Below are 118,111 nucleotides of genomic sequence, written 5' to 3'. Positions count from 1 at the left end.
TCCACCTCGGTTGCCATTGGTTACTGTTGTTAACTGTGACCGGAAGAGAAAGGAAGGACTCAGCTACAACCCCTGAAACCACACAAACACACAGCCACACCCCCCTACTGGCATGGATGTGAACTGCAGAGCAACGCGTTCCCTCGATGCAGAACTTTGAATGCTAAATGAAGGAGTATAAACTATAACTATAACTAAAGTCTTCATGCAAAAGTCTTTCTTCTGCGTCTCGGACCTTTCAAAGTATCATTTGATCTATTTTTCCAAATTGACTGCTGACAGCAACGACCCCAAATCCATATTAAATCTTATCTCATGAGGAATAGTCCAAAGAAAAGGTTAATCTAGTGCAAAAAGCACATTTCTACGGTTAGACAGAGATTGCCAACATCACACTTCCTTAACAAAAGCCTTTTATTCCCAAGTGCAACCGCAGAGCTGCTCGCATGGGCGAGAATAAGAGTCAGTTTTTTTCCATGACGCTGAACTGGCTGTCAGTCAGTAATTCGTGAGGGAAGGTAGTGAAACTCCTGTCTAATCGGATATGGTGTCTTCACAGAATTCACATTGTAAATTCCAGAGACACAAGGGTAATGTAATACTGGTGACCCAGCCCAAAAACTGCTCCTCAGCAGCACATTAGACTGATGCTCAACTACAGCAGAGGTTTTTAGGCTCAGCATCAGAGCACCTCAGGGAAATTACTGTTACGAGTGCAGTAATACGCTGTTATTACATGAAAGGCATTTGACTCGAGAAAAGGGAGAGATGGGGATGACAAGGTTGGCAGACTGAGCTGATTTATTTCAGAAATTAATAGATGCAACAAAGCACGACTGTGAGGGATTTAATGAGCCACCGGGACTGCCAGGACATGTAGAAGAGAACAAGAAGGGTGAGAAAGAAACACTGTTTGTTATTGCTGCAACCCGCTTTCCCCTCAGGGATAATTAGTTTCCTCTTGGAGCAATAGATGAAGCTGTCATCCCTCAATAATTCTTATTTACCTTCGTTACTCACAACCCAGCGGAGCTGCTCAGGATCCAGTGAAAAAGCAGGTGAGAAACACAGCAGAAGTTTCTGTTTCTGGCAGCAGAGGTGAAAGGTCGTGTGAAACGTTGTCCCCAAAGGCCTGTGGGAAGCATACAAACTAACAAGCCCTCCAAAGGAAACCGTCGTATCATTCGTTGATGCCCCTCAGCTCAACTGATAACAGCATCCTGGAAAAAATACAGTTCATGTGAGCGTTTCTACATCAGAGCAGTCGTTCCAACAAAATAAGAAGATCCTTCAGGATCTTTTTTGTGAATTTGAAGCTTCTTCCTCCTGAGCTGCAGCCACCCCCTAAATAATGACGGCAAACAAATTCCTTTCTCTTAAAGGGGAACTCCGGTATTTTATACGTTTATCTACTCACTGAGAACAGTTTGGTGAAAGTCGGCGGCCTTCAGAAGATATTTAGATAACTGGAGATCCATATAACGGAGAGAACGGGGCTTAGAGGATGCAGCCTCTAAATAAGGCATTATCTGTCTTTATTTCATCAATACTTTAAGAAGAATGAATGAATGAACGTGTGCTATAGCTCTGTTAGCTCATAGCTGCTGTTATGTGGCTACTTGCAGCTATAGGAGAGCTAACGGAGGGATTTCTACACAGGCACTCTACTGGGACCACTTCATCCACACGCCCCCCTGCAGCACAGTTTATTCACTCCGTGCTCTGTGACAGTCGGCTAACTTCACACAGAGTTTGCTGCTGATAGTTTTGTGCAACATGGCAGGATATTTATCAGATTTTGACGACGTGAACGACGACTTTGAGTAAGATGGACGTTCTTACCGGAGTGAACGAGCTGTGCTGCGGTGGCGGGCATCAATGACATCATCCCAGTAGACAAGTGTGTAGAAAGCCTCTATAAGCCCCCCGATAGCCGCCAATAACAACAACACAGCAGCTATGAGCTAACAGAGCTATAGCACACGTTAATTCATTCATTCTTCTTAAAGTATTGGTGAAATAAAGACAGATAATGCCTTATTTAGAGGCTGCATCCTCTAAGCCCCGTTCACTCCGTTATATGGATCTCCAGTTATCTAAATATCTTCTGAAGGACGCCGACTTTCACCAAACTGTTCTCGGTGAGTAGATTAACGTATTCTTGACTTGAATTGGACCCCAAAACAAGTGAGTTTTGGCAATAAAGCCTATCATTTAGAGTGTAGCTACTCCCAGTATTTATCTGGGGAGACTACTAGCACAAGCAATAGTACAGGAGCAGCTCACTCTGCACAGAAGCTCCATTAATGGATTAACACGGGACTGTTCCAGGAGCACAACATTCAAACCAGTAGGATGAAGTGGTCCCAGTAGAGTGCCAGTGTAGAAATCCCTCCGTTAGCTCTCCTTTAGCTGCAAGTAGCCACATAACAGCAGCTATGAGCTAACAGAGCTATAGCACACGTTCATTCATTCATTCTTCTTAAAGTATTGGTGAAATAAAGACAGATAATGCCTTATTTAGAGGCTGCATCCTCTAAGCCCCGTTCACTCCGTTATATGGATCTCCAGTTCTCTAAATATCTTCCGAAGGACGCCGACTTTCACCAAACTGTTCTCAGTGAGTAGATGAACGTATTTCATGCCAGAAATAAGGTTTAAAAATACCGGAGTTCCCCTTTAATAAATGGCTGCAATTTATTCGTTGGGATCCGTTATTGTTTCTTAATTTGATTTGATCTATTGCTTTCCAAATGTTTCTACAGAAATGTTACCGATCGCTCACTCCAGTTCCTCAAAATGTTCGACAGGAATGTTCCTGAAAAGGCAGCTGTCCAAGCAGAGCGCAACCAACCACCAACACCGCTGAGAAGTGGGCTGAACACACGAACATTAGCACCTTTCATCATTAAAACTCAAATGGGGCAAAAGGTTAAGATGGAAATGGACCAACAGAAAGTGGAGCAGATTGAACCTTTTACCAAAGACAAACCCACCCACTGACTCTGGTGGCAGTAACGTCAGCTCAGCTTCTGCGGTCTCTGCCAGCTCTCACCTGGATCACATCAAACAGGGAGCTCCGTCCTGCTGATGTAACGGGCGTATAAATGAAAACAGGCGACGGCCCCTGAAAGCCACAAATCCTCTCTGCGGTATTTAGTCCCAAGTGTGGGTGAAAGCAGAGACAGACACAGAGCAGACTGTAAGAATTCCTTCTGCACCTGTCCCCCTTTAACGAAAATCTGAGGGATGTGGTGATAAAAGCACCCTAAATCCAGTGAGTAATGTTAAGCTGACTCCTCACGCATGATCTTCCAGTTTGAGTCACTCACCTTCAGAGTTATTGCTTTGGCTAATAACACGACCTCTTGTTACTGTCCGCAGTAAGATCGAGTTGACGTGGAACGGTCGGGATACAAATTCCACTCATTGTGAAAACTTTGCATTTGTTTCACACATGTTGCTGCAACAGCTGGAGCCACGGTGGAGCCGAAGGTTCCTCTGGAGCGTTTAACCCCAGCAACAGGATAGCAGCCCATTACTGAAGTCAGATAAGTCAGATAACGTCTACTTTTTAAGGCAAATTAAAGCTAATTACAGCAGCCAACGGGACCAAAAATCCTAATATTATGCAGACCTTTACAGGGTGGATATATGACTAGCTGCAGGGCATTAATTTACTCCTCATAATGCACTAGATCATCTTTAATGTGGGCTACCATTGGACCTTTAAACCTTAATCTTACTTCATTAAAGGGGAACTCCGGTGTTTTTAAACCTGGACCTTATTTCTGGCATGAAATACGTTAATCTACTCACCGAGAACAGTTTGGTGAAAGTCGGCGTCCTTCGGAAGATATTTAGATAACTGGAGATCCATATAACGGAGTGAACGGGGCTTAGAGGATGCAGCCTCTAAATAAGGCATTATCTGTCTTTATTTCACCAATACTTTAAGAAGAATGAATTAATGAACGTGTGCTATAGCTCTGTTAGCTCATAGCTGCTGTGTTGTTGTTATTGGCGGCTATCGGGGGGCTTATAGAGGGAGATGAACGTATTTCATGCCAGAAATAAGGTTTAAAAATACCGGAGTTCCCCTTTAAAGTGTCTTGGATGTGAGTGGCTGTATACTTTTGCCTCATATAGTACTCGGGTATCTTAGTCTCACATCATCTCCTGTCAGCAGCTCCATTGAGGCTGACGCAATGCCAGGCACCAGGGGAAGTTGTGATGTTCAAGAGATCAAAACCCAGTGGTCAACTTCTGAATCAAGGTCCCACAACACAGGCAGGAATCTGTAAGTGGGTCAACGCTTCCTCGGGGGACAGAAAGTCCACTTGATGAGCGGTATTTGCTTCTCCCGACACAGCAGAGCGTATCTTTTAAAACTTTAAATGTCAAATGAGAAGCATGAAAGTGGAACAGCTCTAACTCTTGTCCATTTCCTTTTTTAGGTGACCAAGCTCTCCTTCTGTAAGTCTGGATTTACATCCGTGTTGACTACTCACACATAAAAGACGATTTTATTGTTTTAAAGCTCAAAGTGAGATCCATTTCACCTTAAATTAGCGCTGGTGAAGGCTCTGTGGTACTTTCCCTGGAACCATCATGTCCACAGTTGAAATCCTTCATGAGAATCCTTCTTATAAATCTCTTTCTATGTGGTAAATGTCAAAAACAAGCAATAATAAGGACTAAAATGGACATTTTTCTATTTGAAAGTACAGCCATTGTGCACTTAATAAAGGACAAAATAAAGATCAGAAATGATTACATTTACATGTGCATGAAGGACAGAGATACAAAACTGCTTTAAGAAATAGAACAACTCCCTATAGATAGACTTTTTCTTATGGGGTATGCTGGGTCTAATAGCATCATGGCAAGTTTTCAGGGATTTTTATCTATGCTCTCCATGAAAAACATCAATCTGATTGCCCATAATGTAGTCCGTTCATATATATTCACACATTACGACAAAGAAAATCAGCATCATATCCACATTTGTCTGGCTAAGAGCAGCTTCATCCTTCTCCTTATTGTCATAAAACCCTTTTGGGATAGTTTACAGCCTTTGGTTTGGATTTCATTTAGACTCTTTAACAACTTTTACCACAGCTCTTTTGGCACATGACTGACAGGCATTTTAATGCTGATGCCATGTTCCAGCAGCGCTGTTCCCACTAGCTGACCCAAGGATAAGGTAAAAACACACCAGATGTCAATAAACTGCTTTTGCTGAGAGCAAATGCAAAGCTTTGTTGAGCTGGAGCTGTGGATCTTGAACATGGTAATCACAGAGTGGGGAGGCTTTGTTAAAGGGGAACTCCGGTATTTTTAAACCTTATTTCTGGTATGAAATACGTTCATCTACTCACTGAGAACAGTTTGGTGAAAGTCGGCGTCCATCGGAAGATATTTAGATAACTGGAGATCCATATAACGGAGTGAACGGGGCTTAGAGGATGCAGCCTCTAAATAAGGCATTATCTGTCTTTATTTCACCAATACTTTAAGAAGAATGAATGAATGAACGTGTGCTATAGCTCTGTTAGCTCATAGCTGCTGTTATGTGGCTACTTGCAGCTAAAGGAGAGCTAACGGAGGGATTTCTACACAGGCACTCTACTGGGACCACTTCATCCACACGCCCCCCCTGCAGCACAGTTCATTCACTCCGGTAAGAACTTCCATCTTACTCAAAGTCGTCGTTCACGTTCTCAAAATCTGATAAATATCCTGCCATGTTGCACAAAACTATCAGCAGCAAACTCTGTGTGAAGTTAGCCGACTGTCACAGAGCACGGAGTGAATAAACTGTGCTGCAGGGGGGCGTGTGGATGAAGTGGTCCCAGTAGAGTGCCTGTGTAGAAATCCCTCCGTTAGCTCTCCTATAGCTGCAAGTAGCCACATAACAGCAGCTATGAGCTAACAGAGCTATAGCACACGTTCATTCATTCATTCTTCTTAAAGTATTGGTGAAATAAAGACAGATAATGCCTTATTTAGAGGCTGCATCCTCTAAGCCCCGTTCTCTCCGTTATATGGATCTCCAGTTATCTAAATATCTTCTGAAGGACGCCGACTTTCACCAAACTGTTCTCGGTGAGCAGATGAATGTATTTCATGCCAGAAATAAGGTCCAGGTTTAAAAATACCGGAGTTCCCCTTTAAGATATCAGCCATGATGCTATTGTGTCACCCAGACCAAGGCTTGTAACTATAACAGGAGAAAACCATGGCAGCCCAGTCTCCCCACCACCCCTATCAACCACAAACAAACGCAGAGTGAGCTCACAGTCCCATAGCAACAGTGAAGTGGATCTGCACATGCCTGCAGAAAAAAGTCAGCGGTTGGGTGTGGATCTATAGTCAGAGGAACATTACAAAATGGGAAATCATTCAACTCTGTACTATATGATTCCTGAGGGACAACTGCTGAAAGATTCGAATGATGGCAGGTATGAGCAGAACTTTTATCAACGCAGGGGAGTCGCTGAGAGGCAAGTGTAATAAACTGTAACCCAAACCATACACACATGCTTTATGTTAAAATGCTGTTGATAACCCGGCCCGTCCACAGCTCTGAGACCAGCAGCTGGATTAGTTCCAGAGGTGTGGGCTTTCTGTGTTTCTTTAAAACGCGTCAGGTCATTGAAAGAGGCTTGATAAAAACCTCTGAGTCGGCCCAGGATAGATGGAAACATCTGCCAGACTCCGCTATCAGTCATTTTAGCAATCCGTCAATTCAATCCCGTGCTGCTCGGGTTAAAAACAGTTTGGACCTTCAGTCCTTCTGCTGCTGGGTAAAAAAAAGGTTAGTTTTCAGTGTTGTGTTGTCTGTCGGAGGCCTTTAAAGGGTCAGAGTAGGAAGTAGTGACATCTTGCAGCACAAATTGCAAACTGCAGCCAACTGATTACCCCCCCACACACACAAAAAAGTGAAAAACCGACTGTAGAACCAGAGTTAAACTGTATTTTCTGCAATTTTGTAGCATAATGGCAGTTTAACATAGTGTAGGTGCAATTAGGGTGACCCACAGTGGCTTTGGATGTGAATAGTTTGTCCAATTATTCTCTTTTTTCATATGTTATGAATACATAATATGTGCTATAAGATGTTGTAAACTGCATACATTTCCCACCAAACACAAGCCTCAGTAGGCAGGGACTGATGTGTGAAAGCACAGTGTTACTACGCCTCACTCAGCTGATGCAACAAACCACACGTTGATGCAGGGCTGATCCACCTTCGTTTGCCTTAGAATTACAAAGAGGAACAGCGGCAGGTTTGGGTTGTACCTGGATCTTGTCCAGTGATAATAAGCGAGGAAGATGCCACGCAGCATCATGTAAAATCAAGTGAATTTGCCCTTTTTTTGTGGGCAAACTTTTCTTTTCATAGATTGAGTCAAAATGAAAACTGCAGCGATTACAAGCTTCAGTTTGTGTGTCTCAGGTCAGCAGTGGAGGGCTGTGGGGTGAAGCTGAGCTCTTCCACTGTCATATTCCCAATGGAAATGTCTTTAGTTCATTAAATGTATCCTGCTGAGGTCCTATCTGTTGCTCAGCTGACTGTTTGATGCTGTCTGTGCATCTATTAGCCTACTGGGGAGGTGACTGATCACAAATGGTCAAAAAAATGGATGAATGGGGTTTGTTCAGTGTTGGAATCCGTAGATGTTAGCTTGTTTGGACATAAGTGTCTCAGGTCAGCAGTGGAGGGCTGTGGGGTGACTCTTTCAATTCAATTCAATTCAATTCAACTTTATTAATATAGCGCCAGATTACAACAATTGTCATCTCAAGGCACTTAAGTAATATAGTCCAATTCAAGCCAATTGGAATTAAATTCATTGTAATCATAATCCAATTAATTCATATAGAGCCAATTCAAAAATAATATCCGAGCTAAGGAAACCAACAGATTGCACCGAAACTTGTCTTCAGTCCAATCTCCCGTCCTGAGCCTGAGGGACTGTGGAAAGGAACGACTCCCTTTAACAGGAAGAAACCTCTGGCAGAACCAGAACCAGGAAGAAACCTCTGGCAGAACCAGAACCAGGAAGAAACCCCTGGCAGAACCAGACTCAGGAAGAAACCTCTGGCAGAACCAGAACCAGGAAGAAACCTCTGGCAGAACCAGAACCAGGAAGAAACCTCTGGCAGAACCAGGAAGAAACCTCTGGCAGAACCAAAACCAGGAAGAAACCTCTGGCAGAACCAGAACCAGGAAGAAACCCCTGGCAGAACCAGACTCAGGAACAAACCTCTGGCAGAACCAGAACCAGGAACAAACCTCTGGCAGAACCAGAACCAGGAAGAAACCTCTGGCAGAACCAGACTCAGGAAGAAACCTCTGGCAGAACCAGAACCAGGAAGAAACCTCTGGCAGAACCAGAACCAGGAAGAAACCTCTGACAGAACCAGGAAGAAACCTCTGGCAGAACCAGGAAGAAACCTCTGGCAGAACCAGAACCAGGAAGAAACCTCTGGCAGAACCAGAACCAGGAAGGGTGGCCATCCGCCTGGACCAGCTGGGGTTTGAGAAGACAGAAAAGAGGGAAAAGAGGAGGAAAAACACCATAACACCATTCAAAGGATACCTGCTGGAACAGGGAAACACAAGTTAATAACCACAATAATGTCACATGGACATAAAATCAATTGTGAAATTAAACAGGGGTCATATTCCCAATGGAAATGTCTTTAGTTCATTAAATATATCCTGCTGAGGTCCTATCTGTAGCTCAGCCGACTGTTTGATGCTGTCTGTGCATCTATTAGCCTATTGGGGAGGTGACTGATCACAAATAGTCACTGGGGAAGCACTTTACTGCAAGCTGTCGTCACACTGTCTGCAAGTGATCTGATCTGATGTTAGCACCAGGTGTGGACAGGGCCTGAGAAGATATTCAGGTAAAGAACGGGGTGTGTGGAGTCTGCAGGTTCTCCGGCTTCCTCCCACCGTCCAAAAACATGCCTGTTAGGTAAATTGGTGTCTCTAAAACTGTCCTTAGAGTGAGTGTGGTTATTTGTCTCTTTGTGGCCTGTGATGGCGACCTGTTCAGGGTGAACCCCGCCTCTCGCCCAGCCCCCACACGACCCGACCGACGGATTAAGCAGGTATAGAAAATGGATGAATGGATGGAATGGGGTTTGTTCAGCGGTGGAATCCGTAGATGTTTGCTTGTGGGGACATAAGGGCACTAGATGCATGTGAGCTGCACCTGCTGCTGCAACGCAGAGATGACTCACAGGGATTATGATACCTGTTCTTTCTTATTTCCATTCAGTTTTCCAAATGCAGTCTCTAACTCAGCTTGGATGTAGGTGCTGTGAAGTCTTGGGGCAGTGACTCTTCGGCAGTATTTGGAGCATTTATACTGTATTCTGACAGCAGGGATCTGCCAAAGCAACGAAGAAACAACTGGAGGATGACAGGCTACCACTCTGAAAGACAAATTTATTGATCAGCCCGACTGAGAGGTTTCATACGAGCAAAAATCATGTAAAACATAAGCAAACCGCCCCTTCTGAAGGACCTCACTGAACACTCCTGAAACAAAGCACTCTCCAATGCCATGAGGGAATTACCTTTCAAGCAAAGCTCTTTATCCAACCACTGGTCTTTCCACCCTCTTGATAAGAAACAAAAAGCATTGAAACATGATGGAACAATAGAAACTTCTTAAGCTTCCCTGAAATATATTCCCTCCACAGAGAAATAACCAGGCCAGGCCATGTGTTTGACACATTATGTTGAAACACGTTGAACCCGGTACTAATCCTGGTTTCACTTAATAGATTTAGCCCAGATTTTTCAGGCACGTTTGAGTTCAGTAACTATAAGTATAATGCAGATTCTGAACAGATACTTTCAATTATTTTTCTTCATGTATTACTTACTAAGCCAAAAGATCAGAAACGTTGAAATGCACGCAGAGGCCCATAAAAGCGGCTCATGTGTTGCATCTCAGCTTAACAATGCAAATAAACTCATAAATGTATGCGTGAGTCATGCATTGCAGCACGCTTTACACCAACTGTGCACCATCTGTTGTTGCAGTGAAACGTGTGGGATGTGAGATGAATGACAGGAGGAACTATGAAGGAGAGTGTGCTGCAGAAAAAAGGGTCTGCAGTGGACAAAAGAGGAACTATCAGATGAAACCCCTTCAGAAGGGAGCAGGACCCGCCCTGCATCCTCCGAGGCCGGGGACCCGGGAGGATGCAGGGCTTTCCTCCAGAGATTCTGCATCTCTGAGCCTGCAAGGTGAGCACATGATGTCTGCCAGTCAAGGTCAAGATTTCCTTTTGTGTTTGTTTTTTATAACACATTCTGTCTTTTATTTGAACCCCTCTGGCATTAATGGCTGTTTTCAGTCAGTTATTTTACACAGATCTGTTAATCCACTTCAACCCTGATCAAAACTACTAAATATCTTTTTAAAAAATCAAGATTTAGGAGGGGAAAACACTAAATTACCTATTTTCACTATAAAAAATGATTGGAAACAGGAGATTTTTTACCTTTTTTTTATCACAGTCTTGGATATTTCAAAGATTAGTAACATAACTGACTTTGATGCATGTTTAGTTTTTGTGCAACATCAGATTTTCATAAAAACTACCCACAGTGACAGGGTATTAGTGTATTATTGACCTAGCGAAGATTTTATATGTCAAATTAATGTTCCTCACCAAAAATCATGCCATTTGCTGCAATACTGTGAGAGTTATGGTCAAATTAAGAGGAAAAATGACCCCCAGTGGACGTTTTTGTCACTAATACACTAATACTCTGCCATTTCCTTCAGTCCCCTGTCATCTGTGTTTGTCCTGTGCATGTGCTTTCCTTTTGTGTTGGCTTATGCTGTGTCATTTTATGGTTTTCTTTGATGAACCAGTGCTTGTAAGAGCGCCACATGTGAAGGCAGAGGAGATGGTAGATGGTGAGTCCAGCAGATGTGGGAGAAACGGAAAGGAGTCAGTAAACAACACTGATCATGGCCAAATTATGTGCATGTATGAGTGTGAAGGTGGCATGTGGTGTGGAAGCGCTGTACAAGTGCAGTCCATTTATCTTTGCTCATGACTGCAAAGATCTCTTTCCTATTTGTCCTAAAACTCTACAAAGCGTAGAAAACAAAGATGTTTCTGTTATAGTGCAGGGAATCTGCTGCCCCCTCCTGCAGAGGCTGAGCAATGGGAGGATGGGACATGGGGGGACTTTGCAGAGCAGAAAAGGAAATGGGAGGCTGACACTGCTGAGCAGCCTCAAGGGAAATCTGGAGAGCAGAACACATCCAGCATCAAGCTCCAGGCCTGGCAGCAGACCTGAGATGATCCCAAAGGGCAGAGCTTCAGCTGTGAGCCACAGCAGAGATCCAGTCACAGACACAGATACAGCAGGTCTGTGGAAGGTGTTCACAGGTTAAATATGACATGAAAATCACTTTATTTGTGCTTGTGGACGATTTTATGTGATGAACACGAATAGTTTTTGTTTTTTTATGTACTATCACTATCACAGTTTTGTGATGGCATCACGTTTTCAATGGGTTAGGGTTAGGAAAGGAGGCTGGTTAGGGTTAGGAGGGTAAATCACCCGATAAATCAGAAGAAGATTTGTCAGAGCAGCTTGTCCCGTGTCTAAATGTAACCTCCTGGTGTTCAGCTACTGAATCATTGTGACCAACTGCAGTGATTAAATACCTGTAACCTCATTGTGTTTTTGAACATTCGGCAGCACATTTATATTCATGCATTTAGCAGAAGCTTTTATCTGATTCACAAGGAAAAAGGAGAATTACCAGTTGCATGTATTTTCAAGAACAATTCACAATGAACCTTTACAAGTGGAGCAGTTCCAGGGAGAGTCCAAATGTTTCGCTCAGTGAAGAGATGCACAAAGATATGTGTCCCAGGGCGTAAATCAGTGCATTACACGTCCTGACGCAGCGCACCAACCTGATCAGAGCGCGACAGATCAAATACACACATGTGTCCGTAAGGACTTCAGTCAGCTTGCTCAGGAAATAAAGCAGTTTTTTTTTTTACTCAGAGCGTTTACATGATGAGATTAACTGGGTTACAGCTACAGTTGGGTTCTACTCCTTATCTGAGGGTAATTATCCTTGGATATATGGCGGTGAATGAATGGAATCACTGGCACAAAGCATGTCATACCCCGGTACCATAGGTGGCGCTGTCCCCATTTCAGCTATCGCTAATAGAGCCACTTCCTGTTGACGTCTTCACCACCAACAACAACAAACTCAGGCATTCAGAAAGATGGGGAACGCAGAGCGAGATGAAGCTGCGTCCCTCTCCATCTGTGATGAGCTGGTTATGGCACAGACGATGCACAACGGCGCATTCTCCATCGTGTTGTTTCTTTCTTTCTGACGGCAACAACAGGAATATCGTCTCCTTCCACTTCCGGGTGACGATCGCGGGAAAAAATCTGGAGCATGCGCAGAACGCTCGATCCGATCCGCTGTCGTTTGGATCGAGTTATCTCGGGTCTTAATTCAATCAGAAGTAACCTGATCCCATCCGTTTTCTTGTCGGATTAAGCTTGTTACATAAACTGAATAACTCAATTTTATTATAATTTAGCCATTAATCCGACTGTAATTACATAAATACAGTCTGTGACTGTACTATTCAATCAAAACAAATATATGTATGTATTTCTTCATCATATCTGTCACCCATAAAAGATTGTTCTAAATAAAATCGAACATTTTGCGAGGGAATACCTGGTTAAGGTAAACCGTAGCCACAGTTAAGTCATACACTGAAACCTCCATCCATACTGATATTTTAGTCTAAAGCAATGGACCTGCTTGAACAGGTCCTCTGGTTTCCTGAAATCAGCTGTTATTCTACTTTGATCAGAGTGTAAAATTGTCTCAAACATAATTCAAACACTGCATGAAGCTGAGCCCAAGTCGGATAAAGAATAAACCATTTTTTAGTCAAGGAAAGTCTTCCTCAGCACGTTTAATGCTTAATGCCACCGCTGTTATCTCTAGATCAAAACCAGACAATATCATCTCTGCCGTCTAATTCTGTCTGGCACTAATAAATCCTACTATTTTTCATCATGGCTGCAGCTTTTTCACACTGTTAACCACTCGAAAGGCCTTTTTCATAGACACACGGTCGAAAATGCAGTTCCAGGTGTGAGCAAAACAATTCCATCCATCCAACATGCACCTATGATTTCTCCATCTTGCTTTAATCCGACCACATGTGCTTATTTATGGCAACTCTAACAAGTAATCCACTTTCATAACCAGCTAACATCAAAGTTTCTCTGTTTTGCATTCTGTATGTTTCTGAAATTCGCTTCATTAGGACTGATTGATGTTTTGGATAATTGCCTTTTGGACATCCTTTGGTGATAAATAGACACAGTTGTTCAGATGTAGTTCTGCTCCATCTGTCATCCACTCAGATAATAATGTTTAGATTGCTGGCAAGCATCTGCAGTGTGGACGGGAGTGAATTCAAAGCTGAATCTTTGAGGGTGACTGACTCTTTGAAACACATTTTCCCCCCAGAAACTCCCCCAACCCCCAGCAGCACAGCGAGGCCGGCTTGTTGGGGACAGTTCGGCGCCACAAAGGTTTCAGAACTCCACTTATATCTGCCTTCATCGCCCTGCGAGGACGAGGCCGCTGAGACTGAGGGGACGAGGTCCTGTTAGGGCGTAAAGGCCATCTGCATCACCTTCTTTAAGTGCTGCCTGAGCTAAATCTGTGGTTTTCACCCTGAAAACCACAGATTTAGTGTTATGGAGCTCCATAACAGCTCTCAGAATGAGCTCAGCTGGAGGGTGGGGAGACAAAAACTACTTTCCCAAGCAATTAGAACAACTGCAGAGCATGGGAAGACATGCCCACTGGGTCCAAGGAGGATGTTTTACTGCAAATCCATGGAATCAGTGGAAGGACGAAGTGAAACAGACTCCTGTGACTCATCAGTGCAGAAACAGATGGAAACATGGCCCTAATGGAGGTGGATGTTCATCACTCTGTTAAAGCAGTTGTTTAACACTGTGATACTGAAATGTTGTTGCAATAAACACGTCCTGTTTGGCCAGCGCTGCTTAAAAAGGAAGAAGAAGCTAATCGGGCTAACGTTTAGCTAATCGGGTTCGTGGGCAACAGGTCAGTAACATGACTGGCTATAAAAAAGAGCACCTGAGAGGTAAAGCTGGGCACTGAAACAGTTTCTATCCTCTGAGGCGGCTGATGTCTGTGGGTCTGTGGTAGCAGGTGCCATCCTCTGTGCTGTTGCATGATGGGACAGCAGACTGAGGGTAGCAGCTGCCAACAGGGAGAAAGATACCCTTCAAGTCAAAGACAAGCTCCTCCATATAGTCGTGTTATATAGTTCTTCAGGGACTTGTGCACATCTGTTCAATAACCACACAACAGCTATAACAAAGAAATACGTCAATAATTGGCAAAACATTTTGTCATGGCAGCAAAGGCAGAGTGAAAGTTATTCTAATGATTAGAAGCTAATGTTGCTCCATGTGGTGTTTACTAAAAAGTGAGCCATGCAACTTATGGCTGCACCTGGGACAAAACCAAAGGCAAAACAACTAAAGCTAAACTTTAGCTTTCTTTGTTGCATTCGACAGCTTTCACTGATATGTGCAACACGCAGTTGAACAAATTGCATGTCGCTGTCACGATTTACGTTCCGTTTCATGTCCTGTCGCGTCACTTCCTGTTTTATTTTGAAACTGCTCCTCTCGTTCCAGGTATCTTTCCCTTCCTCCTGTGTCCTTCCCTGAGTCCCAAAGTGTTTCCACCCGTTCCCCTCGGCTCCTCTTGTGCTCAAATAGTCTGCGTCTCCCTGTCTTGTGCCAGTTTGTTGCCTTCTTGTCCACAGTCATAGTCTCGAGCCTGCAGCCGAGCGGCTCCCCTGCAGCCGAGCCGAGCCGAGCGGAGCGGCTCCCCTGCAGCCGAGCCGAGCCGAGCGGCTCCCCTGCAGCCGAGCCGAGCCGAGCCGAGCGGCTCCCCTGCAGCCGAGCCGAGCCGAGCGGCTCCCCTGCAGCCGAGCCGAGCCGAGCCGAGCGGCTCCCCTGCAGCCGAGCCGAGCCGAGCGGCTCCCCTGCAGCGCATATTTTTTTGTAAATCATTCACAGTCCTAGTTCTATTAAACAACAGTAAGTGTTTCATAGCTTTGTTCTGTTCCTCTGTTTTTGGAGAGATTTGATTAGTAACTTTCATAGTTCCTCCCCTCGCGGAGCGGTTTTATGGTTTGTTCTTGAAAGGTTTTGTGCCGCCGTTAAAGGCGAGTTTAAGATTACAGTTAATGTTTTTTAAGAGTGTGTCTTTTGTTTAAATCCGCCTCATTAGGAGAGCCTGAGAGGTTATTCATAGCTTTTCTGTTTTCCTCGAGAGGAGAGGTGTTTTTGAGGTATTTTTAGGTGTTTTTGAGTTATTGGGGAGAGGATTCGGACTTTCACAGCCTTTACTTTGCTCTGTGAGGAGATCCTCATCCCACCTGCTGTGCTTTATTTAATAAACCACCTTGAACTGTGTCCTGAGGCCCTGAAAGTTGCATTTACCCAATTTAAGATGAATACCCCTGGTGTTGTGATGCACTCTGTCACATGACCACTTTATGCACTGCATGGCTGAATGTTTTTACTCTTTACAGAACTTCAGCTGATGAGACAAGAACTCAAGAATGCAAGGTCAAACCAAACAGCTCACACCCTCCACAGACCAGCAGACCCCCCCCCCCCCCCCCCCCACACACACACACACACTCACAGTCATGACATTACGCTGGTGACAGCAGACTGAGCATATTTCCCCCTGAAGTGCCTCCACATGTGCACACAGCTGTTCCCCACAGCTCCTCCACCATCAGATGCTGCTGCATCTTCCCTTATTACAGCTGTGGGGCTCCGATGAGAGGCTCCCAGCGCGCACAGCACAATGAGCAGCAAGAGTCGCACATAAGGCGCCTGCAGACCACAGTTGTGCGAAAACAACACAAATGACTTTGAGTGGAACAGGTGTATTTGGTTCAAAATGCATGTGGGACAAGGCACAGCTGCAGAGACGAAGCAGGGGGGGGCCACACAGAGAGAAAAGACGAGGAAAATCCACTGAAACACTCGTTAGGCATGAAGTAAAGAATGTGACAGACAGACAAATGTTTAGTCATCAGAAGGGACTTAAAAACACTTTGTCGGACATGTTAAGCATCTAGAAACCTGCCTGTCAAATCACAGCAAGCGATAACAGATAACAGAAACCTGTAAAGAAGCTCCTTAAATAACAACCAAAGCGATCTGAGCCACTGCTCCATGTGACAGTTTAGGGTCAAACAGCTGAGAGGATGAGGCACGTTGCTCTGAGCTCATCGCTCACTGCGGGGCGGCCTCTCGCTGCAGAGGTAGCAGATCGTGCACCACACACTGGGCTCCGGTGAGATCTGCACGCCGCTGTTGCTCCGAAACGGCCTGAGAGCGCAGGAGCCTGTCAGCAGAGGGAAGAAGCCAGAAGTCAGACCGTTCCCCTGGAAAACAGCACTGGAGTACATCAGCTTTACCGCAGGAGAGGTTCTGATCTATGAAGCAACTCGAAACAACAATCCATAACCCTGATTCTTAAAAAGATAATGAAAGAAGGTCAATTAGAGTTCATGGAATCATTAGTTTAAGGGTTTTCCACTGATTATCAGCAGAGAAGAGGATTATCACAGTATAAAGAAGATATTTCAGGTGTTTTTTTTACAGATAAATGGGGAAATACAACTTAAAAAGTCTAAATAGGTCTGAGAGCGCAGGAGCCTGTCAGCAGAGGGAAGAAGCCAGAAGTCAGACAGTTCCCCTGGAAAACAGCACTGGAGTACATCAGACTTTACCGCAGGAGAGGTCTAAGAAGCAACTCAAAATAACAATTCATAACCCTTGTTATAATTGGCTTTGATCTTAGACATTATAAATTCATATTCTGTATTTTCCTAAATAAACTATGTTCCTAGCTGGTACTTTTCCACTCTGCTCATGCTGCACAATTGATGACCTTAAAAGGGTCCAAGACCTTAGAATGACATAAACAACTGGGTCAGACAGAACATCTCTATTGGAGCAGATAGGTCTGGTACATTAGATCCACACCTAAAACAGTTTCTCACATCCAAAGAACACAACGAGGACGGTGGTTGGCCTGATCATGCCACTGAAGACTGTCCAATTATACTCTGATAAGTGTGAAAACAACTTCTGTGAGATAAAGCTGAATATAAATATAACATGTTTCCGGATATCGGGGCTCAGGCTGACGGATTTCCTGCGGGAGCTCTGGCACTCCGAGTCCAGCTGCAATATACTTTACATGTGACCACTAATAAATACATTTTTAATAAACGATTTCTCCAGCTTGTTCTTGAGCTTCCAATGAAAAAACCGGGCTAACACCCTGATTCTTAAAATTATAATGAAAGAAGGTCAATAAGAGTTCATGGAACAGATATTACTCATTAGTTTAAGGGTCTTCCACTGATTATCAGCAGAGAAGAGGATTATCACAGTATAAAGAAGATATTTCAGGTGTTTTTTTTACAGATAAATGGGGAAATACAACTTAAAAAGTCTAAATAGGCCTGAGAGCGCAGGAGCCTGTCAGCAGAGGGAAGAAGCCAGAAGTCAGACAGTTCCCCTGGAAAACAGCAACTTTACCGCAGGAGAGGTTCTGATCTATGAAGCAACTCGAAATAACAATTCATAACCCTGATTCTTAAAAAGATAATGAAAGATGATCAATTAGAGTTCATGGAACTGATTAGTTTAAGGGTCTTCCACTGATTATCAGCAGAGAAGAGGATTATCACAGTATAAAGAAGATATTTCAGTTGTTTTTTGACAGATAAATGGGGAAATACAACTAAAAAGTCTAAATATTTTGCTGTTCTTTGGTTTATTCCAAAGTTTTTTAATTACATGGGTGTGGATGGTTAATATGGAACAAAGACAACTGTCCGTTTCTTCTTCGTCCAAATCTGCTTCATGAATGTTTAAAGACATTTTGCACAGATTTGTATGATCTGGGACGCATTCTGCTCATTTTTTACAGTAAATAATGCACATATAAGTTGGGATATTAGTGTTTTGTTGGAAGAACTTCTGTGATTTGTTTAAAACAGTTAAATAAACGTAGGTGTTCGGATAACTTTAGTTCTACCGGACTGCTTCTCATTTGGTTTCTACATGTGATCAGCAGAGTTTGAACACTTCCTGTTTCAGAACATTCTGGAGAACCGTGATTCAACTCGTTTTTCTTTCACCAGCTCCTCGGATCTGCTCCTGATCAGAATAAATAAGAAATGAACACACGGCTCGGGAAGATCGACGCCCTCCTGTTGCTTTACGGTGAATTTCAAACTAAGAGCCTGATGTAACTGAACCTGACGGGAAACAGAGGTCATTTCTGGGTTTATCACACTGATTTCACCACTTTTACATGATGAATGACGGACATTTATTGGGTTGGATGCCAGACAACTTCCTGGATGTTCTGATGTTTCTGTCCTGATCCGTTAAAGCACCGGAGGCAGATGGTTGTATCAATAATATGGTTTCATTTATATGATGATAGTCTCTTTGATGAGCAAAGCAATGGGCTATAAATCCCTAACCAACTCTCCTCGATACCTATGGAGAGGAGACTATAAAACTTATCAAAAGAAAACTCTCTCCACGCTAGGAGGAAAAAACAAAAGTTATATAAATTTTACAAATTAACTTATCACAGGCTCTATAAAAATGTAATAAATCAAAAACAGAAAGAGGCTCCTTCTAATGGAGTTGCTATGAACAAAGTTATAAATCAAAGACACTCCTCTACCGGAGAAACTACTGAATAAACGACAAAGGTAAACTAAAACTTCCCTTGAGCTAAATCTATGACTATAGCAAAAAACTTACAACTTCTCAAAGAGGAAATCATCAATAAACAAGATCTTTGATACTTATACTTTGGTCACTATGGAGGCTATTGAGTCTAAGACTAATTCAACACACTGGCAACGAGACAAAGGAAACTCAGACTAAATACACCTGAGGAACCAAGGGGAACAGGGGGAAGGGAAAGTTACCTGAAATAAGAGGAGTTCATTTCAAAATAAAACAGGAAGTGACAAGACAAGGTACAAAAACCTAAGAGCTTTTGTGAGACCTGACAGTTTCCTGAAGACATCTTTCCAGTTAACTGACTGCCAACTTATTTCCAATTTTACTGCTGAAATACCATTAAGTTTCCTTTATTAAAGGTTCTATTGTGAATCCTGTGATGACGCTTGTTTAATTTTACAATTTCTCTTGTGCATAAACCTGAAAAAGTCTGTTATTCCTTTTAGTTTAGTATCATCTCTGCTGTGCCTTTGTTCCATTTCTATGTTTTTTTTGCTGTGTTACTGAGTGAGAAACAAGATCTTTGGGATACTTAGGCTTTGGTTACTTTGGAGGCTGGAGGAAGAAAGCTCGAAAGACAATTCAAAACACTGGCAACGAGACAAAGGAAACACAGACTAAATACACCTGAGGAACCAAGGGAATCAGGGAAGACAAAGAGACACACGGGAGGAAGGGCAAGTTACCTGAAACAAGAGGAGTTAATTTCAAAATAAAACAGGAAGTGACAAGACAAGGTACAAAAACCTAAGAGGCTCTGTGAGACCTGACAGTTATACAAACTTATTTCCAATTTTACTGCTGAAATACCATTAAGTTTCCTTTATTAAAGGTTCTATTGTGAATCCTGTGATGACGCTTGTTTAATTTAAAATTTCTCTTGTGCATAAACCTGAAAAAGTCTGTTATTCCTTTTAGTTTAGTATCATCTCTGCTGTGCCTTTGTTCCATTTCTATGTTTTTTTTGCTGTGTTACTGAGTGAGAAACAAGATCTTTGGGATACTTAGGCTTTGGTTACTTTGGAGGCTAGCGGACGAAAGCTCGAAAGACAATTCAACACACTGGCAACGAGACAAAGGAAACACAGACTAAATACACCTGAGGGACCAAGGGAAACAGGGGGAAACACTTTGGGAATCAGGGAAGACAATGAGACACACGGGAGGAAGGGAAAGTTACCTGAAACAAGAGGAGTTAATTTCAAAATAAAACAGGAAGTGACAAGACAAGGTACAAAAAACCTAAGAGCCTCTGTGAGACCTGACAGTTATACAAACTTATTTCCAATTTTACTGCTGAAATACCATTAAGTTTCCTTTATTAAAGGTTCTATTGTGAATCCTGTGATGACGCTTGTTTAATTTAAAATTTCTCTTGTGCATAAACATGAAAATATCTGTTATTCCTTTTAGTTTAGTATCATCTCTGCTGTGCCTTTGTTCCATTTCTATGTTTTTTTGCTGTGTTACTGAGTGAGAAACAAGATCTTTGGGATACTTAGGCTTTGGTTACTTTGGAGGCTGGAGGAAGAAAGCTCGAAAGACAATTCAACACACTGGCAACGAGACAAAGGAAACACAGACTAAATACACCTGAGGGACCAAGGGAAACAGGGGGAAACACTTTTGGAATCAGGGAAGACAATGAGACACAGGAGGAAGGGCAAGATATCTGAAACAAGAGGAGTTAATTTCAAAATAAAACAGGAAGTGACAAGACAAGGTACAAAAACCTAAGAGCCTCTGTGAGACCTGACAGTTCCCTGAAGAGTGCCAACTTATTTCCAATTTTACAGCTGAAATACCATTAAGTTTCCTTTATTAAAGGTTCTATTGTGAATCCTGTGATGACGCTAGTTTAATTTTACAATTTCTCTTGTGCATAAACCTGAAAATATCTGTTATTCCTTTTAGTTTAGTATCATCTCTGCTGTGCCTTTGTTCCATTTCTATGTTTTTTTTTTGCTGTGTTACTGAGTGAGAAACAAGCTTTTGTAGAAAACAAAGAACTACCAAGGATAAAGTATGCGGCTGCACTGAGGCAGAGGATGATGAGGAAGATGGTGCCGACACCCAGATCTCCCATGGCGCAGGCGTTGGGACAAGCACAGGGGCTCTCCACCCAGATGTGCAGGGGCTGGTTGGCGCGGAGGCGCTGGTCTCGGATGATGGAGACGGACTGATTTGGATTGCAGTGGTAATGAACGACGGTCACCGGCTGCTCTCTGCGAGCTGCGGCAGGAGAAGGAGACGGCGGCCGGCTGTCAGCTCACAGTAAAACCATCAGGGGCCTGATTTACACACTGAGGCTCACCAAAATAAGACACAGACAGCATCTTCAGAGTGTGATTGTAGTGGAATTCATTCCCTTGGTGTCTTCCATAGCTGATATAACGGCTGACGTATCCGCTGAGCCCCTCATACCTGTTAGAAGAAAGCGTCACACCAGTTGAATTTCATGGTTATTTTGTATTTCAGTCACTTCCCAGCATGCTTTTTGTCTGCAGACAGCATATAAACCAGTAAAAAAAACTAAAATCCTTTGTGAAAGCACTTCTTATGGAGACTTAATGCAGGAAGTACAGTTTCACTCCACTCTGGGACATCATTTCCCAAACAGAAGGTGAACTGCTTTAAAGCTAATTTAAAATGCAAAGTGTGCAGTTTCAGAGTTTAAAAGGGGCACAGAGCGACATCCTGACTGCATCAGTCTATGAACTGAAGCCTCTACACCAGGGATGTCAAACTCCGGTCCTCGAGGGCCGCTGTCCTGCAGGTTTTAGATGTTTCCCTGCTTCAACACGCCTGATTCAGATTAAATGGATCTCTTCAAAAGATTGTTAAGTTCTGCACAAGTCTGCTGATGAGGCATTGATCTGATTCAGGTGAAACATCTAAAACCTGCTGGAAAGCGGCCCTCGAGGACCGGAGTTTGACATCCCTGCTCTACACCATCAGAAATGAGCTGAGTGAACATGTTACCAAACAAAGGGGAGCTTCAGGACGGCAGAGCCTCTGAAACTTGAATAAAATCAGATTACAATGAACAAAAAAATGTATGAAAAGCTGTTTTTTTTTCTCAAAAAAGATCTAAACCAACAGAGAATTTATTCAACAAACAAGTCCAATCAGCAGGTTTTAAATCACATCCACATCTCATTAGGATCTTTCCATTTCACCTGAGAACCAGGCACACAGCAACGTTGGTGCAGTCACTTCCCATCGGGTCCTCCGGCTGTGAGAAGTGTTGGCAGGGGCTGAAGGAAAGGAGGATTTCTGCGCTGAGCAACATGTCGTCTGCTGGCACAGACCTCAAACGCCCCAGGAAACCATCTGCATCGCCCATAGCTTTCAAGTTTATCACTCCGCTGCCGTCCTTCATGATGCATTTGCAGCTGTTTACCTTAAAGCAGCCCAGCTCCTCGGCAGAGGTCGGCTGAGGGGAGGAAAAGGCGCAGAAATAAGCACAAAGTGGAAGGAAGGCAGCCCGGAGACGCATGGCGACAGAGACAAGTTCAGCGTTAGGAGGCGGCTAATGAGCGGCTGACAGCATGGTGACAGTAATTAGAATAAAGGTGACTGTCATTCCAGGCATTCCTCAGGCCCACTGGGCTCAGATCAGTGTCACACTTACAGATCACCACATCAGGCCAGGAGGTCTCTGTTTGCAACAACTATTTACGAATCAAGCAAATAAACAGGATGAGCATAAGCTTTTCTGCGAGTTGAGCCGAGGACGAGCCGTAAAAATGATTAACCTGCATCAGCTGGAGTCTAAAGAAGGCCTTAAACAAAGATTTGGTCAGAGGTTTGACTGTTTTCATGCAAGAACTCCGCGTGATGTCAGACTCAAAGTCCTCAGATTCTCATTTCCCTGTTTTTCTGACCATAATTTAATGATCCGACAGCTTTAGTTACTCTTCAGAGGAAGATGCAGAACTGATCCCAAGCATCATCCCTGGTTTTTCAGTGAGTTATCCAGCAGCAGCTTCCATCTTCAGAGGCACTTTAATGTGCTTCCAGATCAATCATGAACGCTAAAATGTTCCCTCTTCAACCACACGTGCTCTGCTCCACTCTGAGAAGAGCTGGTGAGAAAATCTACTCATTAAATGTTAGGAGTGCTGCCATCTAGCGGTTCAACCTGAGCAGAAACAGCTCAAAACAACCGCTAAAAGCAGCAGAAAAAACTGTAAATGACATTTTTCAGCTGGTACACAGACACAGAAAAGCTGCCATTTCACTCATTGCCTCTAATATAAGAATAAAAACATTAAAGCACTGAAAACCAGAGCCTGTGATGATTCAAACCATCTTAAAACTATTTGCTTAATCAGTTTAAATGGTGTCAAAACAGTCATTTCCTGGATTCTTTCATCATTATTAAACATAATAAGCAGGCAGTCTTATTGTGGATGGAGGACTCACAGGGAAAGGCAGTTTTATTTGTACAGTGCATTTCATACACAAGTGCAACTCAATGTGCTTTACATAGCAGGAAAATCACAGAATAAAAGGATAAAAACGTGCAAAGACGCGTAAAACAAAGACAGTAAAACCTTCTGTAACAGCTGGAGCCAGAAGTAGTGCAAGATAGAATTAATAAAATGCTTAAAAAAGGATAAGATAAGTAAAAAGGAGATGATAGACACTAATAATAGGAGTATCTGTAACTCTAACCACTGGCACCCATCATCACATCAAAGTATTGAGCCTCGATTTAAAAGCAGCAACATCTGAGTGTTTCAGGGAGTTTGTTCCAGAAATAAGCAGCAAAATGATGCTTTTCATGTTTTATCTTTGGACTATAAACCGTTAGCAGGTGGTTTAGCAGGTATTTTGGGCCCAAACCATTCAGGGATTTATAGAGATGTGCAAAGACCTGAGAACTGGTGTGATGTGGTCGTATTTTGGGTTTCAGCTGCATTTTGAACACGCTGCAGTGTTTGGATGGTTTTCTTTGGAAGTAGTCGAGTACTTGAGTTAAAAGCATGGACCATGCTTTTAACTCAAGTAGCCGAGTTCCAGGTCTGGTTTAGACAGAAAGCCTCTAATCCGTGCATTTTTTAGGTGGTAAAATGCTGATTAATGTGGTTTTCGCCTCCTCGCTGCGTGGAGAATAACAGGTTTGCTTAACTTCTGCCTGAACGCAGCATCTATTCAAAGCCTCTGAACTTCTTCGGTTTCTTTTCTTATGATCCTGCACTTTGCCGGTTGCACTTTCAGAGATCAGCTTCATCAGTCTGTCCCCAAACTCTGTTCATGTGTCGTCCCACGATGGTGGAATGACCTACCGAGCGCTACCAGAACAGGGGCGTCCCTGTCTATCTTCAAGAAGCTCCTGAAAACCCAGCTCTTCAGAGAGCATCTCCTATCCCAGCACTTACCTTGTACTTCCCTACCCCCTCTATCTCTGCACTTTATCTTTCTGCTCTTCCTTCTATGCCTGCACCCTATCTCTACTCTGTCCCCTCTGACAGAGTCGGACTCCTGGGTTCCTTCTATGGAGCTTATTGTTAGCTTTTTATAGAGCTGTTATATCTTCATCTGTAAGTCGCTTTGGATAAAACAGGCTGCTTAAAAAGTCTAGATGCAGATGGGATTTGGTCTGGAGCTTTTGGCTAGTCTCAGATAAAAGGTGAGCAGAAAATGAACGACAGTGAACGCAACACAACTGAATGCAGTTCACTGGGTGCATTTTAAGTTAAGCTTCACTCACTTATTTCTTACTTTTCAGCTGCTTGAATGCAGAAATCTCAACATGCTACATCTTCAGGTCCACACGTCAGCTTTTTATATAGCTGTTATATCTTCATTTGTAAGTCGCTTTGGATAAAAACATCTGATAAATACAGAAACATTAAGCTACTTTAGATAAAACAGGCAGCTTAAAATTCTATATACAGATGTGGACAGATGGGACTTGGTCCGGAACTTTTGGCTAAGTCTCAGATAAAAGATGAGCGGAAAATGAACGACAGTGAACGCAACACAACTGGATGCAGTTCACTGGGTGAATTTTAAATTAAGCTTCAAGTCACTCACTTATATTTTACTTTTCAGCTGCGGAAATCTTAAATCTCTGACATGTTACAGCTTCAGATCCACAAATGTGTCATTTTCTGTGAGAACAGCCTTCAGTTTCAAGCTTTTGCAGCTAAAACTAATGGAAAAAGGAAACTTTTTGTTGTAACAACTTGAGCAGGAGCATGGAGGTTCTCTCAGGTCTCAGTCTTTTGGTAAGCAGTTGTGAATGCATCAGCAAAACATCAGCTCAACAAGATCATCACCGACCAGAGAACCAAAGAGGATGTGTTTCTGTGCTTTAGTGAAATCTGCAGCTGCTCTCACCTGGTAAAACTTCCTCAGCTGCATTAACACAGAAGTCTTTGGGGTAAAAAACATGAAGAAAGACACGAAGCGTGGCTGAAAAGGCTGGTTTACAAACGACTGACCGAGGGAAGCTGCCAAAGGAGGAAATAGCACACGACAAATGGTCTTTTACACAGATTTTATTGTCCCTAGAAAAGGCCTTTAAGCTTTGACAGCAAATTTGCGCATGGAGTAGAGGAGATCCTTCCTCTGCTGCTTCTTGGTGCGCAGGCTCTCTTCGTGTTTGTTGAGCTGACGGCGCATTGCTCTGGTCTTCTTGGGCCTCAGATCCAGGGGCTTGTACTTCTTGCCCTGGAAGACAAATCACGGTTCAGCGGAGCTGAAAAACACTAAAGAACTAAAAGATGTTGACCTGAAAACTGTTAAAATAGCTCAGAATCATCGAGCTGTGATGAAGTACGAAATTCTGAACCCAAACCCTCGTTTCTCTTTGGACAGAAACACTTTCCAGATGTTAATTATGCATCTTTAGCCAATTTCCCAACATCAGCCTTCATAGTTTCAAGCTTTCTCAGTTTAAATTACTGGAAAAAAGGAAGCTGAAGCATTAAATTTGGAACTTGAGCGACCAGGACACTAAAAATGCTGCCTTCAATGACCAGGAGGTTATCGGGAGTCTCAGTCTTTTGGTAAGCAGTTGTGAATGCATCAGCAAAACATCAGCTCAACAAGATCATCACCGACCAGAGAACCAGAGAGGATGTGTGTTTCTGTGCTTTAGTGAAATCTGCAGCTGCTCTCACCTTGTAAAACTTCCTCAGATTCTCCTTCTGTGTCTGGTTGATTACAGTCAGAACTCTGGCGATGGATTTGCGAACGACACGGCTGTAAAAACAACAGCAAAGTTTAAAAATATGTATATAAACTATCCATACTGCATTGTTTAATGAAGAGAAAGGCCTTAATATCTACTATAAAGTGTGTAGATATTCTTAATGTGCTTTACATCCGACAGAAGATGAGTTAACCTAATGATGGCATCCAAACTATAGTGGTCCAGCAGTACTAAAACAAATATAATCAGATAAATAAACCATAATTTTCTGCTATAAATACAAAACTTCCAGCTGACTTGACCCAGCTTACATCTTGGAGAGCTTGGAAGCAGCTCCGCCGGTAACTTTGGCCACACGGAGCTGGGAGAGCTCATTTTTCAGATCATCCAGCTGTTTGAGCAGCTCTTCCTTCTTCTTGCCCCGCAAATCTCTTGCCTTAATCTTGGCCTGTAAAAACGACAAAAAAAACCCAATATATATGTGTGTTTTTTTAACGGCGTCACACACACGCGCTATCCCCAGATACAGCAGCACCAGCACCGCCAGCAGCGCCTCGTTTAAATACAAATACATTTACATTTCTAAGCATTCGGTCTTTTAACAAAAGACAACTCACGCGAACAAAGTGTCAATATGTACAACATTAGCTGAGCAGTACACATCCTCTGTGAATCTACAACACAAACCGCGAGCCAGCCCGATTTTCTTTAGCTTAAGGTTAGCATCTGAGCTAAGTGGCATCAGTCGGTGCTAGCGCTCCTTAATTTAAGATTTTATTCCACTCCTGTCGCAGGCGACCTCACAACAATTGAACAAATAAGTAACCAAGACACTTATGCACACACGTGGAACGGATTAGATGGGTTTAAGGGACTGATAAAGGTGAAATATTCCTATTTAGTTGAAGAGTGTCGGCTGCCTACCATGTTCCTGCTCGCTGCCCTGTTGGAAAGGCCGGACGCACCGCGTGCTCGGAAAAAAGTAGCTTCCGGAGGATGTAGATTTCACACTGGAATGTGCAAACAGCGCCCCCCAGCGCTCGGAGGCCCAGGAGGACCAATCACAGCGATGCTTGCTGATCCGGTTCGACGTCACGGGCGGGCTGCAGCCTATCGCAGCCGTGATCATCCGAGAGCCGGAATACACCGTGGACTGGTCCATCTGAGGTCCAAAACAGAGACAAAAGGTCCATCAGAGGTCCAAAACAGAGACAAAAGGTCCATTAGAGGTCCAAAACAGAGACAAAAGGTCCATCTGAGGTCCAAAACAGAGACAAACTCCCACGGACGCTGAAAAATACGCAGTATGTGCTGGATATTTTGAGATGACATATTTCTACCATCAAAACAAGACGCCGGATATTCAATTAACTTTATTTATACAGCGCCAAATTATAACAAATGTCATCTCAAGGCACTTAAATAATATAATCCAATTCAAGCCAATTGGAATTCAGTTCATTGTAATCATAATCCAATTAATTAATTTCAAAATAATCCAATTAATTCATGTAGAGCCAATTCAAAAACAATATCCCGGCTACGGAAACCAAGGATTGCACCGAAACTTGTCTTCAGTCCAATGTCCCGTCATATTGTGTAAACTGTATTGATCAAATATGGTAGAATAACGCAATAAAATTCAATGTTCATTCACTGTATGTTTGCTGGCAAATACATGCAAACAAAATCAAATAAAAAATACACATAAATCCCAACAAGTTGAGAGTATTTGCAGCCAGACGGTGTGATTTTGTGACTCTGGGTTTATTTGTAATAAATGTGGGCAATGAAACCACTGCAGCAATCATGAAATCATAAAAAAAAGCTGTAGCCATTGTTCAAAAGTGTCAAATGATCCAACACAGAAGAACCAATGAGGTTAAAAAGTGCTTAAACCGTTTCTTTGATTTCCACGGAGGGTTCACGTCTCAGCGGACTACATCAGACTTACAGGGAGGTGGGAGGCCCACATTAAAACCTTTTGGACATCTATATATTAATATAACTTAAAATGGCAGAAAAAGAAATGTGTTCTAAGCAACATTTGTCACGGGGGTGACATCACACTCAGGATTGAAGACTGTGATAAGGCAGTGGGACCGAGACACAATGATAAATCCTGTAAACTGATCACATCAAACTATTTACATCCACTGATTTATAAAGTTCTCAAAGCATACAGTATGTACATATCTCTATATATAAATAGACATGTGGAATGTACTTTCATTTACATTAGCAAAGGCAAGTAAAGGTAGGGTTTCATATACATATCACTTATTTTATCATATACAGTAGTTATTATTCAAACAGTTACACGTCATCTGCACCGGTGCTAAAGGACCTGAAACAGTCTGCATGTAGTTTGCATTTGAGACTCTTAACTTATCGTCACAAGCGGTTCCTCTGAGCCCCAGTGAGATTAGATTAGTGCTGTAGTTCAGATAACAGATGCCCAATCAGGGGAGAGCAGCATCGAGGGAAAGGTGTGATTTGAGGGTCAACCGGTTGGAAAAACAGTGCGATTTCCATACATATCAGTCACAAATATGTATGGGTTGTGTTTAGGGTCATTCCGCTTTTAGCTTACCATACAGACAGGACGTCAGCAGGCTATATGCAGCTGAAATGCAGCCCCAACAGGGCCAAAATGTGGCCTGTGCATCGAACGTCCACCAAAGCTTTCCTACTGACACGCTCAAACATATCATCAGACAAAACTGTCTTTACATAAAGAGCATTTGGGTCCTTTGACACCAGTGTAAATCACTCATCCCCATTTGACAGGTAACTTAATGACACCGAAGCGAAGACAGCTTCAGTATCCTGTGCAGATTATTACAATAACACATTTGCATAAAAGAAGCCCTCTGTGACTTAAAATTAGAGCATAACCAGGAAAGAAGACAATCAGGTCCTTTGGCACTGAAAAGCCGTCTGTCCAGAGAGGAAAATCGCATCAAGTCACGTTAATGCTTTCACCAACAGAAGAGGGCAGATATGAAACGGCCCCTAAGATAACAGTAAGGCAGGCTGTTTGGTCTCGTTTTTACTCCGTTTTCACTCCATGTGCTGGAAGTAAAATGAGACGCCTGCCTCAGCTATCGACAGGAGGATGTTTAAAAAAATGATGATGGATAAGCCTTCAAATCCCTTAGAAATATTGGGAAGCCCCTTTTCTCTTCTGCCCCCCCCCCCACATAGCATAAAACACCAGTTCTTCCCACAGATTGCCAGAGAAAAAGTGTAAGAGACTGTTAGAGCTGCTCAGAGTCCCAAAGGAGAGACTTCCTCCTCCTTTAGCTCCCTTCTCTCAGTCACCACAGCTCAGTTTGCTGCTCATCAGCTCCAATTAGTCGCAGAGCCTGAGATTGAAGGGCGGATGATACCCTTTGGTGAAGGTTTGGATCCAAACCAGGACATCTGGAACGCAGAAAACACACATTATTGGCTGAGATTAAAAGCCCATTAGCCCCATAAGGAACAAGTGTGAAAAGCAGCTCCAAATTCTGCACTAAACAGTCTGTATTTATATGATGTTTTCTGCCTTTAAGAAATATATTCTGCCAGAGAAATGCACATCCATAACATAACAGTTATGAACAATGCAGCCAAAAACCTAAATATAATACAGATTATGTTGGAGATTATGTAGCTCTGAGGCTCTCATAGTTCTCCAGTGATGCTTTAAAACAGGATTAGCACCACTGAAAGCGTGCATCTTGCACAAAAAGCACAGAAAACCTGACTGAGGAAGAGTGCAAACGGCACAGCTAAAGCTACAGATGGTATCCAACCGTATAGATGTCTTAATGTAAATGTAATTTATTTCTACAGCCCTTTACAACAATCCATTTCGGTACCAAAGTGCTTTACATCAGATAATAAATAAAGAAAAGAATAAGTACAAAACACTAAAATAACAATAAACGCAATAAAATACAGCAAAATTGAATAAGATAATATAAAAGTGTCTCCATACTACTGGGTATTAAAAGCCATCTGAAATAAATATGTTTTTAGCCCTGATTTAAAGAAGCTCAGGTCAGAAATAAGACGCATCTCTGGGGGGGGGGCTTATTCCAGAGCCTGGGGGCAGCAGCAGAAAAGGCTCGGTCACCCCAGGGCTTGTATTTTGACCTGAACACTTCCAGAAAAAGTTGATTTGTTGACCTCAGAGCTCTGCCAGGGTTACAGTTAAAAGCTCAGATAAATACGATGGGGTGAGGCCGTTAAGAGCTTTAAAAACAAACTTTAAAAGGTTAAAATCAGTTCTATAAAGGACAGGAAGCCAGTGAAGGGAGTTAAGAACAGGAGTGATGTGCACAGGTCTGTTAGTGTTGGTTAAAGACGGGCAGCAGCAGCATTTTGCACCAGCTGAAGGCGACTGAGAGAAGTCTGGGAGACGCCGACATAAAGTCCATCGCTGTAGTCTAACCTTGAACTTATTCGGGCAGGGAGGCTTAAAAACATTTCAACTTTGGCCAGGAGACGCAGCTGGAAAAAACTAGTCCTGACCACATTGTTCATTAGTTTGTCAAATTTCAGATGACTGTCAAAGGTCAAAGGTTACTCCCAGATTTCTTTATTAAAGAGAGAGCCGACACCGGGGAGTCTTACAGGAAAACACAGTAAAGGACTGTCTCCACAGGAAAAATATCCATATTTTGGACTGAAACTTTAGTCCTGCTGAAGACTTTCTATGCTGTAATCGTCCATAAATGAGCCTTCATTGGCTAAAGGTAGCGAGCGCTAAAGGAAATACCCACAAATATGTTTTTAGCCTTGATTTAAAGAGGCCCAGGTCAGAAATAAGGCACATCTCGGGGGGGGGAGCTTATTCCAGAGCCTGGGGGCAGCAACAGAAAAGGCTCGGTCACCCCAGGGCTTGTGTTTTAACCTGAACACCTCCAGCTAAAGTTGATTTGTTGACCTCAGAGCTCTGCCAGGGTTACAGTTAAAAGCTCAGATAAATACGATGGGGTGAGGCCGTTAAGAGCTTTAAAACCAAACTTTAAAAGTTTAAAATCAGTTCTATGAAGGACAGGAAGCCAGTGAAGGGAGTTAAGAACAGGAGTGATGTGCACAGGTCTGTTAGTGTTGGTTAAAGACGGGCAGCAGCAGCATTTTGCACCAGCTGAAGGCGACTGAGAGAAGTCTGGGAGACGCAGACATAAAGTCCATCGCTGTAGTCTAACCTTGAACTTATTCGGGCAGGGAGGCTTAAAAACATTTTAACTTTGGCCAGGAGACGCAGCTGGAAAAAACTAGTCCTGACAACACTGTTAATTAGTTTGTCAAACTTCAGATGACTGTCAAAGGTCAAAGGTTACTCCCAGATTTCTTTATTAAAGAGAGAGCCGACACCGGGGAGTCTTACAGGAAAACACAGTAAAGGACTGTCTCCACAGGAAAAATATCCATATTTTGGACTGAAATTTTAGTCCTGCTGAAGACTTTCTATGCTGTAATCGTCCATAAATGAGCCTTCGTTGGCTAAAGGTAGCGAGCGCTAAAGGAAATACCCACAAATATGTTTTATTTATTATATCTGATTTAAAGAGGCTCAGGTCAGAAATAAGACGCATCTGGGGGGGGGGGGGGGGGAGCTTATTCCAGAGCCTGGGGGCAGCAACAGAAAAGGCTCGGTCACCCCAGGGCTTGTATTTTGACCTGAACACCTCCAGCAAAAGTTGATTAATACGATGGGGTGAGGCCGTTAAGAGCTTTAAAACCAAACTTTAAAAGTTTAAAATCAATTCTAATTCAAACATCCATATTTTGGACTGAAACTTTAGTCCTGCTGAAGACTTTCTATGCTGTAATCCTCCATAAATGAGCCTTCGTTGGCTAAAGGTAGCGAGCGCTAAAGGAAATACCCACTTTGTACTCCAGAGTTTGCTTCAGCATGTCCTCCTCCTCTCGGGTGAAGCTCAGCAGCACAGAAACCGCTCGGATCAGCTGATACGCCTGAGAAAACAAAACGACACGCAGGAAGCAGAGTTTGTGACGCCAACACCAACCAAACTCCTGGGATGCTGCAAAAAAAACGCCCCAAAGACTCACCTCAGCCTCTCTGGATGACATGAACTTGAGAACGACATGTTTGAGATACTCCAGGTTGATTTCTCGGGAGTCGTTGAGGTCCGCGGTGTTGGTCACGGTGGTGTTGGAGGTGGGGGGGCTCGGAGCGGAAAATGCTGAGAGATCTGGACAAAGTCGCTCCTGTTTTTCTGCTCGACTCTCTGGAAGCTTCTCCTTCCCTTCAGCTTCTGACTCGGGCTTTAATTTCTGTGACAGACATTCGTTTAATTCTATTAACAATCAGTGAGCTGAAAGAATATGAAAACCTGTGAAATGAACCTCACCAGTTCTTTCTGCAGGGTCCTTTTCAGCTCTGCCAACCTCTGCTGCAGCTGCTTGATGGTCTGCAACACAACAGATGGGTTTTATGTGCCGATCCGCCCTGTAAAAGCCAGGAGAACGGCAGCGTGTGCATAGAAATTCACCCTGTTCTTATCGCTGAGCTGCTGCTCCAGCTCTCGGTTGACCTTCTGGATGTGATCAAGGTCATCCACAGTCACGCTGCCGTTCTGGTCCTCCTCACACACCTCGGGGCTGTGAAGCTGCTCTGTCAAGGTTTCCACCTCAACCTCAAGATACGATATCTGGGCAAAACACACCAAACTATTAGTTTCAGTTCCAGTATATTTCAACTCAACTAAAGACTGAGCTAAAGCGTTTTATCCAAATCGAATAAAACCTTCAGACACAATGAGGTGACCCATAACATTCCTTTTTGTACTTCTTTAACATCATTAAGTCTGTTTTCTTGTGCAAAAGTTTGGCTCTGAACAGTTTCCAGCCATTCAGCTTGAGATGAGGAGCTAAAGGCCAACATAAACGGTGGGATGGGACCATTTCCTCCTCTTTCCACGGTTTATGTTTGATATGAGAGCGTGACGCAGTACTGACCCGCGCCTGGCAGCCATCGAGCTGCTGCGTCTGGCCCAGCAGCTCCTCCCTGAGGCTGGTCAGCTGGGAGTCTTTGTCAGCCTCCATCTGCTGCAGCTGAGCTCGCAGCTGCTTGGCCTCTTCCTGCAGCTGGACCAGTGAGTCCTGCCGGGTCTGCACCTCTGAAACACACGTATGGGTCAATAATTCAGTCAATAATTGCACTCCAGAACTAGTTTGACTTCTACTCTGATGGATTTATACAGATTTAGCACTCAAAGTCTGCTCCAGGGTTTCTTCCTGCATTAAAACTTAAAAGTCTTCTCATATGCAAGTCTCTCTTTGGAAAAAGGCATCTGATAAAGGCTAAATGAGTAAATGTGTAAAATCCCCATCTCTTGCTCCATCAAAGGTTGCTACAAACTTGGTGTCATGATTGATGACCAACTAACCTTCAAAGATCCCGTTACCTCGGTCGCTCGTTCAGCCGCTTTGCATTACTAAACATAAGAAAGATCAGACCATACCTGACCCAACATGCCCCCCAGCTCCTGCTGCAGGCCATGGTCATCTCCCACCTTAGAGCAACGCTCTCCTAACTGGTCTCCTAACTGGTCTCATAACTGCTCTCCTAACTGGTCTCCTAACTGGTTTCCTAACTGGTCTCCTAACTGGTCTCCTAACTGGTTTCCTAACTGGTTTCCTAACTGGTCTCATAACTGGTCTCCTAACTGGTCTCCTAACTGGTTTCCTAACTGGTCTCCTAACTGGTCTCCTAACTGGTTTCCTAACTGGTCTCCTAACTGGTTTCCTAACTGGTCTCCTAACTGGTTTCCTAACTGGTCTCCTAACTGGTCTCCTAACTGGTTTCCTAACTGGTCTCATAACTGCTCTCCTAACTGGTCTCCTAACTGGTTTCCTAACTGGTCTCCTAACTGGTCTCCTAACTGGTTTCCTAACTGGTTTCCTAACTGGTCTCATAACTGGTCTCCTAACTGGTCTCCTAACTGGTTTCCTAACTGGTCTCCTAACTGGTCTCCTAACTGGTTTCCTAACTGGTCTCCTAACTGGTTTCCTAACTGGTCTCCTAACTGGTTTCCTAACTGGTCTCCTAACTGGTCTCCTAACTGGTCTCCTAACTGGTTTCCTAACTGGTCTCCTAACTGGTTTCCTAACTGGTTTCCTAACTGGTTTCCTAACTGGTTTCCTAACTGGTTTCCTAACTGGTCTCCTAACTGGTCTCCTAACTGGTCTCCTAACTGGTTTCCTAACTGGTCTCCTAACTGGTCTCCTAACTGGTCTCCCACCTTGACTCCTGCAATGTTCTCCTAACTGGTCTCCTAACTGGTTTCCTAACTGGTCTCCTAACTGGTTTCCTAACTGGTCTCCTAACTGGTGTCCTAACTGGTTTCCTAACTGGTCTCCTAACTGGTTTCCTAACTGGTCTCCTAACTGGTTTCCTAACTGGTCTCCTAACTGGTCTCCTAACTGGTCTCCTAACTGGTTTCCTAACTGGTCTCCTAACTGGTTTCCTAACTGGTTTCCTAACTGGTCTCCTAACTGGTCTCCTAACTGGTCTCCTAACGGGTCTCCTAACTGGTCTCCTAACTGGTTTCCTAACTGGTCTCCTAACTGGTTTCCTAACTGGTCTCCTAACTGGTCTCCTAACTGGTCTCCTAACTGGTCTCCTAACTGGTTTCCTAACTGGTCTCCTAACTGGTCTCCTAACTGGTTTCCTAACTGGTTTCCTAACTGGTCTCCTAACTGGTTTCCTAACTGGTCTCCTAACTGGTCTCCTAACTGGTCTCCTAACTGGTCTCCTAACTGGTTTCCTAACTGGTCTCCTAACTGTTTTCCTAACTGCTCTCCTAACTGGTTTCCTAACTGGTCTCCTAACTGGTCTCCTAACTGGTCTCCTAACTGGTTTCCTAACTGCTCTCCTAACTGGTTTCCTAACTGCTCTCCTAACTGGTCTCCTAACTGGTCTCCTAACTGGTTTCCTAACTGGTCTCCTAACTGGTTTCCTAACTGGTCTCCAGCCTGTGAAACCTCTGCAGATGGTCCAGAACGCGGCGGTGCGTCTGGTCTTGGATCAGCCTAAAAGAACACGTCCCCCCTCTGTTCATTGAGCTCCTCTGGCTGCCCTTAGCCGCCTGCATCAGATCCAAGTCCCTGATGTTAGCTACAAAGAGCTTAATGGAACGGCTCCATCTGCTTGAATGCTCTTGCAAAGGCTTCTGTCCCAACTGGGTCCCTCCGTTGGTCCCAGGATTGTCGTCTAGCAGCTCCTACACCACGCCTAAGACAATCCAAACTCTGTTCATGTGTCGTCCCACGATGGTGGAATGACCTACCGAGCGCTACCAGAACAGGGGCGTCCCTGTCTATCTTCAAGAAGCTCCTGAAAACCCAGCTCTTCAGAGAGCATCTCCTATCCCAGCACTTACCTTGTACTTCCCTCCCCCCTCTATCTCTGCACTTTATCTTTCTGCACTTCCTTCTATGCCTGCACCCTATCTCTACTCTGTCCCCTCTGACAGAGTCGGACTCCTGGGTTCCTTCTATGTAGCTTATAGTTAGCTTTTTATAAAGCTGTTATATCTTCATTTGTAAGTCGCTTTGGATAAAAGCGTCTGATAAATACAGAAACATGTGGGAGCGGAAATAAAACAGTACCATTCTGAAGTGTTTTCACATCCTCTTCTCTCAGAGTCAGCTTCTCAGTAACAGCAGACAGCTCCTGCTGGGAGTTCTGCAGAGATAAGGTCACCTCTCCAACCTGGCAACAAGCACAGACTCACTTCAGTCCACCCAACAGTCCACAGGGAGGTGTGTTCATGCACCCTGTGACCAACAGACCTGCGTCTGCAGCTCCTCCTTCTGCCGCCTGCTTTCTTCCAGAGCTTTGGCGATTTCCGTGCTCACCGTCTGTCGGCTGTCCAGCTCTGCCTGAGGGAACAAGCCGAGATAACCTGAGCAAACGTGTGCGTTTGGCGTCTACGAATAGCTGGAACAAACCCTTATAAACCTTATAAACCCACTGCATTATAGATTAAACACGAAATGCTGCTCTGAAAAGTCAGTAAATGCAGTTAGAAAAGCATTTTTCTCTCATCTGGAGTGTTGAAGCTCTTACTTTGCATTGCTCCAGCTCCTCTGTCCGCTGCTTTAAAATCGAGCTTTCCTCGACCATCTGCTCCTCCAGATCAGACTGATGAACAGAAACCAGGATATCAGACAACATTACACACCGTCTACAATAAGAAGAATAATATTACTCATTATTCCACTGCTGATTAACACTGGATGCCACATTAAATCCCTTCTTAGTAATCTCCACCTCCACCTGCTGTCAAATGCTACAAAGACAAAATGTGGCAAAAATAGAGCTTAAAAATCCAAAAAGCTTGAACTCACCACCCTGTCTGTGAGCGTCTGTTTGTCCGTCTGTAAAGAGCTGATCCTTTCTTCCAGTCGGCCGATCTTCTCCCGACTCTGCTGCTCCAACAAACACACCTGCTGACCCAGAAAGGCTTTCTCTGCGTCCCACTCGCCTTGCTGCACGAAACACACACAAATGCATGATTAAATGTGTACAAAAAAACAACTTAATCTTAATTTTTCCCTCAGAAAAGGTGTGCAATCGTACAAAGTTGGGTTTTTAATGCAGCATACTGTACCTGCTGCATGTTACCAACAGCTGACAGCTGCATTATAGAAACTAATACACACACCGTTCGGGCTTTAACGACTTAAAGGGGAACTCCGGTATTTTTAAACCTTATTTCTGGCATGAAATACCTTCATCTACTCACCGAGAACAGTTTGGTGAAAGTCGGCGTCCTTCAGAAGATATTTAGATAACTGGAGATCCATATAACGGAGTGAACGGGGCTTAGAGGATGCAGCCTCTAAATAAGGCACTATCTGTCTTTATTTCACCAATACTTTAAGAAGAATGAATGAATGAACGTGTGCTATAGCTCTGTTAGCTCATAGCTGCTGTTATGTGGCTACTTGCAGCTATAGGAGAGCTAACGGAGGGATTTCTACACAGGCACTCTACTGGGACCACTTCATCCACACGCCCCCCTGCAGCACAGTTTATTCACTCCGCTGTAGGTACCAGATGTGCTCAGGTAGCCAGATCCGCCACTCGTAAAAAACTTTTTTTTCAATACAAAATGTATTTGGAAACTGAGCTAATCATGTCAGCTTTTCTATAAAAGTCACAAAAAAACAGCTAAGAAAACATTAAGTAGTGGGTTTACTATTTACATTTTATGAATGAATTTGTTGCCAATATGAGGTTATTTAATAGAAACTTTATTACAAACTACATTGTGCCCCATTTCAATGCTGGATTTCTTTGTTTCCTATGAAGAACCGCGAAAACGACTTCAACAGGTTGTTTTTTTTACTACTTCATTAAGTTGTCCGGACCAATCACATTCCCTTCCGTCGTCGTGCCAACGTCCAGCCAATCAGAGAGTGTGACGTCACCAACAGGCGCAGATCTGGTACCTACACCGGTAAGAACGTCCATCGTACTCAAAGTCGTCGTTCACGTCGTCAAAATCTAATAAATATCCTGCCATGTTGCACAAAACAATCAGCAGCAAACTCTGTGTGAAGTTAGCCGACTGTCACAGAGCACGGAGTGAATAAACTGTGCTGCAGGGGGGCGTGTGGATGAAGTGGTCCCAGTAGAGTGCCAGTGTAGAAATCCCTCCGTTAGCTCTCCTATAGCTGCAAGTAGCCACATAACAGCAGCTATGAGCTAACAGAGCTATAGCACACGTTCATTCATTCATTCTTCTTAAAGTATTGGTGAAATAAAGACAGATAATGCCTTATTTAGAGGCTGGTCTAGTTTAAAAATACCGGAGTTCCCCTTTAATTCTGTCTCTGTTCATATTCATGCCACCACTAAAGCTTTAGACAAGTTCCTGGAAACAAATACAGAGAGATGGGTGGAAAAATCCTGCCCTGAGCAGAGCAGCAAGCAGGGAGATCTTCACCTTCAGAGTAATAAAACACTTGTCATGCTTACCAGTTTCTCCATTTGCTGCTGTTTCTCTGCGATCTGCTGCTCTGCACCTTTCAGACTCCCACTACTTTCCACAACTTGCTGCTCCAGGTTAGCAATCTGAAACAAGGAAGTAACTCCATTACTTTCACATACTCACATGACACTTAATGATGGGTGGAAAGTTCCTTCATTCATTCATTTAGTGTTCCCTGGTCCATTGTTTCTTACTTGTGTGTCCGTTCTCTCTCTGTAGGCCCTGGACGAGTCGTCTTTATGTCGAAGAAGAGTCTGCAGCTCAGTAATACTGCAGCTCATCCTGGATACCTGAGGAGACACAGGAGACACGCACTTTAAAACATATGGAAACCTTTCCTTAACTCAGTCTGTTGGAGGTCAGATAGTTTTCTGTGGAAAGCCAACAGACTGACGCTATGTGGAACTGCTAATGAACACACTGTTCGGGTTGTATGTCCATCTTCTTCTGCAGAACATTCATCATCCACTCGAGTTAAACACCAGCACAGGCCCCCCCCCACACACACTTTTCCTTCTCATCTGTCTGCTGACATTTATTGGAACTGCACCGAAACATCACAGCTAACTGCAGCTCATCCAGAACTCAGCTGCTCGACTCAGACCTAAAAACACATTAAGGCAATAACAAAGTCAGCTGACTATCAAGGCTAAAAGATCTGAGCAGGACCTGGAAAAACTAGTCCATGCATTCATCTTTAGCAGGTTTGATTATTGTAAAAGCATCTTTAAAAAGTCAGTCAGACTCCTGCAGCTCATCCAGAACTCAGCTGCTGGAGTCCTCACTAAAAGTGGAGCACATCAGTCCAGCTGTGAGGTCTTTCCACCGGCTGCCGGTCCATCAGAGGATAGACTTTAAAGTTCTGATGCTGGTCCATCAGAGGATAGACTTTAAAGTTCTGATGCCGGTCCATCAGAGGATAGACTTTAAAGTTCTGATGCCGGTCCATCAGAGGATAGACTTTAAAGTTCTGCTGCTGGTCCATCAGAGGATAGACTTTAAAGTTCTGATGCTGGTCCATCAGAGGATAGACTTTAAAGTTCTGATGCCGGTCCATCAGAGGATAGACTTTAAAGTTCTGCTGCTGGTCCATCAGAGGATAGACTTTAAAGTTCTGATGCCGGTCCATCAGAGGATAGACTTTAAAGTTCTGATGCTGCTCTATAAAGCTCTGAATGGTCCAAAATGCATCAGTGACCTCCTGACCCACTATGAACCTCCCAGACCCCTCAGGTCATCTGGATCCGGTTCTTTATCAGTTCCCAGAGTCAGAACCAGACCTGGAGAAGCTGCATTCAGCTTCTATGCTCCACATGTCTGGAACAAACTCCCAGAAAGCCTCAGATCAGCTGAAACTCTCAGTATTTAAGTCCAGTTCCATCTATTTTCAGCTGCATTTGAATAAGCTTGAGTTTAAAAACGGAATCATACTTTAACTCCTGATTTTATCTTTTGTTCTTATTTCTTTCTTTTGTTTAAATTTTAAATCATGCTTTTTATTTCCTCTGTTTTAATGTCTCTGTAAAGCACTTTGAATCACCTTCTCGTTGAATTGTACAAATAAACTTTCCTTGCCTTTTCTAGCACTTTGGATTATGACCTGGGTCTTTTGAGAATTTACACCAAAATCTGGACATACATATGTTTTAATTTGACTTTTTTTCCTAGAGTTCTGTCTATAGAAGATTTCAGAAGAAGAGCTTAATTTGAAAGCAAATTGACCCTTTTCTTCACTCTAGAAAGTCGGGCTGCTTTCTTTTCATCTATTTTCAGCTGCATTTGAATAAGCTTGAGTTTCAAAACGGAATCATACTTTAACTCCTGATTTTATCTTTCATATATATTATTTTATTACATTTTTATTTGATCTTATCTTTATTATTATGATTTTATCTTTTGTTCTTATTTCTTTCTTTTGTTTAAATTTTAAATCATGCTTTTTATTTCCTCTGTTTTAATGTCTCTGTAAAGCACTTTGAGTCACCTTCTCGTTGAATTGTACAAATAAACTCACCTTGCCTAATTCCTACCTAGCAGCAAAAAGACGTCCGATTCTGATTCGAGATCATTAGCAGAAACTTGGAAATGAACAGACTTTCCCCACATATCGGGATGAATCCTGCTTTACCTTCGCCTCCAGAGAGCTGACGGTGTCAGCATGGTTTGTCCTAACAGCCAGCAACTCTGCTCTGGTCTCTTCCAGGCTCAGCTCCAGGCTGGACTTCTGAAAAGGCAGAAACAACACAGATAAAAGGCTTTTTGACTGCTGCCTTAAAAGAAAACTGTAGAACAGATGCTGGGTGTCGATGTCTTAGTTGTTCTGAAAGCATCATCTGGGGTCCCAGCACTGAACTTTCTAAATAAAGACAGAAAAGTCTCTTAACCTATCAGTTAAAATCACATCAGGCCTAAACCCACCTCCTGGAGCAGCTCCTGAAGATGCTCATCCTGGCTTAGGTTCCCTTGCAGCCGTCTCTCCAAAGAAGACACTTTCTTTTGAAGTTCCACCAGCAAGCGTTCCTTGTCCTCCTCGGTCACAGCAGCCTGCCGACAGACAGAGGAAACGCCTGAAAACGGGCCTTTTCTCTCAGAAACCAAAACTATCCACATGTCATGCTCTGACCTTCTGCTGCTGCAACTTCAGGGAGTCGTGTTCAGTCTGCAACTCATGCAGGGACCTCTCCAAGGTGGACGCCATACCCTGGGACTGCCAAACAAGAAGCCAACAGTCACCGAAGAGTGTGGTCCAGTGAGAGCCTGCAAAGCTTGAAATTCAGGACTGACCTTCTGGAAGTCCTCAGAAACCTGCAGGATGACCGACTGCAGCTCCGTGCAGCGTCCTTCCAGCTCACTGATCTTCTTGTCTGCTTCCTCTCTGAGCAGCAGCAGTTCCTCTCTGCACAGATCCAACAATAAAGCAGCTTTTTACAGTCCAACAACTAAAGGAAGACATCACTGTGGCAGCACCCATGTCCCTGTTTATAGAGGAAAGTAATGCTGGGCTCACACCGAACGATTTCCACAGTCCCAGACTAAAAACTGAGCCTTTAGGAGTCTAACTGGAGTCTTTAGGAGTCTTTAGGAGTCTAACTGGAGTCTAACTGGAGTCTAACTGGAGCCTTTAGGAGTCTAACTGGAGCCTTTAGGAGTCTAACTGGAGCCTTTAGGAGTCTAACTGGAGCCTTTAGGAGTCTAACTGGAGTCTAACTGGAGTCTAACTGGAGTCTAACTGGAGTCTAACTGGAGTCTAACTGGAGCCTTTAGGAGTCTAACTGGAGTCTTTAGGAGTCTAACTGGAGTCTTTAGGAGTCTAACTGGAGTCTAACTGGAGTCTTTAGGAGTCTAACTGGAGTCTTTAGGAGTCTAACTGGAGCCTTTAGGAGTCTAACTGGAGTCTTTAGGAGTCTAACTGGAGTCTTTAGGAGTCTAACTGGAGCCTTTAGGAGTCTAACTGGAGTCTAACTGGAGTCTAACTGGAGCCTTTAGGAGTCTAACTGGAGTCTTTAGGAGTCTAACTGGAGTCTTTAGGAGTCTAACTGGAGTCTTTAGGAGTCTAACTGGAGTCTTTAGGAGTCTAACTGGAGTCTTAACTGGAGTCTAACTGGAGCCTTTAGGAGTCTAACTGGAGTCTTTAGGAGTCTAACTGGAGTCTTAACTGGAGTCTAACTGGAGCCTTTAGGAGTCTAACTGGAGCCTTTAGGAGTCTAACTGGAGCCTTTAGGAGTCTAACTGGAGTCTTTAGGAGTCTAACTGGAGTCTAACTGGAGTCTTTAGGAGTCTAACTGGAGTCTTTAGGAGTCTAACTGGAGTCTAACTGGAGCCTTTAGGAGTCTAACTGGAGCCTTTAGGAGTCTAACTGGAGCCTTTAGGAGTCTAACTGGAGCCTTTAGGAGTCTAACTGGAGCCTTTAGGAGTCTAACTGGAGTCTTTAGGAGTCTAACTGGAGCCTTTAGGAGTCTAACTGGAGTCTTTAGGAGTCTAACTGGAGCCTTTAGGAGTCTAACTGGAGTCTTTAGGAGTCTAACTGGAGTCTAACTGGAGTCTAACTGGAGTCTAACTGGAGTCTAACTGGAGTCTAACTGGAGTCTAACTGGAGTCTTTAGGAGTCTAACTGGAGCCTTTAGGAGTCTAACTGGAGTCTTTAGGAGTCTAACTGGAGTCTTTAGGAGTCTAACTGGAGTCTAACTGGAGCCTTTAGGGGTCTAACTGGAGTCTTTAGGAGTCTAACTGGAGCCTTTAGGAGTCTAACTGGAGTCTAACTGGAGTCTAACTGGAGTCTAACTGGAGCCTTTAGGAGTCTAACTGGAGTCTTTAGGAGTCTAACTGGAGTCTTTAGGAGTCTAACTGGAGCCTTTAGGAGTCTAACTGGAGTCTAACTGGAGCCTTTAGGAGTCTTTAGGAGTCTAACTGGAGTCTAACTGGAGTCTAACTGGAGTCTAACTGGAGCCTTTAGGAGTCTAACTGGAGCCTTTAGGAGTCTAACTGGAGTCTAACTGGAGTCTAACTGGAGTCTAACTGGAGTCTAACTGGAGTCTAACTGGAGCCTTTAGGAGTCTAACTGGAGCCTTTAGGAGTCTAACTGGAGTCTAACTGGAGCCTTTAGGAGTCTAACTGGAGTCTAACTGGAGTCTAACTGGAGCCTTTAGGAGTCTAACTGGAGTCTAACTGGAGCCTTTAGGAGTCTAACTGGAGTCTTTAGGAGTCTAACTGGAGTCTAACTGGAGTCTAACTGGAGTCTAACTGGAGTCTAACTGGAGCCTTTAGGAGTCTAACTGGAGCCTTTAGGAGTCTAACTGGAGTCTAACTGGAGTCTTTAGGAGTCTAACTGGAGCCTTTAGGAGTCTAACTGGAGCCTTTAGCAGTCTAACTGGAGCCTTTAGGAGTCTAACTGGAGTCTTTAGGAGTCTAACTGGAGTCTAACTGGAGCCTTTAGGAGTCTAACTGGAGTCTTTAGGAGTCTAACTGGAGTCTAACTGGAGTCTAACTGGAGTCTAACTGGAGTCTAACTGGAGCCTTTAGGAGTCTAACTGGAGCCTTTAGGAGTCTAACTGGAGTCTAACTGGAGTCTTTAGGAGTCTAACTGGAGCCTTTAGGAGTCTAACTGGAGCCTTTAGGAGTCTAACTGGAGTCTAACTGGAGCCTTTAGGAGTCTAACTGGAGCCTTTAGCAGTCTAACTGGAGCCTTTAGGAGTCTAACTGGAGTCTTTAGGAGTCTAACTGGAGTCTTTAGGAGTCTAACTGGAGTCTTTAGGAGTCTAACTGGAGCCTTTAGGAGTCTAACTGGAGCCTTTAGGAGTCTAACTGGAGCCTTTAGGAGTCTAACTGGAGTCTAACTGGAGTCTTTAGGAGTCTAACTGGAGTCTTTAGGAGTCTAACTGGAGCCTTTAGCAGTCTAACTGAGTCTTTAAGAGTCTAACTGGAGTCTTTAGGAGTCTAACTGGAGCCTTTAGGAGTCTAACTGGAGCCTTTAGGAGTCTAACTGGAGCCTTTAGGAGTCTAACTGGAGTCTAACTGGAGTCTAACTGGAGTCTTTAGGAGTCTCACTGGAGTCTTTAGGAGTCTAACTGGAGCCTTTAGGAGTCTAACTGGAGTCTTTAGGAGTCTAACTGGAGTCTTTAGGAGTCTAACTGGAGTCTTTAGGAGTCTAACTGGAGTCTTTAGGAGTCTAACTGGAGCCTTTAGGAGTCTAACTGGAGTCTTTAGGAGTCTAACTGGAGTCTAACTGGAGTCTAACTGGAGTCTAACTGGAGTCTTGGTGCTCCCGTCATCTCGATAGTTCAGTTTAAGGTGGTAATCTGCAGTCTCTCCCTGGTCTTGGGCTTCAGATCATATCAAAGGTGTTTAATATTATCGTAGGTCGCTGTGATGTAACACAATCACCAGCCAATAGCTGAGCTCTGACAGCATCAGAAACAGGAAAGCAGACAGTCAATAAGAAACACGTCGACAGATGCAGAAAAACGAGTGACCAGCAGGTGAAAATGGACCATCTGTGCCCATATTCTGTGGCATTTTCTCTTCTTTTTGTTGGGTTTTTCACTACAAACCACTGCACAGACCAGAGCAGCTGCAGCTAAAAGCTGCTTCTGCTCCATTTTAGTAAAACTTCTGCTGAGCATGATGGGAAAAATCAAAAAAATCTAGTTGTAGTCTTGTAAATAAATAAATGACCCTACAAGATTCAGTCTTTGTAAAATCTTTAGTCTGGGACTAAAAACTCTAAACTCTAGTCTTTAGATGTGAGCTGATAGTCTTTCAGAGTCTTCTGGTGTGAGGGGAGCATATGACATCACAGCTTATCTGGCCTCTGGTGTGACTGCTGCTGAACCACACTTCAGATTCATTTTAGATTTCACCCCAGTGTCCCTCAGCCTACGATGCAGTTTGTCGATGTTTCATTGGACAGGACCAGCCGTTTAACGTGCTAAAAACACCTTACCGCTCTATTTCCAGTTCAGAGCTGAGTCTGCAGCTCTCGTCATGCTGCTGCTGCAGAGCCTGGAGTTTCCCCCGAGCCTCCAGCAGTCCTCGTTTCGCTGCCTGAGCTTCAGCCTCCTTCTGCTGAAGCTCCCGATCCCGCTGGCTGAGCAGCTCCTCCTTTCTCAGCAGCTGTTAAACAGGGATTAGGAAAAAACTGAACTCCCTACAAAGCAGTGACCAAAAAAGCTTTAGCAGACCATGTCCTGCGATGAGGAACACAGCCTGAAGTCACTCAAGGCACAGCCCCCCCCCTTAGCTTATCTAAAATGCTTAATTTAATCTTAAATGGTCAAAGATGTTGGCAAACTCCACATGTACGCACCATGTGTTTAACTTTAGCGAGCTCTTGCTGCTGAAAGCCCTCCAGTTCATCCAGGTCATCTCTTTTCTGGAAGAGTGCTAAGCTTTGTTCCGTCAGCTCCTGAAGCCGGGCTGACAGGGCAGCCTTTTCCTGAACAAACACAGCAGCTGTATCACACCACTGTTCATGTGCATCTGCCATGTGGCTCCAAACAAGACCATTTCACAGGCTTCCCGTGCAGCTCAGAACAAGCCCTCCTTCTCTTTCTTTTTGGTAGATTACAGTCACAATCCAACATGGCAAAACAGCTGGCAACGCAACAACAAAGACTGTAATAACTGCACTCGATTCAGTCGTTAATACAGGCATTTTAAACGGGTCTCATCTTTGGGCTACATTCAATGCATTTACCGGAGCTCAAGAGTAGCCATAGTGCTTTAAAAGTGAACGCTGACAGCTTTTATTCACCCCACAGGGCACATCTGAGCATGTTTTCACAGCTCTTCAGTCATACTAAACAGTCTGAGGTAGAGTTACGGCATTAAGGCCCCACCTGCAGCCCTGACCTATGACCTCTACAAATAAATGGGGCTGAATTAGATGATGCAACATCAGGGAAGTAACTCAGAAAGTCAAAGTTTGCTTGACTGGTCAGACTGTGACAGCGGGACTATATGATGAGGAAAGGGCTGCCTGCTTCTGTTTGGGTCGGTATTAACATCACTTTTCTACATATTTTGGCCCCATTTGGCCTCAACTTCTTCAGCCATCTGAGCAACAGAAGCCTTTGCTGCCCATGTGAACCACTGAGCCTCAGCCTTCCTGGCCTTCCTGCCATTTCATTAGTTTTCTCTGGACCACAGCGGTGCAACAGCTCCTGAACTGCTGTGGAGATGCTGTCAAAGTTCCTCAAACATTAGAAGAGTTCATTTGCTGCCTCCAACATGATCCCACCTCCTGCCACTGTAACAAGACGTTCTGGTTTACCTTTCAGACTGAAAAACGGACCAAAAACAGCCCCAAGTCATATCCAAGCCATGCCAGAGTTCTACTGGACATGGAGATCCTCTTTCTTTCAGGCCACAACAAGTTAAAATCACACCAATCAACCCCAACAGGAAATCCAAACTACATCAGAACCTCAAAACATGGTCAAATGTCCAAGAACTCCGTCTGAGCTTCTGACTTCTTCTGGACTGAGATACTTGCCTTCTCTACATCAGCCATCTTCTCTATACATTCCTGCAAGAAAAGGACAACAAGAACTCAGTGCACAAGTCAAAATGTCCCACTTTGGAAGAGGTGAGGCAAAGGGCAGTTACCTGATCCTTTTTCTCCAGAGCCAAAGCCATTCCCTCGGCCATTTTGGCTTTGTTGGCCTGATGAGACTCATTCTGTTCTTGGAGTTTCTTTATGGATGCTGAGCAGTGAACATGAGAGAGAAAAAAAGGAAGAAAACTGTACAGAAAGGTTTGTGTAGAAAGCTAAACAGCACAGACTGTTAGTAGCCGTGAAAAGGTTAAGAAGTGTGTTCATCCCAGAAGCAAAGACAGGAAAAGACAAGCGATGCATGGCAACTGACAAAAAAAAACTAAATGCAGTCGAGCCGATAAAGCAGCGTCTGCTGGAAGGGAAACAAAACCACCCTGAAGTCAGGAAACTTAAAGAACACCCTACAGGAAAATGATTCAGCTAAACTTCAGTAAGCTACAACTCGCCCACATTCTGCGCCTGAACACATCCAAGATCCTCAAAGACACACAGGCTTCTAGGGAATATCCTTCTTACTGTATTTGATCACTGATGCTACGTATTTCATAAATAGTGCTGTTGATCTAGACAAATATTTGTAGTTCTGACCTATTTATGTTTTTTAGGCCTTCTAAGGAAGTGAAATATCCTTGTATTTGACATACATGTTATTAGATAAATAGTGCTGTAGATTTATTCATGACATTAGGCTTAGTAGGAAAGGGCAATATGCTCTATTTTACTGTGCTATATTTAACTGATGTGTGTTTATGTGTTAGACATATAGTGCTGTAAATGTCTGGTTCAATGTCTGTTTATAGATTATATGTCAATGATTGTTCTGTAAAACAAATCGCCTCTCGGGGACATTAAAGTTTTCTAAGTCTAAGTCTAAGATTCAACCTCTGGACAGATTCCTGTGCTCTCACTGGAGCCTGCATTTAACCAATCATCTCCACTGGACTGTGCCCAAACCTCCTGTTTTACAGGCACCGTGCATCGCGTTTGGAGCTCAGTTACATCATCTAAGGAATAACTGAGGTTTTCATTTAATATAGACAAGAAATTCATAAATATTTCCATTAAAAGCAAAAACAAACAGGATTTAATCACTGAGAGCGCAGCTTCTCCATCTGTTCCATCCAATTTGAGTAGAGGAAGAGCAGGAAACCTCACAGCGACAGGACCAGAAAATGTTCATGACATCAGGGTTAAAAGGCGCTTTTGTTTCACTCAGCTGAGAATCAGAAATTCATAATTTGCTATTTTATCATTAATTTAAGAATTCAACACAGAAATCTAATAATTAATGTTCTATACTTTCAATTTTATAAAAAAAATGACAATAGCGATGCAGGCAGAGACGTTTCAGGCTGACGGTCGGATTTCCTATTCTCCCCGAGGACCATAAACGCCTCACCAACTCCAAATCCCAACATCACACAAACTTTCCACGGCTGCCGGTGAAATTCCTCACATAGAAATAAACCACTTTTCCCCAACAGAGCACAATTCAACAAGGCTACAGGACAAACTATATCTAAAATAAACGGCTTTAATAATCTTTTAGAAGACATTAGCTGAGGTTAAAGTGTGCAGAGAAACTGAGATAAAGAGCTTAACTGTGAGATCCACATGCTGAACAGACAGAAACAACAAATCTGAGGGTGGGTATCTGGATTAAAACAAAAAAGAAGCATCTGAAGCCCATAATATTAGCAGTTCATGACAGGAAATGATGCGTTAAGAGATGCTCACTACAGTGACAGATAGGAGACAGATAAGGAAGCCGATTTGGGAGGAGAGTGGAGGTACGTACAATCCTGATGCCTTTCTAATGCAATTTCAAGCTTGTCCTTGGTCTTCTGCATAATTCGTAGCTGCTCAGCGTAGTCTGGTGTTGGGAAGTAGGGTGATGGGATGGGGTAACAACAACACACACACACACAAAACACACACAAAACACACACAGGAGGAGCACAAAGATGAAGGTCAGGAGACGGCGGGGAGAAAACAAAAGGGAAAACATGATTGAGAAATAATGAAAGGTAAAGTTTTCTTTTTCTTAACTGGTTTAAAGGCTTCATGAGAACCTTGGTGCAAACTTTAACCTGTTCAGAGGGTGACTAAAGCCCACCAAAGGACAGAGAGGAAGGGTCGGGGGGGCGACTTCTCAACAAACAGAAGATGATCTAAATCACTCCACCGCTGCCATGTTTGCACTGAAGTTACCGGTTTGTGGAGAAATCAGCGTTTTTAAGGCTCGTGTGCAATGATTCGTCTTAATGACACTCCTCCAGGGTGCCGTTTCTGATCAGCTGCTTCGGTTTTAGCGCGAAACTGAAAGCATTAACTTCAGATTCTGTGAGAGAGACCAGAACTGAAAGTGAAGCACAGATCTGGCTCATTGGTGGCTGCATCCTTTAAAGATTCAGATGCAAAAATCCGAGGCTGCTGCTGCTGCGCTCACAGACCAGAGACTTTTGCATTTCTTTACAGTGTTTTCTGTCTTTTCTAGATTATTTTCATCTGTTTGAACAATCAGTTTACAGAGAAGCAGGTAAAACAACTGTTTCTTAAAGGGGAACTCCGGTATTTTTAAACCTGGACCTTATTTCTGGCATGAAATACGTTCATCTGCTCACTGAGAACAGTTTGGTGAAAGTCGGCGTCCTTCTGAAGATATTTAGATAACTGGAGATCCATATAACGGAGTGAACGGGGCTTAGAGGATGCAGCCTCTAAATAAGGCATTATCTTTCTTTATTTCACCAATACTTTAAGAAGAATGAATGAATGAACGTGTGCTATAGCTCTGTTAGCTCATAGCTGCTGTTATGTGGCTACTTGCAGCTATAGGAGAGCTAACGGAGGGATTTCTACACAGGCACTCTACTGGGACCACTCCATCCACACGCCCCCCTGCAGCACAGTTTATTCACTCTGTGCTCTGTGACAGTCGGCTAACTTCACACAGAGTTTGCTGCTGATAGTTTTGTGCAACATGGCAGGATATTTATCAGATTTTGACGACGTGAACGACGACTTTGAGTAAGATGGACGTTCTTACCGGAGTGAATAAACTGTGCTGCAGGGGGGCGTCAATGAGGAATCAAGGAATCTAAATATCTTCTAAAATACCTACGTTTTGATGTAAAATTTATCCAGATCAGGCAGATATTTTGGATGTGAGAGGCATTTGTTCAAGAATTTCTTTTTTTAAAAAGAATTTTAGAGTGTGAGAGGCATGATATGAGGTCCTCTGGCCACCTAAAACCTAAACTGCCGTTGTGCCAAAGCTGTATAAGCAACAACAAGCCCTTTACCAGTTAAAGTTGAGTCTTTCCCGTCACAGATAAACTTTGAATGATGTGTGTGTAACGCCGTATGTGAAACTTTTAGTTTTTGCACAAAACTATCAGCAGCAAACTCTGTGTGAAGTTAGCCGACTGTCACAGAGCACGGAGTGAATAACCTGTGCTGCAGGGGGGCGTGTGGATGAAGTGGGCCCAGTAGAGTGCCTGTGTAGTTGCCTAAAAAGGTCGTATCGATCATTTATTACAATATTAATTAGTAAAGATGATGTAAAGCATCAATTCTACGATCCATGAGTTTGAAACGACTTGAATGTTCTAGACAACAGCTCTGAGAGGGTTTACTGCTTTACAGGCCTGTGCATCGCAGGCCAGGGGTGGGGGGGGGGCTGCAGACTGAGCTGCTTAACCTTATTCTGATGTGTCCTACCCGACAGCTTTGCCTCCAGCTTCCGGATCTGATCGTTTCTTCTGAGGATCTGGGCTGGCAGATCATCCCTGGAGCTGCTGCCATCAGAAGCCTACTCACACACACACAGAATGACAGAAAACTTCAGAGAAATCTAATAAAAAACGTTTCATTTACTGCACTGCTCAAGCAGGAGGGCCACATATCACATGCTTCCATTCTCAGGGAGACATAAATCATCTGCTCAGCTGTTATCACATCGTATTTCACAATTTTACGTCTCAATTCTTGTTTATTTGGGCTTTTATTTGCTCTCTTAAAGCACAGGTTTTTGGTTTTTAAGCATCTGATTAGTTCAAATTCACAAATATATGAATTGGATGAAAGAAAAGAACCAAGATGCCGGCGCTCAGTGTAATCCTAACGAACTGGACTCGGGTTTCACTGCCCCGAAAACACAATGCGACACGTTAGCCCACAGTTCTGCCTCTCACTGAATTATTTAGCCAGGTGCAACTGAGACGTCCACATGCTCAGAGGTCTGGCTTTCCCACTGAGAGACGACACCATCGTGTTTGCTCCGATGAACAGAGCTTTAGCAACGACACGGACTCTCCTTCCAGGTTATGACAGCAACATTCGTCATCTAATCTACGTGGAAAGGGCTGGTTTATGTGTTCTATAGCACATAAAACCAGATAACCCAGCGCTAAGGTGCATTCGGTGCAGAGGAGACACGCCGTGTCACACCCATGTCCCGCTACCCGGACCTGTCTGACTGGTGACTTATTTCTAAAGCACCGATCTCTGGATACGGGACTTTTCTGTGGTCCAAACACAAAGAATTACAAAAAACAGGATGCACAAACCAACCCTGCAATGGTTGGACTTAAAAGCAGCGCAACATTAAAGTAAAACTTATTAATAATAAGCACAAGTGAGCTTCGGGTAAAAAGCATTCGTTTTCTGCTTTTTAACTCAGTTTAAATCATTCATTGCATTTCTCATCAGTAGCTTTAGTGATTGCATCCGTTGGCAGTTACAACCAGAGGTGGAAAAAGGAGGGAATTAGTAATGCAGCTGGACCAGAGCCACCAGCATCATTAGGACAATGAATCCCAAAGAATCCCTAAGGTTAAAACAACTGGTCTATATATCATTGTGCTGCTTTGTATGTGAGGCATCCTTCAGCATCAAATACTGTCAACATTACAGAAAACGTCTCAAACACAGCCATTTAAAAAAAACTGTCCTCACGTTAAAGTATTCAAATTTAAAGCCATTCCAGGTGTTTGGCTGTTTCCTTGAGTCCAACTTGTGAAAACAGTTTGAGTCTCAGAGACCAAAACTCAATCGAATCTTTGTTCGGGGTCAGAAAGCAGTCCAAACAAAGCCATCAGGGGGATGTCAGCATGAACTCTGGACAATTTTTCACAGCATTCATTACAAATTAGGACAGAGAGACTTAAAGGCATGAGTAACAAGCTGTGGGAACAAGCCCTTCATTTAAAAACCTGTCCTCACGTTAAAGTAGGTGATAACTGGTATGTATCCCATCAGATTCTGCCGCTCTGGCTTCACAGAATGGAGCAAACTCTCTCACAGCTAAAGTTAACATGAGCTGGAACGGGTTTAAGGAATAAAGAGAGCAAATATATGCCAAAGGCTCCAACTTTTTAGCTGTTTAGCTTTAGCCTGTTTAGCTTTAGCTGTAGCTCTGTCCAGTTTCTATCACTTTCAGTTCAACAATCATCTTTACTTAATGTTGTCCAAAATTGGGCCTGAACCTTGATTAATGACTAATAATAATAGTGTTTTATACTTAGAAGAAGCCAGATTAACCATTTTATTTTACTTGTGTCCGTATCTGTTTGACCGCTTCAAACAACTCCAGTAAGGGATGAAAAAAAAAGAGATTAAGATTCAATAGAATTCTATTGAACTTCATTAATTAAGCCAAAAATGATGAGGATTGCTGTCCGTGTTGAGGAAAAAAGACACTGTAAGTGTCTCCATTCATCCAGTACTTGTCTATACACAAAAAGCATTTGGCTGGAGACCAGAAGGGGTTCTGCGTACTTACAAAGTCATCCCCCGAGTCTGCCCCCACGGAGGTGATGGATTCCTTGCTAATGGTACGGGGGATACGCACACCAGTCCGGGGTGCTGTGGCCGCCTCCTCTGCAATCTTTTTCTTCAACTTGGCAAACATATTGTTCCCTTCAGCGTCTCTTTTCGAGCACAATTTGCAGTTTCTGGAGAGTTTGAGACGCCACTTGATGCATGGATTTTACAGCTCCTTGTTCTGTGGTCCGGAGCAAAGACGCCTTCTTATGCAGTACCACTTCAAAGAGTGTTGTTGGGTCCTTTCCATTCTGCTACATCTAGAAAAGAAAAATAACACTTATTAAAACAGATCTCACCCCACTGTCTCTGTCCTCTATTACCATGATGATATGACAGTTTGGCTATTTGGACTTATAAATGACAGGCTTATGCTGTCAAAATGCGGTCGTTCATCTACAAAGTCCATTTTAAGCATGTGGAATAGTTTGTTTTGGTCAATCTGGCATGTCACGGTGGTTCCGAAGACATTTTCTGAACTCCAAGCAGATGACAGCCGTCTGAATGCCTCAGTTTTAGTCCAAACTGCACCCACCGGACCTTTAAACGTTTGAGTCACTGTGAAACACATGCTTATCGCAAACCGTATGAGTTTATATCAATTAAGCTATTCTTTTAAAAAACTATTCTGTAGGCGAACAAAAATATGAGTTTGGAAAGGAGTCTGAGTTTGTAAGTGAATTTGATGCCATGGCTGGGCTCCAGTTTTTCCTAACTAACTCAAAGTGTTGATGCGTTAGCTAACGAACCTGCCAAAAAGCAGAAGTTCACCGTGTCTTATGGGTGTTAATGTAGTTAGAGAAGTGCATTCATACAGTCAGACAATGTTTTGACAGCCAGGTAGCTCCACTAGTCACAACAATAAGAAGTAACGTTACCACCACCGAGTGATGTTAGCTGTTGCTAGCTTGCTCGTTCACTGATGTCGCCCCTTCCTTACCATCTCATTTTCGATTGAATATCCATCCGTAACGTTTTCAATAGCTCAATTACTTCTCTCTTTCTCTGCTTGCATACAAAGAATAGCTATAACCGTGGCGGTCAATTAATAATAAAGAACTCGCTCGAACTGTCGTCTGATAAGCTAGCTGCTGCTAGACGGTGAGCTACACGTAATCACCCCAACACAGATGACTGCCTACGTCACGGCGGAGCCACTGTTCATTGGACTGAAGAGGGAGGGGGCGTGGCCGTAACGATGGAAACAACCGCCCCCTGCAGGCGTGACAAGGAACGACAGCAGAAAAACTGCACTTACAGGAATTAACAGAAACCTCACAGGAACTTTGCTAATTTGAATTTAATCATAAAACATTACTATTGCAACCACTTACTGCTGCTGCTACTGGTCAATCGGCAACATACTTTATTACATTTGTATTCGTGTTGTATTGTATGTATTCTGCACATATTGTACAGCAGTTATGTTATCTTTATTTTATCTTATTTGTCTATTTTATTTCGTACTTTCCCTCTTGTTCCATAACTGTCGCGCAGCAAATTCCCTCGGGATAAATAAAATCTTGAATCTATTCCACCCAGAAGTTTCATGAACACCGTGATGGATGTATAGGCATGTCAATCGTATAAAATGTGCAAGAGAGGTTTAAATTTCTCCAATCATTTACTGGGTGTCTGCTAAATTAGATTAGTATTGTATGATATTTGTATTGAACCTAAGAGCTTCACACTTTGGAATGGATAGACATATTATTCAATCATATATGTCATATAAGTGAGGGCGACTTTATTGAATTTCTCATTAAAACCATGCTAATGGTCATCATATATCATTGCATCATTACTCATTTTCCTCTGAAATTTTCCTCTTGAGCTCTTAAGTCAAGTGACCTCATAATGTCTGTTTACCAAAGAGCTTACTGGTTCTTTTAAATAATTCTTGCTTGTTTGATTTTTTGGTAAAATATGAATAATTGGGTATTGCAAGAATAAGACACAATTATGCTCCCTTTAGCTTTGTCTATAGGAGTTTGATTTCCTATTTTTCTAACTATAAAATGCATCTTAAAGCTGTCATATGCTCATTTATTTCAACTTTTATTTTACAGAAGTGACTTTTAGTGTCACTGATCAACTTCATAGTCACAAACAAACTCTGAATTTCAAGATGGCAACATACTAAAAGCTTTGAGAGAGGCAAGGAAAGGCAAAAGTTTACAGAATAAACAAGTAGCAGATTAGCTGGTGACAGGTGAGGGTCACCAAAGGCTTAAGTCTCCTCAAGCAGGGATATTTCAATGATCAGTCCAAATCCATTTTCTATACCTGCTTAATCCAACTGTCGGCCCACGGGGGGCCTATCCGGGTGTTTGTCACTCCTAAAGATGATGTAGAGTCATGTAGAGCCACCAGTTAACAGTTAAGGAAACCAGAGAGAACCTGCTAACGCCACACAGACAGGTGGGGATCGAACGTGGGACGATTTGCTGTGAGGCGGCGGTGCTAACCGCCACACCACCGCGCAGCCCAAGACTGATTAAACAAATTAAAGATTTAAGCTTTTATTTATATGCATTTTAGAACAATAACACACATCAATTAACTTTAAATCAATCGATAACCGATTGATAATTGATTTTCTGCTTTAACATGTAGCCCCGCCCCCCCATTACTAAGGTATCTATTAATTTTTTCCCATATTCCTTATTTACAAACAGGTAGACGCACAGAAAAATAAAACTATGTAGAACTGATGCTAAAACAGCTTTTCAGGTACCACAGAATGAAGGAAACTGAAATGTCTGACCGAAGAAATGTGTCAAAATCTACACATAAATGTTTATTCAGAAGGTAAAATGAGGCGGGAACTGAGACGTCAGAAGAGAGAGTTCTTACTTTTGTGCAGTGCTTTTATCTTAAATCTTCCTTCACGATTCACCGTAGAAAAAAAGAGACTATATATAAAACACTGCATGTGCAGTTTGCTTTTTACCGTGACGTGGGATGAATATAAATAAGAACATTTCAGCTGATTTTAATCCTTCTTCTAATACTTTGCCGTCACTTAAGCTACAGAATGATGACATTAAATGCAAAGAGCAGGAATAACAACTGACAGTTGGCACCAAGATATGCACAGGCAATACTCTGAATGTAATTTACAAAATTTATATGGGTTGACAAGTGCTGTGCCTCTGTCCCGGTCAGCATCTGTGCACCGACCAAAAGGCTGGGCCGCCTTACAGGAAATAAGGGGTTGTTGTTCGAGGAGGGATGACTCTTTCAGAGTCCGGCACCGCTCTGAAGAGCTTTGGCTCCCTTGTGTTAGCGTCCTTGAAGACCATGATGGAGGCGATGTTGCCACAGCGGTAGCAGTAGTTGGGAGCCGACCACACCGTGACCAGCCTCTCGTCAAACATGAACTTGTAGCCTTCGTGGACGAGTTGATGCGCCCTGCAGATCAGCTTCAGGTTGTTGATGTGAACAAACTGCAGAGAAAGGAAAGAATTACAGTTTAAACGAATCACAAAACAGGGTTTCAAGTTTATCAAAGGTACGGTGCTCACACTGACACCTGCAGCCACCACCTGCAGCCGCCACACCTGCAGCAGCCACACCTGCAGCAGCCACACCTGCAGCAGCCACACCTGCAGCCACCACCTGCAGCCACACCTGCAGCCACCACACCTGCAGCAGCCACACCTGCAGCAGCCACACCTGCAGCAGCCACCACCTGCAGCCGCACCTGCAACCGCCACCTGCGGCCACACCTGCAGCCGCCACCTGCAGCCGCCACCTGCAGCCACCTACTGACACCTGCAGCCGCCACCTGCAGCCACACCTGCAGCCACCTACTGACACCTGCGGCCACACCTGCAGCCACCTACTGACACCTGCGGCCACACCTGCAGCCGCCACCTGCAGCCACCTACTGACACCTGCGGCCACACCTGCAGCCACCTACTGACACCTGCAGCCACACCTGCAGCCGCCTACTGACACCTGCGGCCGCCACCTGCAGCCACACCTGCAGCCGCCACCTGCAGCCACCACCTGCAGCCACCTACTGACACCTGCGGCCGCCACCTGCAGCCACACCTGCAGCCGCCACCTGCAGCCACCTACTGACACCTGCTGCCGCCACCTGCAGCCACACCTGCGGCCGCCACCTGCAGCCACACCTGCAGCCGCCTACTGACACCTGCGGCCGCCACCTGCAGCCGCCACCTGCAGCCACCACCTGCAGCCACCTACTGACACCTGCAGCCACACCTGCAGCCGCCACCTGCAGCCACCACCTGCAGCCACCTACTGACACCTGCGGCCGCCACCTGCAGCCACACCTGCAGCCGCCACCTGCAGCCACCTACTGACACCTGCTGCCGCCACCTGCAGCCACACCTGCGGCCGCCACCTGCAGCCACACCTGCAGCCGCCACCTGCAGCCACCTACTGACACCTGCTGCCGCCACCTGCAGCCACACCTGCGGCCGCCACCTGCAGCCACACCTGCAGCCGCCTACTGACACCTGCGGCCGCCACCTGCAGCCACACCTGCAGCCGCCACCTGCAGCCACCACCTGCAGCCACCTACTGACACCTGCAGCCACACCTGCAGCCGCCACCTGCAGCCACCACCTGCAGCCACCTACTGACACCTGCGGCCGCCACCTGCAGCCACACCTGCAGCCGCCACCTGCAGCCACCTACTGACACCTGCTGCCGCCACCTGCAGCCACACCTGCGGCCGCCACCTGCAGCCACACCTGCAGCCGCCACCTGCAGCCACCTACTGACACCTGCTGCCGCCACCTGCAGCCACACCTGCGGCCGCCACCTGCAGCCACACCTGCAGCCGCCACCTGCAGCCACCTACTGACACCTGCGGCCACACCTGCAGCCGCCACCTGCAGCCACACCTGCAGCCGCCTACTGACACCTGCGGCCGCCACCTGCAGCCACACCTGCAGCCGCCACCTGCAGCCACCTACTGACACCTGCTGCCGCCACCTGCAGCCACACCTGCGGCCGCCACCTGCAGCCACACCTGCAGCCGCCACCTGCAGCCACCTACTGACACCTGCGGCCACACCTGCAGCCACCTACTGACACCTGCGGCCACACCTGCAGCCGCCACCTGCAGCCACACCTGCAGCCGCCACCTGCAGCCACCTACTGACACCTGCGGCCACACCTGCAGCCGCCACCTGCAGCCACACCTGCAGCCGCCACCTGCAGCCACCTACTGACACCTGCGGCCACACCTGCAGCCACACCTGCAGCCGCCACCTGCAGCCACACCTGCAGCCGCCTACTGACACCTGCAGCCACACCTGCAGCCGCCTACTGACACCTGCGGCCGCCACCTGCAGCCACACCTGCAGCCACACCTGCAGCCGCCACCTGCAGCCGCCACCTGCAGCCACCTACTGACACCTGCGGCCACACCTGCAGCCGCCACCTGCAGCCACACCTGCAGCCACACCTGCAGCCACCTACTGACACCTGCAGCCACACCTGCGGCCACCTACTGACACCTGCAGCCACACCTGCAGCCACACCTGCGGCCACACCTGCGGCCACACCTGCAGCCACCTACTGACACCTGCAGCCACACCTGCAGCCACACCTGCGGCCACACCTGCAGCCGCCACCTGCGGCCACACCTGCAGCCGCCACCTGCAGCCACCTACTGACACCTGCAGCCACACCTGCAGCCACCTACTGACACCTGCAGCCACCTACTGACACCTGCAGCCACACCTGCAGCCACCACCTGCAGCCACACCTGCAGCCGCCACCTGCAGCCACCTACTGACACCTGCAGCCACACCTGCAGCCACACCTGCGGCCACACCTGCAGCCGCCACCTGCAGCCACCTACTGACACCTGCGGCCACCCCTGCAGCCACCTACTGACACCTGCCACCGAACGATTTTAATCGATATTTTGTTTCCCGATAAAGTATCGATTTTTCAGCCGGGAGTATCTTTTTTTTTTAAAAGCAAACTTTATTGAAAAGTCAGACGTTACAATTAGTGAAAACACAGAACATTAACATAATACAAAACAATACGGGGGGGGGGGGGGGTGTCACAATATACAAAACAGTGATAAATGAGTTAATAAAGATGTTATATAAAGTGCATAACTCAGTGGTTTTGATGGCTTTTCTGTTTATTGAATGTAGGATTGTTGTAATTTCTTGTTTGAGCTCCTTCTCAAAAAATGAAAAAACATGGTTTGTGATTAGAGAATCTGGATTTGTGTTTATGGTATTTAGCAAGTAAAACAAGCAGGTTGATGATGTAATATTCACAACATAAAGATGAGTCTGAAGACACGTTTGTGTTTGTTTGTTTCCGTTTATCTGGCCGTGTTGTCCTTCCGGTTCAAAGGACGGACCAATCAGCGACGATTCATGTCAAATCAAACTGTCCCTTTAAAATCTTTCAGAAAATGATGCGAATTAAATCGTATAAAATCGTATCTTATCGCTGAATGCTGTGTATCGCATTGTGAGATTAGTGTATCGATACAGCCCAACTCTTTACACACTAAACACGTACCGAAACTGAACCGAAACCGTGGCAACCGAGGTACGAGTCATTATATCACATTGGAAGACTTGTTCTCCATTTACAAAGCAGTAAACCCAACATGTTAGGTTTCAGCCAACCAAAACCAAGTGCTGCAGCTTCTCCTCATCTTACCAAGTCTTTCTGCTGCGTTCCCTTCAGCTTGGACACTAGCACTAGTTTGTAAATGTAGCTTTTCCACCAAACCGGTTCCAGGGCTGCTTCGTTAAAACCACTGACGAGTAAAGTGAGAAACTCATCATCACAGCCCCCACATGGCAGCAGCATTCCTCCCCCAGCAGGACGGCAGTATGGTGGCACAAAAGACTCGGGAGGGGCTCAAAGAACTCAACAGAAAGTCCAAAATGCTCATTCCTCATCGAAACTCTCCCAGATACCAAGCTGATGGGCCTATTCCACAAAGACACCACTCCTCGGCCCAAATGATCTACTGCTAAAGTACCAGACACCACAGGGCACATTTCAGGCCGATTTAGAACAGGAACGAGCCAAAATTAACTGAAAAGCATCAACTTATCATGTGGTCTTAATTCCACTACGATTATTGGAACCTACCTCATTTGTGACCTTTGCACCAAAGAGCCAGCCAGCTCCTCTGGGACTGATGGCCCAGGTATCCACATCCTCAGGGTCGGACCACACCAGGTCACAAAAAGCTCCTTTGTGGGGGATCTCCTGGTTTCGTTCAATTGTTCGGATTTGGTCAAGGGTCTTTATGTCTGGTGAGAGGCCGCCGTGGACACACAGGATCTGCTCGTCCATCAGCTGACAGAAATCAACACAAAAACAGATTTGTTTGGACATTATGTGTCACATCAGACTTTACAGTAGGCTACAATTCTAAAGCAACTTTTTTTGTGCAATAATCGCTCTTTATTTTACATTTGAAACATGTTTAGCGGGTAAAATTATAATAAAACAGTGAAAGAGATCACATGACATCACACAGCACCATGGCTTAAGGTCTTCACAGATTTATGATCAGTATCAGCAGACCTTCTATCTTATCAGAGTAAATGCTCGACTCCTCCCTTATTCTTAGACCCTCACTCTTGCCATCGGAGGGGGAGAGGAGGATATACCAGAAAAGACTAGATAAGCTATAGCTAGCCAAGAAGATGAACTATCCTTGAGTCACATCGGATCAGTAGGTGTCCTTTACTGTGGCCCAGAACGCACATATGGTTCATTTTATGAATTTAAAGAATGCGATTCTAAGGGCCTTGGACCACTATTGAATGCAGCCTGAGTGTTTTGTGTTCACACCTGTATTTAAAGCTGCCCACTTCCAATCTAATCAGCAAGTATGAACGTTAGCATCATGCGTGAACAGGGCCTCTGCTTCACTTCTGAGGCTCCAGCATGTGCACAAACTAGAAATAACTTCTAGAAATAACCAATTCCAGGCTGTCAATCACTTAGTGGACACATAAATTAAAATAAAAACACATAAAAAACAAAGTATATTAAAATTCTATACTTACAGCTGCAACTGTTAACATGTCAAATACTTTGGTGCAATAACGCCAGGCATTAGCGTTCCCGTACTTGGTCTGGCACTCATCTGCGAGACAAAATAATCACGATAACAAAGATTCTATTGAGATGAAGCTGTTTGCGGTCGCAGATCATCATCTTCTGTCGACCTTCTCTCACCATAGAAGCCATAAACTTGGGTGATCTGCCGGCTCTCGTGGTTTCCACGCAGAAGAGTGATGCGGTCAGGCCATTTGGCTTTCAGCACCAGCAGATAGGTGAACGTCTCCAAGCTGTAGTATCCTCGGTCGACGAAGTCTCCCTGCAGACGACAGAGATTTGCTACAGACACTGAGCCCAAAACAAAATGCAGTAACAGAGAGACAGATTCTGCTCAAGTTCAAAGAGACGGAAACGAACAAACCATGAAGATGTAATTTGTGTCAGGAACCTGTCCGCCAGTTCGGAAGAGTTCACAAAGATCGTAAAACTACAACACAGACACATCATAATTTAGTGTGAAAATTGTATTTATATATATAAAACAGCAGCAGGCAGAGGTCGTGCACAACATAAAAACAACCACGTCAAAAGAAGAAATGATAGGATGATTCTTTTACCTGTCCATGTATGTCTCCACACACTGTTACAGGAGTAGAAACGGGCTGAACATTGGACTCCTCCAGCAGAAGATCACACACGTAGTCACATAACTTCTGTAAGTGTCAGATAGACATAAGCAGAAAAGGTTCAGGCTTTTAAATGGTAACAGAAATATCTGTTGTCATGAAATGTTTTTCCTTAAAAACTTGGAAATCTCACAGAAGTGCCATTTAGTTAGTGCACATAGACATTTATAATGCTCTTACTATTGCATCTAAATGGCTGACATTGTATAAAATACAACCAAGACTCTAGCAAGTTGTTGATAAGCACTAAAGTATGAACACTCACAGAAACTCCGGTAAGAATATGCCCTAAACATGCTCAGGGAGATACCAGAGACAGCAGCCGAGCCACTAGCTTACACCGACCCTAACTGACTCACAGACAGGCTGTGACCTCTCATCTTTGTGCAGTTTCTGTCTGGGAGAAAACGCAATGTTTGACACGGTTACTTCAGATCAGAGACGTTAATAAGATCCCCCAAAAAAAGCCTACTTCCAGGAGAAATCATCACTACAGAAGCGCTTTCTTCTGCTAAAATTTACTGCGTCACTTGTTAAAACGTGATCTGGAATCAAATTCAACAGGAAACTTTTAGGCTAGCGATAAAGTAACTATATGTTGACAAAATGTGAGCAAGACAGGTGGGCTGCCGGGTATGTATCTTATGAGGCTCTCAGTCAGCAACCTTTATAAACAAGGATCTGATCCTAACACTGTGGCAGCTAGCATTACCAATACACTATTAATAGTATGAAACTGAATCATGTTTGCTTAGAAAGACAACAGTAACCAAGCAGGTTAGTCTCATCCCTGCTTTCACACCATTTTTCACCATATTGGCTGGTCCTGTTACGACAGCTAAGACAAACTATTAACTTAACTGTTATGACTTCCTGTCTAAGACAGCAGGCTAGCATAACTTGCTAGCAGAAGCTAACGTTACCTAATTACGCTGAACACAAAACTGCGCGGGTATCAAACAAAAAAAAAAACCAAAAATATATTTCTCAAATGTCACGTTTACCTTGAGGTCATTTTCTGGGAGATATTTACACTGTTTAGCAATCTCCGCATATTTATCCAAGTCTAGAGGCGCCATTGTACCATTAATCGACGTCGATGTGCAACTTCCTGTAATATTTTAGCTCAGTTCTTCGCCCTCTACCGCCATCCAACGGCCGCCATTACTGAGGCGCGAGCGTTAACTTCAGAGAGCTAAAACAGCTTAAAATTATTTATTTAAAACTATTCTACGAATTCCTACAAATATTCATGTGTTAGTTTTTTTAATTCAATTTGAAAATAATTCTATTTCTTCAATTATTTCTACATAACATGACTTATTCACATATGTTTGTTATTTTCCGTTATCTTCCCTTTACATTTGCCTTATTCATTAAATATTTTTGTATTTCTGCATTCTATTCTTTCTATTGTTTATTTTCAGTTTATTATCAGTTTGGATTCATGTATAATTTTTAAAATTAATTATTGTACATATCTCTGTCATTGATCCTGTACTATGTCAATTTGAAATAAAATAATCAATAAAGAAAATAATAGAAGAAATAATTAGTTGGGGAAGTAAATACAAAGCAGTGTTAAAACAAGGGAAAATACTGTAAGTACTCCCATCTCAAGTAAATGCCCTGTGACACCCTATGACACCCTGTGGCGCCCTTTGGCACCCTGTGGCACCCTATGACACCCTGTGGCACCCTTTGGCACCCTGTGGCACCCTTTGGCACCCTATGACACCCTGTGGCACCCTTTGGCACCCTGTGGCACCCTTTGGCACCCTGTGGCACCCTGTGGCACCCTATGACACCCTGTGGCACCCTATGACACCCTATGACACCCTATGACACCCTGTGGCACCCTTTGGCACCCTGTGGCACCCTATGACACCCTTTGGCACCCTATGGCACCCTGTGGCACCCTGTGGCACCCTGTGGCACCCTTTGGCACCCTGTGGCACCCTGTGGCACCCTATGACACCCTGTGGCACCCTTTGGCACCCTGTGGCACCCTGTGGCACCCTATGACACCCTGTGGCACCCTGTGGCACCCTGTGGCACCCTATGACACCCTATGACACCCTGTGGCACCCTTTGGCACCCCGTGGCACCCTATGACACCCTTTGGCACCCTATGGCACCCTTTGGCACCCTATGACACCCTGTGGCACCCTTTGGCACCCTGTGGCACCCTTTGGCACCCTGTGGCACCCTGTGGCACCCTTTGGCACCCTGTGGCACCCTATGACACCCTTTGGCACCCTATGACACCCTGTGGCACCCTTTGGCACCCTGTGGCACCCTATGACACCCTTTGGCACCCTATGGCACCCTGTGGCACCCTGTGGCACCCTATGACACCCTATGACACCCTGTGGCACCCTTTGGCACCCTGTGGCACCCTGTGGCACCCTATGACACCCTATGACACCCTTTGGCACCCTATGGCACCCTGTGGCACCCTGTGGCACCCTATGACACCCTATGACACCCTATGACACCCTGTGGCACCCTGTGGCACCCTATGACACCCTATGACACCCTTTGGCACCCTATGACACCTTTTGGCACTCTGTGGAACCCTGTGGCACCCTTTGGCACCCTGTGACATCATTTGGCACCCTATGACACCCTTGGGCACCATCACCATTTTTCTTTTAGAAGATGTCAAACTTTTGTTTTGGTTTGAAGAATTTGAAAAGTCGGATCAAAGCTTTGCAGTCGGAGATGACATTTTTATTACGAGGGGACATCAAAGGTGAACACACGAGACCCCATTTTCCTTACCATTAGTTTAACCATTCCGAAAAAAATGCCAGCAGAAGTCAGAACTGAATGTCTCAGGAAAATCCAGCACAGCTGTAACTGGGGATGCGACCACTAGAGGGCGATATACTCTGTTTCGCAGGCACAATAGGACTTCTTCCTGTCCTGACTTTCAAAATAAACATGTAAAATTGAGCTGTGCAGTGTTACATATCAAATAGCAATAATAATAATAATCAATAAGAGCCGACTGTTGAAGTGCTAGAATATCAGTATAGATAATTAGTAGGCTGATCGCTCTCAGAACCCATCTTACAGAATAGCTATGGGAACATTTGTACTACATATGTAATACGCTGTTTCTATTAGCCGAAAATGGTAAATAACTGAATAAACAGATTATTGCCCATAACTAGTCTTTCCTTATTCAATCGAGCAGTTTACTGTACAGAGAGCGCTTCCACGATGAGGTCCACATTCACAGAAGCCTTAAACGCTGTAATCTTAAACCTTGAATAAGCGCACGCGGGGATGATGGATTTAACAGAAAGCACTTAATCCCAAAACGAAGCCAACAAATGGCATTTTCATTTCACAACCAATTAGGTGCATACCTGAGCTGAGCGAGGTGTACAATATGAAATAGGAAAAAATTTAGTAACAAATGGCTTATAATATCATGCAAGTATTAGTCACCCTACGTCTGTTTAATACATTGTGCTTAACGTCAAACCCTGAGTTTTCAATTTAATGAATGAAAGTTGATCCATTTTGATCATCTGTGGATGAATAGGTATGTTCGGTTATTTTCAACCGGTTCAGTCAGTATTAAAAATGAGTGACCAATCACCAAGAGAACCAGTGAGTTGACACATTTTTCGAGGGCTCCCATTGGCTCTCCCGAACGTCAATCACAACAGGGCTCAAGGTAGGTTTCAGCGCAGGTGAAGTGTTGACGGTGGTTCATAGGGCAACAAACAGCAGCGTACACCGCCGAGGGACATCAATGGTGGAGTACGCGTCCATTCAGGGAGAGGTCTGAGAGAGACCATTACTGGGGCTTACATGGAGAGCTGAAACTGAATATGAGGCTAACGTCCTTAATGATGTACATATCTCCGGTTCAGCTATTTATTTTGTATGTATATATTGGATTTTCTGAAGCTGCACCTCGCATCAGTCCTTACGATGCGTCGCCCATCTCCAGGAAGCCCGGCTCAGCCTCCGACACCTGGGAGACCTTCGACACCGACGTGCCTCGTACTGTACCCGAGAGCAGGTTCGTTCTCCGGCCTATAGCCAGACTCACGCCGACGGCTGCCATTGTTTCCACCGTAACCACCGCCGCTCGCAGCCCCGTCTCCGAAACCGAAACCTCCTTCCAGCTTCCAGCAACGGACCCGACCTCTCGCACTACTACCGTCCACGATACTGGATTTATCTCACCCTCTAAGGAACAAATAACAGCCTCGGTTTCCAGACTAAACAAACGATCCATCGACGCTCAGACATCACATTTTACTCCGGAGAAAGTGCTGCAGACCGTGGTGTCCGTGGTTTCCCAGCGCGCAGCAAACGCTGCAGATAACGCTGGCATATCTGCTACCTCAGTGGAGAATAATCAAGGTGAGTCTTCCTCAATGAATTACAGGCTTTTTTTTTCTTCAAATGTTCAGATAACGGTGCTTTTTATGAGAAAAACTGAGGGCAGAATAGGAGGCAGGGGGAAAACAAGACATACAGGCTGCTGGATGCTTGCACCGTGATTTTGACGCAGAGAGCGACAGTAAAAACCAGATGGCAACAATGGGCAGAGCCTCAGCCTCCACAGCGTACCCCCTGAGATAATCAGGAAAAAACCTTATCATGGACCCTTAGGCAAAAGCTACACTCTGTCTGTACAGTATTGATGTGACTGAGTCAGTATAAGCAGGTGCTTTTATTGTAGGCAGAGCCATATTCATCAGTGGGCTGGAAAAGGGGGAGCCATGGGTGGGGGTGTCAGGTTGATGCTGTTGTTCAGTGAATTTCTGCATTCCTTCCATACAGGCCCGTGGCTGTAGAGGGAGACCTGCCAGATTAGCACTGAAAAATGATGGTAAAAAAGCTGCTGAAAACGCTGCTTCATCCTTCTTTTGTTGTGTGGATTCAGAACAAGGCCATCCAACCAAAATGGCCAGACGGGAAAAGCCATGAATGAGCAATGACAGCGGGGCCCCTCCTCTCTCACGTCTCACTCGCATCCGTATCCATGAGGATGTGTTGTTTTCCTGGAGGACAACACAGCCTCCTCTCTTTATTAATACAGTAACTGGAGCTTATTAACCATTTTGAAGTCATTATTTTTCAAATTGCCGTTCACAAAAAGGGGAAAAAATGGTTTATTGTTCAGTTTGTGAACTCTTTATTGTCCCATTTCGACTATAAAAAGCTCCCGTTTATCTCCTCACATCCCTGTGTGTCCCGGTTATCGCCCACAAGCCTGAGCAGCCTCTTGGCTGCTGTATTGCACATGCTGACAGATATTGGCCTTTGACATCAGGGGCTTTCAGTCCACTCTTTTATTTGTGTTGTTTTTTTGCACTTAGAGCCTTTGTTCACCCCCGGCCGACCTACCTGGCTGTCAGGAGGAGGATTAGAGGAGCTGAACTCGTTTGATGTGCTATGGTTATCTATTAGTTGTTGGTGGTAGTATATACTGAATAATACAAGCAATTATAGGGCTTGCAGGAGTTCAAATTAATAATGGAGAAGCAAATGAATCATATTAATGGCTTATATGTTGGCAGTGATGCAGTTATACAGACATGTTAACCCCCCTGTGACCCTGAGTGGTATGAAGCTGGGACTGAAAAAGGATGGATGTATATTAATAAAGCTGTTCACCCGTTGGCAGTTAGTTTAATTTGTTGGATTCATTTGACTCCTGCATTAAAATGAAATCAGCTCCTTTGCCTTGAGGTGAAAACCTCACCGAGCCTTATTTATATAATCTACCAGGGTGCATATTTTCAGTTTAAAGGCCACTCACATGATATTGTTACATCAACAAGGGCGTCACCCAGGTTAACGCCTCACAGCTTCCAGTTTACATTCTCCTGCAGGACTAAGGCCTTGCAGGAGCCAGACAGACACCATAACATGTGATATTTGACTTTTCTCTGTCTCTCTTCACTGTCTGAAGGCTAATAAACATGGTTTGACAATCCAGTCAGCTGCAAGTCAGGCTGCCAGGGCAGAGGTGGACTCTGCCGCACTTCCTCCCCACCTTCTCTTTCTTTATTCAGACAACATCAAGTCCGATTTACATCAAACCTGTTGTGTGACTTTGCAGAATCAGCCCACAGGCTGCGTGTCGCACCGAGAGGAAGCCGGATTTTAAGAATGAGCGGTTTGCTCGTAAAGGGCCTGACACACACTCCACAAGCTTGCATAACGACAGTTTTAGTTACATAAAGGTCCAAGCAGGGGAAGCAGGGGCTGGAGAATAATCCGAGGAACGCATTTAAATTCAGCTGCCCTTTCTTGCTTCTCTTAAACTGTTATCTTAGGTGGGACCTTGCTGTTGGAAGTGTCTTTGTCTGACTGCTGAGCACAGAATAGCTGCCACACCTAACCTGACATCAGATGAATAATAGATTACTCTCTGTTCACAGTCACCATCCACATGCCTGCCATCCTCTGGTCTGAACTGTCCAATCCGGCCACCTGCAGCCCTGCAGCTCAGTATTAGCATCTCTGTTTTTGCCTCTCATTGATCTGCATGAGATAAAAATCTTTCCAGAAGCAGGAATGCATCCTGAGGAGTTTGTTCTAGTTTGTACAGATAAACAGGCTCTGACTCGCTGCTGGATTCCTGGTAAATCTGAACATGCAACGTGAATTAGCAGCTCTCCTCTTTTCTTTAGCATGTTGCACCAGGTAGCTCCCTGAGGCAGCAACTTAGTCCCCTGAGGAGTGAAATTTCACTGCAAATAGCCTGAAAATGACTAATGACACAAATATGGAGCAGTGTGGCCATAAACTGTGAGAGCGTCTGAGTTACTTTGTACCGAACAGGTTTGTGACGCAGGCTGGAAGAAGGACTTCCTTAATTCTGAAACACGGTGCATCACCGTGTCCATCGGCCACACAAAGGAGATCATACCGGGGGGGCGGGGCACCAAATGATGACTTGCAAGGTGAATGATTTAGATTGTTTATGCAGGGAAAATCCAATTGGTTTCCTGTTTCATTCCTGGCCTGCTAAACACTGACTCTTATAAATGCTGTAGAGCAGTTTAAACATTTTGAAATGATTTAATGGACTTTTTCTCAGTTTATTCCAGTTACCCACTTTCAGGCTGTTTTTGGCCCTAAAACATTGAACACTTTGCTTTCTTTGTCTTTCTTTTAGCTTCCACTGAAACAGTTTATTCCAGTTACCTACTTTCAGGCTGTTTTTGGCCCTAAAACATTGAACACTTTTCTTTCTTTTAGCTTCCACTGAAACAGTTTATTCCAGTTACCCACTTTCAGGCTGTTTTTGGCCCTAAAACACTGAACACTTTGCTTTCTTTGTCTTTCTTTTAGCTTCCACTGAAACAGTTTATTCCAGTTACCTATTTTCAGGCTGTTTTTGGCCCTAAAACACTGAACACTTTGCTTTCTTTGTCTTTCTTTTAGCTTCCACTGAAACAGTTTATTCCAGTTACCTACTTTCAGGCTGTTTTTGGCCCTAAAACACTGAACACTTTGCTTTCTTTGTCTTTCTTTTAGCTTCCACTGAAACAGTTTATTCCAGTTACATATTTTCAGGCTGTTTTTGGCCCTAAAACACTGAACACTTTGCTTTCTTTGTCTTTCTTTTAGCTTCCACTGAAACAGTTTATTCCAGTTACCTACTTTCAGGCTGTTTTTGGCCCTAAAACACTGAACACTTTGCTTTCTTTGTCTTTCTTTTAGCTTCCACTGAAACAGTTTATTCCAGTTACATATTTTCAGGCTGTTTTTGGCCCTAAAACACTGAACACTTTGCTTTCTTTTAGCTTCCACTAAAACAGTTTATTCCAGTTACCTATTTTCAGGCTGTTTTTGGCCCTAAAACCCTGAACACTTTGCTTTCTTTGTCTTTCTTTTAGCTTCCACTGAAACAGTTTATTCCAGTTACCCACTTTCAGGCTGTTTTTGGCCCTAAAACACTGAACACTTTGCTTTCTTTTAGCTTCCACTGAAACAGTTTATTCCAGTTACCCACTTTCAGGCTGTTTTTGGCCCTAAAACACTGAACACTTTGCTTTCTTTTAGCTTCCACTGAAACAGTTTATTCCAGTTACCCACTTTCAGGCTGTTTTTGGCCCTAAAACACTGAACACTTTGCTTTCTTTTAGCTTCCACTGAAACAGTTTATTCCAGTTACCCACTTTCAGGCTGTTTTTGGCCCTAAAACACTGAACACTTTGCTTTCTTTTAGCTTCCACTGAAACAGTTTATTCCAGTTACCCACTTTCAGGCTGTTTTTGGCCCTAAAACACTGAACACTTTGCTTTCTTTTAGCTTCCACTGAAACAGTTTATTCCAGTTACCCACTTTCAGGCTGTTTTTGGCCCTAAAACACTGAACACTTTGCTTTCTTTGTCTTTCTTTTAGCTTCCACTGAAACAGTTTATTCCAGTTACCCACTTTCAGGCTGTTTTTGACCCTAAAACACTGAACACTTTGCTTTCTTTGTCTTTCTTTTAGCTTCCACTGAAACAGTTTATTCCAGTTACCCACTTTCAGGCTGTTTTTGGCCCTAAAACACTGAACACTTTGCTTTCTTTGTCTTTCTTTTAGCTTCCACTGAAACAGTTTATTCCAGTTACCCACTTTCAGGCGGTTTTTGGTCCTAAAACACTGAACACTTTGCTTTCTTTGTCTTTCTTTTGACTTCCACTGAAACAGTTTATTCCAGTTACATATTTTCAGGCTGTTTTTGGCCCTAAAACACTGAACACTTTGCTTTCTTTTAGCTTCCACTGAAACAGTTTATTCCAGTTACCCACTTTCAGGCTGTTTTTGGCCCTAAAACACTGAACACTTTGCTTTCTTTTAGCTTCCACTGAAACAGTTTATTCCAGTTACCCACTTTCAGGCTGTTTTTGGCCCTAAAACACTGAACACTTTGCTTTCTTTTAGCTTCCACTGAAACAGTTTATTCCAGTTACCCACTTTCAGGCTGTTTTTGGCCCTAAAACACTGAACACTTTGCTTTCTTTTAGCTTCCACTGAAACAGTTTATTCCAGTTACCCACTTTCAGGCTGTTTTTGGCCCTAAAACACTGAACACTTTGCTTTCTTTGTCTTTCTTTTAGCTTCCACTGAAACAGTTTATTCCAGTTACCCACTTTCAGGCTGTTTTTGACCCTAAAACACTGAACACTTTGCTTTCTTTGTCTTTCTTTTAGCTTCCACTGAAACAGTTTATTCCAGTTACCCACTTTCAGGCTGTTTTTGGCCCTAAAACACTGAACACTTTGCTTTCTTTGTCTTTCTTTTAGCTTCCACTGAAACAGTTTATTCCAGTTACCCACTTTCAGGCTGTTTTTGGCCCTAAAACACTGAACACTTTGCTTTCTTTGTCTTTCTTTTAGCTTCCACTGAAACAGTTTATTCCAGTTACCTACTTTCAGGCTGTTTTTGGCCCTAAAACCCTGAACACTTTGCTTTCTTTGTCTTTCTTTTAGCTTCCACTGAAACAGTTTATTCCAGTTTCCTACTTTCAGGCTGTTTTTGGCTGTAAACCCTGAACACTTTGCTTTCTTTGTCTTTCTTTTAGCTTCCACTGAAACAGTTTATTCCAGTTACCTATTTTCAGGCTGTTTTTGGCCCTAAAACACTGAACACTTTGCTTTCTTTGTCTTTCTTTTAGCTTCCACTGAAACAGTTTATTCCAGTTACCCACTTTCAGGCGGTTTTTGGCCCTAAAACCCTGAACACTTTGCTTTCTTTTAGCTTCCACTGAAACAGTTTATTCCAGTTTCCTACTTTCAGGCTGTTTTTGGCTGTAAACCCTGAACACTTTGCTTTCTTTGTCTTTCTTTTAGCTTCCACTGAAACAGTTTATTCCAGTTACCTACTTTCAGGCTGTTTTTGGCCCTAAAACACTGAACATTTTGCTTTCTTTGTCTTTCTTTTAGCTTCCACTGAAACAGTTTATTCCAGTTACCTACTTTCAGGCTGTTTTTGGCCCTAAAACACTGAACACTTTGCTTTCTTTGTCTTTCTTTTAGCTTCCACTGAAACAGTTTATTCCAGTTACCCACTTTCAGGCTGTTTTTGGCCCTAAAACACTGAACACTTTGCTTTCTTTGTCTTTCTTTTAGCTTCCACTGAAACAGTTTATTCCAGTTACCTATTTTCAGGCTGTTTTTGGCCCTAAAACACTGAACACTTTGCTTTCTTTTAGCTTCCACTGAAACAGTTTATTCCAGTTTCCTACTTTCAGGCTGTTTTTGGCTGTAAACCCTGAACACTTTGCTTTCTTTGTCTTTCTTTTAGCTTCCACTGAAACAGTTTATTCCAGTTACCTACTTTCAGGCTGTTTTTGGCCCTAAAACACTGAACATTTTGCTTTCTTTGTCTTTCTTTTAGCTTCCACTGAAACAGTTTATTCCAGTTACCCACTTTCAGGCGGTTTTTGGCCCTAAAACCCTGAACACTTTGCTTTCTTTTAGCTTCCACTGAAACAGTTTATTCCAGTTTCCTACTTTCAGGCTGTTTTTGGCTGTAAACCCTGAACACTTTGCTTTCTTTGTCTTTCTTTTAGCTTCCACTGAAACAGTTTATTCCAGTTACCTACTTTCAGGCTGTTTTTGGCCCTAAAACACTGAACATTTTGCTTTCTTTGTCTTTCTTTTAGCTTCCACTGAAACAGTTTATTCCAGTTACCTACTTTCAGGCTGTTTTTGGCCATAAAACACTGAACACTTTGCTTTCTTTGTCCTCCCCTTTCGTCCCTGACACCCCCTCAGAGGGCTCCTGTAACTGCAGCAGTGGCAGCGAGGGGATCATGCACCCGGACGAGTGCGACCACAGCACCGGTCAGTGCTCGTGTATCATGGGCTACGCCGGGCTGCAGTGCGAGGACTGTGAGGACGGCTACTTCACCAACGGCACCAGCGGCTGCCTGCCCTGCTCCTGCGACTCCTTCGGTGCGGTGAACCAGCTCTGTGACAGGTCAGGCTGCTTTAGATCCCTCTAACCCTTTTGGAGATGTTATTACAGAGGACTGATGACCTGAAATGACCTTGTGTGCAGCAGTAATTCTGGGCCAAAGCCTGTTCATACTCTCTAAGTTGATGGAGAGCAAACTCTGTTAAAAGAAAGGCCTTAAACACATAAAGTCTTGTTCACTTTACATGAAAATAGGTATTTCTTGTAGCTAAGCAGCCGTTTCCAGCTTGTTCCCCTGCATCCATGCAAGCAGAAAATCTTTACTAACTGATCATCAACCAGCTGCAGAAACTCATTTCCAGTGTAGTTGATCATAAATGAGTTTAATTCATATTTGCCACTAACTCATACTATTAGATAAAGGTGTTTTTAATCAAACAAATCATTGTGAACACAGTTATTTTTACACTGGCAGCCAATAAGTAAGTGTGGCATATTTATATTTTAGCTCGAGCCACTCGTCATTATTTCTACATTAAAACAGTAAAAGTACATTAAAATGTAAATAAGGAGCCACACAAGTGAAATATATTGTTGTCTCGTTTTTTTACTCCTTTAAAGTGGTCCTGATCAACAGTTCTCCAGACTTTCTGAAGGTCTTTTCTGCTTTTTTCACTCGTTTTCTAGTCCTTGTTCCAGACCATTTTCAGATGAAGGTGTTTTGGAAAGTTTATTTCTTTGTTATCACTGATCTATGAACCATTGAAGCATAAAATAAGCACCTGACTCTGTGGATGAACCAGTGTTGGATCAACACACGATAGACAACTTAGCAAAGACCATGTTTTCTTAAAGTCTGCACAGTTATTTATATTTCTGCAGCAACAAGGTGATTCCCAAAGAGCTATTAGCTGAAAACTTGGCATATCTCAGCATGGTGTGCAGTGTGTCCTTAAAACATTTGAGGAAACTGGACAAGTGGAGGACAAAAGAAGAAGTGTCAGGCCTAAAAAACTATCTCCAGCAGATGAACAGGATCTGAAAGTGATGTCCTTAAGAAAGAGGAAAAAATCCAGCTGTGACCTGACAGGACCTGAGAGATGCATCTGGACCTTCAGCTGATCCATCTACTGTTGGCCCAAGCCTCATCAGAAATGGTCTCCATGGAAGGGTGGCTGTCAAGAAGCCGTTCTTAAGGAAGGGAAACAGGGAGAAAAGGCTGAGCTGTGCCAAATGACACAAGAAGTGGACTGAAAATCAGTGGCAACAGGTCTTATGGAGGGATGAATCCTCCCCAGAGCCCGGACCTCAACATTATTGAAGCAGTGTGGGATCATCTGACAGAGAACGGAACAAAAGGCAGCCCACATCCAAAGAAGAGCTTTGGGATGTCCTTCAAGAAGCCTGGAGAACTATTCCTGAAGACTCCTTAAAGAAATGACAGAAAGCTTGTCTCAGAGGGTTCAGGCTGTGTTGGAGAATAAAGGAGCTCAGACCAGAGATTCACTTTAAAGCCGGTTAGAATTATTCAGACTTTATTGCATTTTATGTTTCAATAAGTCACTGCAGCTGTTTCCCATTTACCTGAATTTACAAAGAAATGCTGCCTGGTATTGTACAGCAGGCTTGATTGTGATGTTTAGCTAAAAAGGGCATCGCATAAGTTGCCAGACCAGAAGGGCAGCTCTGGACTTTGAACGCAACGTTCGCAGAAAGCAGTTAATGAAGCTAATTTACATCCGAGAACATGAGGCAAACTAAGCTTATTTGCCATCTGTTGAGGTTTGTTCTGCATGTTAGTGTATGTTTGCTCTTTCTAAGACATGCTATGTAGCACAAATGCATTCTTAATATTAAAATCTTGAAGATTTGAGAGGTAGCTGCCCATTTTCCAGCTTTAATAGAACAAATGCTGTGGCCTGCCAAGTCCAGACTGCAGTGCAACAGTGTTTCAGGGCTCAGCTTTGCTCCCACAGCCCTGCAAAATCATTGTTCTGCGCATTGATCCAAGACGTCATCCAGGAAGCTTCACTGTAATGTTCCCACTGTAATGAGCCAAAACAGCTTCTCCACGAGTCACACGAGCTGTAACCGGGGGAAGAGGCTGTGCGTGGGTTGGGAATGAGGTAAAAATAGCGGCTGTACTTTCTGTCTGTTACCATGAAAAGGAATGCTGCTGCTTTTCAGCAGCTTGACTCCACAAGCTGTGGAGGATCTGTGCTGTCATGCTCGTAAAAACAAGCCATAGGCTTACATAAGCCACATTAACCCTAATGGGGGTTGTCTTGTCACATTTTCACGCAGAAGGACATTTTGTGTGGCCTCCTATCAGACCGTGGAGCCTTCAGAGGTCTTTCTCCGGCGGTTTGAGCTCTGATAACTCCACCAGCCGAGCTTACCCCCATTCAGCAGCTTATGGCTGTAAGTTACACAGATTAGCCAGCTTTCCGACCCCCTGGCGTGCTGCTTTAGGTATCTTTCCATTTAAGTAATGAGCTGTGATGGAAACGGTCGAATCTTTAATTGTGTTATTAGCTATTTGAGGTACTTTTTCATGTGAATCACATTTATAGTCTGGTTTCATGGCAGGAGAGTCATTTCCAGATAGTCTCCGATGGTGGAATTTGCTGCCTGTAGAAATCTGGAGATCATGGCCGACTGGCCCTGAAATATGTGAACGAAGACAGGCGAGACTTCAGCTCAAATACGTCCCACCATCGGAGAGCAAAACCCCCGCAGTTTGTTGTGCCCGCATCGCACTGTTTATGCTTCCTACCTCAGAGCCTGAGAAACTGGTCAGAACTGAAGGAACTGAAGGAAAACCTCCAACTGGTGGAGGCAGAGGGTCCTGAACCTGGTTCTGCTGCAGGTTCTGTCCTGTTTAAAGGGAATCTTCCTCTCCACTGACTGGGCCTGGATACCGAACTTCAGGCCTGGTCTTTCTGTAATCTGTAATCTTTCCTGCAGAAAGCAGACATGTTGGCTTTTCTGAAGAAGTGAAAAGTATCCTCAGTATGAGGCACCAACCTGGCGCCTGTTTGCAGCTGTTTTACACTGGAAATGATTTGTTTCTGTAATAAAACTGAAGATTTGTACTGTTATGCTTAATGTAATTTCCTTTTTGTTAGAATTTATATTATAAAATTGGTATAGAAAAAAGTATCGTTCAGGAACCGGCATCAAAATGAAGGTAATTTTGATTGATACTCAGTAACTTTCGCCTTGTGCATGAACAGAACAGGGAACTGAATTGTTTTCCTTCGCTAGGCACCTGAAGTGCCTTAACATGACTTCAGTTGTGCTGTATAAACAGATTGAATTGATTTGAACTGGAGCAGTTTTTCCTGGAGTGCAAAAGGAGGAATGTGAAGCAGAGTGTGGAAGATGATGGCTTTCTTTACAACATAAAGGGCTCCTTTATGACTTATAGCTAAATGTAAATGTAGCGAAGAGGAAGTGGAACATGCTGCGTTTTTTTTCTTCTCAATTAAAAATGATTAAAGTGGAAGGTTTGTTGTTTTGTCCTCATGATATAAACAACAAAAATCCAGTTAAATTCCAGGTTTATTCAATTCTGTAACTAATTCTGGTTAAAAACTCAGTCTGATTGAGTCCGATCAGTTCAGGCGGCTCTGATGCAGTGTTTTTTCTTCTTACTGGACTTTAAAAACGGATTAAAAGTGTTTTATTTATGCAGCTGATGGGCCAGGACTGTGCAGATAAGTTAAAGTGTTTGGTTCTTCCACACGAAGCATGTTAACACCTAAAATATCCCTGCAGGCAACAGCAGAATTAGCCTTTCAGATTCCCTTCCATGAGAATTAGCCCCAGATCAGCAGTGTGCAGGTCCACACTTGACTTCAGCAGCTTTGTTGTGCTGAGTTCTGCTCACTTGTGGTTTCCTTATGTCACAGGCTTGCAGACAGACTTTACACTTTCTACCAGAGAAAGCGTTCTTGAACGTTTTTTTACAGCCTTTTATGTTGTCAGAAGGCGTGTTGATACGTCTCTTTCAAGCCAGTCCAAGAAACCTGCAGAGCTGATTGATGCATAGCAGGAGTGAAAAACTGGAGAGTGCTTTTTTATTTCTTATACACTCACACGGGCTGAGATGTCTGAGGCAACGTTATGCAACTGGAGTATGAAGCAGAGTTCAAAGCCAGAGCTCAGACAACACTCTCTGCTTTTGGCTAAACTTGGTTTCTGTCCTCAGCATCTGTGAGTCACTGTTATTGTTCGGTGCTGCATTAGCCTGTCACGATTTACCTTCTGTTTCATGTCTCGTCATTTCCTGTCTTATTTTGAAAAGGCATTGATCTTGTCCTCTCGTTTCAGATAACCTTCCTCTTCCTCCTCTTGTGTCATGCGTCTCATTGTCTTCCCTGATTCCCAAAGTGTTTCCACCTGTTCCCCTCGGTCCCTCATGTGTTCAAATAGTCCGCATTTCCCTTTTCTCCTCGCCAGTATATTGTATCTTTCGAGTATCATTACCATCCATCTGTCTTGTCCCCTGTGCCATAGAAACCACGAGCCTGCAGCGAGCGACTCTCCTGCAGTGCTGTTTTGTTTGTAGTTTTTTCCATAGCCATAGTTTATTTATTGTTTAAGGTAAGTTTCACAGCCTTGTGTGTTCCTCCATTTTCAAGGAGAGATTTTTGTTCTACTCTGTCATAGTTGCCACTGTTAAAGGCGAGCCTTTAAGTTATAGTTAAAGCTCCATAGTGCCTCTTTTGTTTTATTTCCGCCTCACTTTGAGAGCGCGTCTTCGTGTCATTAATTAATTGTTCTTTGCTTTTCTGTTTTCCTCCCAGCGTGGAGAGTTTTATGTTTTGCAAATTTCATAGCTGCGCTCCTTCTCCGCCATAGTTACCGAGGAGAGCGCATTAGGTTTAGATAGCCTTTTGTTTTGCGCTGCCAGGAGATCGCCTTGTGTGTGTTTATAAAATAAAACCTTCTGAACCCACAGACCCTGCATCTGTGTCCTAAGTCCCTCGACGTACCTGGCGGTACCTGACATAGCCTGAACAACTCGCTAAATATACATAAGCCTGTTTTTGTCCATTTAAAACATCAGCTCAGAGGTTCCACTTTACTTCCTTTGTATCTAATTCCAACACTTCATCAGCTGGTCTGAGTGGTTTAACTGCATAGATTCCAGTAGGTGCATCAAATAGGGAAATAACAAGCGCTGGCTTCTTTTAAAGGCCTCAGGCTGTTGATTAACTCGCCTTCCAGGCTGATAATAGCACTCTGTGCAGTGCATTGATGGTTGAAGTTTGTAGTTCTGCCACACAGTACAGTTAGCTGTGATAGATGCTATAAAAAAACAAGTTTAAACAATGTTTCATCTGGCATCGTTGGGAAAGAAGTGTTATCATCATTCCTCACTGTAAATCTTACAGTTAGGGCAGGTCCACAAGCTCTCCGTAGGATTTACATCAGCTGAAGAAGAAGCCAGGTTCCTGTTTAGTCATCTTTGAGACCATTGCTGGTTAGCAAAGCAGTTAAAGCGGTTAAATGATATCCTCTCGGTTGGTGTTTCACAAACCTGGTTGCTCTTGGTTGTTTTTGGCTCTGTTGTTGGTCCTTCAGCTTGGCTCTGCTGTGGAAAAGATAAGGTATAAAATGGACATGACAGCCTGTGACAGCCTCTCGGTTGGTGTTTCACAAACCTCATAAATATGTGGAACAGTCTAAGATGTGGGCTGCTCTTGGTTGTTTTTGGCTCTGTTGTTGGTCCTTCAGCTTTCCTCTGCTGTGGAAAAGATAAGGTATAAAATGGACATGACAGCCTGTGACAGCCTCTCGGTTGGTGTTATAAATATGTGGAACAGTCTAAGATGTTGGCTGCTCTTGGTTGTTTTTAGCTCTGTTGTTGGTCCTTCAGCTTTCCTCTGCTGTGGAAAAGATAAGGTATAAAATGGACATGACAGCCTGTGACAGCCTCTCGGTTTCGTGTTTCACAAACCTCATAAATATGTGGAACAGTCTAAGATGTGGGCTGCTCTTGGTTGTTTTTAGCTCTGTTGTTGGTCCTTCAGCTTGGCTCTGCTGTGGAAAAGATAAGGTATAAAATGGACATGACAGCCTGTGACAGCCTCTCGGTTGGTGTTTCACAAACCTCATAAATATGTGGAACAGTCTAAGATGTGGGCTGCTCTTGGTTGTTTTTGGCTCTGTTGTTGGTCCTTCAGCTTTCCTCTGCTGTGGAAAAGATAAGGTATAAAATGGACATGACAGCCTGTGAGGGGTCACTGTCCTGCACCACCACTTGAAGAAAGTCTTTTCCAGAGTTTGACAGTACGTTTAGGATTGGTCGTTTAGTCCATTTCCAGTCTCAGAACGTTCAAATGATAATAAAAAAGCTTTAGAGGGAAGTAGAAATCCTTCCTGAAGTGTCCACATCCGGCCAAACACAGCGTTTCCTTATTTCTGCTAAAAACACTTGCTGGTGCTGGTAGTTCATGAATACTTTATCAGATGATGGTGGTTTTGATGGTGGAAATTGTGGGATTGGAACACAATCATCATTGCTAAACTCGAACCTCTGACATGAATAAAAGCCAGTTAGTGGCGCTGCACGCCAGCATTAAAGATCCTTCCTTTATGCATTGTTAATGTGTAGCATAGCATAGCTCAAATGTCAGCAGGCCAGCTGAGGAACTGCCTACAGCTCTTAGACTGCTACTGTCAGAAAATACCAGACACAACCCAACCAATCATGCCATTCTGCTCTAAATTTGACTGAAAGCCAATCATGGGTTTAGACTAATGGAATTCCTTCAGGGTTAGCAGCTTTTTAAAGCCCTGTGACATCAGTAATTGCATCCATACTCAGTGTTCCTAACAATCCTAAGTGCTGTATATGTAAATATATGGATGGGAATGAGTGATACCTTCAAATTTTATTTTTGCACAGGAACTATTTGTCAAGTCTTTTCAGATTACTGAATTGACTTTTTTTTTTAAATTATTTGTGAAATTTACACTACAGGAAAGATTTAGTGTAAAAAAAAAATGCAATTTTGTTACGGTAATGAACATAATAACTAAAATTACTGTATCAATAAAAACATTTCTGAATGTTTACACTATGTGACTATTCTGAACTATTAATAGAACATGCATGAAAAAAATAAAAGGTCTACCTTTCATACATATTCATCAATTGAAAATGTGTTACGGTAATGAATTTGTTTGGTCAACGACTCAATAAAACATTCCGAAAATGTATTAAAGAACGTGTATTGATCACTAATTTTAAATAAGACCCTGCTTAATACTAATAAGAGTAAAAAAAATAGCAAAATTGACCTAAATTTGTTTTTGCAAAAGTTAGGACAGTTTCGTGAGAATCACCCTAATGAGATTTCCTCCTTTTTCTCGCTAATGTGACATTCTGCGTACAGTGGGCCTGCAGATCATGTGATGTAAAAAAAAGGGCTGTACACTGGTTGGGTCATGTCAATATTTGCTAAAAGGGCTGTATCCATCATAACAGTCCTGTCAGCTGTGCATTTGGGTCAGCTGCTGGAGGCATGGCCTGTAAGGCCAGAGCCTGTCATGAGTTATTGACTGTGGCTGCAGACGTTTCAGACGCATGTCACTAATGGCAGCACTCTTTTGACCGGTCAGTAAAAGGGGATCGCAGCATGGGGGTGGCTGTTTCATGCAGGTGACAGTTAACGAACAGTGGGCACTTCTGGCTGAAATGTGAGTAAGAACTTTGAAGATCACCAGAAAGATATCAGGAGCTGGTCTTCAGCTTTAAGGGAAAATACGGCTGCAGCAAAAGCATTCATATGGTTCTGGCGTTTGATTGGATTTGTGTTGCTGCCTAATTAAGTGGAATCGGCTGTTTTTAGACAGCAGCAGGGGGCTGCAGGGCTGCACATCTGAGTCCTGAGTGAAGGCCGCTCCCCTGAAACCAGCAGCCAGAGCATCAGTGGTTCTTTGAGTTGAACTGACTGTACTCAGGAGAAGTGAAAGCTGGTGAAGGTTTGACTTCCTGCCTCCTGTTTAACCGATTTAAACTGGTGAAGAATGATATTCTCAACTGTTCTCTGGTGTGTTTTGCATGTTTATCCAGCTGATGGGAACCGTCATGGCAACTTAACACATCCTATGAAAACATTGGCCTTCAGCCATATACCTGCTTTTACCTTCCATTATTACGCAATAGAAAATCATGCAGTTTACGGCTTTGTTATGTTGTTTAATGACAGAATACCTGGGAATTTCTTCTTTCCCCAGCAGCTTTAACCCTGTGAAATGCACTACTTCACTTTACATGTTGGAGCACGCCCCATTTCATGAATTATAAAGTGGTAAATGAAGTAAATCGTTGCAAAGCCCTTTGTTGACTGAGGCTCTTTGGGTTAGCCTTTGGTCTGAAGCCTGGCTTGTTTTCCATCATGAATAGTTGAACGTGTTCAGGCTGAAGCCAGGACAGAGGAGCTCAACATCCTCTTAGGATTTGGCTGCACACCAAGCAATCCAACTAAACCTGCTTAGTGTAGTTCCCGGTTTATTTCTGCCAGCCATTCACCCCTGAGAGATTAGAGCGGTGACCCCGTCCATGTTGCAGGGAGAATGTTTGCCGCTGTCTGCTCTGATGCGACACGTGTAGCAGCCAATGGCAAGAATCAGAGCAGCGGCAGAATGGGGCTAAGCTTCGTCGCCCCTGTAATACTGACCTACTTAATGTGCAGATCTTCCCGCAAAGCAGCTGGGCCGACCCCAGCACAGTGAAATCACTCAAACAATAACAAACCCCTCCTCCTGGCCAAGAGGCCAGAAATTACCAGCAGGATTAGCGGCCCTGAAGGAGACGGTTTTTACAAGCTTCATCTACGTCCATCTGGGAATCCTCCCAGCCAAACTCGGCCTTTCCAGCTGTGGGACGGTGGGCTGGCACCCCTTTAACGAGTGAGAGTCCTGATGTGGAGATGAAGGCTCGTTAGAAAGAGATGATTAATTGTGTTTTATTACCACAGGTCAGTGTTTGACTGACTGCCAGCCGATTAGAGCAGAGAGCAACCCATGGTGCTGCACCGAAGGATGATTTGTTATTGGTCACTGCCTGCTGACTGGCTTCTCATTGCTTACTGGAATCTGACTTCCTGTTTTCTTTTTCTCTTTGAATCCTTTCCTAAGAGTTGTAGAGTTAAGCGAAAGGTATGAATAGTAGAGGTCAAAGGTTGTGTGTAGTAAACAGGCCTTACTGTTGCCCCACATGTTGAGCAGCTATGATGCAGTGGAAAGGGCAGATTTATGCTTTTCTACCTCTGCATATCAAATAAAGGTATAAAGTAAGTGTTTTCTTCTCTTATGTGTCTAATTATAAAAAAGTGGAATTAAATGTATTTATATCAGGGGTAGCTTATTTTCAATGCTATCGCTACATGCTACCTATCGTAAATAAGCCAAAAGCGCAAAGAAAGGGGGTTTTGATGATGTCCCTCACCGTGCTTCTGCATATCGAAACGGACAAACGGATAATACGACACAGGATACGGGGGCAAGGATGATCTGACACAGTCCATGCAATTATTTAAGATTTTATTTCAAGAGAACGGCCATTTTACAACCTACATACAGAATGTGCGTTTTAACTAGGCCAAAAGGGGAAATAATCGGGATTTTGAGGATGTTGCTCTCAGTTAACAGCGTGCACTGAGGAGCCGCAACCAGCTGCAACGCGGGGTCTGAAAAACTTGGGGAAATCGTCTCGGCGCATGCGCAGAACCACAGAAAAGCCGACAGAGCGCAGGTTTTACTCTGAGTTGATTCTGAATCAGCTGATGCGAGCAGTGACAGGCGATCTTTGAAAAGGCTTTTATCAGCTATTTCTTCCACGATCATGTTAGCCCGATTCTTTCATTGGAAGCCCAAGAACAAGCTGGAGAAATCTTTTATTAAACAAAGTATTTGTTATATTATTATATTGCAGCTGGACTCGGAGGGACAGAGCAGGAAATCCTTCAGCCCGAGCCTCGATATCCGGAAACATTTCATATTTATATTTATCTCACAGAGGTTCTACTCACACTTCAGAGTATAATTGGCCAGTTTTTAGTGGCCTGATCAGGCCAGCCACCGTCCTTTTTGTATTCTTTGGATGTGATAAACTGTTTTAGGCGTGGATCTAATGTACCAGACCTATCTGCTCCAATACAGATGTTTAGTCTGACCCAGTTGTTTCGTCTTGCTAAGGTCTTGGACCCTTTAAGGTCATCAGTATGAGCAGAGTGGAAAAGTACCAGCTGGGAACAGAGGTTATTTAGTAAAATACAGAATATGAATACATAATCTCTGAGAACAAAGCCAATTATAGCGATCTTATGATCTCTCTCCCAGAAAAACTGCGCCTGTAAGGCCAGTTCATGTGTTTAAAGCTGTCTCCTGCAGCCATTTTGCTTGTTTTTTACACAAACCGGCAGCTTCTGTTTGTGTACTGAATATAAAAGCTACCAACAAAGCGACAGGTGAGGGGGGGGTTGGTGTTTTTCTACACCTCCATGAGTAGGAAACGAGATGTAAATGTCGTCTTCAGAGGCTGTGCAGGTGACCCTGCGGGACCACATGACCTTGAATGAACAGAAAACCTTCTTCCATGAAGCTGAACTACTGCGAGAGTGAAATATCTTCCAAGCTGAGTCCAGGAAGAACAACTACTCCTCCGGGGGGGGGGGCTGTTTGTGCTTTACAGAAGGATGGATAACAGCTCTGATGAATAGCAGCAACATTATTATAATAACTAAGAAGTTTTTATCTGGTGTCAGCCTTTAAAGTTTCAAGTAATTAAGTCAGGAACGTTATTCCTTATCTTCATTCCTTTGTATTTGTTATTAAAATGCTAATGAGGACATTATGTCCCGACCTCTTCCTCAGCCCTGCCCACGCCCCACTAAGCGTCACCATGGGACTCTTCATCTGCATTAAGTGCAGTTGTTTTAACAAAGCCCTGTTTGTGTGAAGCCCCACGTGCACGCTCGTGGAAAGTGTTCCCAGTCACTGCTGATTAGCTTCACTTGTTTTGAAGTCATTGTCCCCAGATTATGTTTCCGAGGCTATTGTCTGGGTTTTAGGGGGCTTAGAGTTACTTTAACAGTGAGTGGGGTTAGATTTATTTCTTAGACCTGACAGAACCTTTCCCTCTCACCCATTCTCCTTAGATTCAGATAGATTAATGAGCATTAAGTTATGATTTTTATGCTGCGAGTGTCGGTCCAGTCATTGAAAGATGTCTAAACTAATGCAGTTTTCTGTTCATTTCCAGCTGCTTTTAATCTCGTTGGAGCATTCTTAAAGGCTGATAAATAGCCTGCTGCTATCACTGAAGGCCATTGTTGTAGCTGTGGACACATTTTCTGTCTTTGTATCTTCTTCAGACTTTCTGCTGAGAACAAACTGTTTTTTTGTGTTTTTTTTAACTCCAGTTAGACTCCTAAAGACTCCTAAAGACTCCAGTTAGACTCCTAAAGGCTCCAGTTAGACTCCTAAAGGCTCCAGTTAGACTCCTAAAGACTCCAGTTAGACTCCTAAAGACTCCAGTTAGACTCCTAAAGGCTCCAGTTAGACTCCTAAAGACTCCAGTTAGACTCCTAAAGACTCCAGTTAGACTCCTAAAGACTCCAGTTAGACTCCTAAAGACTCCAGTTAGACTCCTAAAGACTCCAGTTAGACTCCTAAAGACTCCAGTTAGACTCCTAAAGGCTCCAGTTAGACTCCTAAAGACTCCAGTTAGACTCCTAAAGACTCCAGTTAGACTCCTAAAGGCTCCAGTTAGACTCCTAAAGACTCCAGTTAGACTCCTAAAGGCTCCAGTTAGACTCATAAAGACTCCAGTTAGACTCCTAAAGACTCCAGTTAGACTCCTAAAGACTCCAGTTAGACTCCTAAAGACTCCAGTTAGACTCCTAAAGGCTCCAGTTAGACTCCAGTTAGACTCCTAAAGGCTCCAGTTAGACTCCTAAAGACTCCAGTTAGACTCCTAAAGGCTCCAGTTAGACTCCTAAAGACTCCAGTTAGACTCCTAAAGACTCCAGTTAGACTCCTAAAGACTCCAGTTAGACTCCTAAAGGCTCCAGTTAGACTCCAGTTAGACTCCTAAAGGCTCCAGTTAGACTCCTAAAGACTCCAGTTAGACTCCTAAAGGCTCCAGTTAGACTCCTAAAGACTCCAGTTAGACTCCTAAAGACTCCAGTTAGACTCCTAAAGACTCCAGTTAGACTCCTAAAGGCTCCAGTTAGACTCCTAAAGACTCCAGTTAGACTCCAGTTAGACTCCTAAAGACTCCAGTTAGACTCCTAAAGACTCCAGTTAGACTCCTAAAGACTCCAGTTAGACTCCTAAAGACTCCAGTTAGACTCCAGTTAGACTCCTAAAGACTCCAGTTAGACTCCAGTTAGACTCCAGTTAGACTCCTAAAGACTCCAGTTAGACTCCTAAAGACTCCAGTTAGACTCCTAAAGACTCCAGTTAGACTCCTAAAGACTCCAGTTAGACTCCTAAAGACTCCAGTTAGACTCCTAAAGACTCCAGTTAGACTCCAGTTAGACTCCAGTTAGACTCCTAAAGACTCCAGTTAGACTCCTAAAGACTCCAGTTAGACTCCTAAAGGCTCCAGTTAGACTCCAGTTAGACTCCTAAAGACTCCAGTTAGACTCCAGTTAGACTCCAGTTAGACTCCAGTTAGACTCCTAAAGACTCCAGTTAGACTCCAGTTAGACTCCAGTTAGACTCCTAAAGACTCCAGTTAGACTCCAGTTAGACTCCTAAAGACTCCAGTTAGACTCCAGTTAGACTCCAGTTAGACTCCTAAAGACTCCAGTTAGACTCCTAAAGACTCCAGTTAGACTCCTAAAGACTCCAGTTAGACTCCTAAAGACTCCAGTTAGACTCCTAAAGACTCCAGTTAGACTCCTAAAGACTCCAGTTAGACTCCAGTTAGACTCCAGTTAGACTCCTAAAGACTCCAGTTAGACTCCTAAAGACTCCAGTTAGACTCCTAAAGGCTCCAGTTAGACTCCAGTTAGACTCCTAAAGACTCCAGTTAGACTCCAGTTAGACTCCTAAAGACTCCAGTTAGACTCCTAAAGGCTCCAGTTAGACTCCTAAAGACTCCAGTTATACTCCTAAAGACTCCAGTTAGACTCCTAAAGACTCCAGTTAGACTCCTAAAGACTCCAGTTAGACTCCTAAAGACTCCAGTTAGACTCCAGTTAGACTCCTAAAGACTCCAGTTAGACTCCTAAAGGCTCCAGTTAGACTCCAGTTAGACTCCTAAAGACTCCAGTTAGACTCCAGTTAGACTCCTAAAGACTCCAGTTAGACTCCAGTTAGACTCCTAAAGGCTCCAGTTAGACTCCTAAAGACTCCAGTTATACTCCTAAAGGCTCCAGTTAGACTCCTAAAGACACTGCGAGTGTCGGTCCAGTCATTGAAAGACGTCTAAACTAATGCAGTTTTCTGTTCATTTCCAGCTGCTTTTAATCTCGTTGGAGCATTCTTAAAGGCTGATAAATAGCCTGCTGCTATCACTGAAGGCCATTGTTGTAGCTTTGGACACATTTTCTGTCTTTGTATCTTCTTGAGACTTTCTGCTGAGAACAAACTGTTTTTTTGTGGGGTTTTTTACGCTAGTTTGACTCAGATTTAATTTGGATGATGTGTGCCATGTTTTCAGGTCTTGGTTTATTTCTTGTCATGTTTTTTGAGGCTAAGTTTCACTCGTGTCACCTAAAGTTAAAAAAGAAGTCCTTGCTGTTCCTTTTTGGTAATTCCCACGTTAAACAGAGGCGGCTGAGCCCACTTCAGCGTGTGCTTGCATGCATCAGGCTGGCCTCATGGAATCAGCTGAGTGACAACAGCGCCGTTGGTTTGAGTTACTTCCTCCTTCCCCTCAAATATCCTTCGACCCCCTCCAGTAATGGCTTGAAAGGCAAATGTAAAAAGGCTTAGAGACCACAGAAAGTTTCCATCCATGTTATCGACAGAGAGCCTTCGCCTGTATTAATGACAAAGCTTTTTTAAATACCTGTTATTGGGGATCTTTCACCTTATTTGGGTGTTCCCTGCATGTGACATCATCAGCTCATCTGTTGCTAGGATACGAACACAACACCCCAGCATGTTCACGGTGATCTCAGGAGATTTCAGTCACTTTCTACACTGCTACATTTCAACTGATTCTTACTTATTCATTCAGTTGATTGTGTCTTTATTTCGGGATTTTCTTCAATAATTTATTCTACAATCATATGATTTCCCTTTGAGGATCAATAAATTAATAATTCAGTTCAGTTATTGCTTTTAAATGGGCTATATTTCACATTTAATACAACAGTGACGTCAATATATTTCCTTTTGAAGCAACATAGATATTTTGGCTGATAGTAATTCTTAAACTTGTCTCCATAAGAATAACAGCACAGCTGTGAGATAGTTGCCATGGTAGCAGGATGCTTTACTGTGTACAAATACTGTGTACACATGATTTCTTTGTTTCCTCTCATTCGTACAGCTTCAGCTGACTAACACGCTGATACTTTTACACGATCAGCTCCTTTTGCACATCATCTGAACACCTAAGCCGTGCTCGTAGAGTTTAACTCACTCAGTAATAATTAGGCTTCTGAGCAGTTCTGTATATTTAAAGCCAGGGCCCGGTATAATTTAGTTATTATGGTCCCTGGTGCTGCTGATGCTCGATGGTGAGCTACAGCACTTGGATTTTTGGAGGTCTTGTTGCTCTGAAAGCAGCAGGCAGCAGGTAACCAAACTATTAAAAGGCAGAATTAGGCAGTTTTTAATGGCAAGACGTAGCAATACCTTTCAATAATCTGTTCTCTTTCAAGCTGGTTTCAGTCGAGAGGTTTTCCTGGTTGCATGCGCTTCAGTGCTTTGATAACTAGCCAAAAGATAAAATCTTCAGACACAAATATCACCAAACTGGGCCAAGCAGGAGTGCAGACACAGTGATTCACCGTGCTGTCCACATTCTTCATACCTGCAGCAGGCGTTTGTAAAATGGATGGATGGAGTCTGGACATCAGATGTACTGGCCGCTGTCCAGAAGGCGCCCGCAGAGCTCCACTTTTCACTTTTCTCACTGGTCTCCTGCTCTGTCTTTCAGCTCAGGGATATGTGTGTGCAAGACTGGAGTTTACGGGCCCAAGTGTGATGAGTGCCACCCGGGGTTCTTCTTCTTCAGCAGCACTGGCTGTCGGCCATGTCAGTGCAACAACCACACCAACTGTCACCCGCAGTCCGGTGAGTTGCCCTCACTTTTAGTTCGGCTTTAGCTCAGGGTCGCCTACGCCTCACGATAAATGAGCCACAGTGGCTCAGTTCCTGCTCACACAACCTGCTGGTATTGTTTGTGTTGTGGTTGATTCATTTGGATATATTCACTGTACTTCGCCTGAAGCAGCTGCTTTCCACATAATATATATCTGTTTTTCTCAGGATCACTTCCCAGGGTTGCTGTGGTAAATAGGATCCACTGTTGCTGAGTTTTGGGTGTTTAAAGCTTCGAGCACCATATTTAAGCTCCGAATGAGAACATTTAGATTCAGTTAGACTCCAGTTAGACTCCTAAAGGCTCCAGTTAGACTCCTAAAGACTCCAGTTAGACTCCAGTTAGACTCCTAAAGGCTCCAGTTAGACTCCTAAAGACTCCATTTAGACTCCAGTTAGACTCCTAAAGACTCCTAAAGACTCCTAAAGACTCCAGTTAGACTCCTAAAGACTCCAGTTAGACTCCAGTTAGACTCCAGTTAGACTCCAGTTAGACTCCTAAAGACTCCAGTTAGACTCCTAAAGACTCCAGTTAGACTCCTAAAGACTCCTAAAGGCTCCAGTTAGACTCCTAAAGACTCCAGTTAGACTCCTAAAGACTCCAGTTAGACTCCTAAAGACTCCAGTTAGACTCCAGTGAGACTCCTAAAGACTCCAGTTAGGCTCCTAAAGACTCCAGTTAGACTCCAGTTAGACTCCTAAAGACTCCTAAAGACTCCTAAAGACTCCAGTTAGACTCCAGTTAGACTCCTAAAGACTCCAGTTAGACTCCAGTTAGACTCCTAAAGACTCCAGTTAGACTCCTAAAGACTCCTAAAGACTCCAGTTAGACTCCTAAAGACTCCAGTTAAACTCCTAAAGACTCCAGTTAGACTCCTAAAGACTCCAGTTAGACTCCTAAAGACTCCAGTTAGACTCCAGTTAGACTCCTAAAGACTCCTAAAGACTCCAGTTAGACTCCTAAAGACTCCAGTTAAACTCCTAAAGACTCCAGTTAGACTCCTAAAGACTCCAGTTAGACTCCAGTTAGACTCCTAAAGACTCCAGTTAGACTCCAGTTAGACTCCTAAAGACTCCTAAAGACTCCAGTTAGACTCCTAAAGACTCCAGTTAAACTCCTAAAGACTCCAGTTAGACTCCTAAAGACTCCAGTTAGACTCCTAAAGGCTCCAGTTAGACTCCTAAAGACTCCAGTTAGACTCCTAAAGGCTCCAGTTAGACTCCTAAAGGCTCCAGTTAGACTCCTAAAGGCTCCAGTTAGACTCCAGTTAGACTCCAGTTAGACTCCTAAAGGCTCCAGTTAGACTCCTAAAGGCTCCAGTTAGACTCCTAAAGGCTCCAGTTAGACTCCTAAAGACTCCAGTTAGACTCCTAAAGACTCCAGTTAGACTCCTAAAGACTCCAGTTAGACTCCAGTTAGACTCCTAAAGACTCCAGTTAGACTCCTAAAGACTCCAGTTAGACTCCTAAAGACTGCAGTTAGACTCCTAAAGGCTCCAGTTAGACTCCAGTTAGACTCCTAAAGGCTCCAGTTAGACTCCAGTTAGACTCCTAAAGGCTCCAGTTAGACTCCTAAAGGCTCCAGTTAGACTCCTAAAGACTCCAGTTAGACTCCTAAAGACTCCAGTTAGACTCCTAAAGACTCCAGTTAGACTCCAGTTAGACTCCTAAAGACTCCAGTTAGACTCCAGTTAGACTCCTAAAGACTCCAGTTAGACTCCTAAAGACTCCAGTTAGACTCCTAAAGACTCCAGTTAGACTCCTAAAGACTCCAGTTAGACTCCTAAAGACTCCAGTTAGACTCCAGTTAGACTCCTAAAGACTCCAGTTAGACTCCAGTTAGACTCCTAAAGACTCCAGTTAGACTCCTAAAGACTCCAGTTAGACTCCTAAAGACTCCAGTTAGACTCCTAAAGGCTCCAGTTAGACCTAAGCTCTAATTTATACGATGTGGTCACTTTATCATCTTTTACACCATCTGAGTTGAGGGTTCCTCCCAATCTAAATCTAAATATGACAGTTTATCTCTGTGTCTGGCAGCATTGGGTCAGAATGTCATCCACAGCTGTTTAATGTACATATCAAGGGTGTTTGAGCGAGCCACCAGCAACCAGATGCTGCTGAACGTTGTTTTAACAGATGAATCCAGCCTCAGCATCAATTAGATCCTTTGTTGTAACCAAATATGCAACATTATGAGACCAGAAGCTCAAGGGCAGCTTTCACATGCTGTAATTTCTCTTTGGAAACCCTAACAATGACATCACTGATCTGTTGGCGGCTGGAATGAAAGAGGCAGCTGGACCCGCTCCTTTCAGCCTCCACTCCCTTTGAAAATGGACATTGCAGAAGAAAGCTGAAGCTTAGCTGTCCAGTCTTTGTCAACAAACAAATCTCATTAAGCTCCCCGTAAATTTAATTTATGGGTTTTGTTTTATTAAACCTGGAGGATAATCTGCTGTGTGCTCAGGGAGACATTAACCCTCCAGTTTCTCTAAAGTTGATATTTAGAATGGAACCAAATGCTAAGAGAGATGGGAAATAATGCAGCAACGTAATACAGAAGCGTGCACATCGAGTGGTGGAAGGCCGGTGTGGCCGAGGGCAACACCCCCCCCCAAAAATAGCACCTTTAACGATGGATTCTGTGTCCTGAATCACATTTACAGCAGAGGAGAGCTGCACACCTTCCTGCTGTCAGGCTTCAGAAGGAAGAGCACCGCCCTCTGGTGAGAGGCATTAAAAGGGCCAAAGGTGGAGGGGTGCGATGCATGTTGTGGGGGTGGTGCTTTGGGAAGCCATATGTCTTTCCTTTTTAATGCAGCGGCAGATGGAGAGCAGTCGCCTTTGCCTGGGCTCAGCGGCCACAGCGCTGCGGATTAACATAGCTCAGGTTTGACAGCCCCTTTAAAGCCTGACCCCAGCCTCTCCTCAGGGCTGCTTACATAAGAGCACATTGTGCAAATGATACAGTAGCCCAAGAACCGCCTCAGAGAAACACACGAGCCGCTCATCAGCTGGACAGAGGACATGAGGTGATGATAGACATTGCGTCTGACCTCTGTTCCCTGGGATGAAACGCAGCAATTTAACCTGCTGCTGCTTTCCAGCTCTCCTGCTTCAAGCCACTGTGACGCAAACATATAGCAGGAGCCTGCAGACAGGTTCGGTCATGTCTGCTTAACCTTTATCTGCGATCACGGTTGCATAGCAACCTAAACGCAAACACGTTGTGACTGCAGACAGCAGCGGTATTTACAGGAATAACAATCACGTCTTCGGTCTGAGGAGGTTTCCAGAGCTGGGAAATGCACGGTTTCTATCTGAATGTGCAACATTTACGTGTTAAAGCGCGGATTCTGATCACCTTCTTTGTTTATTTGGCACATTTCATGCACAGGTGCCGTTCAGAGAGCTTCACACAGATGAACACAAGTCGCTCAGTCAGTGCACGACGGTCATTAAAAGTAGAAATAATAAGAAGGAAAATAGTTCAAAGACAACTAAAGCATAGAAAGGCATAAAAACGATCAATAAAAGCATAAAAACAAAGATAAAACAGAAAGTTTAGTCTTCAGTCTGGATTTAAAACAGCTTTCTGGATGCTTTCAGGTGATTCCAGAGGTGAGCAGCTGTTTGTCCACAGTGAACTTTAGATCTGGGTTCATATCTGTTAGATACCTCGGCCCCGTCCCATTAAGTGATTTAAAAACCAGCAGCAGTGCTTTAGAATCGATCCTGTAACTCACTGGGGTCATGTGCTCCGTTCCTTTTGTTTTTCTAAGTGTTGCTGCTGCATTTTGTGTCATTTGGAGCCGTTGAATCCTTTAGGAGAGACGGTTTGAACACTAGAGGAAATGTTCCTGCATCATTTGGTTTAAAGAGGTTTTACTAAACCGTAGCAAATGTTAAGTTTTGATACTTTTACTTTGAAGCATTGATTCTGATTATTTTTGCTGCTTTTTTTATTTAATGAGAGCATCAAAGGGTTGAAGAAGCTCTTTGGGACCAGCAGATTTGCTGCTTATCATGTGACGTTTGATCCTTTCTGCAGGAGTGTGTCTGAACTGCGAGGGCAACACCCAGGGGCCCAACTGTGAGGAGTGTAAGCCCGGATTCTACCGCAGCCCTGAGGCCGCCGTGACTGAAATCTGTGCACCGTGCCCCTGCTCCAACTCCTCGTCAACCGGCACCTGTCGCTCCGGTCAGTCCCTGATCTCTGTCTCGTCTAACGCTCTGCAACCAGCAACTTTTATAGAGAACACAGACGGGGAAGATAGAGAGTTAAAAAGTTAAAAGCTGAGACCAGTGGAGCGTGTGGGGGAAACCAGACGGGCCCGTTTTACATCCGTTTGTCCTAAAAGGTGTCGTAAGAAACCAGGAAGCACTGACTTAAAGGAAGAGGAAAGCTGCTCAGTGTTGATCAGGGAACTTTAAAGTATGGAGTCAGATTCCCGTCAGAAATCGTGCCTTTAACTCAGGGGTCGGGAACCTTTTTGACTAAGAGAGCCATGAAAGCAAAACATTTGGAAATTTATTTCAATGAGAGCCATATAATATATTTTAAAAGTGAATTCAACTAAATGTCAGTATAATAAGCCTCTGAATTTATTAGCATATTATATTAGCATATATTAGCATATTATTTATTAGCATACTCGCCATCTTTGAATGGTTTTCCGTTCCTCACTATTGCTAAAGATCCAGCTAAGCTAGCAGAATTATAGTCACCTTGCCGGGTTGCTGCTGGCTGCTTGTACCCTGCTCAGTAGCTCTAGCTTGTACCCTGCTCAGTAGCTCTAGCTTGTACCCTGCTCTGTAGCTCTAGCTTGTACCCTGCTCAGTAGCTCTAGCTTGTACCCTGCTCAGTAGCTCTAGCTTGTACCCTGCTCAGTAGCTCTAGCTTGTACCCTGCTCTGTAGCTCTAGCTTGTACCCTGCTCAGTAGCTCTAGCTTGTACCCTGCTCAGTAGCTCTAGTTTGTACCCTGCTCAGTAGCTCTAGCTTGTACCCTGCTCAGTAGCTCTAGCTTGTACCCTGCTCAGTAGCTCTAGCTTGTACCCTGCTCAGTAGCTCTAGCTTGAACCCTGCTCAGTAGCTCTTGGCACGCTTTCTTTCTGCTGTCTCCTGCCGGGTATTTTGATGCAAAGGTAGCATGGCGCGTGTCGAAGTGCCGCTTTACATTCGACCGTTTCATCGATGTAATTTTGTCTTTGCAAATTAGACACACCGCAGAATTTGCTCTCTCCACAAAGGCGAATTCTTCAGTCCATTCGGCCTGAAATGTACGATACTCTTTTTTTCTTTTCGCCATCTTCTTCGTCGAAGGGTTAGCTTTGAGCTAATGACCGAGCAGACTGATTCAAAAGGGGGCGTTTACCTGTTTTACAACGGCCAACGTAGTCCAGTATCATCCAATTAAAATAATGGACAACTGCTCCTGCAGCCCTGAGCAGGACATGAAAAATCGATGGATGGATTAAAACAAGCCAGATGCAATCATCAAAAGAGCCACACCTGGCTGGCGAGCCATAGGTTCCCGACCCCTGGTGTGGGGGATGTTTGTGAAACCAGACGGGCCCGTTTTACATCCGTTTGTCCTAAAAGGTGTTGTAAGAAACCAGGAAGCACTGACTTAAAGGAAGAGGAAAGCTGCTCAGTGTTGATCAGTGAACTTTAAAGTATGGAGTCAGATTCCCGTCAGAAATCGTGCCTTTAAAACAAGGGTCGGGAACCTTTTTGACTAAGAGAGCCATGAAAGCAAAACATTTGGAAATTTATTTCAATGAGAGCCATATAATATATTTTCAAAGTGAATTCAACTAAATGTCAGTATAATAAGCCTCTGAATTTATTAGCATATTATATTAGCATATATTAGCATATTATTTATTAGCATACTCGCCATCTTTGAATGGTTTTCCGTTCCTCACTATTGCTAAAGATCCAGCAAAGCTAGCAGAATTATAGCCACCTTGCCGGGTTGCTGCTGGCTGCTTGTACCCTGCTCAGTAGCTCTAGCTTGTACCCTGCTCAGTAGCTCTAGCTTGTACCCTGCTCAGTAGCTCTAGCTTGTACCCTGCTCAGTAGCTCTAGCTTGTACCCTGCTCAGTAGCTCTAGCTTGTACCCTGCTCAGTAGCTCTAGCTTGTACCCTGCTCAGTAGCTCTAGCTTGTACCCTGCTCAGTAGCTCTAGCTTGTACCCTGCTCAGTAGCTCTAGCTTGTACCCTGCTCAGTAGCTCTAGCTTGTACCCTGCTCAGTAGCTCTAGCTTGTACCCTGCTCAGTAGCTCTGGCTTGTACCCTGCTCAGTAGCTCTAGCTTGTACCCTGCTCAGTAGCTCTAGCTTGTACCCTGCTCAGTAGCTCTAGCTTGTACCCTGCTCAGTAGCTCTAGCTTGTACCCTGCTCAGTAGCTCTAGCTTGTACCCTGCTCAGTAGCTCTTGGCTCGCTTTCTTTCTGCTGTCTCCTGCCGGGTATTTTGATGCAAAGGTAGCATGGCGCGTGTCGAAGTGCCGCTTTACATTCGACCGTTTCATCGATGTAATTTTGTCTTTGCAAACTAGACACACCGCAGAATTTGCTCTCTCCACAAAGGCGAATTCTTCAGTCCATTCGGCCTGAAATGTACGATACTCTTTTTTTCTTTTTGCCATCTTCTTGGTCGAAGGGTTAGCTTTGAGCTAATGACCGAGCAGACTGATTCAAAAGGGGGCGTTTACCTGTTTTACGCTGCCAACGTAGTCCAGTATCATCCAATTAAAATAATGCTCCTGCAGCCCTGAACAGGACATGAAAAATCGATGGATGGATTAAAACAAGTGAGAATATTTAGTTTTATCTGCGAGCCAGATGCAATCATCAAAAGAGCCACACCTGGCTGGCGAGCCATAGGTTCCCGACCCCTGGTGTGGGGGATGTTTGTGAAACCAGACGGGCCCGTTTTACATCCGTTTGTCCTAATAGGTGTCGTAAGAAACCAGGAAGCACTGACTTAAAGGAAGAGGAAAGCTGCTCAGTGTTGATCAGGGAACTTTAAAGTATGGAGTCAGATTCCCGTCAGAAATCGTGCCTTAAAAACATCAACTTTTCAGAAAAAGTCTGCCTCTGTGTTCAGGTTCTCTGGTTTTATCGGTGGACTTTCTGTCCAACTGTTTGAATACTTTTACTCTTACTTGGTCTTCCTGCCAGGCTGCTCTGATCTGCTGGCGCTGACTTTTATTTACAGTTTCAGGTCATTTATTTTTTAAAACCCACATCACACGCTCAACTGAAAGCTCAGATTCCTCTCACTGAAAATCATGAGGTGAATCTTTTTTTCTGAGTCTTTTCCCCTGCTTTGGCTTCAGATTATTCATATTCTGTCAGATTTAGCCTGAGAGCAGAACTCTCTGCGTTGAATCTCTGAAAACAGGTCTAAGGATGCACTTTATAACACTGAACTACGTGGCCGTTAGTTCAGACAGTTACGTCACATTTAACGGTTTAAATACTTCTTTCCTGTTCTTCCTTACGTCACATTTAACGGTTTAAATACTTCTTTCCTGTTCTTCCTTACGTCACATTTAACGGTTTAAATACTTCTTTCCTGTTCTTCCTTCCTGGAATCTCACGACTCATATTAGGTGCTAATTTCAGACAAAAATCGGTGAAGCAAAGAGTGTTTTTTGATCCCACTTGCCATGTAAATGGGAAATGGACGGTGCTTATATAACATGCCACATTCACCCATTCACTCGCACTCATGCAGCACGTCTTAGTCTATAACTTCCACTCATTCAGACTCATTCGTACCGATGGATGCATCGAAAGCAGCTGGGGGTTTACTTTTTTGCCCCACGGATGCTTCAACATGTGGGCCAGAGAAGCCGGAGTTGAAGTGGGCGACCGCTCTTCCTCCTGAGCCCCTGAAGTCCTTACAACACAGTGGCCTGTAAAAGTATCCCCCCCCCCCCTTTGGCATTTTTCATGTTCTGTTGCCTCCCGGCCTGGAATTAAATGGATTGTTTGAGAGAGTTTGCACCATTTCATTTGCAGAACATGCCCACAACTTTGAAGATGTTTTTTTTTATTGTTCACCCCCCTAAAGCCGGTGCTTTGTAGAGACACCTTTGGATAAGTCTCTACGAGCTCATCTTCCTCAAGGCACAACTGCTCCAGCTCCTTCATGTTGGATGGTTTTTCGCTGGTGAACAGATTCTGGACTTTGACTCGGCCCCTCCAACACGTTTAAATGTTAAAACCACCCGAGTGCTGCCTCAGCCGTATGCTTCGGGTCCTGCTGGAAGCTGAACCTCCATCTCAGTGTCGCTGACACAGGTTCAGCCTGTATTTAGCACCATCTATCGTCCCTCGACTCGGACCAGTTTCCCAGTCCCTGCTGCTGAAGAACCTCCCCACAGCATGATGCTGCCACCTCCATGTTTCACTGTGGGGATGGTGTTCTTGGGCTGAGCATTTCCTTGGTGGCATTTCCTCACCTTCCTCCAGACATTCGGGGGAGTCGCCCATGTGTCTTTTGGCAAACTCAAAGCATGCCTTCTTGTTTCTAACACTAAATAACGGCTTTTTCTGGCCACTCCTCCATAAAGCCCAGCGGCTTATTGTGGTCCTACGGACAGATACTGCAGTCTCTGCTGTGGAACTCTGCAGCTCTTCAGGGTTGCCTTTGGTCACCTCCCTGATTAACGCCCTCCTTCGGGTCGGTGAGTTTTGCTGGGCGGGCCTCTCCTGGCAGGTGGTACCATGTTCTTTCCATTTGAAGATGATGGATTTGACGGTGCTCCGGGGGATCATCAAAGATTTGAATACTTTTTTATAAGCCAACCCTGGCTTGTTTTGCTCCTTCTTAGTGGCGTTTCAGCCTCTGGGGCCTTTCAGAAAGGATGTGTTTATACATCTATGACTTAATTTCACTAATTATTTGACTTTTAAAGGTGGAAACGTGCACATGCCACTCTTTTTTCCACCAACTTAGTCTATTTTGTGCAGATCCGTCACATGAAATAAGATTAAAAAGCATTTAGATGACAGGTTGGAATGTAACAACATGGGTAAAATACTTCTGCAGGGCGCCGTACGCGATCAAACTTGTCTTTTAAATGTGACTTTAAAGCCATTAAAGTCTATCTGCAGTTCCATGAGGGAGCTTTTACGTATCATTCAACGACAAGAAACTTGGGGATCAACACTTCTTCAGTGGCTTGGCACAGCAAGCTGCTTCAGCTCTTCAGTTTTGGAGCGGAGCCACTTTCTGATATAACCAAACTGAGTGAGTTTGCCATATCTTTTATTCCTCAACACGACTCAAACCACTTTAAAATCATGTGATTAATATCCTTTGAGAGCATCGTGATTGTTTCCTTCATTCCTTTTAACCATATTCTGTTTTGAACAGATTTAATCTAAATATATTAACGATTAGTTAGTTTTTCTGTTAAAAAAATCATCTTTTATAGATCCATAACTGTAAAGCAGAGTGCTATCGATCTCTGCTTCCGGGCGATCTGGGATTGATCCTAACCTCCCTCACGACCCCACGTGTTTCACCTCCAGGCTGCTGCCGCCCTATTTACTCGGAGCAGCCAAAGGTCTCTGCAGGGCAGAGATCTGGGTTGAACTGCAGTCACCGTCCTATTCCTAAACCACCTCAGTTCCCCCTGATATTTCATTGTAGAGCAGCTTAACAAACCATGAAAAGATGCAACCAGCCAACTACAAAGAGCTGAAAGAGTTAAATTTCCAATTAACAAGTATCATTAACATGCTTCTGTTTGGTGCTTGTAGTTTAAAGCCTCTACATTAAAGGGGAACTCCGGTATTTTTAAACCAAGACCTTATTTCTGGCATGAAATACGTTCATCTGCTCACAGAGAACAGTTTGGTGAAAGTCGGCGTCCTTCAGAAGATATTTAGATAACTGGAGATCCATATAACGGAGTGAACGGGGCTTAGAGGATGCAGCCTCTAAATAAGGCATTATCTGTCTTTATTTCACCAATACTTTAAGAAGAATGAATGAATGAACGTGTGCTATAGCTCTGTTAGCTCATAGCTGCTGTTATGTGGCTACTTGCAGCTATAGGAGAGCTAACGGAGGGATTTCTACACAGGCACTCTACTGGGCCCACTTCATCCACACGCCCCCCTGCAGCACAGTTTATTCACTCCGTGCTCTGTGACAGTCGGCTAACTTCACACAGAGTTTGCTGCTGATAGTTTTGTGCAACATGGCAGGATATTTATCAGATTTTGACAACTTGAACGACGACTTTGAGTAGGATGAAGTGGTCCCAGTAGAGTGCCTGTGTAGAAATCCCTCCGTTAGCTCTCCTATAGCTGCAAGTAGCCACATAACAGCAGCTATGAGCTAACAGAGCTATAGCACACGTTCATTCATTCATTCTTCTTAAAGTATTGGTGAAATAAAGACAGATAATGCCTTATTTAGAGGCTGCATCCTCTAAGCCCCGTTCACTCCGTTATATGGATCTCCAGTTATCTAAATATCTTCTGAAGGACGCAGACTTTCACCAAACTGTTCTCGGTGAGCAGATGAACGTATTTCATGCCAGAAATAAGGTTTAAAAACACCGGAGTTCCCCTTTAAGGCCGGAAAACATCTCCTAACTCAGTACGTAACCCTCGTGATTGCTGAGCTCCCGCCTGCCTTTTCCATGTCATAACTGACAGTTTAGATCGTTAGAAGAAGCATCATATTTCAGACGTAATTCCCCAGCTTTGGTATGAAAATGCCAGGCTACATGCACACTAATAATGAATGAAAGAGGTCTGAATGTTAAGCAGAGGAGTGTTTGAAATGTGGAAGCAGTCAAATGTTAGCTCAAAGTAATGAGCTCAAAGTCACTTATTGAAATGAATAAATAGATCAAAGTGAATCAAATTTCACAGTAAAAGTAAATCAGCAGGATAGAGAGCTCAGCTGGATTAATTGTATTGTGTAAAGTGGTGATTAAATGGTTGTAAAAACTTGAGGTTATAGATAAAGATACTATATTTCATACACTAGGTATTGGTTAATGAAGTAAAACGTGTGAAAAATCAGTTTATGGAAATGAGTTTTATGCTAAATAAAGTTCTGGTGCTGGTGTAACTAGTGGAAAATCAGCTCTGCCCAGAGGCCACATGTGATGACTTTAAACTGTTTAAATACAGTAAGCACTGTAGTTCCTCACAGCCTGTGAAAAAAGATCCATAAACTGACTAATCATTTACGCTTTAGAGCTAAATGTTCTGGACTGATTTGCTTTGGGATGGAGCAGTGAAGGATCCCGTCACCTGTTCCCCCCGCGGTAACTCGACTATAGAAACCTTTCCAAGTCCTTCAGGAGCCAAGTGATTTGTGTCATCAGCCTTTCGTGGGTTAAGTTCATCAGACTCGGACTTCACATCATTACAGGCTTAGATCACAGCTTGTCAAACTGCATTTGAACCTTGAGGTCTACCATTAACCAATCATAGACAGCTCAGACTCGTACCGATGCCCCCCATTGGTGGTTTCCTGCATGGCAACAGCCGTGTATAAATGCACTTAGACTGTCAGGTTTGGTTTGCCCCTGCCAAGGGGCCACAGCAGAGGTTGCACAACACGGGAGGGAGCGGAGGGGACATGAACCAGGCTGAGATAGGACAGCACGAGCACAGCTGGGCCATTTCAGAGCCAGCCAGGCAGCAACAGACCGGGGGGGATGGGCGGCATCACACTCTGCTTAGATGGCATCACTGCAGGAAGAAGCTGGGAAAGAGAAGAGAGCCGGAAACCTGCCCTGGATCATGTTTACAGTGTGGTTGTGGAGGATCTTTCAGACTCGGCACACCTCCGGGTGGACGTTACCCCGGCAACGGTGACAAATGAGAAGATGCCACAGTGCGGGATCCTGGATCCACAATGCTTTTTGAATGTGCCGATGCAGCCTGTCACAGTATCCGTCCACACTGACACACGGAGCGTTGCACCAGAGCAGAATGTGGGTCACACATACTAAATCAACCATGAATAACTGTGTCTCGGTGGCAGAAGATGGCGGGGCTCTCTCAGTTCATCCTGAGGACCATCTTTAAGCTTTCCAGGCCTCCGTGTGTCACAGCAGCAGAGTCCTGCAGTCCATGCGGTGCGGTGCAGAGCAGCTCTTTTCTCCTGGTTATATAACTTGACCCAGCAGGCTGACTGCCTTTGAACCCCCAGCAGAGGTTAACTCAAGCCTATCAGGAGCAGCCTGCTCAGTCATGTGACCACACCAGACAAACTTACATCTTGGCCTGTGCTGATGGGTGGATCCGCAACACTTCTTCTGAATTAACCAGGCCCGGCTACCTTTGACTCTTCCAGCTTTTCCTGTGCCCACCGCAGCTGGTTTCTAAACCTCATGCTGAGGACCCTTAAAAGTCTCACAGATGATAGGAAAACTATCTCAGATAAGCTCTGAGAAAAGATCTAAATGAAGAGCAGAAAATTAAATGAATTAGACCAGCAAAGTCTTTAGGGGGTGTGTATAAAAGGGAAAACAATGGAGACATTCTTTCACTCGTTGTCCACACCTGTGCAGTAGTCACAGCTTGTAAATAAACCCTTCATTCCACCGTCTTAGGGCTTCTTGAACTGTGAGTTAGCAGTTCACAGATGTGAACCATGAAGGATGAAGGAGGTTCAGTATATCCAGCTTCCCTCCCAGTTAACTGGTCTAACTAGAATAAAATAGAGTTTGCTTTCATCCATCATCTGCTGCTTATCCGGGGGTCGGGGGGGCAGCAGCTTTAGCAGAGAAACCCAGGCCTCCCTGTCCCCGGCCACTTCCTCCAGCTCTTCAGGGGGACCCTGAGGCGTTCCCAGGCCATAGTCTCTCCAACGTGTCCTGGGTCTTCCCCGGGTCTCCTCCCAGTGGGACGGGCCCTGAACACCTCCCCAGGGAGGCTTCCAGGGGGCATCCTAACCAGATGCACCTCATCTGACTCCTCTCGATGCGGAGGAGCAGTGGTTCTACTCCGAGCCCCTCCTGGGTGACCGAGCTTCTCACCCTATCTCAGGGATGTCGAACTCCGGTCCTCGAGGGCCGCTGTCCTGCAGGTTTTAGATGCTTCCCTGCTTCAACACACCTGATCCAGATTAAATGGATCTCTTCGAAAGATTGTTAAGTTCTGCATAAGCCTGCTAATGATGCATTGATCTGAATCAGGTGCATTGAAGCAGGGAAGGATCTAAAACCTGCAGGACAGCGGCCCTCGAGGACCGGAGTTTGACATCCCTGCCCTATCTCTAAGGGAGAGACCAGACACCTGGCGGAGGAAGCTTGTATCCGTGATCTTGTTCTTTCGGTCTCTACCCACAGCTCGTGACCATCGGTGAGGATGGGAACGTAGACTGACCGGTAAATAGAGAGCTTCGCCTTCTGGCTCAGCTCCTTCTTCACACCGACGGGTCGGTGCAGCAACACTGCAGACGCTGCACCGATCCGTCGTCAATCTCACGCTCCATTCGTCCCTCACTGTGAACAAGACCCCGAGATACTGGAACTCCTCCACTTGGAGAAGGATCTCATTCCGGACCAAATGAGTTTGCTTTCATTTTATATCAAATACACAACGTTAGACAAACAGCAAAACCCATAAAAACAGACCGAACATCCGTCATTTCTGCATGAATTTACTGTTCAGGCGTTTATTCGTCTAACAGCTCATGGATAAAAACTGTGTTTGAGACAGGAAGCCTCGGTTTCTCCTCCAAGAAGGTTAAAAGGACTCTGGGTTTACGGGTCAGGCCAGTGAGAGGAGTGATGGTGTTGAAAGCTGAAGCATCCTGACACAGTTTCCTTGCTTTGGAAGATCAGCCCAACAGCTTGTTATCAGTTCTGTGAATCAGCCAGAAGTTCTGACCCAAGAAAATTAATAAAACCATGTTTGGCAAAGTAAAAAAAAAAGGGGAAATGAATCATTTTCAGGAAATAAATAGATGAATAAAATCTAAGGGACGGGAAGTGAATACAGGAAAACATACGTGAGTTTCAGTGGAAGACAAATCAAGAAAAGCAAGAAGAAGAAAAGTCACCTGGCGGTGGGAATCAGTGGGAATTTGTTTATCAGGTGGCACCGTTTCCACAGTTCTAGACGGAACAAGTTGTAAACCAAGGCCTTGTCTGGTGAAAAGCAAACGCAGCATTTTAGAGGTACGACCAATGTGGGAGCGACTTTAGATGCTTACATTCCCAATGTCCATTGGGAGGAGACCACCAGACACACATGCTGGGGGGGGGATACAAATCCCATCTGGCCTGGGGTTGCATTTAATTCCCCCAGAAGAAGTCGGAGAACATAAAGACATCTGGTCTTCTCCGGATAGCTGCTTCTATTTCCATACATTTACCACTCATGGGCTTCTGTGTTTGCTTCAGATGCGCAAAATAAGACGGTATTAAGTCAGCGTTTGGCTTTAGAATTGAATAGAAATCAAATGCTCTTACTGTAGCTGCTCAGAGATTACTGTGACCCTCAAAAAGCTGGTCTTTCTGTATGCTCCAGGCAACAGGAAGCCGCTCTGGCGTGGCTCCATCGCTTGAGTTCAATGTGTCCTCCATCCTTTTCTGCTGTAAATTATGAGATTTGGGGGGGGGGGTGTTGAATATTTACGAGGCGAAACAAGGAGAGATGGAAAAATCCAGGATCTTGGACAGACAGGGAGACGATACCTGGAATCTCCAAAGACTCAGACCAGTTTAAGCAGATGAGATGTGAAACTCAGACATGCCATGTTGGCTTTAATAAGGGAAGAAACATTTTACATGAAACATTTAGGTGTTATAAATGATAAATGATGTTTTTGTAGCTGTAATTACTTGTCCAGCTCCTTTACATCAACCACCATCTTTATGAAGCCTGCATTTCAGATTCTGTTTTCTGATTCATAGCCGACATTATGCTGAAAAGTAATGCGAATCTGACCCATTTACACTTCAAATCTGTGCCCTTAAAGGGGAACTCCGGTATTTTTAAACCTTATTTCTGGCATGAAATACGTTCATCTACTCACCGAGAACAGTTTGGTGAAAGTCGGCGTCCTTCAGAAGATATTTAGATAACTGGAGATCCATATAACGGAGAGAACGGGGCTTAGAGGATGCAGCCTCTAAATAAGGCATTATCTGTCTTTATTTCACCAATACTTTAAGAAGAATGAATGAATGAACGTGTGCTATAGCTCTGTTAGCTCATAGCTGCTGTTATGTGGCTACTTGCAGCTATAGGAGAGCTAACGGAGGGATTTCTACACAGGCACTCTACTGGGACCACTTCATCTTACTCAAAGTCGTCGTTCACACTGTCAAAATCTGATAAATATCCTGCCATGTTGTACAAAACTATCAGCAGCAAACTCTGTGTGAAGTTAGCCGACTGTCACAGAGCACGGAGTGAATAAGCTGTGCTGCAGGGGGGCGTGTGGATGAAGTGGTCCCAGTAGAGTGCCTGTGTAGAAATCCCTCCGTTAGCTCTCCATTAGCTGCAAGTAGCCACATAACAGCAGCTATGAGCTAACAGAGCTATAGCACACGTTCATTCATTCATTCTTCTTAAAGTATTGGTGAAATAAAGACAGATAATGCCTTATTTAGAGGCTGCATCCTCTAAGCCCCGTTCACTCCGTTATATGGATCTCCAGTTATCTAAATATCTTCTGAAGGACGCCGACTTTCACCAAACTGTTCTCAGTGAGCAGATGAACGTATTTCATGCCAGAAATAAGGTTTAAAAACACCGGAGTTCCCCTTTAATGCAGAGGCTTTAAACTACAAGCACCAAACAGAAGCGCTGGTAGAGGAGGTGATGCTTGTTAATTGGAAATGATAATTCTCCAGAGGGACACAGAATAGCTGATGGTGCTGCCCTTTGATACTGCAGAAGGTGTTGTGCTATCATATTACCAAGGGCAGGAGGTCACAGGGGAAAGCTGACACTGATAAGCACTGATGGTTCTTGTTTGAAGGTGGAATCAGTTCTATACTAAATAGACTCCACCGGAGTCTGCCATAATCGGTGATGTTTAGCATAATGTGGCGTTTTATAGAGCCATGTGTGGCCGTGAGTGACTGACTGATGGCAAAAGCACACCTTAATCTCCCAGAACAACCTCAGCACTGCTTGTCTTGGGATCTGTGTGTGTGCTGAGCCTCCTGATAGCTTCAGACATGCTTCTCCTGTCGCTGTTCGCCAAGCAGAGAGCCGTTGTGCTGTTTGGGAACATGGATGGAAGCATTAGCATCTTTGCCTTGCAGAAGGTGTGACATGACCTCCTGAGAAACAACAACAATCTCTGTGTTTCCCCTGTGGCGAAGGGGGAAAAACTCAGTGAAGGAAGCCATAACACATTCATATTCTGTCATCTTGGGCCACCTAGTGGTGAAAAGTGTGAACCTTCATCTGATTTTCCTAAAAAAAACACCAACAAAATGCTTCAGTTCAACATTTAGCTGCTTTTCACAGATTAACTTTGGTTTTTTCATATATTTTGGTTAATAATCTGCAACAGTTTGAATGTTTCTGAACCTGTGACATAGCAGCGTTTCCTTTTTGAATGTTTTATTTCTTTTAATTGGATAAAATCCAGCTCAAAGTCGTCTTAAACTGTCGGCCGCTCCATTTGCTGCTGATTTACTTTAAAGTTATAGTAGATTAGAGTTTCCCCAGCCATGCTCAGCAGCTGACTTGCACATTTGTCTTCTCATCTCCAGAATCCAGTGGCTCTCCAGTGTGTGACCAGTGCCTTCCCCACTTCAGCGGCCCACACTGTGACAAGTGCAGCGCTGGCTTCTACAAGGCGTCTGGGGCTTGTGTCCCATGTGACTGCAGTGGGAATGCAGACCCCCAAGGCCCCGAGCAGCTCTGCGACCCCGACACTGGCCACTGCCTGAGCTGCACCAATGGCACCGCCGGGCCCCAGTGCCAGCTGTGTGCTCCTGGGTTCGTAGGGGATGCCCGGACACACAACTGCAGCCGTCTAAGTAAGGCCAGATGTGTTTTGACTCTGGTTTCCCCAAGATACATGTCGAAGCGTCCTTGGGCAAGACACTGAACCCCACGTTGCCTCCCAGTGTATCACTGGGGTATGAATGTGTGTATGAATGATTAGAAAAGCACGTAGTTATGAATCTTAAGACTTTGCTGTATGAGTGGGGTGAATGCGGCATGTGAAGCGCTTTGAGTGGTCAGCTAGACTAGAAAAGCGAGTACAAGTCCAAGTCCATTTTAAAGGGGAACTCCGGTGTTTTTAAACCTTATTTCTGGCATGAAATACATCTTTATTTAGCATAAAACTCATTTCCATAAACTGATTTTTCACACGTTTTACTTCATTAACCAATACCTAGTGTATGAAATATAGCATCTTTATCTATAACCTCAAGCTGATGACACAAATCAGTTGGCTCCTGAAGGACTTGGAAAGGTTTCTATAGTCGAGTTACCGCGGGGGAAACAGGTGACGGGATCCTTCACTGCTCCATCCCAAAGCAAATCACTCCAGAACATTTAGCTCTAAAGCGTAAATGATTAGTCAGTTTATGGATCACAGGCTGTGAGGAACTACTGTGCTTACTGTATTTAAACAGTTTAAAGCCATCACATGTGGCCTCTGGGCAGAGCTGATTTTCCACTAGTTACACCAGCACCAGAACTTTATTTAGCATAAAACTCATTTCCATAAACTGATTTTTCACACGTTTTACTTCATTAACCAATAGCTAGTGTATGAAATATAGTATCTTTATCTATAACCTCAAGTTTTTACAACCATTTAATCACCACTTTACACAATGCAATTAATCCAGCTGAGCTCTCTATCCTGCTGATTTACTTTTACTGTGAAATTTGATTCACTTTGATCTATTTATTCATTTCAATAAGTGACTTTGAGCTCATTACTTTGAGCTAACATTTGTCTGCTTCCACATTTCAAACACTCATCTGCTTAACATTCAGACCTCTTTCATTCATTATCACAACTTGCCCTTAATCTCTAAGCCTTCATAGACACAACTGACTGAGAGCGCATGTAGCCTGGCATTTTCATACCAAAGCTGGGGAATTACGTCTGAAATATGATGCTTCTTCTAACGATCTAAACTGTCAGTTTTGACATGGAAAAGGCAGGCGGGAGCTCAGCAATCACCATGGTTACGTACTGAGTTAGGAGATGTTTGCCGGCCTTAAAGGGGAACTCCGGTGTTTTTAAACCTTATTTCTGGCATGAAATACGTTCATCTGCTCACCGAGAACAGTTTGGTGAAAGTCGGCGTCCTTCAGAAGATATTTAGATAACTGGAGATCCATATAACGGAGTGAACGGGGCTTAGAGGATGCAGCCTCTAAATAAGGCATTATCTGTCTTTATTTCACCAATACTTTAAGAAGAATGAATGAATGAACGTGTGCTATAGCTCTGTTAGCTCATAGCTGCTGTTATCTGGCTACTTGCAGCTATAGAACAGTTTGGTGAAATCCTTCTGAAGATATTTAGATAACTCGAAGTTTGTTTTTCTCTCCTCAGCATCCCGACTCATTCCACTAGATCCAGCCGAGGCCCCCACACCCAGCCCATCCTCGTCATCCACCAGCACCACTTTGATCTCCACCACATCCAGAGGCATCCCAGCTTCCAAACCCAGCAACAACACTAGCACCGCCCGGAGCACCACCACCACCACCCAGGCGCTGCTCACCAGCCTCAGCAGCCCCACCGACAACACCACAGCAGCCCCGACGGAGGTCTCATGGACTCAGTTCAACATCATCATCCTGGCTGTCATCATTCTGGTGGTGCTGCTGCTGCTGGGCTTCGTGGGAGGCGTCTACACCTATCAGGAGTACCAGAACCGCAAGCTCAATGCGCCCTTCTGGACCATCGAACTGAAAGAGGACAACATCAGCTTCAGCAGCTACCACGACAGCATCCCCAACGCTGACGTCTCCGGCCTGCTGGAGGACGAGGCCAACGAGGTGGCCCCCAACGGCCAGTTAGCGCTCACCACACAGGGAAACTGCTACAAGGCTTAGCGCTCCATTTGCTCCCAGATCAGACACCTAGATTTACAGATGCCACAAAGCTGCTGGAACATACCAAATCCAAAGCTCCTTTACGTACGACTGCTTGCTGTTGCCCTGCAGCATTCACAACACTTTGCAAACTGACGGATCAAGCAGCTGTGATCAAAGAAAAGAGACGCAGAATTTCCACATTTTCCCCTTTTGATTTGTTGTTTTTTTCTCCAAAGACGAAGCCGCAGTTTTCTTCGAGTTCAGCCTGTAGGGGGCAGTGTTGTGCAGAATAAAGCGCTGATCGGCACGGCGCAACACGTCTGTCCGCTGACGCAATGATCCTGAAACCGCTTAGAGGACTAACAGGAGCCAAGCATTTCATATATTTTTAAAATGGACAATTTAAGTTATGAGTGGATCTCTTGTACAGTGATCTTAAACGGAGACAATGATTGTTATTTAATTCCTTTTTCTTCTGTTCCTATGTATTGGTTGATGTTTCATTCTTGGGAGAAATGCTGCACATGTATGATGCGTATTCATGGTGTTTTACCTTGTGTGCTGTTGAACAGTATGTTGAAATCGCTTCCATGTTTTCATGTATAGTTTGTGTGTCTTGGAGAGACTCTAAGCAGAAGACTGCTGGCACAAAGCATTGATGACCTCACCTTTTGTTTATAGCTTCCTGTCTTTTATTAAAGTGTGCCAGCTCACCTGAAACATGTAAGAGGAGTGTTTCTTTTAAAGAAACAGAAGTCACCGTGCACAGACCTCCCATCGGGCACCGCAGCAGGGAAGCCTCGCATTGCTTGCTTGCGTAATACGCCATAATCTCGATTATGATGACATCAGCAAAAGTTGAACCAGCTCACATTAATATAGTGGGTGGACTCTGATGATAAGACCATTTGATGTCCAAAACAAACAGTTACCAACCTACTTTTCCCTCTTATTGATTACAACCAAGCTGCAGGAGCAACACCTGATTCTGGACACATTTAGGCTGGTCAGGTGCGCTTCTTTTTATTATGGCGGACGAGAAAAGCTAAATATGGAACTAACTCCTCAGGTACTGGCTCTCTCCCTAATGTGATCACTGTAAATATTATTATTAATGTACAGATGAATGTGAATAGTAGCACTATAATTGTACAGGTAGAATACTGTGTGTACACTGTCACTCAACCAGCTCCAACCCTCTCACTCTCCGGGGCGTGGTGCTGCAGTCAGCTTTTTCTATTATTTTTATTCCTTATTCTCAGTGGACTTTGCCATAGACACAGCTGCAGGACTGAAAAGCTCCCAGAATTCATAAGAAAGGACAAAGACGATGTAAATAATACCCAAAAGTCAGAGCTCAACTCGCAAATAAAAATGGGTTTAACTGATTCCTCTGTGTTTCTCACATCTTTAACTCAAATCTCTGCCACATTCGAAGTCATTTCCTCCAGATACGTTTGTGCAAAGATTATCTGGTTTGAGCTTTTAAAGAAAGTCCAGAAAATTAAATCTGTGAACACCCAGATACAGATTTCATAAGATATTGACAGGAAAACATGACACAATATCAGCAGCGATTTACTGAAAAAAGCTCAAATATATTAAGAAACAGAGTTTTTTTATCAGTTCTCAGCAGCTTTAAAGTGAATCTCTGGTCTGAGCTCCTTTATTCTCCAACACAGCCTGAACCCTCTGAGACAAGCTTTCTGTCATTTCTTTAAGGAGTCTTCAGGAATAGTTCTCCAGGCTTCTTGAAGGACATCCCAAAGCTCTTCTTTGGATGTGGGCTGCCTTTTGTTCCGTTCTCTGTCAGATGATCCCACACTGCTTCAATAATGTTGAGGTCCGGGCTCTGGGGAGGATTCATCCCTCCATAAGACCTGTTGCCACTGATTTTCAGTCCACTTCTTGTGTCATTTGGCACAGCTCAGCCTTTTCTCCCTGTTTCCCTTCCTTAAGAACGGCTTCTTGACAGCCACCCTTCCATGGAGACCATTTCTGATGAGGCTTGGGCCAACAGTAGATGGATCAGCTGAAGGTCCAGATGCATCTCTCAGGAATCAAAATATAAAGAAATGAGGGGGGGGGGTAAGACTATGTACAATACTGTAGGAGGCCACCTGTGCAACAAGTCCAGCCGTGAACTTTCCTCGCTGCTAAATATTCCAGTCAGCTGTCGGTGGTGTTAAAACAGAGTGGAAGAGATGGGGAACGACAGCAGCTCAGCAGGAAGTGGTCGGACAGGTAAGATGACAGAGCGGGGTCAGAGGTCGCCGACTTTCTGCAGAGTCGATCGCTACAGACCTCCAACCTTCATGTGGCCTTCAGATCAGCTCAAGAACAGAGCGTAGAGAGCTTCATGGAGTGGGTTTCCATGGTAACTGCATCCAAGCCACACATCACCAAGTGCAATGCAAAGCGTCGGATGCAGTCCAGAGCAGTGGAGACGCGTTCTCTGGAGGGAGGAATCACGCTTCTGATGGAGGAGTCTGGGTTTGGCGGTTGCCAGGGAAACGGTACTGGTCTGACTGTATCGTGCCGAGTGTAAAGTTTGGTGGAGGGGGGATTATGGTGTGGGGCTGTTCTTCAGGAGCTGGGCTTGGCCCCTTAGTTCCAGTGAAAGGAACTCTGAATGCTTCAGATACCAAGAGATTTTGGACCATTTCATGCTCCCAACTCTGTGGAAACAGTTTGGGGATGGAACCTTCCTGCTCCAGCATGACTGTGCACCAGAGCACAAAACAAGGTCCATAAAGACATGGAGCCAGTCTGGTGTGGAAGAACCTGACCTCAGCCCGATAGAACACCTTTGGGATGAATTAGAGCAGAGACTGAGAGCCAGGCTTCTGGAAAATTGGTCAAAAACTCCCATAAACACACTCCTGAACCTTGGAAAGCTTCCTCAGAAGAGTTGAAGCTGTTGAAGGTGGACTGACATTATATTAAACCCTATGGAATAAGAATGGGATGTGATTTAGGCTCATATGTGTGTAAAGGCAGCTGAGCCGATACTTTAGGCAATATAGTGCATTTCTAGAATAAAGCGTTGAGAATAAATTCTGCTCATCTATCAGACCACATTCGGAGGGTCACAACATGCATCTATACACCCATCCTGTGTTGATTATGCAGCCACATCCTCCCCATTAGTATGGCTTCTCCTTCCTATTGCACAATGGGAGTGTGTGCGTGGGCTGGGCTGGGAGCCTGGCTCCTGGAGGTGGATGCCTGTCCGGCGAGGGTTGCTTATGGGCGGGTGGAGTGTGTGTGGAGGGGGGTGAGCTGGCAGAGGAACCACACAAAACAATGTCTGTTTACAAGGTGGTGACTGGCTGACTGGGCCCTGCCCGCCGCCTACATCCTGCCAACAACGCCAAGTTTGTGGTGAGGATATAGATGTCGGTTGACTTTTTTTTGCTATGTGGGATATTTGTTCCACTTCCCAGGACAAGTATTTATTCACAGAAACAAAAATTAATGTAGAAACATGACGGATCAGGCACACTGTCCACAGTCAAGTCACCTCACACACAAAATGGTGAAGGCCCACGACCAGGAATACCCCGCCGCCTTAGGCCAGCAGCACCTGAAGAATGGTGAATTTGGACTGGATAGTGTAGTGGTATGACTGCCACCTTCCATGTGGAGAGACCTCAGTTCAAATCCCCTGTATGAATGGTACTGACTCCAGTAGGGGTCCTTAGGCAAGACCCCCTTACCCTACATACCTACCTGTAAGTCGCTTTGGATAAAAGTGTCTAAATGCCAAATGCATAAACAACAGAACACAGAATAACATGGAGTGACAGGCCAGAGTGTTTCCAGAACATCAATATAAACCCAACAGGATCTTATATCCAGCACCAGCTACTCCGTGAATATAAAAATCTCACTCACACACCTTTAATGGCCTCTTACGAGCCAATCACAGTGGCAGCTATCTTTATGTTTTATGTATTTAGCAGACGCTTTTATCCAAAGCGACTCCAAAGTAGGCAGATGGAGTAAGGGGGTCTTGCCTAAGGACCCCTACTGGAGTCAGTACCTTTCATACAGGGGATTTGAACCCAGATCTGCCACATGAAAGGTGGCAATCATACCACTACACTATCCAGTCCCTATGTGAGCCTGCTAAACAATGTCATCAAGATAAGGGAGTCAAAATTCCACTTCCAGCTAAGGTATTAACACAGCTGACAGGTGTAGGCCACAGTAGCAGCAGAGTCAGCTGCTGTGGAAGGCCTCAAGCCAGGATTACAGATGCATACATGTACATGCAAATGCTTGTTGGCTCCAGGGAGAGACAAAGAGCTCAATCTGGGCCTAGAAACACACACTGGTTTCTACTCATAGCACGATACCGTGAAGAAAGATGGACGTACCAAAAACAAGCTGTAGGAAGAAACAGCTACAACCAGCAATTATACTTCAGTTTACAAAAGGCAAACCATACCTGCAGCAACGTCAAAGGACAGGCCGCCATGAGGAGGGCGGAGCCTGGAGCTGAGGGCGCGCCGTCTGCAGCCACAACCTGTTTATGTAGGCTGCTGCTGCTTTGAGTGACAGGCTGCCAAGTGTCATGCATGACAGGAATTTAACGTTCATGCATTTTTATGTACAATCTCTTTAAGCTAGAATTCTTTAAATAGAATTTGCATGTCACTGAAACTCATTCCGAGGCACATCACAACCTCACTGGCACAAAGCATTTTGTGCACCTACTATAGGCCTCTTTTAGTTTGATTTAATGCTCTCAGTTCCGGTGCTTATGACCCAGCGCCCTGCCTGTTTCCCACCACACCTGATTCAAATGATCAGCTCGTCACCAAGCTCTGCAGCGGCCTGATAAGGAGCCATTCATTTGAATCAGGTGTGGTGGAGGAGGCAAACATGGAAAACACGAGGACCGGAACTGATTCAACTTTAAAAGCCCGTGTATGCGTGGGTTCTTCCCCTCGCTGTGCAAAGACCTGCATATCAGGTTAGTTGGAGACTCTAAATTGATCCTCGGGGCGAGGAGGCGTGGCTGTTTGACCCTGCCTGACCCTGTGATGGACCACCCTCGGCTCAAGGCTGCTGGGATGTGCTCCAGAGAGACTTTTACTGTCCAGAACAACTGGTCTGTTACAGTAAATGAGTTTGGAGGCAAAGGTCACAGCAGTGTGTGCAATGCAAGACTTGAATCCTCCCTCCTTCCTACTTTCTTTCTGCAGATTCCTAAATGATCCCATATTTCATTTATGCTCTTGACCTTTGTCTATTCCTGAGGCATAAGGTTTGGATTATCTCTCTCCGGACCACTCGTTAGAAACTGCTGACTCAGCTGCAAGTGTTCTTTATCATTGCAATATCAACTGTACTATTTCCTCAATTTTGTCTTCAGTCTGCGTCACTCGGGATGTAAACACTGCGTAGACGCACGCTTTCGCACTTCAAGTCATCAAACCAATAAATTGCTGACAATCAGGCTGTTTTTCCCCTCGTGTGTGGCCGTTTTCTGTCATTTCCTTAAAGAGCAGAAAGGATTTAGGAAATATATTGTCCAATAAATGTGTCTGATGGTTAAAGGCAGTTCCTCTTGCGGACCTTGTCTTGTATCACAGTTTTGTGTGTGATGATGTCCCCTCTTCAGGTTTTTATGTTGTGAATCCCACTTCTTCATTGCTCAGGTTATCAAGACTTGTGCATTTCCAGTCAATGTTCCAGCATTTGATAGTAAAATTCTATAATATCACATAATATGCTCTAAAAAATGTCACTCAAACATGCTCATTCTCTGGATTGGGTCGTCCGATGGCTTGTAAGTAACGCGTTAATTAATGAGTTATAATAAAATTCTATAATATCACATAATATGCTCTAAAAAATGTCACTCAAACATGCTCATTCTCTGGATTGGGTCGTCCGGTGGCTTGTAATTAACGCGTTAATTAATCAGTTAATTAATGTGTTTTCTCCGAGCTGCTAAAAGCAAATGTCACTCTGCATTCTTGGATGTGGGGTTGGTATGACAGAAGGTGGGGCTTTATTATGGCACAACACATCTGCGCCAGCAGCCAGACATCAAACGTTTTCCCTGCATCCAAAACTCAGCCTCTAAAAGAGGAAGTTCAGGCGGGAATTTTGGCACTTGGCGAAACTTGTTTGAACGGGACTGCATGTCAGTGAAACCTCTTTCAACGTGGGCGTATTAGCGATTGAACATCGATAAATGGAGATGCTGCATGGGAGCCGACAGCTGATTCACGGATGGAAAGCCAGAGGAATGGAGGGAGACGGATACGAGGGAGAAGCAGTGACAGGGTTTCACCTTCAGGACTATCTGCTTCAGCTTCTCCGCCAGAGAGAGACCCGAGAGCGACGCGTGGCTCGTTTACTTGCCACCCTGCTCCTTCTCTTGATGTTGGGTGTGCTGGCTTTGCTGGTCGTGGCAGGAGTTGAAAGAAAGTGTCACGCGTCACCCCACAACCAGGTAAGAGCTGCCGAACTCCGCAGATCTGCGCACATATTTCAGTGTTTTCACGCGCTGCAGAAGGAAATTACCTCGTTCATTCAGCTGGGACATAAACTCGGTCAAAGTGTATTCCCTCGCGCACTGTTCACCTCACACGGCTGCGACTACTTTTATTCTAGCAAAATCATTTAAGTGAGAGGAGTCTAAACTTTTGGAGGTGCACGCGCATGAACGCAAAGCACGTGTTTTTTTTCTTCTTAAAGCCGGAGTTTATTGAATGAAAGTGACAGCTTGGAATAAGATCAACTATAGAGCCCCCGGGCGTGCGCGCGTGCGTTATTGTGTGTTGCGTCACTCGTTGCTGACTGCGCTTGTTTTCTTACAGACCGAGGAGCAGCCGCACAGACACTCATCAGGTAAATACTATCAGTCTCATGACAAGTGAGAGTGAAAACTCGCACGCTCTCATTCTTGTCGAAACTGGCAGTTTTTTCCTTGTTGTTGTGAACATAACAGTTTTTTTTATTTTATTTTATGTCTCTTGCAGACACTGCTGTCCAGCAGAAGAAGGTGGGGGTTCCCAGAGCCCTGCTGACAGGTATGCAGGCACGCAAAAGAGATGGTTCTGATGTGTAATCAGCAAGGGCGTAACCATGGTTTAGACATTGTTGAGTGCATTATCTACAATTCTTTATTTATATATGAAAAATTGGACATTTAGAACATAGTTTAGAGGACTACATTGACCATGTAAGTTCACATCTAAAGGAATAGTGTAATTTCTCCTAGACAGTGACTGCCCCCCCACTTTGTTTTGGTTAGTTGCTTACTGTTTACTGACCTTAAACACACCTACCAATTACAATTATGCTCTTCCAGTAGTTCTGTAGCAAATAGGACAGCTTCCAATGGAAAACGACCAAATACCCAAAGCATGTTTATGGAAATATTTTAATAAGGACAACTAATGATGTAACAAATTACAGACTTTTCCTTTAACAAAAAATGTGCTGAGGACTTTTAAGTCCAGGTTCATTTCTATTGTGTCAATGTCTCAAAATGTGCATTAACAATGAAAAGTCTAATAGTCTAATAGTTATTTTTGCTTTAAGTTGTTTTATTTTGAAAGGGGGCGGAAGTTTATTTTGTTGATTCTGTGCTGGATTTCCTGTTCTGGTACAATCTGCGGCTCCGTCAAAAGTAGAAGTCCAACGTAAAGATAAGGAGAGCCGGTGGGTCACTCTCATTGAGCCGTTACGTTCCCACGGTAACCGCGGCGCAGCCGTTACGTTACCATGGTAACACACGGAAATAAGTTGAAAATAAATAAGAAATAACAAGAGACCGATCCCTTGACAGGGTTCATAAAAGGAGAACATGCATTTTACATATTTTCTTCTGTATATTGGGGGGGACAGGTTGGTATTTTCTCAATATTGGGGGGACACGACCCCCCCAAAGAATAATAAAGAATAGGTAATGAGCATCTGTAATGTAGCCCACATGTGTCTTACTGTAGAAGTGTTGTTGGGTCAGCCTTCTGCAGAGTGTAGTAGGATGTAATAGGCGCTCCCACCACAGCACAGAGAGTGCTCTGAAAATGAGAAGTACATCTTCTGAATGATGGGTCAGCAGAGTAACCACAGATTTCCTTTTTATGTGTCATTTCTCCACTCTGTACTGGAGTCTAAAGCAGCGACTCAGCGAACAGTTTAAGCTGAACTAAACTTATCCCTCTCCGAACCGTCGGAGGCTCTGTAGAAGTTTAACAAAACCAATAAACAGAAAGAGACTCCTTCTAATGGAGTTGCTATGAAAGTTATAATTATAAATCAAAGACACTCCTCTACCGGAGATACTACTGATAACAACAAGACAAAGAAAACTTCACTTGGCAAAACTTACAACAGAAAATCGCTCTCAAGGAGGAAATCATTAATAAACAAGATCTTTGATACTTAGGCTTTGGTTACTTTGGAGGCTAGAGAGACAATTCAACACACTGGCAACGAGACACAGACTAAATACACCTGAGGAACCAAGGGGAACAGGTGGAAACACTTTGGGAATCAGGGAAGACAATGAGACGCATGATGGAGTTATCTGAAACGAGAGGAGTTAATACTTCAAAATAAAACAGGAAGTGACAAGACAAGGTACAAAAACCTAAGAGCCTCTGTGAGACCTGACAGGATTCTAAAGCAGCGACTCAGCGAACAGTTTAAGCTGAACTAAACTTATCCCTCTCCGAACCGTCGGAGGCTCTGTAGAAATTTAACAAACCAATAAACAAAAGAGACTCTTTCTAATGGAGTTGCTATGAAAGTTATAATTATAAATCAAAGACACTCCTCTACAGGAGAAACTACTGATAAAAAAAAATAAACGACAAGACAAACTAAACTTCACTTGACTAAATCTATGACAAAACTTACAACAGAAAATCACTCTCAAGGAGGAAATCGTTAATAAACTAGATCTTTGGTTTACATTGTCGTGGAATCACTGTGGAGGCTAGAGGAAGAACACTAGAGAGACAAATTCAACACACTGGCAACGAGACGAGGGAAACACAGACTAAATACACCTGAGGAACCGAGGGGAACAGGGGGAAACACTTTGGGAATCAGGGAAGACAATGAGACGCATGATGGGCAAGTTATCTGAAACAAGAGGAGTTGTTAATTTCAAAATAAAACAGGAAGTGACAAGACAATAAACAAAAACCTAAGAGCCTCTGTGAGACCTGACAGGATTCTAAAGCAGCGACTCAGCGAACAGTTTAAGCTGCATCCAGAGTGTGTTTCACACATTTTGTTCTCCACCGTTTGTGCTTCTCAGCTTTACCCCCCCCCCCAATCCGTAGGGTATCATGTTAATCTGTGGTGACAGAGGAGAAAGTACGATTCTAACTGTAGCTTTGCCTTTTTGTCCCTCTCTTAGCTCCTTATGAAAACCCTGCAGTCACTGCTGAAGGATACCTTCGATGGGAACCCACCAAAGGCAATGCATACTGTGAAGGAGGTTTCAATTACTCCAACGGGGAGCTCCAGGTGCCGAGATCGGGGTACTACAGAGTCTACCTGCAGCTCACGTATGTGGATATAAACAGTATGATACCGATACTGCTGGAGTTCTCCGTGTTGGTCATCGGAGATGCTTATGACGAAAACAGGCCGCTCATGTCATCGCAAGAGACGGTGGTATGCAGGGAAGTTTCCTGTAGGAAATCCATCTATACGGCTGTCACGTTTAAACTGAGGGCCAACGACAGACTGCGCGTGAAGTCCAACTACCAACACTTCATATCCAGGTCAGAGAGGCTGGTGTTCTTTGGAGCTGAGCTTCTTCCTGAATGACGTGGTCAGATGGATGCTCCGGGCGCCGTGGAGTTTTATTGATTCCTTTTTGCTGGTGATGCATGATGAATATGTTGCAGTGAGTCGCTGCTAGCAGCAGCAGCAGGGTTGCTCTTTCCTGCATTGTTCTTAACTCTGTGCAGCTCTTACAGACATACTAAGCACTAATTCACCTATAATGCACTATGCTAAACATGCAGAACTTCTTGGCTACACCTTCTATTTCTAAGTTCACATGTTGTGTTTTTTTAATACACTTTGGGGGGGAAATAAATGAGCATTTAGGACATAAAGCATGAAACAAAAGCAAAAAAAATCACTAAGTAAATGCCAGAGTGATGATCCGGGGGATTTCAGTCTTGTAGGTGTGGTTATAGAGTAAATGATTCACTGAGTGTGCCGCTCTTTTCTGTCTGTGCTGAAAGTTAAATCGGCGAAAGAGAAATCATTTGAAAGGCAGCCCTGCTGCAGGTGGCAACAAGTTGTGAAAGAATCTGAAAACTGAGGCGGCTTCCTTAAATGTTAGCCGTGCAGCGACAGCTCAGCGGCAGAAATGATTAACCTGGAAGGGGGCTGAAGCATTTTGGGAATGAGAGGAACTTTGACAGAAGTCAGTGGTAGAAGTAAACACTCTGCTCCAGTCACAGGACGGTAACTACGGTAACTAAGGTAACTACGGTAACTACGGTAACTAAGGCCGTCTTATTCAATAGCGTAAAGGTCTGAAGAGTAATCAACAACGCAGACAGTCACTGTGCTTCACTAACATGTCATTTTATTCGGTAAAAAAGGTTTAAATATGCTAAACTCTTTCTTTTCAAACAAGCTTGATCATATTATTCCAAACAGCTGTTTGTCTGCGTTTACGTCAGTTTAAAACTCTGGACACACGTGTAACGGGAGCATCTAGCAGTGCTGGTCGTTGAGGAATGTTTCGATGCTCCGCTGTAGATGTAGATCAGTATTTATACAGGTTTCCTATTGGCTATCGCTTACACAGACCTGTCTACAAAAACCAAGCTTAGGTTTTTTAAAATGTAATTATTTAATTCATTACTGGCTTCTCTATACTTGAGATTTTGCAATGTGACTTTTCCTACTTTTAAAGAAATGATGTAATACGAGAATGTTTATAATTGTGTGTGAATGGGTTTCTAAAATAAAACTTGATTTTACAAAGACACAATGGTCTTCTTTCAGTGCGGCGTAAAGAGTCTGGTTTGCATTCTCGTTTCATTTCAAATTCCCAGAAAACATCAGAAGAGAAACCAGTGATTTTTCTCTGAGTGACATCATTTTTCAGCTAGATGTTGTTAAGCTCCTGTGACCATCAGCTTCAAACAAGTCATGCTGTTCATTAAGCATCTAAAAATATAAGCTAATGATGATAAACTCGGGTCCTGCAGGTTTTGGATATTTCCTGCTCTTACTCTTGTGTTTGGGAAGGAATCTTCCTGTAACCTCTGTAAGTTGCAGGGCTTTCACCCTGAAGTAAGGATGCTTTCACAAACACGCCACACATGGCTTTGGTTTTAGAACTTCAAATAAAGCACATTAAAGAGGAACAAAAAGAACCTGGGGGTCTTTCTGTAATCAGGAAGACGTGTAGCAGATGGTCAGAAACGTTCTGCTGCCATCAGAAAAATGATTCATTCGTGGATTTGAAAGATTGTGAGAGAATAAGGTGGAGGAAAAGAGATAAACTCCAATTCAATTCAATTTAACAGGAAGAAACCTCTGGCAGAACCAGACTCAGACTATTTCTGACCTGGGCCTCTTTCAATTCAATTCAATTCAATTAAATTTTATCTATAAAGCGCCAGATTACAACAATTACAGTCATCTCAAGGCACTTAAGTAATAAAGTCCAATTCAAGCCAATTGGAATTCAATTCATTGTAATTATAATCCAATTAATTCATATGGAGCCAATTCAAAAATAATATCCGAGCTAAGGAAACCAACAGATTGGACCGAAACTTGTCTTCAGTCCAATCTCCCGTCCTGAGCCTGAGGGACTGTGGAAAGGAACGACTCCCTTTAACAGGAAGAAACCTCTGGCAGAACCAGAACCAGGAAGAAACCTCTGGCAGAACCAGGAAGAAACCTCTGGCAGAACCAGAACCAGGAAGAAACCTCTGGCAGACCCAGACTCAGGAAGAAACCTCTGGCAGAACCAGACTCAGAAAGAAACCTCTGGCAGAACCAGAACCAGGAAGAAACCTCTGGCAGAACCAGAACCAGGAAGAAACCTCTGGCAGAACCAGGAAGAAACCTCTGGCAGAACCAGGAAGAAACCTCTGGCAGA

General features: G+C 44.1%; 6 protein-coding genes across 7 annotated transcripts; 2 read left to right on the top strand and 4 right to left on the bottom strand.

The window, feature by feature from the left end:
• Positions 1 to 16,136: 16,136 nt before the first annotated feature.
• On the bottom strand, positions 16,137 to 25,263 carry LOC140309373 (uncharacterized). The gene is made up of 4 exons (XM_072387211.1): positions 22,138 to 25,263; positions 21,273 to 21,382; positions 20,972 to 21,190; positions 16,137 to 16,523 (listed from the first exon to the last, which is right to left on the bottom strand). Exons 1-4 carry the CDS (start codon positions 22,455 to 22,457, stop codon positions 16,405 to 16,407), a joined length of 768 nt encoding a protein of 255 aa, XP_072243312.1. The 5' UTR covers positions 22,458 to 25,263; the 3' UTR covers positions 16,137 to 16,404.
• Positions 25,264 to 25,452: 189 nt separating this feature from the next.
• Positions 25,453 to 27,146, bottom strand: rpl35 (ribosomal protein L35). Its single transcript, XM_072387212.1, has 4 exons — positions 27,051 to 27,146; positions 26,438 to 26,574; positions 26,095 to 26,176; positions 25,453 to 25,642 (listed from the first exon to the last, which is right to left on the bottom strand). Exons 1-4 carry the CDS (start codon positions 27,051 to 27,053, stop codon positions 25,493 to 25,495), a joined length of 372 nt encoding a protein of 123 aa, XP_072243313.1. The 5' UTR covers positions 27,054 to 27,146; the 3' UTR covers positions 25,453 to 25,492.
• A 728-nt stretch (positions 27,147 to 27,874) lies between these two features.
• On the bottom strand, positions 27,875 to 53,154 carry golga1 (golgin A1). Its single transcript, XM_072387208.1, has 24 exons — positions 52,969 to 53,154; positions 51,988 to 52,288; positions 49,926 to 50,016; positions 48,001 to 48,075; positions 46,253 to 46,350; positions 46,140 to 46,172; positions 44,952 to 45,080; positions 44,589 to 44,758; positions 40,934 to 41,045; positions 40,773 to 40,856; positions 40,568 to 40,693; positions 40,278 to 40,373; positions 38,344 to 38,439; positions 38,137 to 38,232; positions 36,501 to 36,641; positions 36,220 to 36,294; positions 35,943 to 36,032; positions 35,760 to 35,862; positions 33,105 to 33,265; positions 32,639 to 32,797; positions 32,498 to 32,557; positions 32,196 to 32,420; positions 32,013 to 32,099; positions 27,875 to 29,552 (listed from the first exon to the last, which is right to left on the bottom strand). The coding sequence occupies exons 2-24, from the start codon at positions 52,114 to 52,116 to the stop codon at positions 29,472 to 29,474; spliced, it is 2,517 nt and encodes an 838-aa protein (XP_072243309.1). The 5' UTR covers positions 52,117 to 52,288; positions 52,969 to 53,154; the 3' UTR covers positions 27,875 to 29,471.
• A 1,380-nt stretch (positions 53,155 to 54,534) lies between these two features.
• LOC140309368 (serine/threonine-protein phosphatase 6 catalytic subunit) lies at positions 54,535 to 61,881 on the bottom strand. Of its 2 annotated transcripts, none has more exons than XM_072387207.1 (7): positions 61,765 to 61,881; positions 60,686 to 60,787; positions 60,490 to 60,555; positions 60,246 to 60,387; positions 60,074 to 60,153; positions 59,145 to 59,354; positions 54,535 to 55,477 (listed from the first exon to the last, which is right to left on the bottom strand). In XM_072387207.1, the coding sequence occupies exons 1-7, from the start codon at positions 61,831 to 61,833 to the stop codon at positions 55,229 to 55,231; spliced, it is 918 nt and encodes a 305-aa protein (XP_072243308.1). In that variant the 5' UTR covers positions 61,834 to 61,881; the 3' UTR covers positions 54,535 to 55,228. The 2 variants fall into 2 exon arrangements, with proteins under 2 accessions (XP_072243308.1, XP_072243307.1); XM_072387206.1 differs by having other exon boundaries at positions 60,686 to 60,781; positions 61,759 to 61,880.
• Positions 61,882 to 64,481: 2,600 nt separating this feature from the next.
• LOC140309367 (multiple epidermal growth factor-like domains protein 9) lies at positions 64,482 to 107,378 on the top strand. Its single transcript, XM_072387205.1, has 6 exons — positions 64,482 to 65,143; positions 71,509 to 71,713; positions 86,790 to 86,926; positions 91,008 to 91,157; positions 103,689 to 103,958; positions 105,503 to 107,378. The coding sequence occupies exons 1-6, from the start codon at positions 64,603 to 64,605 to the stop codon at positions 106,006 to 106,008; spliced, it is 1,809 nt and encodes a 602-aa protein (XP_072243306.1). The 5' UTR covers positions 64,482 to 64,602; the 3' UTR covers positions 106,009 to 107,378.
• Positions 107,379 to 112,071: 4,693 nt separating this feature from the next.
• On the top strand, positions 112,072 to 116,948 carry LOC140309063 (lymphotoxin-alpha-like). The gene is made up of 4 exons (XM_072386896.1): positions 112,072 to 112,462; positions 112,830 to 112,860; positions 112,992 to 113,042; positions 115,388 to 116,948. Exons 1-4 carry the CDS (start codon positions 112,202 to 112,204, stop codon positions 115,801 to 115,803), a joined length of 759 nt encoding a protein of 252 aa, XP_072242997.1. The 5' UTR covers positions 112,072 to 112,201; the 3' UTR covers positions 115,804 to 116,948.
• The last annotated feature ends 1,163 nt before the right edge of the window (positions 116,949 to 118,111 follow it).

Source organism: Leuresthes tenuis, unplaced genomic scaffold (assembly GCF_036924035.1).
Source record: "Leuresthes tenuis unplaced genomic scaffold, fLeuTen1.0.hap1 SCAF_6, whole genome shotgun sequence".
Lineage (NCBI taxonomy): Eukaryota > Metazoa > Chordata > Actinopteri > Atheriniformes > Atherinopsidae > Leuresthes > Leuresthes tenuis.
The sequence above is the reverse complement of the archived record's forward strand: the minus strand, read 5'-3'. Positions and strand labels throughout refer to the sequence as shown.

Excerpts from the sequence above, each read along its gene's own strand:
- LOC140309063 (XM_072386896.1), top strand. The coding sequence starts at position 112,202 with ATGGAGATGCTGCATGGGAGCCGACAGCTGATTCACGGATGGAAAGCC. Across the intron at positions 112,463-112,829 it reads ACGCGTCACCCCACAACCAG|ACCGAGGAGCAGCCGCACAG; the intron begins GTAAGAGCTGCC and ends GTTTTCTTACAG. Across the intron at positions 112,861-112,991 it reads GCCGCACAGACACTCATCAG|ACACTGCTGTCCAGCAGAAG; the intron begins GTAAATACTATC and ends TGTCTCTTGCAG.
- LOC140309368 (XM_072387207.1), bottom strand. The coding sequence starts at position 61,833 with ATGGCGCCTCTAGACTTGGATAAATATGCGGAGATTGCTAAACAGTGT. Across the intron at positions 60,788-61,764 it reads AATATCTCCCAGAAAATGAC|TTACAGAAGTTATGTGACTA; the intron begins CTCAAGGTAAAC and ends TCTATCTGACAC. Across the intron at positions 55,478-59,144 it reads GTGCAAAGGTCACAAATGAG|TTTGTTCACATCAACAACCT; the intron begins GTAGGTTCCAAT and ends CTTTCTCTGCAG.
- golga1 (XM_072387208.1), bottom strand. The coding sequence starts at position 52,116 with ATGTTTGCCAAGTTGAAGAAAAAGATTGCAGAGGAGGCGGCCACAGCA. Across the intron at positions 50,017-51,987 it reads CAGACTCGGGGGATGACTTT|GCTTCTGATGGCAGCAGCTC; the intron begins GTAAGTACGCAG and ends GTGTGTGAGTAG. Across the intron at positions 45,081-46,139 it reads AGATGGCTGATGTAGAGAAG|GAAAAGGCTGCCCTGTCAGC; the intron begins GCAAGTATCTCA and ends GTGTTTGTTCAG.
- rpl35 (XM_072387212.1), bottom strand. Across the intron at positions 26,177-26,437 it reads GCTTCCAAGCTCTCCAAGAT|CCGTGTCGTTCGCAAATCCA; the intron begins GTAAGCTGGGTC and ends TTGTTTTTACAG. Across the intron at positions 25,643-26,094 it reads ATCTGAGGAAGTTTTACAAG|GGCAAGAAGTACAAGCCCCT; the intron begins GTGAGAGCAGCT and ends TTTGTCTTCCAG.
- LOC140309373 (XM_072387211.1), bottom strand. The coding sequence starts at position 22,457 with ATGCGTCTCCGGGCTGCCTTCCTTCCACTTTGTGCTTATTTCTGCGCC. Across the intron at positions 21,383-22,137 it reads GCTGTGTGCCTGGTTCTCAG|GTATGAGGGGCTCAGCGGAT; the intron begins GTGAAATGGAAA and ends TTCTTCTAACAG. Across the intron at positions 21,191-21,272 it reads GCTGTCTGTGTCTTATTTTG|CTCGCAGAGAGCAGCCGGTG; the intron begins GTGAGCCTCAGT and ends CTCCTGCCGCAG.
- LOC140309367 (XM_072387205.1), top strand. The coding sequence starts at position 64,603 with ATGAGGCTAACGTCCTTAATGATGTACATATCTCCGGTTCAGCTATTT. Across the intron at positions 86,927-91,007 it reads CAACTGTCACCCGCAGTCCG|GAGTGTGTCTGAACTGCGAG; the intron begins GTGAGTTGCCCT and ends TCCTTTCTGCAG. Across the intron at positions 91,158-103,688 it reads AACCGGCACCTGTCGCTCCG|AATCCAGTGGCTCTCCAGTG; the intron begins GTCAGTCCCTGA and ends TCTCATCTCCAG.